The 142,425-nt window shown below is 46.7% G+C and overlaps 4 protein-coding genes across 11 annotated transcripts; 2 read left to right on the top strand and 2 right to left on the bottom strand.

Annotated features, from left to right (window-relative positions):
- Nucleotides 1-49,171: 49,171 nt before the first annotated feature.
- Nucleotides 49,172-72,078, top strand: SLC39A13 (solute carrier family 39 member 13). 3 transcript variants are annotated; one of them, XR_006578657.1, is made up of 11 exons: nucleotides 49,172-49,295; nucleotides 56,768-57,070; nucleotides 57,682-57,795; nucleotides 59,367-59,488; nucleotides 61,612-61,764; nucleotides 65,414-65,503; nucleotides 66,304-66,354; nucleotides 66,623-66,755; nucleotides 66,870-66,969; nucleotides 68,022-68,580; nucleotides 70,742-72,078. XR_006578657.1 is itself a non-coding variant. In XM_045012364.1 (10 exons), exons 2-10 carry the CDS (start codon nucleotides 56,800-56,802, stop codon nucleotides 68,095-68,097), a joined length of 1,110 nt encoding a protein of 369 aa, XP_044868299.1. In that variant the 5' UTR covers nucleotides 49,172-49,295; nucleotides 56,768-56,799; the 3' UTR covers nucleotides 68,098-70,039. The 3 variants fall into 3 exon arrangements, 1 of the variants encoding a protein (XP_044868299.1); XR_006578656.1 differs by having other exon boundaries at nucleotides 68,022-68,610; XM_045012364.1 differs by lacking the exon at nucleotides 70,742-72,078 and having other exon boundaries at nucleotides 68,022-70,039.
- Nucleotides 72,079-79,234: 7,156 nt separating this feature from the next.
- LOC123367969 (transmembrane protein 178B-like) lies at nucleotides 79,235-106,680 on the top strand. Of its 4 annotated transcripts, none has more exons than XM_045012366.1 (5): nucleotides 79,241-79,883; nucleotides 96,095-96,208; nucleotides 98,414-98,551; nucleotides 104,792-105,080; nucleotides 105,365-106,680. In XM_045012366.1, exons 1-4 carry the CDS (start codon nucleotides 79,505-79,507, stop codon nucleotides 105,034-105,036), a joined length of 876 nt encoding a protein of 291 aa, XP_044868301.1. In that variant the 5' UTR covers nucleotides 79,241-79,504; the 3' UTR covers nucleotides 105,037-105,080; nucleotides 105,365-106,680. The 4 variants fall into 4 exon arrangements, with proteins under 4 accessions (XP_044868303.1, XP_044868301.1, XP_044868302.1 ...); XM_045012367.1 differs by having other exon boundaries at nucleotides 105,360-106,680; XM_045012365.1 differs by having other exon boundaries at nucleotides 79,243-79,883; nucleotides 104,792-106,680.
- On the bottom strand, nucleotides 81,166-123,970 carry PSMC3 (proteasome 26S subunit, ATPase 3). 3 transcript variants are annotated; one of them, XM_045012362.1, is made up of 13 exons: nucleotides 123,730-123,970; nucleotides 123,437-123,517; nucleotides 113,991-114,116; nucleotides 111,118-111,222; nucleotides 110,961-111,023; nucleotides 110,085-110,222; nucleotides 109,510-109,653; nucleotides 108,724-108,872; nucleotides 108,100-108,196; nucleotides 107,759-107,904; nucleotides 107,479-107,560; nucleotides 107,181-107,309; nucleotides 81,166-81,569 (listed from the first exon to the last, which is right to left on the bottom strand). In XM_045012362.1, the coding sequence occupies exons 1-12, from the start codon at nucleotides 123,754-123,756 to the stop codon at nucleotides 107,199-107,201; spliced, it is 1,269 nt and encodes a 422-aa protein (XP_044868297.1). In that variant the 5' UTR covers nucleotides 123,757-123,970; the 3' UTR covers nucleotides 81,166-81,569; nucleotides 107,181-107,198. The 3 variants fall into 3 exon arrangements, with proteins under 3 accessions (XP_044868297.1, XP_044868296.1, XP_044868295.1); XM_045012361.1 differs by lacking the exon at nucleotides 81,166-81,569 and adding an exon at nucleotides 106,006-106,179 and having other exon boundaries at nucleotides 123,730-123,969; XM_045012360.1 differs by lacking the exon at nucleotides 81,166-81,569 and having other exon boundaries at nucleotides 107,073-107,309; nucleotides 123,730-123,969.
- Nucleotides 123,971-124,130: 160 nt separating this feature from the next.
- On the bottom strand, nucleotides 124,131-141,899 carry RAPSN (receptor associated protein of the synapse). The gene is made up of 8 exons (XM_045012363.1): nucleotides 141,365-141,899; nucleotides 138,322-138,660; nucleotides 135,582-135,740; nucleotides 135,104-135,202; nucleotides 134,868-134,990; nucleotides 126,887-126,940; nucleotides 125,740-125,939; nucleotides 124,131-125,191 (listed from the first exon to the last, which is right to left on the bottom strand). The coding sequence occupies exons 1-8, from the start codon at nucleotides 141,578-141,580 to the stop codon at nucleotides 125,119-125,121; spliced, it is 1,263 nt and encodes a 420-aa protein (XP_044868298.1). The 5' UTR covers nucleotides 141,581-141,899; the 3' UTR covers nucleotides 124,131-125,118.
- Between the last annotated feature and the right edge of the window lie 526 nt (nucleotides 141,900-142,425).

Here is a 142,425-nt window from a genome sequence, read left to right as displayed (position 1 = left end):
TCTACAGATCTGCTAAACATGGTTCAGCCTGCCAGGGGCAATCATTCCCATGTACATTGTGTAGGTTCTTTAGTAGATTTGTTGACACTAATTGATCATCTGTGAGGCTGCATCTCCCCTCCTGAGTCAGTTTATGACTGTGCTTAATGGTGCATGCTCAGTACAAGACTCTGTGTCCTTGTGTCAGAGGCATCTCTCTACAGAACACTTCTGGACACTGAACGTAACTACACATAGCCATTTTACTATACGCAGAGTACTTTGGGTCCCCATTGCTAATGCAATGAAATAATTAGAAGATTTTGAGCACAAAAATTAAGGCAAATCCACTCTGCAGTGAAAACCAACCCCTCTGCATTAGCTGCCAAAGTGAACAGGAGTTCCCAAACAAGCTGACAGCAGTAGGAATCGTGGTTTATAAAAAGCTGCCAGCAGTGCTGAGCTGGTGAAGAGAAAGAGGAAGCTACAACGGGAAAGAGAAAAAAGTACAACCAAAAGCAACTTCACTTCTTTACTTGTTTTTAAATAGATTTGGCTGTGAACTGCTTTTATTTGTGCTGTGCAGTAACTCTGCAGAGCTGAAAGCCCCACACTGCTGACCCTTACCTGCACTACCACTGCAAATCCCCCTTCCAGCCCTGGGAACTATTATACATATGTGTGTGCTGCTCAGTAGCATGTGGATAAATATAAATGTATCAGAAAAACATCTGTGAATACCCTCCTCCTTTGCAGGGTTTGTGTGATGTTCCTTGGGACTAAGCTTCCCTCTAGATCACCATTCCTGCTTTGTGAAGAATGGGAGACTGCTTCCCATCTGCAAACCACCACCATGAGCTGAGCAGGTAATAACTGGAGAGACTCCGATTGAATGTCCCATCTGTACCAAATGTCTTGCAGGAGAATAGTTCTGCTATATTCCACTGTCCACTCCCAGCTTGTCTAAAGCATGTGCTCCAGCCCCAGACAGCTCACCAAAATATGATGTGGAGGTAACTGGTCCTCCTTTGTGTACTCAAAATCTGCAACTTCAAGACTGGGGTGGGGCCAGCTCACTGACGATCTACTAATTGAGAAGATTGGTTAGTTCTGTTTGTCTTTTCCTGGCCTTTATGTCTGTCTGTGTGCTTATATAGCCCCTGATTCTTCCTTGAGATGTTTTGTCCATGTGGATCCCACTCCTGGTGCACATGTGTCTCGTGCAAATAGGTTTGAAACTTTTGGCCAGCAGTGTCCATTGGGGCCACACATATATGCCTGCCTCTCCTTACACCTCCCAACGGCACCATTCAGTTCCTTCTTATCACCCGTGGCAGTGAGTTGGAACTCAGTAGTAACTGCTCCATTTATCCCATAGCAGAACTTTAACAGAAAATTCCTCTATTTCTCAGTTATCATAGAATCGTAGAATTGTAGGACTAGAAGGGACCTCAAGATGTCATCTAGTCCAGTCCTCTGCACTCATGGCAGGACTAAGTATTATCTAGACCATCCCTGACAGGGGTGTGTCTAAGCTGCTCTTAAAAATCTCCAATAATGAAGATTCCGCAACCTCCCTAGGCTAGTTTATTCTCTAGTTTGGTGTAAGTCAGTTAGGATTTTATTAATATCATTTTTTGACAATTGGCAAAAATAGAAAATATTATTGTTTATTCTGTAAGGCCTCTGGCATAAAAACATCTTCCCACTATATCACTGATCCTAAGGTATCAAGCTTCAGGTGCTGTGCTACCTGTGTCCGTTTCAAATAGCCACACATGATGCCTCTTCTGCCTTGGTGGGGAAAACACAGCCCTGAGAGATTTTCCATCAGTAAAGTCACCAGGACTTGTAAGTCTCAGCAAAGCAATCTTAAGCTCTTTTTTCTTGAGCAATCTAAATAGGCTGTTTCAGACCCTGAACAAGGGGATTCCAGAGCAAAAAAACAAAAACAACCCCCCCCCACACACACACACACTTTGTTAAGGGGGTCACAATCTCCTAGTGCTCCAGTGAGCTGATATTCAACCCCACTATCCAGTGCCACTAGTACTGAAGACAGGGGTTCCATTGCTGCTAACAGTAGCTTGTGCCCCGCCAAGGCCACGCTCAGTAGCTACTCCACCTATATCAACCTCTTGTGCCCATAAACCTCCAGTACTGAGTAATAGGCCAGAACACTGGTCCCTCCTCCTCTGAACCTGTGAGGAAAAAAGAACAGGAGGCATGCATCTGAAGAAGTGAGGTTTTTTTTACCCTCGAAAGCTTATTCCCCAATAAATCTGTTAGTCTTTAAGGTGCCACCAGACTCCTTGTTTCCTTCTTGTTTTTGTGGATACAGACTAACACGGCTCCCCCCTGATACATGAGTCCCCTAGGAGCTGGGATGCTGAACCCAGTTGCAAAAGGTTGTCCAAGCACAAAATCCTTGCAACCCTGGTACTTCTCCCCTCATTACTGACTGCTTTGACATGAAAGCCTTTGGTACGATTAGTCTTTAGTGTCTGGGACCTCCATGCATACTAAGATATCTTCGGCCCCAGTACCAGAGCCTTTTATACTGAATAAATAGCAACTAGTACCATTGGCACTGTAGTCTCAAATCTTGGCTTTGGCACTAGAATCTCCAGTACTGTGTCCTTCCTGCACTATATCAGCACTGAGCCTGCCTGCAGGGCTAGACTGAAATGATATCCATTCCACGATAATAATAAAACAATAACAAGCTCTTATATAGTGCTTTTCATGTGTAGATCTCAAAGTGTTTCAGTTTTAATGCATTTACCCACACAAGACCCCTGTGAAGTAGGGATGTGCCATTATTCCTTGGACAGCAGGGAGATTGGCACCTCCACTGATCACTTATTCTTCCTCAGAAACATTTTCAGAATCCATCAGGGAAGCACCCTAAGCACCACATTCTATATGCCTTTCTAGAATGCAGTCAGGCCAAGAGCACCAGGGTTTCCCTCATGGCCATCTCAGATGGAGTCTAACAGCCACTCCGTTGTTCCTCTTCTTTCCAGTCGTCCACCAGTTTATGACAAAGACACACATCCTTGGAGCCCTCCATCCTGGGATCCTCTTTCTCACTGATCTTGCCCCTCTGGAATAAGATTGTGGACCTGCTGTCAGTGTGGAGATCCTCTACAAAAACTAATAGGAGCTGCTACTTAAAGGCAACAAATATCCCCTTCACCAGTGACATCAACAAACACACTTCTTCTTAGTGTATGTCCAACATGCCTCAGATGGCACATGACCAGGTTTCATCACCAAATTTGGTCTACTAGTTGGATCATTAGCTTCCCCAGCTTGGGCTGGGTACTGATAGGGAGTGCGACATAAACGTTGATCCATGGCCGCCAACTAACACACTGATTAGGTATGAACAGCATGAGGCACAAGAAGAGGAAAATCAGGAGGAACCAGAGGCAAATTCAAACCATCCATTAGCTCCTCCATACTTGTCATCCTCTCTGGATGAGACTATCACCCCTGACCCAGTATTTGTTCCAGATTATTTCAAGTTGGTTTAGGATCTGCTTGGTAGAAGTGCTGAAACTCTGGATATAGAGCTTCACCTAGTCCAGGACAAAACTCATAGGTGGTTTGACATCCTGCAACCCAAGCAACAGTGCAGAAAAGCCAGGCCTGTTAATAAAAGTATCTTAGAACTAGCAAAAACTCTGTCTCTTTGCAGCATCCATCCCCTCAGTCTCCAAAGAGGCTGATAGGAGGTGTCAAATGTCATAGCAGGGCTTCAAATATTTTTATTCAGACCCAACCTGGCATCCTGAGGCAATTTTTCCAATAATGGGGACACTGTTAAGTATCAGAAAGCCATATTTGCCAACGGGGCCAGTAGTTGGCAGTGTGCATCTGGAGCATGGCTGAGGGGTAAGCCTTCCTGCCAAGAAGGTTCCATTTTTCTGGCTCCTTTTCTTTTGATGTGGCCTTTGGTAGATCTGTTTATTTTGGGCTCAGGAAGAAGTGAAGAAGCACCTGGAAAAGACAAGAGCAGACTATAAGCAGTATATGGACCAGAATTGATAGCAGGGCCCCTATGCGCTGGCACAAAAGTTTGGCTCTCCACAGAGCATCTCTGCACAGACAAACCTGCCCACAAGTTGAACTTTCAGTTCCTTGGCCCTTTTAAGATCTTGCAACAGGTTAACCCAGTCACTTTTGAACTCCAACTACCCTGCTCTCTCAGGGCTGGCCTTACCATGAGGCGAACTGAGGCGGCCGCCTCAGGTGCCAGACTGTGGGAGGGCGCCACTAGGACCCAGAGTGTAGAAAATTGTGTCTGCTGCTCGTGTATTCTCTCTGCTCTAGATGCACAGAGATGGTGGAGTGCTGTGCTGGAGGAAGGAGGGTTCAAGAGACATAACAGGCAGGCTGGAGAAAAGGTGAGAGGAAATAACAGAAAGCTGTAGGAGCTGCAGGGAGAGAGAGGAGGAGCCTCTTATGTACCTCTCTAGCACCCCCAGGAGCCTGGACCGATTAACACCAGCTTCTCAGGGAGCTTCCTGTTTCCTGCTGCTTCCCTGAACCCACTTGAGGAGAACAGGCAGTCAACTGAAGTAGTAGGAGCCAGTTAGGTCCTTAAGATGCTGATATCTTCCTTCACTCAGGCCCTGCTACCAACCTGCTTATCTGTCCCCTTCAATTGAGTGTTGAGAGCCACTATAGCTGGCACAGAACAGTAGTCATGAGTGAAAGAAGAAAATGCCCCTCTGGGGCAGCATTCAGAAAAAGAAAGAAAGCAAAGGAAGCTTTTCTATCTAAGTAGGAAGGAGCTCTCCTGAGATATATAGACACAAATGTTCACGGCGAGCCTACCGGCCCCAGTGAGACGTGAATGGTGAGGAGATGCCTGATATTCCAATTAGTCAGAGTGCAGGTGACCTGGCAGCTACTGCAGCATCCATATCTCCATCTCAAATGGATGTAACTATGCACATTCCTGAAGAAGAGTGTAGATCAAAGAAGAGTGTGGTGGAGGCACAAGAAACAGCTGCTGCTGAGTTTAGTTCCTTAAGTCTAGATGATCCAGGACTATGGACCCACTTGAGCAGTAGCCTGAGGGACTTCCTTGTACTGCATGGGCCACAGCAAGTGAAAAACTTCATGTTCCCCAAAGACAGTGAAAATAGAAGTTTCCATCCAACACATTACTGGCATGAAATCCCAACTGGTGACAAAGTGGAGAGGCCATGGCTTATGTACTCAAAAACCCAGAATGCTGCATACTGGTTTTGTTGCAAACTCTTCCAGTCTAATGTTTCAGCCACATTGGGTTCTACTGGAAAAATCTGTCTAGAAATCTGGCATGCCATGAGAAGGCATCAAATCACCAGAGAGCATTCCATAGGTGGAAAGAGCTTGAGATGAGACTAAGGTTAAAGGCCACCATAGATGATCAGCATCAGGAGAAGATTGCATCAGAGTCTCTTTACTGGCAAAATATTCTGAAAAAGCTTATTGCCATTGTGAGAATGCTTGCTACCCAAAACCTAGCACTCCGTGGCACTTCAGATCAGCTGTATGTGCCAAACAGTGGAAACTTCCTTAAAATTGTGGAGCTGATGGCTGAGTTTGATGCTGTACTCCATGAGCATCTAAGAAGAGTCACCACCCAAGAAATGTACACACACCAATACCTTGGAAAAACAATTCAAAATGAGGTCATACAGTCACTGGCAACAAAAGTCAAACAGAAGATTGTGGCAGATCTGAAGTCAGCAAGATATTACTCTGTTATTCTGGACTGCACACCTAACATCAGCCATACGGAACAAATTACTTTAATGGTGCGTTTTGTAACAACAACAGAACGTAGTGAAAATGTCCCTGCAATGGTGACTGTCAGAGCATTTTCTAGAATTTATTGACACTGATGATACCACAGGAGCTGGTATGACAAATGTGCTTCTTAAAAAGCTGGAAGATACAGGAATTGTGATAGCCGACATGAGAGGTCAGGGCTACAATAGTGGTGCCAACATGAGAGGAAAGAACAGAGGAGTGCAGACACGGATCTGAGAGTTAAACCCTCGAGCTTTTTTTGTTCCATGCAGTTCTCATCCATTGAACTTGGTGGTCAGTGATGCAGCATCAGCTTCTAGTGGGGCTGCTGAATTTTTTAATGTAATTCAAAGCATCTATGTATTTTTCGCTGCATCAACTCATCGATGGCAAATTTTGAAGCAACATCTGGGAACATCCTCTCTGACACTGAAACCACTGAGTTCCACATGATGGGAAAGTCGAGTGGAGGCGATAAAGCCTATCAAACACCAAATTGGGAAGATAGATGATGCCATAGTTGCCATTCTGGAGGATAATGCTATGACAGGAACTGTTCGTGGGAGAACAGTGGCAGAGGGAAATGGAATCACCAGAAACATACATAACTTCAAATTTCTGTGTGGCTTAGTGTTCTGGCATGACATACTGTTTGAACTAAATGTCAGCAAGAGACTCCAAGGTGTTGACCTTGATATATCTGGAGCAATGGAACAACTGGACAAAGCAAAGTCATACCTACAGTCTTACCAGTCAGATGAGGGATTTCAAAATGTTCTGAAGAGTGCACAGAAGTTAGCAGAGGAACTTCACACTGAAGCTATTTTCCCACCCATTCAGGAATACAAGAGTCACTGAAGAAGAAGACATTTTGACTACGTAGCTTGGGAGAATCCCAAACAACAATTCAAAGTTGAATTCTTTAACCAGGTGCTAGATTGTGCAATACAATCAGTTGAAGAACGTTTCATGCAGCTCAAGGAACACAGCAGTATATTTGGGATGTTGTATGATAATCCAAAACTGCTCACTATACCTGAAGAAGACCTACACCAGCAATGCAGGGCACTAGTGACAGTGTTGACACGCGTGATATTGATGCAAGTGATTTAGGTGATGAACGGAAAGCCCTTTCAAGATACATTTCAGCAGGATCAACTCCAATGGCTGTTCTGGAATATATGTGCACAAATAAGATGACTACCCTGTTTCCAAATGCTTTTGTTGCTCTGTGCATACTTCTAACACTTCCTGTAACAATTGCCAGTGGAGAACACAGCTTTTCCAAGCTAAAGTTAATAAAAACACATCTACACTCCACAATGACACAGGAGAGGCTGGTCAGCCTTGCAATCATATCAATAGAGCATGAGCTGGCCCAGACTGTGGACTTTCAGCAGGAAGCAGTTCAAATCTTTGCAATCAAGAAGGCACGGAAAGCACCACTTTGATTATTCAAACAGATAAAAATGCCAGTGTTTACTATGCAGACAAGAAAAGTTACATTTGCTGTTTAGGCGTTTGAAAGTTAAGTGTTACTTAAAAATTTTGAACAAGGCATTTTAAGTTGTTAGTTCTCCTTTATTGGGGTAGATAGCAGAGCAGTACCATGAGACAAGTAGAACAGGAAGAAGGCAGAATTGAGACCTTTCAAAGTTTTGTCCCAAGCGAGGGGGCATGGGGGCATCATTTGCGCTCCCCACCTCAGGTGCCAAAATGTTGTGGGCCGGCCCTGCGCTCTCTGAAGATTCATCCAGTGTTTCATGTAAATGTTGGTCCAATAAAAGATATCTTACCCACCTTGTCTCTCTTTTGAAACCCTACATAGAAAACCCTTTCCCTCACAAGACCCAGCCACCTCCTATACCAATACAGGTAAAACACCATGAGGAATATGTGATTCACAAGATCCTGGACTCTAATCATCATCATGGCAGGCTCTGGTATCCAATGACTGGGATCTGGTATGGTCTTGAACAACGCACCTGGGATCCTGCGGAAAATGTACACGGTCCTGCACTTGGGCAAGCATTCCATAAGCATCTCCACAAAAAGTCCTGGGGATGCCCTGTAGGGAAGGGGTGATATCAGCAACCACAGCTCTTGAACTCTGGTCCACAGGGGTCTTAGGAACTAGAAGCAGCAAAGAATCCTGTGGCACCTTATAGACTAACAGACGTTTTGCAGCATGAGCTTTCGTGGGTGAATACCCACTTCTTCGGATGCATCCGAAGAAGTGGGTATTCACCCACGAAAGCTCATGCTGCAAAACGTCTGTTAGTCTATAAGGTGCCACAGGATTCTTTGCTGCTTCTACAGAACCAGACTAACACGGCTACCCCTCTGATATTAGGAACTAGACAGTTCCAACCTGCCACCTGCTAATCAGTTGCCAGAGTAGAAGCTGAACTCTGACAAAGACTCCAGCCCAGGAATCTGATTGGTGGAACTCTGGGGGCCCTGATTGATTCCCAGCTCTTATTTAACCCAAGCAGAGGTTTAACCAAGAAGTTGTCCATACAACTGGGTTCTTCCTGCTTACCTGCTCCTGATCTAGTAACCTGACCCTGCCTGACACTTGACTCTTGGAGTTGCCCTCTGGCTTGCCTTCGACACTGATTTCCTGGTATTTGAGCTCGTCTGACTCCCAACTCCTGCACCAACCACTAGGTCAGACTGCCCAGGCCCCAGTCGTGACAGTCTGCATGGCAAAAACAAACAAACATTGCAGTGAGTCTCAGAACCAGGTCTACAGACTTGGGCTTGTGCTACCGTTCTAAAAATAGCAGTGTAACGCTCAGGCTGGAGTTTGGACTCTTGAAACCCACTCCACTCCCCAGGCTTCAGACCCTGCGCTCCAGCCCAAGCCAGAATGTCTACATGGCTATTATTAGTGCCATAGTGCAAGCCCCATGAGCCCAAGTCTGTAGACCCAGGCTCTGAGGCTCATTGCTGCTGGTTTTTGTTTTACCATATATACATACCTGGTGAGTCTTCACAAAATGGCTTGCAGTAGTGGCAGCCCACCTCAGATGCCAAGGCATTCATATATATCCATATCAGGATGCCTAGCTTGTCAAAGGGACTTTCCCCAGGGTATTTCCAATGCACAGAACATTATACTCAACCTGTTTCAATCCCATGGTCTGAAAGTAAATTATGCCAAGTCAAGCCTAATTGTAAATCACTGGAATTTATGGGGGCCACACTAAACCACACACATAATAAATATCCTCTCTGCACAAACATCTCATTATAACAGAAAGGACTTGTCTGAGACTATTGGGCTACATGTTTTCATGCATATACATTATGCCACTTTGCACACTTCACCTGCACCCTCTGCAAGGGTGGTTGGGGCCAGTATATGAACCCAAAATACATCCTATGGAACTCAGGGTCATTCTTCCTCTAACTGCTGTCTTCCCTTTACTGGTGAACAGATCCACTTACGGTCTGCAGAGATGTACCATTACATATCCACGCTCCTTCAGTGACACTAATGGCAGATGCTTCCATCCTAGGATGGGGAGCTACCTCAGTCACTTGCAAACTACAGACCTTTGGGTCGCGCAGGAGTCCAGTCTGCACATAAACATTTTAGAGATCAGAGTGATATGTCAAGGCTGCAAAGCATTTCTCTCTCTTCTCAGGATGCTACTCCCCAGATCCTGACAGACTATACCACAGCAATATACTATATTAACAGACAAGCTGGGGCATACTCTTTCAATCCATGTCAAGAACAATCAGGTTCTGGGTCTGGCTCATACTGCACCAAGTAATGCCAACAATCCTTCACTTTCTGGAGTAAGCAGTGACTTAATGGACTTAGTCAGCAGGAGATATTCAGCATGGATTCAAAGACTGTTCTGAAACTTCTCTTCCAGAGATGAGGGTGTCTACAAATAGACCTGTTTGCAACAAACAGCAACAGCAAATGCCCACTGTTCTGCTCCAGGGGGACAAGCCTGAGATCTCTCCCAGATACCTTTCAACTATCATGGACAGAAGATGTCCTATATGAAGGACCCTACCAAATTCATGCCCATGAAAAATGTGTCACGGACTGTGAAATCTGGTGTCCCATTGTGAAATTTGGTCTTTTGTGTGTTTTTACCCTATACTATATAGATTTCATGGGGGAAACCAGTGTTTCTCAAATTGGGGGTCCTGACCCAAAAGGGAGTTGCAGAGGGGTCACAAGGTATTTTAGGGGGGTTGTGGAATTGCCACCCTTACTTCTGTGCTGCTGCCTTTAGACCTGGGTGGATGGAGAGCAGCAGTTGTTGGCCAGGCGCCTAGTTCTGAAGGCAACACCCTGCCAGCAGGAGCACAGAAGTAACGGTCGCAATACCATACCATGCCACCCTTTACGTCTGTGCTGCTGCCTTTAGACCTGGGTGGCCAGAGAGTGGTGGCTGCTGACTGAGGGCCCAGCTCTGCAGTCAGCAGCGCAGAAGTAAGGGTGGCAACCATACCATGCCACCCTTTACTTCTGCACTGGTGCTGGCGGTGGCTCTGCCTTCAGAATTAGGCTCCCAGCCAGCAGCCGCTGCTCTCCAGTTGTCCAGTGCTGAAGGCAGTGCCACTGCCAGCAGCAGTGCAGAAGTATGGGTAGCAGTACCTCAACCCCCCCCCATAATAACCTTGTGACCCCCCCCCACACACACAGCTCCTTCTTGGGATGGGACCCCTATAATTACAACACCATGAAGTTTCAGATTTAAATAGCTGAAATAATGAAATCTGTGATTTTAAAAATCCTATGGCCATGAAATTGACCAAAATGGACTGTGAATTTGGTAGGGCCCTACAGATATGCTTTGATCTAAAGGGTCACCAGAATGGTCAGGCAAGATTCAGCTGTTGTATTATTCTCAGCACTATACTGGCTGAGACGGTTCTGGCTGACAGACTTTCTACCCTGTATGTTCAACCACTACCAGACATTCTGGATCTGATTTCATAGAACCAAGAACAAGACCCTTCACCTCAATGCCAGATCACTGCACCTGACAGCTTGAATGTTGGCTGGCTGAGCATCATTGACATAAGCCGCTCTGTGGCCCAGGGATGTACCAATCATCATAGCACAGAGCAGGAAGACATTGTTTTCTGTATGGGTTTCACAGCAAGATTTAGCCCCACACAGGCTCCAGTTTCTAAGATCTTGGACATCCTTAACCTGAAACAGTTGGGTTGTACCATCAGCTCTGTTAGAGTTCACTTAGCTGTGATACCAATCTTATTCTCCCATTGTCAGCTTATATCCTACAGTGAACAAATTCTTCAAAGGGCTGGCTCGTGGTTTCCTTCCTATTAGAGCTTAATATAGTTCTGAATGACCTGATGGATCATCAATTCACACCTGTGAAAGACTATTTGCTATGCCACCTTTCCATTAAAATTGCATTTCTTGTGGCTATCACCTCAGCAAAGAGGGTCAGTGAAATAGAAGCTCTAGTGGCAGACCCTCCCTGTGTGATAGGAATAAAATGATGTTAAAACCTTATGTAAAATTCTTAACTAAAGTGGCCACCAACTTTCATCTCAACCAGTCCATAAAACTGTTTTTTCCTGTCTCATTCCAATGTAGATGAAGCTAAATTGCTCACCTTAGATATCATGAGGGCTTTCTCCTTCTGGATAGGACTAAACAATTCAGGAAATCACTCTATATGTTTTTGGCACAAGGGGATACATGCCAAGGGCAATCTGTCTGCACCCAGAGGTTATTTAAGTAGATCAGGCAATGTGTTCATGAGTGTTCTCAGTTAGCAGATCCTTCCTATAGGAATCAATGCCCATGCCACCAGGGCTATGGCTGCCTCCTCAGCATGCCTTGGAAACGTCCCTGTAATAAATATTTGTAGGGCTACAACTTGGAGCTCAGTGGACACATTTACACCACATTACTCCTTGACCTGTCTGCTAGATCTAATGCCAGATTCAGTAGAGCAGAGGTCAGCAACCTATGGCACATGTGCCAAACGCGGCATGCGAGCTGATTTTCAGTGGCACTCTGCTGTCAGCCTGGGGTAGGGTGACCAGATGTCCCAGTTTTATAGGGACTGTCGCAATGTTGGGGTCTTTTTCTTATATAGACTCCTATTACCCCCCACCCCCGTCCCGATTTTTCACACTTGCTGTCTGTTCACCCTAGCCTGGGGTTCCAGCCCCCTGCCAGCCAGGGTCCTGGCCCCCAGCCCCACTCAGCCCGCTGCTGGTCTGGGGTTCCATCCACTAGCCCCACTCAGCCTGCTGCTGGTCTGAGGTTCTGTCCACCAGCCCCTTGCCAGCCGGGGTCCCGGCCACTGGCCCCGCTCAGCCCACTGCCGGTCTAGGGTTCTGTCCACTGGCCCTTCACCAGCCAGGGTCCCGGCTGCCGGCCCTGCTCAGCCCACGGCCAGTCTGGGGTTCCATCCGCCAGCCCCGCTCAGCCTGCTGCCGGTCTGAGGTTCCGTCTGCCGACCCCTTGGCAACCAGGGTCCCGGCTGCTGGCCCCGCTCAGCCCACTGCTGGCCTGGGGACATTGGAAAACTCAGCAAGGAAAAGCAAGGGCAAGGATCACGCTAAACTGATAAGATCTGTATTTTAATTTAATTTTAAATTAAGCTTCTTAAACATTTTTAAAACCTTATTTACTTTACATACAACAATAGTTTAATTCAGTAGCGTAGCCAGGTTCTAAGTGTAGGGGGAGCAAACATAAAAAAGGTGCCCCCCTTGGCTCCTCCTCTGGCCACGCCCCCCTTGGCTCCTCCTCTGGCCACGCACCCCTTGGCTCCTCCCATTTCCCCCCCCAGATTAACCCCAGGACCTGGCTCAGGACTCCTGTGGGCTTCCCGGGGGTGCAGATACTCCTGTGCCCCCGTGGTCCCGGGAGAGTTTCTCGTGCCCAGCCCGCTCTGCAGGTGTCCCCCACCGGGCTGCGCCGCGCAGACCCCCCAGCCCTCTAACTATCTGGACAAGGCCAGGGCCTTACCAAGCCATTGTTAGGCTCCAAGCAGGCCTTTTGAAGGGACACCCGAGGACGGCATAACAGACCTACTTTTTTTGAATCGCTTATCCTATTTCCAATATGCTTGGTTGCAAATAACCACGAACCACTGGGGCCTTCGCACGGTGGAAATGGGAAAATCTCTCCAATTGTGCATCCCTCCTTCCCGGGGTCCAGAACATGCTGGCGGACCTCCTCAGCAGGTCCTTCCACTTGCATGAGTGGTCTTTCCATCAGGATGTCGTCCATCCCATCTTCCAAAGGTGGGGGTTTCCCCAAGTCAATCTGATCACCTCCCACAGCAACCAGAAATGCCCAACATTCTGCTCATTCCAGGGTCGCTGCCCAGGCTCCCTCTCAGACGCGTTCCTACTTCCCTGGATGGGTCGCCTGTTTTACGCCTTCCCTCCATTTCCCCTTGTGCGCAAGGTCCTACTCAAGATCCGCAGAGATGGGGCACGGGTGATTCTGGTGGTTCTGGCATGGCCCAGGCAGCATTGGTACACTCCACTGTTGGAACTATCCATGGATGTTCCAGTCCCGTTGCCTCTTCTTCCTGACCTACTCACTGAGGATCATGGTCGCCTCTGTCATCCCGACCTGCGGTCTCTCCACCTCACGGCATGGATGTTGCATGGCTAAACCCTACAGAGCTTCTGTGTTCGGACTCTGTACGACAAGTGCTACTGGGCAGCAGGAAGCCCTCCACTTGAGCCATGTACCTGGCGAAGTGAAAGTGGTTTTTGTGTTGGTGTGACCAGTGCCTCACACCTCCCCTCCAGGCGCCGGTGCCCCTCATTTTGGAGTACTTCCTGCACCTGAAACAGCAAGGCCTGGCGGCATCCTCCGTGAAGGTTCACCTCGCGGCCATCTCAGCTTTCCACCTGGGCATGTCTGGCCACTCTATCCTCGCCAATCTGATGGTTGCTCGCTTCCTCAAGGGCTTGGACCACCTCTACCCCCAAATATGGCAGCCTGTCCCTATGTGGGATCTTAACCTGGTCCTTTCAAGGCTCATGAGCACTCCCATTCGAGCTGCTGGCCACATGCTCTCTCCTGGAAGATGGCCTTCCTTGTCGCTGTCACATCGGCAAGGCGCATCTCCGAGCTGAAGGCCCTTACCTCGGAGCCACCTTATATGGTCTTTCATAAAGACAAGATACAGCTCAGACCTCACCCGGCCTTTCTTCCCAAGGTGGTGTCGGCCTTCCATGCTAGCCAGGACATTTTCCTGCCTGTTACCTACCCTAAACCTCACACCGGTCCCCGGGAGCAGCGGCTGCATTCCCTCAATGTCTGCAGGGCCCTTGCCTTTTACATCGAGCGCACTAAGTCGTTCAGAAAATCAACCCAGCTTTTCGTTGCAGTGGCAGACCGGATGAAGAGTCTCCCAGTCTCCTCTCAGAGGATCTCCTCCTGGATTATGTCCTGCCATCCGCGCTTGCTGTGAGCTGGCCGGCGTACTGACCCCAGCTCTCATCGCTCACTCCACGAGGGCCCAGACCTTGTTGTCGGCATTCCTGGCCCAGGTACCGATCCAAGAAATATGCAGGGCAGCGACTTGGTCCTCAGTGCATACTTTTGCCTTGCACTACGCCACCGTCCGGCACACCAGGGATGATGCAGCTTTTGGTAGAACAGTACTGTAGTCCACATTGCTTCACTCTGACTCCACCACCTAGGTAAGGCTTGGGAGTCACCTAATTGGAATCAATATGAGCAAGCACTTGATGAAGAAAAAACAGTTACTCACCTTTGTAATTGTTGTTCTTTGAGATGTGTTGCTCATATCCATTCCAAACCCGCCCTCTTCCCCTCTATCGGAGTAGCCGGCATGAAGGAACTGGGGAGGCGCTGGGTTGGCTGGGGTATATATTAAGCACCATGAAGCCACCACTACAGGGGGCTCCACAGTCGACCCGATGGGTTTTGCTAGGGGAAAACTTTCTGACGCCTATGCACGCAGCGCGCACATCCCTAATTGGAATGGATATGAGCAACACGTCTCGAAGAACAACAGTTACAAAGGTTAGTGACCGTTTTATCCTTGGGGCCCATAAAAACTTTTGGATAGAAAATGTATTTTCTTTGTAATGGGTTAGGTTGCACCAAATGGTAGGTATTTTCAAAAATATTTCTTGAGAAGGATTCTCCTCAGATCCAGCACCTTCTAATTATACAAGTGAAACATTTTTCTTTCCTATACCCTCTGTTTATTTTTCAGTACAAATTTATAAATATTGCCAACAAATGCATTTTGCATCAATTTGGTGCTGAATTATGCTCCCTCACATCTTGGTTCTGCTTATAAAAAAGCATTTGAGTAGGAAAGCAAATGAACAGATTTCCCAGTTCCTCACTATGCATGTCTGTAACACACACAACCCTGTGGTACAAGTGATTTATCACAGGCTAAGAGGGAATATTTTGTGGGAGCCCCTTTTTAAAATTTTGGCAGCATATTACTTGTCCTCTGCCAATGCCAGTTTTGGTAAGGAGGGAAGCCAGCAGGGTCAGAATGAGAGTGAGATAAGGAGGGAACCTGTTTTAAAGAAGCAGTATTATCGTTTTTACAGTGTACACAAGCAGGGCAGCTCTCACTGGTTTCATCCAACTTGTCTTCTGCACTGACTTTCAGTTTTATTCCAAATATGGAAATTGTGGGTCTGATTCTCATTTACACTAAGGCCTCTTTACTCTGCTTCTGAGCATAAATGGGGATCAGTGCCTGTGTGCCTATCTCAGCTGAGATGGGGAAGAGACACAAACAGAATGAGTCAGGCACACAGGGACTGATTTTCATTTCCTGTCAAGCCCTTTTTTGCTGCTCATAAACAGTGGTAAGTGGCCCTAGTGTAAATGGGAATGAATCCCCGTGTACCTAATTCATTTTGTCTGTATCTCTTGCCTATCCTGGCCTTGTACCCTCTTCTCACAAATACAGCCTTTGTTGTTAAAGCAAAAGTTCCATGGGAAACTCTATCACTGCAACTTTATCTAACAGACTTATTTCCTGCACTTCTCTTCATGGATCTGAAGTCTTCATCTCACAAGGTGAGAGCTCAGGGACCCCCATCTGGGTTTAGGCAGCTTCTGGTTGTCTCAGTAGGCGAGGAGAAAGTGAAACAAATGCAGTGCAGGGAAAGGAAGCCAAAGCTTCTCTTTCATATTCACTTCCTCATGAAAAGGAGAGGCCCATGATACAAGTTCAGAAAACAAATGGACATTCAGCCACATTAATTGCAGTCAAAGATGTTATAAGTAAAAGCTAGAAGGGAGCAGGAGATAAGAGAGGTGAGGTGCAGGGAGTAGGACTTGACATGCAAGTATTTGGGAACATTTTTGAAAATGGGTGTGTAGCTTATGGTTCAGACTGATTTTGTGCAAGCAGATGCCTATTCTGTGTCTTCCCCTGATAGAGGGAAGTACAAGGAGCATTCAACTGTTATGTTAAACATATCCTGAACAACATACATATGAACACCATAATCATAAGCAGGATTGAATATAGGACCACCAGCACCTAAAGCACGAGACCCTATCATAGGACTAAGGAGTAGTAGATGTAAGTAGCAGGCTCTTATCCTATCGGGCCTGGCCCCTAGAGGGAGCACATCAAGGGATGGGAAGGAAAGGAGCCCCATGACTCCCTTTCATTGCCGCTCCTCCTAACGAGAAGACAGAGTGATTTGGGACTCCCTTTTCCCCTGTTCCTCCTTCCCTTTCTTCTCTTTCTTTCATGCACACAGTCCTTGCTTAGAGTAAGTAAAAAAAAATTATTTAAAATCATTTGAGATATTATTTGGTAGCTAACCCTATTGGAAACATCACTTAGGACCAGTTTAATACTTTAAAAACCAGGTTAGTTGATCAGTTGACTCTAAGTGGAAACCTATGATTGACCCAGTCAATTCATCTGGTTTTAAAGGTGCTAAACGGCATCTACACTAGGTTTTAAGCGGTGTTTTGAGAACACAATCTTAAACCTAGCCTAGACCAGACTACACAGTGAAAGAGAGAGAGAGAATGTGGGGGATGGTAAAAGGAAGAGACGGGCTATGTCTACACTGCACTTTTGTCATTCAAACTTTTGTCAGTCAGAGGAGTGAAAAAACTACACCCTGGACCGACACAAGTTTTAATGACAAAAAGTGCTGGTGTGGACAGCGTTTTGTTGGCGGGAGACACTCTCCTGCTGACAAAGCTACTGACCTGGATGTGGGGTATTAAATGAATGAGGAGGGAGAGTGAGGCAGTACAGAGGGAAGAAGTGGAGGGAATGACTGAAGGACAGTTAGATGGACTGAAGGTGGGGTCAGAGTAAGGGAGAGGGAATTGGCACAGAAGAGTCTGCACTCGGGGCAGGTGGGGGGATGCAGGAGAGGCTGCATTCATTTAAACATAGGCTTGGGCAACATGCTTTCCACACACAGTAAAAAAATATTAGCAGAAACACAAGTGAGACAAGAGGTGCCAGTACAACTGGCTGCAGCCCTGATGGTGCCTCCTAAGATCTGGAACGGTCCACAGGCCTAGTGGTGCTTCTAGATCTGGTTGTGGGCCCAGCAGTACTGACATAGTCTCTGGGTATGAGACTGGGGAGTTGATTGTGAGCCTGGGCCTTGTCTAATGTAGGATTAAAATGTATGATGTTAGCTTGTTTCAAAAGTCTTTAACTTGTGCAAAGATGGGTGAGTTAGGATATATCTACACAGCAGCAGGGAGATGTAATTCCCAGCTCATGTAGACATACATGCACTAGCTCTGCTTGAGTGAGCACCTGAAAATAGCAGTGTGGCTGCAGCAGTTTAGGTTAGTCCCACCTTATCTGTTGGTACAAACTCAGCCGGAGCTCCTGTTAGCTAACAAGAGCTAAAATCACATTTCCAAATCCTAATCTAGACAAAGCCATGGGGATGTCTCAGGAGCTGGGTATACAGTATGAGTGTAATTGTTTCTTCCCTCTCCTCCTTCATGTTGACCCAAATGTTCATTTCAGTTTTGAGGGCCTCCCTCACAGGCCAGCCCTATTGTTTGCAAATACATACAATTTGTGGAAGTCCACTATATAGGAACAAGGAAGATAACTTATATGGACTAAAGCTTTAATTATAATCACTGGAGGGAGTGCCAGCAAGACAAGTGCACATCTTTTATCCTTGCACCCATGGAACAATGTTTATTTTCTGGACAATTCCAGTGGATTGGAGTACAGGGTAGTTCCCCTCTTTCACCAACAAACTGACAAATGTGTACTGTATCTCATTGCACATTTTCTAGGCTCTGTTTATGCTGGACACCACAATACAATGAACTTTCTACCAAAGTTGTTTTTAAATCCAGACTTGTAGTAACAGCCTGGTGCTCTTTAGCAGACAAGCCAATCAGTGGTCAAGAGAATATATCAGGGTGGATTTCTGCTCCACTAACCACCCACCCCCATATCCAGTGTTGCCAACACTCATTATTTTATCATGAGTTGTTATATTTGTTTTTCTTATTAAAAAAAAGTTTCTACCCCTCATGGTTGTGAAGAAAAACTTCAACACATGACTCGTATGGACCCTAAGAGCTCAAAAAACAGAAGACAAATAAAATGAAACCCAAAATTATTTTTAACAACATCTCATGATTTTTAAACCAATCTTATGATCTTTTGAGGTCTGACACATTATTTTTGAATGCCTGAGGTGGGCAGGCATTCCCCACCTCCATCTTTAACAGGTAGCCCAAGCCCTACAGAGTTAGAGTTCCGACTTAGGAAATATTTGGGATTTTTATAAGGGTGGGAGTGGTGATTCATTCCCACCTCTCACAAGACAACCATGCAGCTGCCCCTGTTTCAAAATCAGCAGCCCCGCCAGCCTGTCTCCATCAGTCTTGAGAAAACAGGAAGCACAACGGCCACCACAGGAAGTGGTGCGTTCGTACACCCACCCCAAAAAACTGAGCCGCTGAGCTTATTGCAAAATGTTAACAGAACACTCTGCAGGCTACAGCAAGAAAGATACAAGAAATCTGCTGACCCCTGTATGCCTGTGCAATTCCTGGCTTTCAGTTTCTCACGCCCATGACCTAACTGGTCACTAACAGCCAGGAAATGTTATTCCTCTGTATTATTATTGCTTGAATGTCCTATACTGAGATGATATTACTAGGATTCTGGAAACTATTATTATTGTCCATTATTTTGTTTCATCCTAACAATGTGCTCAGTTATGTACAAGACAAACAATGAAACAGCCCCTTGTCTGAAGGACTGACAGTATAAAAGACAGAAATGAAGAAGACAGAGGGTATTGTTTGTCGTTTTTTACAATTGTAATTGTAATGATTAACTTCCTGCTTTATGTGATATGGAAGAAGTGGGTCTTTTAGGAGGGACACACATGAGGAGGGGGTTCATGGCTTAATGAATTACATTGAGCAGGGCCATTCCATCCATAGGGGGTGGTGTGGGAAAAGACCTGGAGTCAGAGATGGATGAAGGAGATGAATAGAACATTATCAAGGCTGGCATCACGTGACAAGCAAAGGGACAGGAGGGACATGATTGGGAAAGGGATCCAAAATGTAGGCTGAGTGGTAGCTGAATGTGGACCTTGGAAATGATCAGAAGCCATTTAAACTTGATCCGCAGGTCAGAGAGATGCCAGTACAGGGGGGGGAGGAGGGCAAATGAAATTATTTTAGTGGTTGTATTTTGAATGCACTGGTGGCGATGTGAGGACTGAGAAGGCCTCAGTGGAAGAAGTTGCAGCAATCAAGGTGGACTATGATCAGGGCAAGAAGAAGTGTTTTAGTTGTCAGGACAGAGAAGAAGTCAGTTTCTTGAAATGTTGTGGAGGAAGAAATGGTGAGATTTGGACATGGCCTAGATGTATGGGGAGTAGGAGAGGGAAGAGGTTAAGATGATCCCCAGATATCTAGACTGTGAGACAAGGAGAATGGTGGTATCATCAGCACCAATGGAGAATGAAGGATGTAGAAATCCATATTACTGGAGTCCTAAGAATCCTATATGGACGGTAACTAGAGTGTTGGGATCAATATAAATAGAACATGGGAGAAAAATCCCCAGGTAGAAGGTGTGATTTCACTTGGGTAGTAAAGTTAGGTGCAGAATCCCTTTTGAGCAATCTGACCTGGACATAACCAAGGAACATGGTAAACAGCAATGCGTGTAATACTCAGATCTCTCTGCCCTGGATGCTGGGTCACCTCTCTTTTTCTCATTTCCATTGCTCTTATAATATGGAGACAGGAAAATGGGGTTTGACCACAGAAAATTCAGCAACACTTTACCACCTCATAATTTGGTTCTGTCTTCTGCCTAGGCACCTGTCCTCTAGCTAGACTATTGCTTGCAGTGTGGGGAAATTTATAATGGTTCTGAGATGCCTTTCAGTGCAGGTTGTTGTTTGAAGTAAATGTAATTCATTTTATACAGATAGTTTCCGTTTTGCACAGTCATTCAGCAGGACTTCAGTTTGCCCTGTAACTCCCCTCATTACGTTAACTCTCTTAACAGTACACACATTGGAATTTTTCTAAAGCTCATAACTTTTGGTTTGGTTTTTTCCCTTACTATGGATAAGTTTTAATTTCAAGTGTGTTCAAAGAGCAGCAATATGACTGGTTTCAATACTAACACATCTATTTTCTCTTTGTGCTGGTTTAATGCCCCTTTCTGGTGTTTACTGCCTGCTGGTCATTTTCAGACTTCTAAAAAAATAAATCAAGCGGTTGGCTGACAGAATATTCCTCTGCAAAATCTGGGTCTAGAGCCACTCTTTTGTGTTTGTTCATCATCTCATTGTAGGTGAGGGAACTGTCGTTCAGCTGGATGTAAGAATGGAATCTACTGTTGCGCCTTCCATAAGCATGGGAGGTCTTATGGCATGTGTGCAGATAAACTCCATACCATGCCAGGAAAAGGGGGCTAAAACCCTTGTTGAGGAAGCCAGGAACCTCAGTAAGTTTTTCTGGGATTGTAGAGGGAAACAGCCACCTGAGGTTCTGCCTTCTATTAAACAAGTAATTAGGCCTAATGAGGCAGCAGGAGTTCCTTGGTTGAAATGTTTAAAAGCCTAATTTTAGTACTAGTTACCTGCATTTCTAGAAGAGAAGATATAAATCAACAACCAGGAAAGAATCAGGAGCCCTAAGGTGGTTAGCTGAATTTGCTGTATAACTTGTTGCCATGTGTACAAGGTGAGAAACTTTGCAACTGTGACTGAGCTGCGAGAAACAAACTGCTCTAGAAACCCACCCAGAACCTTGGGGCTAGCTTGCACTACTGCAGCTCTGCTAAGCCATTCTATAGTCCCTCTATTGTTTGCTTCAAAGATGTTTATTTGCTTCTAGTTGAAAATAGGAAGTCACTTTGTACCCCTCCCTCTCTGAACCTCCATTTGTTGTCTTCTGATCACTGTTCAGCTAATCATTTTGATTGTTCTGTGTTTTGTAATTCAGTTCTGGTAGTCACTACTTTCATTTCCCACTTATCACTTAATTCCTACTAAGCTCAAACTCTTTTATATTAGGACTCACTTGGTAATAGAGAGGTCATTTGTGTGTGTATGTTTATTGATGGACATACAGGAAAAGGAAATGCAATAAAAAGCAGAAAAGAGTGGAATACAGCTAAAGTTTGAGACATGCATGCCGTTTTAGAAGCAAGTACAGCCTTGCCAATTTTGATAACTACAATGAAAGGCTAGCATAATAATAATGATATTTCAGAAAATTAGGTCAGTTTATTGATTCTGCCTTAAGAAAAAACATATTTAGGTCCAAAGAAACAATATTCTCCTATTTCAGTTGGAGGACAGTACTATGTAGAGCAGGGGTGGGCAAACTTTTTGGCCTGAGGGCCACATCTGGGCATGGAAATTGGATGGTGGGCCATGAATGCTCACGAAATTGGGGGTTGGGGTGCAGGAGGGGGTGAGGGCTCCTGCTGGGGATGCAGGCTCTGGGATGGGGCTGGGTATGAGGGGTTGGGGGTACACGAGGGTTCTCCGTGCTGGAACCGAGGAGTTCAGAGGATATGAGGGGGATCAGGGCTGGGGCAGAGGGTTGGGGTGCTGGAGGGGGTCAGGGGTGCAGGCTCTGGGCAGCGCTTACCTCAAGCAGCTCCTGGAAGCAGCAGCATGTCCCCCCTCTGGCTCCTACACGGCGGTGTGGCCATTGGCTCTGCGCGCTGCCCTGTCCGCAGGCACCACCCCTGCAGCTCCCATGGGCCTCAGTTCCCAGCCAATGGGAGCTGCAGGGGTGGTGCTTGGGGTAGGGGCAGCGTGCGGAGCCCCCTGGCTGTCCCTATGTGTAGGAGCTGGAAAGGGGACATGCCGCTGCTTCCGGGAGCCATGCAGAGCCACGGCATGCACAGAGCAGGGAAGCCCCGGACCCCGCTACCTGGCAGGAGCTCGAGGGCTGGATTAAAATGTCTGAAGGGCCGGGTGCAGCCCCCGGGCTGTAGTTTGCCCACCCCTGATTTAGAGCTAGGATAACAATGAGAGAAAAATAAAACAATCATTTCAAGAGGATGGATAGTAAGTCTGTCCATGGTTTGAGTAGGGAGGCGGCTAGAGATTTTATGACACACTGCTATTATTTCATATGGCTTGTCTACACTTTAAAAGCCTCTGCGGTGCAGCTGCGCCACTGAAGCACTTCAGTGAAGATGTTGCTTACACCGACGGGAGAGGTGCTAGCTATGTCGACAGGAGAAGCCCTCCTGTCAGCACAGGTAATCCACCTCCCACTGTCTACACTGGGAGTTAGATCAGTATAACTCCGTCGCTCATCAGGGGTGTGGATTTTCCACACCCCTGAGTGACGTACTTATACCAACATAAGTTGCTAGTGTAGACCAAGCCATAATGTCTATAGGGGATAAAGAAAACAGGTCAGCCCTCTTCTTCTGAGAGGGCTTGATTGTCAGAGGTTCTGAGCATCTTCTGCTATCATTGACTTCAGCTACAGTTGTTGGTGTTCAGCATCTCTGAAAATCAGGAATTTAGGGTGTAAGAAGCGATGTTGATGCTTCCCATGGTAGCAGACACTTTACTTGCATGCTATCTAACCCTACTCAGAACTGTGCATGGTGCTTGCTACAGTTTACATCAGCAGTACTATTGTTGCAGCTGTCCCACTGAACAAAATAATTTAAATTTTTCCTGGTGCAGCCTACAGTCGACATAAACTTTATGAATTGTTTAGAACAAAGCCTTAGCAAATTTAGCATCTCCAAAGCTGCAGACTCATTCTTCTGAATGACATAGAGCTTTTCACAGTATAAATAATTCTATTCTTGCTTTACCAAATTCTGTCCTGAAGGGAACAAATGCCTTATGTCAGGCATGTGTGATGGGACTCAAATCAGGACAGATTAGGATTTCGTTTCTTTGTTAGGTGAAGTCTCCTGCAGCTTTAGCCATCTTTAAAGTTCTTTTTGTCACAGATTATAATTAAATGCAATTATGGTGCTCCCTTTCTGATACATAGGATTCTAATAGGTCTCTTGAACATAAATAGACTCCTCGGTGGTATCAGTTTTCAGGCGTTCAAGAAGAAGCTTTTCCATAACCCTAACTGAGGAAGCCAATTCAAACCCTCATCTGGTTCTCCAGTGTTTCTTGATTTATTTCCACTTCGAGTTAAGACTCCTTTTTGATTAAGGATCTTGTAAGTTTGGGTGCTCCTCCTGCAAAGCCCTCAGGTTCAAGCCATTCTCGGTACCCCTAACTTGAGAGTCCAAGGTTTCTAATTTCTCTGACATTTATGCCACTTTGTCTTCCACAGAGGATGCAGATTTTTGTAGGATATTCAAAGAGAAAATTATTTATTTCAGAAAGTCCTTCCTCTTCCACTGCACCTTCTATGGAACAAAATGGTACTAGGGTGCTCCAAAGCAGCCCAGAAGAGGGGAGCTTAAAGAAGTCAGTGCTATTAGGCTTAGCCTTATTTTCACTCCCATCTTCTCTTACCCATTTGCAGGTGGGAGACAAGTTGAGTTTTTTTTCCCCTGAGGAGGCAAATTAATAAGGTTTGCAGAAAAACAGGAGAATTCTGCTTCCTGTAGCCAAAGCATTTCTGTCATGCATTTGTTCCAGTGTGTGCCAGTCCTCTCCCCACATAGAACTATCTTTTCCCAAATAATAAATGTCATGACTTAGTCATTTCTCTCTGCTGGTTGATTTGGGTGAAGGAGGACCTTGGGGCACAGCAGAGGGACAGTTAAAAGGGTTGCTTCTGGTTCTCTGAGCCTTTCTCTTTCACAGTGAGTGGCACTGGCCCTCATGGGAAGGAGAGGGAAAATGGTGCTTTCACATACACACTCTCAGTGACTGTTCTTCTCTGAGGCAATCCTGGGATTTCCCAGAAGTCTGCTGTTTCCTTCAGCACTTCTGAATTACTGGCCCAATCCTTTCATCTCATCAATCTTTGAGTCCTAAGACAGAGGAGTCATGAAGACTGTTTCTTCCTCTCCCAGTAATATCACTGTGAAAATTAATGCTTCCCCCTTTGGGAGGCTTTACTGGAATGTCAGGACAGTAATAACTTAATCCAACATAGGATTTGGAGATGCGGTTGCTGGTTGTCCCTGGTGGAAGGATTTTATCAGAATAGTTAATGCTGATTTGTATCACTCAGCCACACAGAGGTTATACAAAGAGCAGCAAATCCCCAGAAGCATAACAGTCAGTCTGCTCCTAACCTCAGCCTTTATCTCTCACAGCCAGCTTCCTCTCCTCACCACAAGCACCACATGCTGCTTTACACTGAGGCAACACTCAGCAACTGAGGTCTGTCCACCCAAAGGGCACAGACAGGAGGGGAGGGGAAATGGACACATGTGTTCAGTGTGCAGAATGGGGGGAGGGAATTATGGGGTGAAGCTCTTGTGATCCAATTCCAATCTACTTCATGCTGGGGCTTGTGGGTTCTGGGGGTATCTGAAACAGGGTTCCAGTCTCTAATTTCTTTTTCTTAGGGTTTTGCATTAATCTTTGGAATGTGAGAGGAGGTTGTGCTGAATGGAATACAAGGAATGAGCTGGAGTGAAGAGGTGTTGGCAGCTTTCTCAGCTTGTCTGAAGGCACCCATGACCCAAAGGAATATCCTCATCTGCTGGGAAGAGGCACACCCATAGTACATGGAGGTTGGGAGAGATCTCCTGTAAGGATCCTTCACCATGAGGTCACATAACACCCCCCCCCCCGTCAGATTTCTGATGAGAAATCTGTTGGAAAGGGACAGTGAGACAAGGAAACTCTGATGCGTTACTCTTTGGCTTCCTGCAAAGGATCCCCATAAGTGGGAGGGTCTCAGGGCTGTTGGAGTTCATAGGAGAGTGGGGCCTTCCAATACTATGGATTCAGGGGAGATTCCTGAACCTATGTCCCTGGAATAAATATGAAACCAGGTGTAGGTAATACAAAATCTAAAGCTCGGGAGGAGTGGGTACTCATGGAGGTTGCCTGCAGGGGTGAGGAGAACTGTGGTGGACGAGGGAGGCTTTTGCTCCATATATGGTACAAACTGTTCCTTTAAGTTGATATATACTGTTTTTAATTAATAGAAAACTGCAGAAAATGGCCTTTTTTATCCTTCTTCCCCACCCCATCCCATCTGAAGTGAGTTGAGTCATGGCCTGACTGTTTGGGCCTGTCTCTTGAAAAGTGGCCCATGCAGGGCAGGATGAATGAGTATTTTAGTTCTTAGTATTTACTAACAAAAATATCCTTAGGGAAACTGGAGTAGCATTACTTATTTCTTGTAAAGCAGACCAAAGAGACATGGTCACTAGGGTCTGGTTCATAAAATGATAAGCTGTTTATGTACACCATGTGGGGCAGGCAGAGAAACACACCGAGACAGCTGCACAAACCAACAGCTGTGACATGCACAGGAAACTTAGATGGAAAGAACCATTAGTGCATTGAGACCATCTCCCTGCCTGTTAGCAGGGCCAGCCCCCTCTTAGCAGGCTCTGCAAAAGAGACTCCTTCATGTCAGACTTGAATGCTTTGATACTGGTGCTCCGCAAATGCCCTATAAGGGAAGAAGTCTCTCTGAATCTCATTATTGCAAATCTGAACTTCTGCCCATCCTGCAATAGAACTGGGTTCACAGGCAGAGAAATGCATATGATCTAGATTCCACAGAGTTAGAAATACATCACTGTGTTTGCAAGAAATGTTTAAACTTCCTGGTTTTGTTGGACCTATATCACCCAGAACAATGGCTTGCTCTAATAAGCCTTCTTTGTAGCTCTACAGCAGTTTGAGTTAATTTACCATCCCTTCTAACCTCTCAGAATTCTAGTCCTGTTTTATCGTCCATTTTTAATTTCTCACAATATCTTGAGATGGGCCAACACCTGGGTCATCTTGACCTCAAAATATCCCCGCTGATGAACTAACTTATTTCAGATCAGTTCTAAGGACATGATTCAAGATGTGGGCTGCCCTGTGCGTGGCTGGGTAAAGCTCATGGCCATTTGGTGTCCAAAACTCCTCTGGCAAAAAACAGGAACATTCAGTTTGTTAAACTGTAAACTATGAAGGCACTTGATGGAAATCTCTGAAGAGCCATGATTGGACATTACAGACTGTCTTGACAAATATGTTACAGTAAAACCTGCCTTAGCAACTGCGTCTGAAGAGAGACCACCTGTCACAAGTGACTACTTGCAGAGGCCACGGAATGTTTTTCCTCTATAATTTAACTGTGAAGAGTGACAACCTGTCATCTGTGACCAGCAACCACATTTTCTTACTCCCATGCATAAAAACAAACCTGTAGGAGAAACCGATCTTCCTTACTTCTGAGCTGCTGCTGATAGCTAGGGTGACCAGGTTTCCGGTTTTCTACTGGAACACCTGGTCAAAAAGGGACCCTGGGGCTCGAGTCAGCACCGTCGACTGGGCTGTTAAAAGTCAAGTCGGTGGTGCTAAGGCAGGCTAGTCCCTACCTGTCTTGGCTCCACGCTGCACCCTAGAAGTGGCCAGCAGGTCTGGCTCCTAGGCAGGGGAGCCACGGGCCTCCGTGTGCTGCCCTTGCCCAAGCACCAGTTCTGCACTCCCATTAGCCAGAAACCGCAGCCACTGGGAGCTGTGGGGGCGGTGCCTGCAGGCGAGAGCAGCCCTCAGAGCCGCCTGCTCCACCTCCGCCTAGGAGCCTGACCTGCTGGCCGCTTCTGGGGTGCAGCATGGAGTCAGGGCAGGAAGGAAGCCTGCCTTAGACTCCCTGGTGCACCACTGATTGGGAGCCACTGGAGGTGAGCCTGTACCCCAACCCCAAGCCCCAACCCCCTGCCCCAGCCCTGAGCCCCCACAAACCCGGAGCCCCCTCCTGCACCCCAAGCCCCTGCCCCAGCCAAGAGCCCCCTCCCACACCCTGAACCCCTCTGCCCCACCCCCCAACCTGGAGCCCCCTCCTGCACCCCAAACCCCTCATCGCCAGCCCCACCCCAGAGCCCGCACCCACAGCTGGAGCCCTCACCCTCTCCCACACCCTGACCACCTGCTCCAGCATGGAGCCCCCTCCTAAACCCCTCATTTTTTGCCCCATCCCAGAGCCTGCACCCCCAGTTAGAGCCCTCACCCACTCCCAAACCCCAACCCCCTACCCCAGCCCAGTGAAAGTGAGGGAGGGTGTGGGAGAGTGAGCCACCGAGGAAGGGGGAATGTAGTGGGCACAGGGCAGGGCCTCGGAGAAGGAGCGGGGCAAGGGGCTTGGCCTTGGGGAAGGGGCAGGGCTAGGGTGTTCAGTTTTGTGCGATTAGAAAGTTGGCAACCTTACAGGTGGCAGCGCTGCCTTCAGAGCTGGGTGCCCAGCCAGCAGCTGCTGCTCTCCGGCCACCCAGCTCTGAAAGTAGTGCAGTAGGCTTGCGGCCCTCTTTTGGGTCACACCCCCAGTTTGAGAAATGCTGTGTACTTTTGTATACTGTACTACTGTATTAATAAACCCACTAAGGGATTTTAAATACAGTACTATACTGGATTGTATACTGAATGTAATGTTCATTTAAAAGGCGATTAAAATTAAACATCTGTAACTATAGTAGCCTTTCTGTACATCATAAAAGTGCCCATTTTACAGCAGACCTTTTGAGAGAGACCACCTTTAACAAGCAGCCACTTTTGCTAACTCCCATGAGTGATCACTGCTGGCAGGTTTTACTGTATTTATTATCTTGTGTTGTTCTTAAGCCCATCCTCCTCCCCCTGAAACCTATTCACTTGCCAAGTGCAAAGAACAATGTGTCTCCAGCTCAAGTCCCACAGCAACCCAGGTGGGAGGCAGGAAGCTATAAATAACTTCTCCCCCACACAGAGACTGATCTGCTGCCTCCAGCAAAACCACTTTCCAAAACAAAATCACCCCACCATTTTGCTCTTCCTTTTCCCTTCTTTGCAGTAAGGCCACTCTAATGCACTGTTCTTCCCACTCCCACTCTGTAGCGGTACCGTTCTCTCTTCCCTTCACCCTCACATCAGTGCAGAGAGATCACCCTGACTACTAGCATCTCTTTCTCTCCCTCCTCCCATGCTGTCTCTGTGGAGCAGTTTCCCAATTAGTGGAGCAGTTTCCCAATTACACACATTATGGAAAGCTAGGTTTTTGTAAAAGGAAATAAAACTGCAAATGTTAATATAAGAGGATATGGTCCAATGGGGAGGGCCCTGGCTTTAGAGTCAGGCGACCTCAGTCCTATTCCTGGCTCTTCCATGGACTTGCTGTGTGACCTTGAGCAAGTTAATTACCCTCTCTGTGACTTGGTTCCTCATCTATAATATGGGGATAGTGCTGCTTTCAAAGAAAGGTAAAATCCTTTGAGATCTATCGATAAAACATCTGTATAAGTACTAAGCATTATTATCACAAAGAAAAATGTCACGGTTGAAATTATGTTTCAGTGGAATACTTATTTTATACATAGTCTAAGTATGCAGTAAAGAGTCCAGAAGACATAGTCTAAGGGCACATGACGTGTGATAATTTGCTGGAGTAACAATATTTTATTAATAGAATTGGAATGATTGATCTGTTTGGTGCTATGTAATAGGTAGATTACAAGATGGTGAAGTCTGTGTAGAGTTTCCACTTTGTTTTTAACTACATTGCATAGTAACTAACATATGTAGATATTTTTATTTTTGTGGAGAGTAATGTAGTATGCTGTTAGCCTATAAGGAGTCAGCCAGCCAATGACAGCCAGATTGAGTTGCATCTCAGAAGGGGTAGTTTTATTTATTTAAAAAAATAAAACTTTAAATATTATTTGAACCATCAAATTGTGCACGTCACTCACCTATGTAACTGCATGATCTTATTACTGTTACCCACATCCTTTCTCTCACCTTTCCTCCTCATTTGTTTCATTCACTTGTTGTATTTTAATTCAAATTAGATAGCAAGGTTTTTGGGTCAGGGACCATATCTTCCTGCGTGTTTTATATAGTGCCCACCATAAAGGGGCTTCCATCCTAATTGAGAGCTACTGCAATAATAAATAATAAAAATAATAAATATGTTAGTGTGATAGTATGTTGGAAATAGATTCTTTGCTTAGGAAATGGAATTTCATAATCACATAGTAATTTGTTATGACTTTTGCATATATTATGCAAATGTTAGGGTGCAAACTTAAGGATGTGCAGGCATCGTGGGTCATGTGGGGTGATGGTGAACTATAAAGCATTTTGTGACACCTTATAGACTAACAGACGTATTGGAGCATGACATGCATCCGACGAAGTGGGTATTCACCCACGAAAGCTCATGCTCCAATACGTCTGTTAGTCTATAAGGTGCCACAGGACTCTTTGCTGCTTTTACAGATCCAGACTAACACGGCTACCCCTCTGATAAAGCATTGTAGGTCAATGGAAAACTGCCTGGATCCTTTAACCTTTTTCCACATTTTCTTTCTTCCTAGATTTTTTGGAAAGAAAGTATTTGTTGGGGCAGAAGTATCTGGAGGGTAGCCAGACTCTACAGAAACAAAATATCAACCTTAGCTCTTTTTGTTTGTGAATTTCCCTGGAATTTTTTAATTAGCATCAAAGGTTTAAATCAGGTTGGTATATAAGGTCCACAGGTAGAAGCTCTGCTCTTACAGATCTTATGAGGATAATCAAAGCAGGCCCTCTTGCAGACCATAGTAAATCCCTGAGAGAGGTATGTGTGTCGGGGTATGGAAGTTATACTTGGGTGGGATACTCAGGTAGGAGGCAGGAAGGCTTTTATCCTCTTGAAAAACTTTTAATGCTTATAGCAGGGGTCGGCAACCTTTCAGCAGTGGTGTGCCGAGTCTTCATTTATTCACTCTGATTTAAGGTTTCGCGTGACAGTAATACATTTTAACATTTTAGAAGCTCTCTTTCTATAAGTCTGTAATATATAACTAAACTAATGTTGTATGTAAAGTAAATAAGGTTTTTAAAATGTTTAAGAAGCTTCATTTAAAATTAAATTAAAATGCAGAGCCCCCCAGAGCGGTGGCCAGCACCCAGGCAGTGTGAGTGCCACTGAAAATCAGCTTGCATGCCACCTTCGGCATGCGTGCCATAGGTTGCCTACCCCTGGCTTATAGTTTTATTTCCAGAAAATGTTAACCATTCTAAAGTTTTCATCTAGATAAAAAACTCTGCCATTCCCTGTTCCTCTCCATGCCTCTCTGGTCCCCTCATCCCCTTGCCATGACCCAGCACACTCTCAACATGCCCTCCTCCTTCCATAGCTTCTTAACTCCTGCCTCCAACTCTATTCTCCTGCCTCTTTATCTCTGGCTCTCTCTTTCACGCCCTTCCTGCCTCCCTGCTTCTGTCCTTCTATCTTCCCCAGTATCTTTTATACCTTTCTCTTCGTTACCCCCTTTCCCATGCACCATTCTGTCTTCCCTAGTACCTCCAAACTGACTGTGTTAGGGGATCCAGTTATAGCACTGCAAAGCCATGCCATGGTTCAGTCTGATCTACAAGCTCAAGACTGAAGCATGGTATAACTAGGAACCCTAACAAAATCTTTTTATAGTGCAGATAGAGCCTGGGTGTGGGAGGCCACCTCATAGTGCAGGCCTCTGCCTTTGTCAGATGACTATCTCAAAGCCTGGTTCCATTTAACGTGGCTCCTCCTGGGTAGCTGCCCAGGCACTATCTGCTGCTCAGGGCAATCTTCATGCAGGCAAGTGCAGGACTGTCTCGACCCTTGGAGGTGATTAAACTCTACATTACATCCTGGGGCAAATGAGGGGAACTCTGCCTGCTACAGCCCAAGTGCAGGAGCCAGAGAGGCTAGAAGGACAAAAGTCAGGGGCTAAACTCTGAGGCAGGCCGGAAACGATGAGTGGAAAGACGCCTTGTTTCTTCAGCATAAATAACATTTTTGCTACTCCCATTTAATGATTCAGCAGCTCTGATGTCAATTTACAGTAAGAAGGGAGACAGGAGATGGTATGTGTGGGAAAGAGTGTCGACAAAAGAGTCTTGTACAACTTCCTCTGGGCTCCCCAGCTGTGTTATCAGGGGTGGGCAGCTGTGTAGAACAAGCCCAGTGTTAGGGGAGCCAGGCCCCAGAGTGCAGACGGGGTCTGTGGCAATGCTGAGACTTGGGGGCTGTAGATAAGCCCTCAGCCTCAGAAGCTGTGATCCTTTGGGGCTAGGAGTTTTGCAGAACAGACTCTGCTGGGTGGATGCACTTAGTCAGGGTTTGTGAATTCAAGTGCTAGAGCCTGTCTTAATTCTAGACCGCGAATTCTTCCGTGCAGGGTGTGTTTCTTACTGTTTATTTGTGTAGCACCCAACATAATGGGGACTAAATGTAGTACAAATAATAAAAATAATAATATGTCTTAACTCCTGCTAGCTCCTCCTCTCCAGCCTCCCTGCCTCTCACAGTACTGTTAACCCTAAGAGTTCCAAAGACAACTCTCAAAAAATCATCAGTGGCTTTTAAAGTAATTGTGGATTATTATTATTATTTGTCTTTGGGTTTTGAATGTTTAGGGGTTACATTTTGAAGCTTTTCTCCACAACCATGAGGGCTGGCTGCAACATTTTTAAAAAATGAAAGCTGAGCTCCTCACATAACTTCATGACTCCAGGAGCTAGAGCTTTAAGAAAAATATCAAATATTGCGAGATTCATGATAGAATCATGAGAGTTGGCAACAGGCTTTGTTCTTCCTTGTCTGTCTTCTGTCCATCGCTATAATATGAATGTCTCTCATCTATCCAAAATACTGTAGCTAACATCACTTTCCCCTCCTTCCATTCTGACTCTGTTGTTCCGTATTCAAATCCCTTTGCTGTCTCCCCTCACCTTTGACATCAAATTACATTAAGCTCAATTGTCTAGTCCTCATCTTCAAGGCTTCTCTGCCCCTTTTTCCTGCTCATTTCCTCCTCCTGAACCTCTCTCCTCCCATCTCTCTTCATAGCTTTTTCCCACTGGCTGCTTTGTTCCTTCTTCCATGCGGCCTCATACACTTAGAATTTCCTCCCTGTTTTCATTCAGATATCTCTGGTAAACGTACTTCTGTGTGAAACCTTCCAACAATGATCATAACAATGGGAAAAAAACTGCTGTATTGAGACTGGTCACCTTGAATATTGCATGTGCATGGTACTGTTTGTCTATCCAACAAGTATGTCTACACTTCAAGCTGTGGGTGTGATTCACAGCTCAAGGAGACATACCCATGTCTCCTCGAGCTGCAAATTACCCAGTTTGAATAGTCCCCTATCAGAGGTGTGACTGCAGCACAGTGTAGACATACCCAAGTTAGCTTTGATCTAGCTAGCTCAAATAGCAATAGCCGTGAAGCCATGGCAGCACAGGCTGTACAAGCCTACCTGGGACCCTGTGTATGTTCTCAAGCAGCTAGCCTGTGCTGCTGCTCATATTGGCGTGACTCTGCTATTGTTATTTGATCTACAGGGGTGGCTCCAGGCCCTAGCACGCCAAGCGCGTGCTTGGGGCGGCAAGCCGCGGGGGACGCTCTGCCGGCGCCGTGAGGGCGGCAGGCAGGCTGCCTCCGGTGGTTTGCCTGCGGAGGGTCTGCTGGTCCCATGGCTTCGGTGGACCTCCCGCAGGCGTGCCTGTGGAGGATCCACTGATCCCGCGGGACCAGTGGACCCTCTGCAGGCAAACCGCCGGAGGCAGCCTGCCTGCCGTGCTTGGGGCGGCAAAATCCCTAGAGCCGCCCCTGTTGATCTAAGTATATCAAAGCTATCTTGGGTATATCTGCCTGTGCTGCAGTCACGCCTCTGACTGCAGCGTAGACGTACCTCAAGACTGCAAATATCTTGGAGCAAGCACTGTCTTCCTAAGGCCATGTCTACAGTACGGGGGACTATAGTGGCCCAGCTATGGTGCCGTAGCTATGCCAGCATAACCCTGTAGTGTAGATGCAGCCTACAATGATGGAAGGGGTTTTTCAGTTGCTGTAGGAACACCATTTCTCCAAGCAATGGTAGCTAGGCCAACTGAAGCATTCCTCCGTTGATCTAGCTGTGTCTACACTGGGGTTAGGTTGGCATAGCTACGGCGGTCCGGGGAGTGATTTTTTTTACACTTCTGAGCACCATAACTATGTTGACCTACATTTTAAGTGTAGACTGGGCCTAGGTGTATTTTACAGTGCTGAGTACTGTCGGAGAAAAACTCAGTTCTCGCTTTTTCGTTTGGGTGCAGCAAAATCAAATACTTTATTATTTCTCCAGTAATTACAATGGAGGGAGAGAGTGCCATAGGACACAGGGTCGCCCCAGTCCCGGACAGGTCTCTCAACTGGTAAACAATTACAGCAAGCCTTTATACTTTTGTTACAGACAATAACTAGCAATAATACAGACAATAGAGAGCAACAACTACATTTTGTTTATACATAAGCCATTCTGCTATCTTATTTGTCTCACTCCTAAGAAAAGCAAGCCTGCATATTTGGTTATCAGTGCAAGGTCGTAATAACTTTGTACACAGTTCTTTCCCTATGTCTCACACTATCCTTGCTTCTAGAAGTCTCACGTCATTAGGGTTACAGCTGGGCTAACTCTTGCTAACTGACATGTATTAAGATCCCCTTCAAATCCTTATTAATTCTTTCCCTGCTTCCACAGTACACTGCTGTTGTTCAATGAATAATAATTAATGTGCCTCAATTCTGACCTGCTATTCTTATTCTAGGTCCCCCTCCATTCACCTCTTTGCCAATGCACTTTAATCTTGACTTACACCACACCCTGCTGCCCAGTCTTGGGGTTCTCTTCTAACTAGAAAAGAGAAAAGATTTGTTTCACTCACTTCAAAACTCCTCAGATGAGCTTCTCATACAAATGCTCTAATTTTAGTTCCAGGTTTATTTCACTACCACTACTTTAAACGACCAATGAAATAGAGAGACGTGGAAAGGCCTAAGGCCTACTCCCACCTTTGAGAAGCTATTCCATTCTAGGGAATGTCTTTTTAAAACAGTCTGTTTCTGGCAGGAATGTCCTCCGTGTTCTTCTCCCATAAGTGCTAATGGTGACAAATTATTGGGTAGTTCTGTCATCTACCCAAATGGAGACTGGACTGAGAGCACACTGGGCACTCTTACTTGTGACCCAAGGAGGATTTCAACTCAAGGCTGTAGGGCAGGAGCATAACCCACTGAATACTGCTCCACTTTGTCCTCTGTAGAGGTGGAGAGCCAGATTGCATACCCTAGTCAGGGCCGGCTCCAGGCACCAGCACAGGAAGCAGGTGCTTGGGACGGCCAATGGAAAGGGGTGGCACATCCGGGTCTTCGGCAGCAATTCGGCAGCGGGTCCCTCATTCCCTCTTGGAGGGGAGGACCGGCCGCCGAATTGCTGCCAAAGAATGAAGCGGCATGGTAGAGCAGCCGCCGAAGTGCCACTGATTGTGGCTTTTTTTTTTTCCTCTCTTCACCAATTAGCATCCTTTAGGTTAAATCCTACTGCACTTGGAGTCTGGGAGTGTGAGTCCTGACCCTATTGTCCTGGTATGTGGGTGCTGCTGGCCCATGCACTCGAGGCTATGGATCTCACTGTACTTGGGCAGGAAGGAGGTGTAGAGATATTACTGCACTCAGAGTCTGAATGTGTGACTCTTGGCTGTATAATATTCATGTCTGCAGTATTTGTGCAGAAGTACATCTATGGGATTCCAGCCTATGCTCTGTGAATTGAAAGTGCAGGCAACACTGTTCAGGCTTCACTCTGTAGCCCTGGAGAAAACTGTCTGGAGTGTGTAGAAATTAGGGCAGGGTGATCCTAGCATTAGAGGAGGGATGCAGTGAGCCCAAAAGAACACCTTTGTGGCATGCTCAGAACCAAGAGAGTTGTAATAATTCTGTGAGTAAGATTTTGAGAGATGCTGTGTCAAATGTATTACTAATGTCCAGCTCTGTCACATCGTACTGCAGCCTCTACACCCTCTCCTTCTGTAACTTTGGCAAAGAAAGAAACGAGCTGGTCCGGTAGATCTAATCTTTATGAGCTCCCAGCCCTGCTCCTGGCTCATGGCCACATATGCACCTGATAACATTTTTTTCCCTCATATTTGTTCCATTTCACTAGGGATTGGCGCTAAGAGCAGCACTTTCTCAGGCTGAACCCTCACTGAATCTCTCACATATTCACTCCTCACCTCTAACTCATTTCAGCCCCTCTGCCTCCTCCTGACAGCTGCTGAATCGTTCTCAGCCCAGGCCCACCCTCCCGTTTCCCCTCTCCAGTAAGGCACTGTAGTCTGCTGAGTGCAAGGAGAACAGGCTGCCCAACTGCTCCTTACAAACACCCAGTAGGCAGCTGGCTGAACTGAGCTCCAGACTGGAGATACTGCACACATTTATGGAACAAGGAGTAAGGGAGCAGCTGGCCCTGTGGTGCACACAGAGTTAACATGCTGACAGAAACACTGAGGTTTACATATGAAAAACCAAATATAAAAATAATATGATGAGTAAGACTAAAATTCCCTGTTTTGAGCTTCCATGGGCCCAGCTCCCTCCCCCCTCATTCAGGGCTCAGCAGTTACTTCTCCTTTTCTACTGTCCTTGCAGAACTGTGTCCTGGGATGAGTCAGAGCAGCACTTCCAGGCTGTGTTCTCATTGCGCTCAGCTCCCACCAAAGAGCAGGCAGCGATAGCTTGCTGGTTGGGCCTCCCTGCTCTCTTCAGATACCCCTGAGATGCTCCCTCTACCTCACACGCTGTCCCTTAAGTTTGCTTTTCCCATGTTTTCCTGCCATCTCCCCATTCAGGTTCCCTTCTGGTTCCACTGCTACATCAGCAAAATGCCCCAATTCTTAACCCCTAGCCTCTCTCAGACCCCTTGCCCCACAAGATTGAGTGCTTCACCATAGACTTCTCTGAGGCCCTGACATCTTCTGCATACTGCAGTTGCATTCTCAAGGCCTAACACTTACCCCAGCTCCACAGGGCCGCCGAGAGCAGGTTCGGGCCCCCCAGCAAGGGGGTACCGACTAAACAGGGCCTACGAAGCCAGGCCCCGGGCCGCCTTCCAGACCGCCGGGCCCCGGTCATTTGTACTGGCTTCCCCCCGCTCTCGTCGGTCCTGCAGCTCCACCTTAATCAAAGGTGCCTTTGCATCTTCCACTAACATCCTTGCCAACAGGAGTTGTGACTGCAGGCTGTTGGCACTATTGTCCTGCATCTCTTCTTGGCAGGGCCCTGAAACATCACAGAAGCAGATAAATATGATGGAAGAAAGAAAAAATTATAAAAGAAAAAGTCCCAGTGATAGCATCCCGGGGGCACTGCCAGGTCCCAGGGACCGTGACCTCAGCAGAGTCATTCCAGCACCTTTACCATCTGTTTTTTGGTAGAAATTCAACTACCAAAATGTCTTCTAAAAAAAAAAAACCCAACATCTATCAGTGGTAGTTTGGGACGTAGGACTTCACTTCCAGGGCGCCCACTTAATTAAAGGAAGATGTTCTGTCAGCAGTACTTCCATCAAAGATTTTAATCCCAAATCCAGCCATGCTATGCCTTGGATAGACAAAATCCTCCCCCAGGCCAGAGCTGCAGCAATGGAATCTACAGTGGTTAAGGGTTGGAGTACCCTTCACAGGATCTGAACAAACACTATCCCTTTTTCAGGGTGGGGGGAATAGCTGGTGGATCCAAGCAGCAGCAGCTACAGGAAAGCCTGGTGACATTCTTTGGGGTACAAAATGCAGTGATGACCGTAGCGAGTTACTAACAAACTCTTTTAGGCAAAGTACCATCTAACTCCCTGCTCTATGCCATGGTTAGGAGGGTTGGGTTTAATTACTAATGTCCTTCAGCATCATAAATGATCAAATATAATCTGCCTGCTTATATAATTCACTTTTGTGCTTCTGTTGAATGACATTCCTGGTCATTCACCATTCAAATGGATTTGGGACACTTAAACAGTGAAAAATATTTTTTCTGTCACAACCCAGACATTGCTTCTAGTAAAGGAAGTGGGAGGGAGCTGTTCAGATGGAAATGCTATAGGTAGATAGTGCCTCCATGTGGTGTTTATGTGGACTTACAATATTATCAGCCTTCCCACTTACAGCAACAGGTTTAACAAGTTGCTTCTGAGATACTATGAGCTTCCAAGGTTTGCTGCTGCCACAGAGATTTTCACAGGGAGGCAATTTCAGATTTGGCTTATGTGATCATATCACACCCCAGTCTTCAAGGCGCCCTACACTAGATGTACATCCCCTTCCTCCCAGCCGAAGTCCCATTTCAAATCCCGATCTGAATGTGGTGCAACGAGCCATGGCTGCTTTGAATTTCTTAATTCCTCCTGTTTGAAAAGTTACTTTTGCCTATACAGATGGCTTTCCCATCTAAGCAAGGAGGTCACTGGAGGCTGTGGGCTTCATAAACCAGGAGAAGGGGTTGCTGGTAGACATGAAATGGTCATGTAAAAGAGGCGGTGGCCATAGACACACAGAGATAGAGGATTCAGTTAGAGAGGATGAGGGTGTTGGATAAGGCAACTGCACGTGTCACTTTAGATAGCACTCCCCACCCCAAATTCCCCAATAAACTTCTAGAAACATCCTGGGGATAAGATGCAAGAAGTCTGACTTCTTACTCCATTCCTTCAAGATAAGGGAATCTTGTAGGAAGGAATGTGGAAACTCGGGTGTAAATCCCTTTCAGGACGTCAGGCTCAAGTGGCTTGAGGAAGGCTACATTGCTTTTCGATATCCAAATAGCTATCCTCACTAAAAACAGCAACTTCTATGCCTGGCCTGACACCTATCCTACTGGACTCAGATTTGGCCATACTGATCCACATATTCGTGACCCTGAGACTTGATGAGTTGAAATTAATTATACTTAGGAATGCAATAGCCACCCTTGGAAAAGGTCCACTTGGTTCAGAATGCAGAAGCAGCTGCCCACTCAGCAGCACAGGGACCCACTGAGAGCACATTTCCCCAAGAACTTTGCTGTGGCTCCCTGTGGGATACAGTCTACGATTAAAATTAAAGATCTCAGAGTGAAATCCTAGCTTAGAATCATAGACTCATAGACTTTAAAGTCAGAAGGGATCATTATGAGCATGTAGTCTGACCTCTTGCACAATGCAGGCCACAGAATTTCACCCACCCACTCCTGTATCAAACCTGTGTCTGAGCCACTGAAGTCCTCAAATCATGGTTTAAAGCAGTGGTCCTTAACCTTTTTCGTCTGGCGGGCGCTGGACGATGAGCCACCGAGGACCCTGGCTGGCGGACAAGCATCTGCTGAAATGCCGCCGAGAAGCGGCAACGTCAAGAGGTGTCGCTGCCGAAAATCAGCGGCATTATGGTGGCGACGCCTCTTGATAATGCTGCTTCTTGGTGGCATTTCAATGGTGACACCTCTTGACGTTGCTGCATTTCAGCGGCATTTCGGTGGATGCTTGTCCGCTAGCCAGTACGCAGGTGCACATAGATGCCCCGGCAGGCACCATGGCACCCTCAGGCACTGCGTTGGAGACCCCTGGTTTAAAGACTTCAAGGTGCAGAGATCTTCCAGCAAGTGACCCGTGCCCCATGCTGCAGAGGAAGGCGAAACCCCCCCAGGGCGTCTGCCAATCTGCCCTGGAGGAAAATTCCTTCCCGACCCCAAATATGGCGATCAGCTAAACCCTGCGCATGTGGGCAAGACTCACCAGCCAGACACCCAGGAAAGAATTCTCTGTAGTAACTCAGATCCCACCCCATCTAACATCCCATCACAAGCCATTGGGCATATTTACCGCTAGTAGTCAAAGACTAATTCATAGTCAAAATTAGGCTATCCCATTATACTATCCCCTCCATAAACTTATTAAGCTTAGTCTTGAAGCCAGATATGTCTTTTGCCTCCATTGCTCCCCTTGGAAGGCTGTTCCAGAACTTCACTCTTCTGATGGTTAGAAACCTTTGTCTAATTTCAAGTCTAAACTTCCTGATAGCCAGTTTATATCCATTTGTTCTTATGTTCACATTGGTACTGAGCTTAAATAATTCCTCTCTCTCCCTGGTATTTATTCCTCTGATATATTTGTAGAGAGCAATCACATCTCCCCTCAGCCTTCTTTTGGTTAGGCTAAACAAGCCAAGCTCTTTGAGTCTCCTTTCATATGACAGGTTTTTCATTCCTCGGATCATCCTAGTAGCCCTTGTCTCTGTACCTGTTCCAGTTTGAATTCATCCTTTTTAAACATGGGAGACCAGAACTGCACACAGTATTCCAGATGAGGTCTCACCAGTACCTTGTATAACGGTACTAACACCTCCTTATCTCTATTGGAAATACCTTGCCTGATGCATCCCAAGACCGCATTAGCTTTTTTCACAGCCATATCACATTGGCGGCTCATAGTCATCCGGTGATCAACCAATACTCCGGAGTCCTTTTCCTCCTCTGTTACTTCCAACTGATGCCTCCCCAGTTTATAACAATAGTTCTTGTTATTAATCCCTAAATGCATGACCTTGCACTTTTCTCTATTAAATTTCATCCTATTACTCCAGTTTACAAGGTCATCCAGATTTTCCTGTATGATACCCTGATCCTTCTCTGTATTGGCAACACCTCCCAGCTTTGTGTCATCTGCAAACTTTATTAGCACATTCCCACTTTTTGTGCCACGGTCAGTAATAAAAAGATTAAATAAGATTGGTCCCAAAACCAATCCCTGAGGAATTCCACTAGTAACCTCCCTCCAGCCTGACAATTCACCTTTCAATATGACCCGTTGTAGTCTCCCCTCTAACCAGTTCCTTATCCACCTTTCAATTTTCATATCGATCCCCATCTTTTCCAATTTAGCTAATAATTCCCCATGTGGAACCATATCAAATGCCTTACTGAAATCGATGTAAATTAGATCCACTGCATTTCCTTTGTCTAAAATATCTGTTGCCTTCTCAAAGAAGGAGAGCAGGGTGGTTTGGCACAATCTACCTTTTGTAAAACCATGTTGTATTTTGTCCCAATTACCATTGACCTCAATGTCCTTGACTACTTTTTCCTTCAAAAATTTTTCCAAGACCTTGCATACTACAGATGTCAAACTGACAGGCCTGTAGTTGCCCAGATCACGTTTTTTCCCTTTCTTAAAGATAGGAACTATGTTAGTAATTCTCTAGTCATACAGTACAACCCCTGAGTTTACAGATTCATTAAAAATTCTTGCTAATGAGCTTGTAATTTAATGTGCCAGTTCCTTTAATATTCTTAGATGAAGATTATCTGGGCATCCTGATTTCGTCCCATTAAGCTGTTTGAGTTTGGCCTCTACCTCGGATGTGGTAATATCTACCTCCATATCCTCATTTCTATTTGTCATCCTACCATTATCCCTAAGCTCCTCATTAAAGACTGAGGCAAAGTATTTGTTTAGATATTGGGCCATGCCTAGATTATCCTTAACCTCCACTCCATCCTCAGTGTTTAGCGGTCCCACTTCTTCTTTCTTTGTTTTCTTCTTATTTATATGGCTATAGAACCTTTTACTATTGGTTTTAATTCCCTTTGCAAGGGAAAACTCTACATGGCTTTTGGCCTTTCTAACTTTATCCCTACATGTTCTGACCTCAATAAGGTAGCTTTCCTTGCTGATCATTCCCATCTTCCATTCCTTGTAGGCTTTCTGCTTTTTCTTAATCACCTCTCTGAGATGCTTGCTCATCCAGCTCGGTCAGCTTCACTGAACCCAAGGCAAAACTCCCATTGACTTCAGTGGGCCAGGATTTCACCCTTGTTCCTGTTATTCCAAGCCCTCCATATATCTGGCCCAGGATACCTGAGGAACTGCCTCCCTGTCAGCAACCATGACTACTTATCACAGCTCCATTCTACTGGAACAATGGAACTGTTACCCATTAGAATGAGACTCGTGGGGGCAGCTGGGCCAAGCCTTTGGAAGACTGAATAACTATGAATCTTACTTTGGAACAAAATGCAAAACCCTCTTATTTGGGTTGGGTTTCTCACATAAATCAATCCTGTGTGTGAGAGTAGGAGACAGATATTATACTTGTAAAACAAAAGTATAAATTTGCAAGGCACTCACATAGAGTAAGGTGCATAGTATAAAGATATAAATAGTAGCTAAATTACACATGTTGCTGATAGTTGACTTCCCCCAGTTCCCAGGATTAGTTACGCTCACAGGCAGGAAATCGATGAGATAAGCATAAAGGGAATAGGAGTGAGACAGTGGAGGTGCCAGTCAGGACCAACTATATCCTTAGAAACTGAAAGTCCTCCTGAAAATTGCAGGGGTAGGGTGTATCCTAGGGGAAATTATACAGACTACTTTGAAAGATAAATTAGTACATTTGGGCAACTCTATTCTGTTAACTTCAAACTAGCTGAGCTTGTATGAGGGAAAATCTCTGTCCTCTTGAGGCCTAATTTCCAGAGGTGTTGAGCACCTGCAGCTCCCAGAGCCTTTGGTGGGAGTTGGAGGTGCTCTTCACCTCTGAAAATCAGACCACTACTAAGGAGGAAGGGTTAAGCTAACGAAGTAGATAAAGGTGTCTCAGTGGTAAAAATGTGCTGGGATTTTCAAAAGCTTTTGTTAAGATTCCCCAAGATATCCCCTCCTCCTCAATCAGTCATCTTTAAAACTCACCCAAATCCTTGTGAGACCTTTGGATGATGAACGCCGAGAATGGCTATAGTTATGATTTATTTGTACAGTAGTAGCATGCAGAGACCCTGCTCAGAATCAGGGCCTCATAGTGCTAGGTGCTATATATATGCCTAAAAGACAGTCCCAGCCCCCAGAGTTTACAGTCAATATAGACAAGACACACAAGCAAAATGTGAAAAGTGCATATTTCATTGTTACATTTTTTTAAATATATGCTACTCCCTCTTCCATTGTCCAGGTGCCTCCACCATTTCTGCTCTGTTTCCACAGGGAGAGATGCAAGCCAAAAAGCACCCCGCTGGTGTCAATGTAACTGAAATTTGTAAAGATCTTTCCTGGCCCCATTTTCCTGAATACATTAAGACAATAAATTTTAAAAGAACCATCTGCATGGAACTTGTATACATGGGTCTGTATATATCCAGAGCCATAACTAGGCATTTTAGTGCTAAGGGCGAGCAAGCATATTTGTGCCCCTACCTTTTTTTCCATCATTTTCCGCCCCCATGGCTTTGTGCCCTGGGTGCTTGCCCCACCCTGGTTACGGCCCTGCAACTCTGCCACTTTCCTCCTTTGTATCTTGGGCAGATCATATGTTTTGGTACTTCCATGTTCCCTTATATAAAAGAGAGAGAATGATACTTACAGAGGGATGATGGGAGGTATAATTCACTGGTGAAGTGAAAGGCATTATAAGAGTGCAAACTAGAGTAATTCATCTCCCCAGAATGTGTACATGGGAAAAAAAGGGACGTTCCCCCGTAAACCAGACATCATGAGTTAGGAGCCCTTACAGAAAACAATATAGCAATGCTCTGCAATCATGATCTCTAAGACCAGAGTTTATAGCGTAGTCACTACAGCATTTGGGACCAGTGCTGTAGTATCTATTTTATAAAAATTTCAAATATGCCTCTCTGGAACTGAATCTTCTCCACCACTAAAATCCATGCCCAATGTGTGCCTTCCAGAGTGAGAATCCATCCTGCCTGCTAACACGTGTCCGGGTGAACTGAGATCCACCATGGTAGCTGGACTCCAGCTGGGCCCCTCCTCCTCTGTCAGTAATCTGCCTGTCCCACTCTAGCCCATAGGAGTTGTGCTAAATTGCTCTCTTCTGGGAGGTAGAGCATTCCCGCCATGGACAAGGCATAAAAACCTCTTCCATCAGGCAAAATCAGATCAGTGTTTTGCTTCCAGCAAAGAATGTGCACATTTTACAGTGAAAGCAATTTCCCTGTCTCCTGATTAATAACAACAGACCAAGGCCCACAGGCTGAGGAGGAGAACAGAGCTTAATTGAATTGAAAGGGGGTCCTAATGACTAGGTTCAAATTAGCCAGCATCACCCTTTCATCCTGGGGAATTGAAATGAAAGAGGATTCTCTACAGCAGGCCATGGCTAGGCCAACTCTCACCACACACTCAGCTCTTTTTAAAACATGTCTCAGATAAAGTAAGTATGTTCCTCTTTCCCAGGCTCTGCTATTTTCCCCATTCAGTTGTCTGAAGTACATATTTTAACACCCCCTCCCCCCTGCACAGGTCTAAGCCACCAGTTTTTCACCTGCAGGTCAAGAGGAGGAGCATAGCTGGGGGTGGGGGAAGGAAAACAAAAAGAAATGGCTTTGAACTGTTTTGTTTTTCCAATGAAATGATAAAACCATGTCCCAAAGCAAATGAACAGTGTCTAAGTGTCAAAAGAGCAAGACATGATTCTCCATCAGCAAAGGCGCAGGGCTGTGTAATAGGAAGTGTGAGTGGAAACAGTGATGCCCAAATAATAGTAATAATACCTGGCATTTCCCACAGCGGAATTCTGCAGTAATGGTGCAAAGCACAGCAAGAGCACTGATAGCAATTAGGGTCTTCTGGGCTGGACACAAGTCTGGGAATCAGATCTGCCTCCCAGTCCTAATCACTGCAGCAAGTCACTCTGCCTGGTCAGTTTCTCCATCAATAAAATGGAGATAATGATGCTACTCCCTTTTTGTAAAGTCCTTTGGGAGGGATCCACGATGGGACTTAGTTGTTGCAATGCTGAGTGTCACAGCATCTAGAAAATCACAAGAACACACTGTGATCCACAAAGCTGAGTTAGGCACCAAAGCTCCCTGTACAATGTATAGGGAGAGATAGGTGCCTAGGAATCCCATCTACAAAAGCCAGCCCTGGTGCTCCCTACGTAAGAGAGGCAATGGGAGAGACCAACAAAAGGCATGTGTTAAGCCCTGCCCCTTTCTCAGAGATAGGCACCTACATCTAAGCTGCCTTGAGGCACCTATGTCCATTTAGAAATCCCCAGACAGGAACTCACCACCTGGAATCAGACAGCTTGGGCACCTACCCTTTGAGAACTAAAAAATGCAATCTAACAGCTAAGTGTTATTATAAGCTGTAATGCTTTGCATCAATGGTGCAGAACAATTTACCATAGCTCTTTATGTCCTCAGCGAGATCTCCTGAGGCAAGCAGTGGATGCCCTATTGCTTAGCACATTTAAAACTCCAGGTGAGTTTTAAATGCACAGGTGGGCACAATCCTGTGTTGTCAGGGAGAAATACTGGATGGTCCACTCAAACAGATCTTTTTAGTCTCCAGAGTCTGTGGTTTACAAATGAATTCACAATTGTCCAATGCGAGTGGAGAGGGGACTGGGGTATGAGGGATATCGCCCTAGTGCAGACTTGTTTATAAAGATGCATAGGTGCTGGAGGGGTAGGCAGTGTGGATGAATAGCTTGGGCATTGCCTGGGAATCAGGAGTGGTGATCTTGGTTTCTGGCTCTGCCACTGACCCACCATGTAATCTTGGGTTTATAATCTGTGCCTTGGTATGTTTGTAAAGTGCTTTGAGATCTTTCAGTGAAAGGTGTGATGTAAGTGCTGAGTATTTATAGGCAGATAAAAAAGACAGGAGCGCTGCTCTGAGGAGCTTATAAAATCAGTCTAAATCAGAAGCACAATAAAGATGCCAATGGGGATGGCCTCAGGAGGAGGAGGACAGCAAGAGGCTGACAGAGAGAACAAGCCATGAGTTTTGCACATACTCTTTGCGTATTACATCTGTTGCACTAGATTTCTGTTAGCCTGGGTGTGCTTAACAAGTTAATTCGCCACAGCCGTGCACCTGAGGAAAGAAAGGTTTCAGAGTAGCAGCTGTGTTAGTCTGGAGTCTGTTTTTGAAGTTTTTTTGTTGTAATATTGTGACTTTTAGGTCTGTAATCGAGCGGCCAGGGAGATTGAAGTGTTCTCCAACTGGTTTTTGAATGTTATAATTCTTGACGTCTGATTTGTGTCCATTTATTCTTTTACGTAGAGACTGTCCAGTTTGGCCAATGTACATGGCAGAGGGGCATTGCTGGCACATGATGGCATATATCACATTGGTAGATGTGCAGGTGAATGGGCCCCTGATGGTGTGGCTGATGTGATTAGACTCCAATGAGAGACTGCTGAATTGGAATTAATTTGCAAATTGGACACCATCAAATTAGGCTTGAATAAAGACTGGGAGTGGATGGGCCATTACACAAAGTACAACTATTTCCTCATGTTTCCCCCCTCCCCCCAGTTCCTTACATCTCCTTGTCAATTGCTGGAAATGGGCCATTTTCATTACCACTACAAACAGTTCTTTTTCTCTCCTGCTGATAATAGCTCACCTTAACTGATCACCCTCCTTATAGTGTATATGGTAATACCCATTGTTTCATGTTCTCTGTGTGTATATATATATCTTCCTACTGTATTTTCCACTACGTGCATCCAATGAAGTGGGCTGTAGCCCACGAAAGCTTATGCTCAAATAAATTTGTTAGTCTCTAAGGTGCCACAAGTACTCCTGTTCTTTTTGAGGAAAGAATGAACCTTTTAACTGTGGTGTCTTTCAGTAGCACTTTCCTTTATATCTGAGACAAACAAATAACCCTGCGCTGATAAAAATTGTACATAAAAATCTGCAGACTCTGGTGCTTTCACAACCAAGCCATCAGTCCTTGCTGCTTTTAACCTCACTTGAGGACAGGCAGGTATCAGTCCACTCCCCACCTGCGCCACCTTATCCCCTAACCCCTGCACTCCCTCATGGTTTTAGCCTTTTGAATCCCCTCCCCGCATGGCGCCCTCCACCCCCCCCCCCGGCACTTGTGCAGCTGACCTCCTATCTCCAGTGCATGTGTGCAGCCCTTCCTCCTTCTGCCCTTCCCACCACCAGCCAGGGCACTCAGAGCCCTGCCATTGCACTCCTAGTGCTGGAGAGAACCGTCTCCGGACAGGGTCACTGGGCCCACAAGGAGGGGGTCCCTGAGTACTCTGGGCTCCGGCCAGATGCTACTGGCCCTGATCCTGTTGGAGAGAAGGCTGATGCCACTGAGCCTGACCCTGCATGCTGCCCCATTTTTGCATCGCTGGTGGCTCTGCACCCTGGGTTGATGCCCTGCTCACCCCACCTTAGTTATGGCCCTGTATATATCTGTCTTGCATCTAATCTGGATTGTTAGCTGCTCTGGGACAGACACCAGGGCTTCCTCTATATTCACTAAACTCAGAGCATCCCTGACTGTGCCCTCTGTTTCAAATGTGCCCATTACCATAAGTGCTGCTGAATGCCAATAACCAACAAAGTGCCAAGTTTATGTTGCATGTTCTTAAAAACAAATATATATTTAGAGCTTTAAAAATACCAGAGTAAGGGAAAGAGACTGGGTCAGGAACAATTTTGTGTTATGAATTAAAAATGGATTAAACTGTTGGAAGCAAAGAGGTAGATTGTAAACTCCTTGGGGCAAGGACTGTCATTTTGTTCTGTGTTTGTACAGTGCCTAACACAGTGGGGTCCTAGCCCATGATGGGCTTGTAGGGGCTACAATAATGCAAATCATGAATAACAGGAGTAATAAAGTAACCAAAAGTAACCTGTAGAGCAGGGACAGGTTGCTTGTGTGAGGCCTGGCAGCTTCAGCGTAGGCTGCAGTGCAATGTAGGCTCATTAGGTGACTATAAGGTGGACAGAAAGCTGGCTAGATCGTCGGGCTCAACAGGTAGTGATCAATGGCTCCATGTCTAGTTGGCAGCTGGTATCAAGCGGAGTGCCCCAAGGATCGATCCTGGGGCCGGTTTTGTTCAATATCTTCATTAATGATCTGGAGGATGGCGTGGACTGCACCCTCAGCAACTGGGAGGAGTGGTAGATACGCTGGAGGGTAGGGATAGATACAGAGGGACCTAGACAAATTAGAGGATTGGGCCAAAAGAAATCTGATGAGGTTCAACAAGGACAAGTGCAGAGTCCTGCACTTAGGACGGAAGAATCCCATGCACTGCTACAGACTAGGGACCAAATGGCTGGGCAGCAGTTCTGCAGAAAGGGACCTAGGGGTTACAGTGGATGAGAAGCTGGATATGAGTCGACAGTGTGCCCTTGTTGCCAAGAAGGCTAATGGCATTTTGGGCTGTATAAGTAGTGGCATTGCCAGCAGATGGAGGGACGTGATCATTCCCCTCTATTCGACATTGGTGAGGCCTCATCTGGAGTACTGTGTCCAGTTTTGGGCCCCACACTACAAGAAGGATGTGGAAAAATTGGAAAGAGTCCAGCAGAGGGCAACAAAAATGATTCAGGGACTGGAGCACATGACTTATGAGGAGTGGCTGCGGGAACTGGGATTGTTTAGTCTGCAGAAGAGAAGAATGGCATGGGGGGGCGGGAGGGGATTTGATAGCTGCTTTCAAGTACCTGAAAGGGGGTTCCAAAGAGGATGGATCTAGACTGTTCCAGGACTGCCCAGAGGGGGGGGCAAGAGGGGCAATTTGCCCCAGGCCCCAAGCCCCACAGGGGCCCCCACCAGAGTTTTTCGGGGGCCCTGGAGCGGGGTCCTTCACTCCCTCCGGGGGGCCCGGAAAACTCTTGCGGGGCCGGGCGCAGGAGCTGCTTCTGCTCCTGGTCTTCGCTGGCGGGGGGTCCTTCCGCTCCGGGGCAGAAGGACCCCCCACTGGCGAATTACCGCCGAAGACGGAGCGGGACCCGCCGCTGAAGTTCAGCTCGGTCTTCGGCGGTAATTCGGCGGCGGGGGGCCCTTCCGTTCTGGGACCCGCCGCCGAAGTGCCCCGAAGACCCACGGCGGGGGCCCCCCTCCACCGAATTACCGCCGAAGACCGGGCTGCACTTTGGCGGCGGGTCCGGCTTTGGCGGTAATTCGGCGGCGGGGGGGCCCCCGCCGCAGGTGTTCGGGGCACTTCGGCGGCGGGTCCCGGAACGGAAGGGCCCCCCCGCCGCCAAAGACCCCGGGCCCCCGGAATCCTCTGGGCGGCCCTGGACTGTTCTCAGTGGTAGCAGATGACAGAACAAGGAGTAATGGTCTCAAGTTGCAGTGGGGGAAGTTTAGGTTGGATATTAGGAAAAACTTTTTTTCACTAGGAGAGTGGTGAAACACTGGAATGGGTTACCTAGGGAGGTGGTGGAATCTCCTTCCTTAGAGGTTTTAAGGTCAGACTTGACAAAGCCCTGGCTGGGATGATTTAGTTGGGGATTGGTCCTGCTTTGAGCAGAGGGTTGGACTAGATGACCTCCTGAGGTCCCTTCCAACCATGATATTCTATGAGTCTGTGATTATTTATGAGCTGATGGAGGCACTGGGCAGCCAGTTGGTGACATTTGCAATGGCCAGTGGCAGCAACTTGTGAGTGGGGAACGAGGCACTTGGAGCATGGTCAGCCCCAGGGCAGAGGACGCTGACCACCTCCACCTGCGCTGGCTGGCTCCAGCCCCTTGTGGCTCTGGGAGTCTCTGAGCGCAGCAGGAGCAGCAGCTCTAAGACAAGCAAACAGGGTGGACAAGGGCAACGTCCCCTGCAGGGGCCAGGCATGGGGGTGCTGCTCATGGGGCCCCAATGGGACGTTAGGGGGTTTGCTGTGAGTCTCTCCGGCTCCCAACAGTGTAGCCTCAGTTGTGTACGAACATTCTGCGCCTGCGCGAGTTTTTGCCCTACCGAAATAGCTCTGCGAGGGCGCGATCTGCCCTAGAACGTGCGACCGGAAGCTTCGTCATGAGTTCCTGTCTCCCAATGGCGGGGCGGGGCAGCGGGAAGGAAGTGCGCTGCCTCTGCTGTCCCCCAGTGGCCATGTGACAGGAAGTGTCCGTTGTCCCAGCGCCCCTCCTTGCTGGGAGGCCGGAAGTGCGCGCGGGGCTCTGTCCGGGCGGGGACGGTGACTCTGGTTCCGAGGGGATGGGGCCGACGTGGCTGGGGCTGGGAGGCGGGGCCGAGAGGCCAGCCGGGGAGTCCCGAGCGGAGCCGCAGCTGGATGGCAGGGGCAGCCCGGAGCGCGCCGCCGCCGCACGGTAACTGGGTGCCCGGGGTGGGGAGCGGCGGGCGGGCGGGACGCGGCGCTTCCCAGGGCGCCTCGCCTGGAGCCCCGGCCGGGCCGGCGGCGGTGCCCAGCGCCGCCACCCAGGGGAGGCGGGTCCCTGCGGCCGGGCCCAGCCGGCAATAGTGACGGTCCTAGCGGAGCCGAGAGACCGAGATTCCGGGCAGGGACCATCAGTGCAGCGCGGTCTCCGCGGCTGGGTTGACAGCGCCCGGCACCGGCGGGACTCGCTGCCGCAGGGTCGCGGGACCTGCCCCGGGCCGCTGGTCTGGTGTCCGGAGCCCCTGAGCGGCAGCGGCGGGAGCCTGCTGCAGAAGCAGCTTCTAAGCCTGACTTGTGCCCAGCCCGAGGGCTGGTGTCCCTGGCGCTGCGCGCCTGTCCAGGGGCCTGCGGAGGTGCCCCCCGGGCCGCAGTAACGTTAAACCCTCTTTTACATTCTGCCCAGCGGTTGGCCTCGGATATCTGGTGGCAGCGAGTTTCACTGGTTAATTGGGTGTTGTGTAAAAATGTTTCTTTTTTCCAGCTTTAAATTTGCTGCCCTTGGATTTCATTGGCTGTTATCTTGTTCCCGTGTTACAGGAGAAATGAACAGCACAGCAGTACCTGTTCTTGCTTCACTGCACCATTCAATACTTTATATATAGCTCTTTCAAGAACCTTTTTTATTCATCTCCTTTTTACAGTAATAACTGTCTTTGTCTCTAATAATTTTCATCTTCCATGTCTATTTCTGCTATATCCCTTTGGAGACAGGGGGATGAGAGTGAAACAGTATTCCAGGAGATGTCTACCACTGATCTATAAATCAGCTCAAATGGTTTAAGTCTGGCAAAGTTATTTGCAACTGAAAACAAGTCTTAGAGTGGAAGGTGTCACACAGCTTCATCTATAGGTGTGACTACCTTTGTCACCTTTAATAATGGAATGATAACATTTGCAGGATTTTCAATACCATACTATTAACTTGTTTGCTTTTTTCACTGCTGTTGTGCAGTCACCTAGAGAACTGCATTGCATTGCGTATAGTGACAACACAGCTCTTTTCCCAGTTAATTTATAACCTAGTAAATTGTATGAGTTGATCAATTATCCCTTCCGATGTGCATTACTTAGATGAAATTCAGTGCTGACAGATTCAGTCATTCATGGTAAGATTGCTATCGATCAGTGGTTCCCAAACGTTAACAACCTGCGAACCCCTTTCACAAAAATGTCAAGTCTTGTGAACTCCCTCCTAAAAATGAATATTTCCAGGGATTTTCTCCCTTACCTCAGCATAAATTATAAAAGCAGTGATCTTGGAAATATAAAATTTGTTTTTATGACATGCTTATTTATTAATTATGAAAATGGCAACACTCTTCCAAGATCTCACTTTTGTAGCTTGTATCACTTTTGATTAAGCCTGTTATAAGACAAGGCTCCTATCAGAGGTGCCAGTAGAAAAAAGGGGTGCAGGGGTAAAGCCCCTATGCACTCCAGGCCTGGTGTGGGGGCACCACCAGAGAAGTGGGGGGAGGCCTGCAGGGGTTGCCAGAAAAAAAGGGGAGGGACCCATAGGGGGTGTGCACTGACATGGGGAAGGCACGTGACTCTTGTCGCGCTCCCCCTCCCCACCCCGTACTGGTGCCTCTGGCTCCTATGTTTCAGATGTGAAACAGCATGAAGATATTTAAGAAGCCAACTCAAAGAGTTCCTCCTACACAAGCATTCAAGTCTTGAGCAGTCCAGGCTAACAATGCATGTTACAACAAAGCTTAAACTTGTTCTTCATAATAATTTAAAAACAACATTAGCAGCCTATTTAACTTTAAAAACAGCAAAAAATATCCACCTCCCTTTCTATTTCATATAAGGAGTCTTGAAGTTTAAATCTCCTCAGTGTGACAGATATGCTTGCTTTGATCTGCTTAGCTCTTGGAAGTCCCCAAGGCTCCAGGCTGCTGGCCCTGTGCTGCCCGGGGTCCCTATGGACAGCTCTATCCGCCATTAGGGAATTTTTTTCCCAAGAACCCCCTGTAACATTCACAAACCCCAGTTTGGGAACCACTGCTATAGATGGCTCTTCCTTTTAGATAAAACCTGTATCTTCAGGAATGCCATCTCTAGGGCCTTACATTCTTAATACACCTCTACTCTGATATAACGCTGTCCTCGGGAGCCAAAAAAATCTTATAACGTGGTTTCACCTATAACACGGTATCGAACTTGCTTTGATCTGCTGGAGCTCACAGCCTCTCCCCCCCCCCCCCCCCCCGAGCACTGCTTTACCACATTATATTCGAATTCGTGTTATATCAGGTCACGTTATATCGGGGTAGAGGTGTATATTAGCTAATGTGTTCAAAATCAAGTTGTTGATTTTGAACACATTAGCTAATATACTGTAGTTTTTTTAAATATGTGTTAGCTGGTGGAGAAAATCTAGTGGCAAGCTCATGGTGATGTCTGTTTATGCTCTAAGGGAAATGTTATGAAGGCTCTAAAATACTCCTGCTTCAGGGCCTGAGGCTGATTGCTGGGTTGGGTCAGGAAGAAATCACACCTATCCCTGAGGGGTAAGTTTGATTGCCAAGTTGGTTTGGGAACACATTTTCCTGTCCTTTGGGGGATGAGGCTTATTGCTGGCCTGGATGAGGTCAGGAAGAAATACCCCCACCTCACATTTTCCTCTCAAGATTTCAGAATTGGTTGCAGTTAGAGATGAGATCCTGAATTTGCTGGACCTTGGACTTTTCTGTGTTGTTGTTCTTGTGTTCCTAATCCTGCTGCCCTTCTTAGCTGTATGTATGCAGCTTTTAGTTGTGGGTGTTGTGATGTTCACATGTATGTATGCTTTGCAGAAAGAGATGCATTCCACAGGGGGAGATGCGGTTCTAAATAAAGCAAGATATTCTTATGTGAGAGATCCTAGGGAAAGGGAGAGTACTATGAAGTGGTTTGGGCTTCTCAGAAATGGCATGTGGTTGAGAGGTAAACTCCCTGAGAGACACAGAATGCTGGGGCAATTAACTGGAAGTTGGCGAGCCTTGTAATCCTTGTCAGAAGTGTTGGGGTTTTTAGTAGGAATCCGGAGGTTACTGCAGGGCTGATGGAATGAGGCTTTGGGAGAATTTGCTAGCTGCTGTTTCCATTTCCTCTTTAGTGAAATAACTTTTCTATTCTGCGTAGTGTTCCACTGTGGCTCCATGGCTTCCAGGGAAAATAACTATAAAAATTTTTTTCCAAGCACATTTAAAGTGTCATCATGATGGAACGTGGGCTTGTGCCAAAAAGCCGCTAAAGCCCCGTTGTCTGAAAGAGCAGAGCTGAGCTCCTGGCTGTGAGGGGGAGGAGGCAGGAGCAGAGTGAACTCACTGCCACGCACAGAGCACTTGAGAGTTGTTTGGAGGGCTCAGACGAACTTTCCAGGTGCATTGGCAGAAACCAGCTTGCGGAAAGAACTAGAAGTCTCCTTCAGCTTCAGCAGGGGACTTGGCAGTTCCAGGAGCATCTTCTGTAAATATTTGGTTTTCTCTCTCCTTCCTTTTTCTGACTTGCAATAGATTTTTATCTTGGTGTGAATCTGCATTTCTAATTCTGTTTGCATTTTCATAGAGACTGCTGCAGAGCCTGCTTGCTGTGTAAGTGCCCGGGGAGGAGGCTAGACTCTAGGCTTGCACACTGGGAGGGAAAATGTGATTCATTTTCATGCTTTGAATTCAACACACCACCATCACCAGGAGTGAGTGAATGGCAGAATTTCCATCCCTCTTTTCATCTTTCACTTTCTGTTGTGGCATCTGTTACTCCTGTGCTGGGAATACTTTTAGCTATTTCAGTCATATGCTCTACAGCTGTGATTGAAAGGGCTAAGCAGAGCTAACCCTCTTCAGTACTTGGATAGGAGACCTCCACAGAACACGTTGGTGCCACAGAGAGTGGTACTTGTGATTGTGTAAGGGGCACTTTCTCCTTTAAGGTAGTCATGATCCCAGTATGATGGGGTGCTGTGCTGTTGGAGCTACTGTCTTTCAAATTAAGTGTTTAAATAAGCCCTGACCATTTGTGTCTGTTGCGTATATTGAATCCATCGTCCACTTCCACAGTGTCAGGTCTGCTTTAAATCCTAGTACACCTAGTGCTTTTAAAATCCTGCCCTACTGTAGTGGAGCATCTGAGATCCTCTCTGTCTCTCTAGTTGTTTATCTGGCTCCCATTGCTGTGGTAGCTGAGTGCCTACAATAGGGGGAAATCGCAAAACCAGGAATGTGATATGAACCTGTGAATTTAATGACACCATGATAGATCTTCCTCCATTCCCCTGAGTGCTTTGGGCTTGAGACAGTGTGGGTCCTGGCTGTGCACTTCGTTGCTTTTAGTGGTGTATTTGAGGTGAATATTTAATCTGGCTTTCCCTGTAGGTAATGTGCATCTAGAGACTTCACAGGCATTGAAAAGTATCCTGCCTGCTGAGAAGCCTATAGCAGTGGGATACAGAATCCAGGAGACTATGGAGCTATGAATAGCAAGCTGTAAAGTAGTGGGACTTGAGGCACTATAAACAGCATAAAAATGCTGGGATTGCTCTAAGCATCTTTCTGGGCATGGAGGTAGATATGGGTGAATTGTTATGTGTGCAGTCCCTCACTGCTTTGTCATAAATTCCTAACAGCCACAGGTAAGAAGCTTGGAGGAATATGTGGAGTTCCTGTGCTACCAGAAAAGGGACTTGAGAGCTATGGGCCTCTTCTGACTCACCTGGGAGAATGTATAACTTCCTGCTCTAGTTTTATTAATAAGAACAAACCCGAAGTCTCAGACAGTTAATTGACATGAGTGGAAGTAAGAGAATCTGGTTCTGCTTCTGCTGTCCTTTAAGGAACTGTCACCTCTTTTCTGGAGAAGCAATTCTAGTCTCCCTCGTCATCTCCCTAAACTTCTTGCTAGAGCAAATCCTGCTAAGAGATCTGCAGTCAGTTGTGCTCCATGCTGTGAGCTTTTAGGATTTGCTGTTTGCCCCTCATACTCCTGTCTCTAAAAAGGATTTTTGTTGTTTAGACTAAACGGTGCTTCAGGTGTCCAATTTATTTGCCATTTGGTCTTGGGCAGATGCGGGACCCTCATTTCGGTGGTTCCAACCCAGTTTGGGGAGGATGGGCAGGTGGGAGGGCCTTCCCCTGTGTGACATGAGTTGTGGTGGCAGCTTGTCTTCCAGCCTGATCTTCTGCTGTGGTTCAAATTGTGACAGTGCACACCTCCAGGGTAACAACTGTACAGCAGAAGTGGGGACGTTGGGGTTAGGGCCTATTTCCAATGTTCCTCATTCAAGACAACACAAACTCTGATGAAAGCAGCTGTTTTGTTAGGATTGTTCTTTGCCTCAGCTTGGGCCCTTCTGCTTAGTACTGGGGCCAGCCCAGAGCTCTGCTGCTTGGGATGTGCCCAGCATGGCTACTCTCTTGGTATAGGAAGCTATCGTCAGTCATTTTCCAAGCTGTCGCTCTGCCATAAGGGCACCAGTTTCCATTAGCACAGAATCAGACTGGGAAAGGTGCTGAACTCTCTGGTGGTTTATAACAGGAAATACTGTAAATGCAGACTCCCTTGCAGTTGGTTTAGTAGAGAGAAGATTGTGCTCTATACTTTCCCCTAACCTCTAGCTATTTCTGCCCTTAATGTGTGTGAAACCTTCAGCTCACTATGCACTCATGCAATGGGAGGATGCCTAGTCAGATACTAGATGGCTAAAGCCTTTAGAACTCTCCTCTTTTTGGGAGGGTTCTCCCGGCCCCTTGGTTTTACAGTAGCTGTGCAGGTCCCAGTGCAGGGCTGTAGCTGAGAGAGACGTAGACTGTGTGAAGGAAGCCAGATGGCATGGAAGTGTCCCAGATGCATTCCATTGACAACGGGAGGCTTTCATCTACACAACTGGGGTGGGGACCACTTCTGACACAGCTTCCTCTCCCTGTGGTTCTGTCATTAACACTTACCCCAAGCATTAGCCAGTGTCTGATTGCTGGGATGACTGTGAAGACTTGACAGTTTGTCATCAGGACACTAAGCAGAGCTTGTGGATTTTAGATGTGTTGTTTATAATCCTTTGATTCTGCTGGAGATAGTTGTGTTGCATAAATCTCCTCATTGTGATTGCTGAGGGCCCTGACTGGAATTCCACCCATCGCATGACAAAGCGCTGGCATTTATGCCTGTAACAAGTGAACAATCTCTAATCTGATTCCCAGTGACACTCCTTGTAAGGGAGAACAGGGATTTTCAGAGTATTTTTGAGACAGTTGGAAGGAGAACTTCTCCCTGAAAATTAATACGGTTCTCAAGAGGTTTGCTATCTGGAGATCAGCTATGATCAGAGAAGTTTTCATCCAACTGGCAGGCAGTTTGTGCTTGGAGCAGGACTTTGATCCAGCAGGACATGAAGGTTCTTGGTCCCTTTCATTACAGCTACTGAGGCCCAGATGTATTAAAATTACTCCCCTTTTAAAGATGGTTTTAAGAAAAATGCCTCAATTGAGGGGTCTGAATTTTCCTCCAGGGCAGATTGGCAGAGGCCCTGGAGGTTTTTCACCTTTCTCTGCAGCATGGGGCACGGGTCACTTGCTGGAGGATTCTCTGCAGCTTGAGGTCTTCAAACCGCAATTTGGGGACTTCAATAACTCAGACATAGGCTAGGGGTTTGTTATAGAAGTGGATGGGTGAGATTCTGTGGCCTGCATTGTGCAGGAGGTCAGACTAGATGATCATAATGGTCCCTTCTGACCTTAAAGTCTATGAGTCTGAGTCTGAGAGCTTGTCTAGGCCAGAAAAACTTGCTCCAGTACATTGATGTGTAGACCCCTAAAGTAGACACACTGTTTCTGTGCCATTTATCCCACTAATCTTCTAGCATGTCTCAATTGTGGATTTGCATTTGCCCTGCCCCCCAGTATAGACAGAGCTTCTGCTTCATCGTATCCCTAAAATCACCTCATTACTTTTTTTATCTTTATAGCTCCACTATACAAGGGCCTTGCTGGAGCCCACCTGGGACAGTGTATCCCACAGGGAGGAAACTTTGTCTAGGGGTGCAGTTTGAGCAGCAGAGACTCTGGAGAAACCAAGTGCTGAGGGAAGGTGCAGGAGGCTGGACTCCTTCCCATGGCAAGGGGAGACTGAGGGACTAAACAGGCATATTCAGATGTCAAATGATAGAGGACGTCCCTGCCCTCGTCATCTGCTCAAATCAAGGAACTGAAACTATGAGGAAACAGGAAGAAGAGGAAAATATGGGTTCCCTATGCAAAGGGGAATATATATGGGGATCAAGCTACCCAGGAAGGGAATTGAAGGACAGAGGATATATGAGTTTGAGAGGCAATGATTTCCTCCAGAAGGGGACAAGGACTCTGAGGGATGAGCTGTGGGTCTTGCATTTTCTCTCAGAACTCAGCTTTTCCTCCTTCCTTTCAGAGATTGGCCAGCCAGGCTGAAACTGCTCAACGATGAGAGGGCAAAGGTTTCTGCTACATGGGATGCTTGCCTTGTTTCTGCTCAGCATCCCCTGTGAAGCCCAGGAGCTCCAAGTGGACAAGGCCACCACCGGTTCCAGTCCTCTGTGTGAGAAAGAGGCCAACTCCTGGGGAACTCTGTTCCGTGGGGAGCGACTGGATGCTTGGATCTTTTCTCTGATTGGCTCAGTTATGGTGGGGCTGAGTGGAGTCTTCCCCCTGCTGGTAGTTCCCCTTGAGACAGGAGCTGCTCTGCGATCAGAAGGTAAATCTGCTCTCTGGCTTATTGTTCCTGATGCCAATGTCTCCCGCCACCCCTCCATCCCCCTCCCCATAGGCAGTGACTGAATGGGACAATGTTCTCATGTCTAACACAGGAACTGGGTTCTTCCTGATGCCCTAGAAATGCTGCCTACTGAAATGCAGGCACAACTCACTTCTGTTATAAGATGGGTGACTTGTGCCATTCCTAAAAATGGGGCAGGTAGTCCCCCAGCTGAGTGTGGGGTTCTGCGACTTCAGCTGTAGAGCTCATACGAAGAGCATTCTCTAACTTGGATCCTGGTGGGGGGGATGCTCACATGCTCCTCCACTTCCCTGGAGTACAGACTTCCCTCACTTATGCCCCTTGAATGTACAGTTCATGCTCTGAGCCTCACTGCCAGGGCACAAGGTTCTGAGGCACAGTGCCACCCACGGCTCGCTCAGGGCGGTGCAGTGCCCTGAGGTCTGTCTCTCACACACAGTTCCTTTCCCTCCTCACGTTCCCTGGTAATTCAGGCTGCAATGGCTCCTGATTTGTGTGTCTCACACAACTTGTCAGGAGGGGTCTGGGCTCCAGGCCTGGGCGGTGATTGCCATTTGTTTGTTTTTCAGTGGGATCCAATCGTTTGAAGCAGCTGTTGAGTTTTGCAATTGGTGGGCTTCTGGGGAACGTATTCCTCCACCTCCTCCCTGAGGCTTGGGCCTACACCTGCAGCGCCACTGCAGGTAATACCTGGCACTGTACTAATGCCCTGAGCGCCAGAGCCAGCCTCCGGCACTGGCTCCTATGTTTTCTTGTGAATCTGCACCATGCTGCTTTTTTTAATGTTCCATGTCTCTAGGTAGGTGCCTGGTGGGCTCTAGCGGGCCCTTGCCTTTCTCCTGGTACTGCTCCTGAAGTCTCTGTAAATCAAGGGGTCCTTGACTCTGTGAATCACTCCCCCTCCATCCCCTGCCTTGGTACAACAGAGCCCAAATCTGCTGACCTCCCAGGCTGTGCCTGAGGAGAAGTGGTGGAAATTGACAGTCCCTAGAGTTCTTGGGTGGGGAGGAAAGAAAGGTGCAGCTGGCAGAGTCCCAACACAGCCAGCAAACTGAGCACCAGGGCTGAGATGGCCCTGGTCTGCCCTGGGATAAAACTTGGGAAAGAACTAGCATAGCCCCTTCCTGTAGCTGTTTTCTAAAGGGCCCATGGAGACAAGTAATAAGTTATGTTTGCTCTTGGGCAAACTAGTGTCATGAGAAGCTGAGTGCTGCTGAACCCTATAGGTGGTAGCTGCTCAGTAAGAAGAGAGATTCTTCCTGACTCTTCTGGGAACAGTACTGCAGGGGGCCAGATTTCTGTCACAGCTTCTCCCACCAAGGGCTGGATTCCCACTGATCTCTGCCTAAGGAATTGTGGAATCCTTTCCTTCCTGAGAATGTAGGCGATAGAGGAACAGCCTGGATTTCCCATCATTTGTTATGTGGACCTAAGCAGTGGAAATTCAGAATCCCTCTTCAAAGCTCTGCTTCTCCCCTGCTCCTTTCCATCTTCACTGCACAGGCAGGGTCAGCAGAGTCCAGTGCCTTGGGCCTCCAGTGATTGCACCTTCTCTGCTGCAGCTTATTCACTTCTCTTGTTAGTCTTTTCTCTTGTCTTAAGCTTCCAAGTTTGCATGTCCTGCCCGTGTCACATTTCTAATGCTTTTGCCTGTCCTCTTGCTGGAGCACAGTCTTTGCCCCTGCAGTCAGGCCAAACAGATGAGATCTGACAATCTCAGCCCTCATTGAAAGGAACATGTTGTAGCCTTGGGCTAATAACTTGCCCAGGTGTGGTGTGATGGGGAAGATAGATATTTGGCTCAGCTTCCCAAAGCGCAACCTTCATGTCTGTACTTGCTACTCACACAGGCTCAGATGCAGGATTTGTGCTGATACAAGCTTCTTTGTAGTCTCTGGTAAGAGATTTTTGCCTTGCTCACCTTTGCACAGTAATTTATGGAAGAGATGCTTAGGAGCTGGGCTTAGAAGGCTCCTGAGAGTACCCAGGAGACAGGCTAGACTCCATTGCTGGAGTATTGGGGATGTGCAGCCTAGTTTCCCACTTGCCCTAGGTTGGATCAAAGATAAGTAGATGAAGCAAATGGGGTTTTCTGCAGGGTGTCTGTTCTGTGCTTCTCATAGGACTAAAGGAAATGCTTTCTGCCCTATAGTCTTGTCTCGAGTCTCTCAGTCACAAGCTACATTGTACTGGGGGTGAGGCTTACCATTCAGGTACCCCAAAAATGCAAACAGAGATCTCTCTTGCTTTCTAGGAGGTGGGCAGAGCTTGCAGCAGCAGAAGCTTCTTGGCCTCTGGGTGATTATTGGCTTCCTGACCTTCCTGGCATTGGAGAAGATGTTCCTAGAGAGTGAGAAGCAAGAATGGCCTAGTGTGGTGAGTGGGTGATGAAGGGGGAAAGGAGTTGCCATACAGATACTGCATTGTAACGGGGTACACACTGTGCCCCTCTGAATTTGGCCCCTTGGTTTCTCTCCTCCGTGAATCAGGGACACTTCAATCTGGTGCAACACCCATGTTCTTTATCTGTGAGCAGTTTCCCACCACCAGTTTCCCACTATATACAGGCTTTACAGCTGCTTGGCCTACCACAGGCCTGGCTAGCAACAGACTCCCTCTGAACCTCTCTTAGTCTCTGCCCCCCCTTTTCTCTCACTTCTATCCAGTCTTATAGCTCCTGCTAATGAGGCTGTCAGGTGTGGTCAGTTACCAGGCAAACATAGGGTGGTTCACCCAGCCCCAATCCATTCTCCCTGATTGGGGCTGGAGAGGCAGGAGCTGATTAAGGGCTTCTCCAATAGTACCCTGCCACATTATCACCCTCCCCTCCTGGTAGGCTCCTCAAGGGAACCTGGGAGCTGTGATTTAACTCAGAGCGTGGTTTGGGAGGCCAGCAGTGCTGGGCAGAGCCATGTGACTGGGCACTTGCTCCATTCTTCTGGACCTGGGAAAGGAGACCTTTCATCTCCAAGCTAAGCTCTTGCCCTGTCGGTTTGGCTGGCATTTCTTGTCCCTGGGTTTTGGATTTTTTAAATTAAATGGGATTTATTTTATTTAAATTATATTTATTTATTCTTTTTAAAAACCTGTTTAAAAAGAAATCTGAATGATATGTTAAGGCTTAAACTTATAGTCTCTTTAAAATATTTTAAATAAAAAATAAATATGCTGAATCCAAGAGTCTATATCAAAAACTTTTGAGTTAAAAGCTGCTTTTTTCTATAAGAATTGGGGGAAACATGTACCTTTTGAGGTCAAGCTTTATAAATATGGCACAACAATAGTAAATAAGCAATACATTCACCATTTTCTAATATACTAATTATGTACAATGAATAAGAATCTGAAAATATTATGTTGTTGCTTAAATAAATGTGTGTAGTTATGATATACCCTCCTAGCTAGCAAAAAAAAAAATCTAGTGTAAAGGCTCTCTTTAGTTGTAAATCACCATGTTTTAATGGTTATGTCAACCAATGAAAATGCACCTTTCTTTAGAAAATAAGTGAAGTACAAATGGAAATGTTGATTAAAATAGATTATTTAAATCGAGACTTTCCTCTTGGTGATTAATTTAAATCCACCATGGTTAGAAAAAGAGGTTCCCTGCTATTTCCCTGGGGTAGTGGGAATTATCCTCACCACCACTCTGGGCCCTTGGTCCGTGGGATTGGTTGGTCACAATGGAAGGGTCTTGTGATTGGCCACTTTATGTGACATAGTGGATGAGGCAGGAGTCACCTAGCAACAAAGGATAAATGGTCACTCACAAAGGGATGAGAGGTCAGCTCCAGAACTATACACATGAAGCATAAAGTGGCCAGCCCTTGGGAATCTACAGACTTTCTGGGTGGCATCTGAACTGTGCTGGGCTCTTGTTGGTCCCATGCCTCTAGGTAAGAGAAAATGAGACCACACACTGAAAAGAGTTTGCAAAGAACAGCTAAATGTGACCTGTAAACCTGAGTGAGTGTGTGGAGCTGATACACCTATCCTAGCCCTGTCTCCTAACCTTCTCCCTATTATGTGATACTGTGGGGTTTGGTGTCCCCCATTCCATGATATACAAACTTGTTGTAGAGTCCCATTATATTCTTTACACTGAGGACCAAATGTTACTTTTTTGATCCCTGGTCCAGTGCACTTTAGCAAACTTCACTGCTCCTGAAGAATTTGTATTGGGTTTAGAGTGTTTCTAGCCCCAGCAGAGAGACTTGACATTAAAATAATGTCTTTCAGATTCCTTTCTTGCTTCAACAAGTGCAGGTCAATTTTTAGCTCAGCTACTTAAATATATGAATCCTATTTCAAAAACTTGAATATAGCCACCCAGACATCTGTTCCATTTCTGCAGGTTGTGGTTACTAGATTTGAGGCCAAAGGGCATTGTGTTTGGGCTTTAGGGAGGGAAGGATTGAGGGAGACTTTCTAGGCCCCTCTTTTAGCACACTTTCTGTTGGAGGTCAGAGAGTGGTAACAGTTGTTTCTCTCTGATTCAGGGCAATAATTCCAAAGCACCTTCCGGAGGGATTCCAAATGGAAACTGCTTCTCCCTGCAGAAAGTAGCAGGCACCGTTCAAAGAGCAGAGACAAACATCGCTCAGTGTAATGGCTCCTCTCTCTCGTCTTGCCCACGAGACCGAAGAATCAAGGTACAGTAACTCCTTGCTTAACATTGTAGTTACGTTCCTGAAAATTGCAACTTTAAGCAAAACGATGTTAAGCGAATCCAATTTCCCCATAAGAATTAATGTAAATAGGGGGGGGTTAAGTTCCAGGGAAATTTTTTTCATCAAACAAAAGACTCTCTCTCTATCTATATACACACACACACACACACGTATATACACACAGTATAAGTTTTAAACAATTTAATACTGTACACAGCAATGATGATTGTGAAGCTTGGTTGAGGTCGTGAAGTCAGAGGGTGGGAGTTACTGTAAATGATCAGCAAGCTGAACCCAGAGTGCAGAAGGAGGGAGTGCAGTGTCCTACACCTGCTCCCAGGTGGAATTGCCATTATGTATTGAGAAGGGAGAGGTTTGAAATTCAGCAATTCTGCATTGAGGGTGCCTGAAAACCTGGTCTGGTGGATTGTGGACAGAGCCATTCACAGAAAAATGTTGAAAGTTTAAGAGTGAATTGTTTAATTTAACCATGTCTGAAACATCAGAGTGCCCGGAGCAGATTGGACAACTCTTTCTAAAAATTCCATACACAACTATATTAGGGTTGGAAAGGGAAGCTCTCAAAGTCAGGAAAAGCCAGTTCCTATGTCTTCACAATGATAACTCTGCTCCTTGTGCATATGTTACCCCAGTGATATCTTCAATGAACTCATCAGATTGTCTCAAATAATAGTCTGAGAGCCTGGGGTGTTTTGACTATCCCCTCATTATTTTCATTTTTTCATACCTATGTTATTTTTAGTTTCTTTATTGACATAGACTTTTTATGTGCTGATTTTCTTTTTTCTCTAACATCTGTATTGTAATAATTTAGCAGTTTGGGGACTGAGGCAATTAACTACACAGCTAACTTAGCTTAGTGACTTTTGATGGTTTACATATGAAAGAAAAATTTCACTATTTTATTATTTGTGTTACAGACACATCTATAGACTCCAATCGAGGATCAGGACCCTATTGTGCTAGACACTGTACAAACAATCAAAGAGCATACCTGCCTCAGAGAGCTTACAGTTTAATTTTTAAGGCAACATGCAACAAATATGTTTGACAAACTTTAGAGAAGGAAGTGAGAGGGTAACCATAAGATGTGGTTACATGGGCCAGCTAGTGCACAACTTGATTACACTCAGTTAAAAGCTTCTTATAAACTCAGTCCTTTCCTCTTTTAATTCTGTTTCCTTTTATTTTAAATCTCTGCTTTTGCCTATTTCTTAAATTATTTTGCTACTCTTTGTTATCCTTTAATATGTAGGATGCTGTGTAAATCTAGTTTACTATGTACTTTTCATGTTCGTGACTTTCACATGCTCTGGTGCGTGCACATAGAGTAGTGCACAGATTGGAAGATACTACATTCAGTGTGTATAAAGGGGAAGAAAAATTGTATGATAATGTGCCAGTATTTTAAAGGAAATGGGAGGACCCGGGAATCTACAGGCTGATTAGCTTGGCATCAATCCCAGGCAAAATCATAGAAAGGCTGATGTGAGACATAATCAGTAAAAATATAAAAAGATGGTCGCATAGTTAGTGCCAGCCAACTTGGTTTTATGGAAAATAGGTCGTTTGATTATATCACAGGTTTTGTTGATAAACGTAACTGTGTCAACATAGTGTTCTTCTGTAAGGCAGTTGACTGGTCCCAAATGGCATTCTGATAAAATTAGCAATATACAAAATTAATGTAGCCCATATTAAATGGACTAAAAACAGTTTAACTGATCATAAAACATAATTGTAAATGGGGAATCATCATCCAATGGAGGTACAGTCCATCAGGGATCTATTCTCAGCTCATTGCTATTTAATATCTGTATCAGTTATCTGAAAGAAAACATAAAATCATTGCTGGTAAAATTTACAGATGACACAAATTCAGTAAATAAGAGGTAAATAATGATGAGGATAATTTAGTTATACAGATCAACCTGCATCGCTAAATAAGGTGGGCTTATTTGAACAGCCAAATGCAAGGTTGTACATCAAGGAACAAAGAGTGAGTGGTCACACTTAACAGATGGGGGACTGTATCATGGAAAGCAGTGACTCTGAGAAGTACGTAAGGGCCACGGTAGATAATCAGTTAAAAATTAGCTCCTATTGCGGTGCTGCTAAGAGGGTGAACACTGTCCTTGGATGTATAAACGGGAGAATATCTAGTAGGAATAGGGAGGTGGTATTACCTTGGTAAATAGCATTAGTGAGACCATTACTGGAATACTGTGTCCAGTTCTGGTGCCCAGACTTTAAAAAGGCTGAAAAATTGGAAAGCGTTCATAAAAGAGCTACAGGAATGATATGAGATGTGAAAAATATGTCTTACAGTGAGAGACTAAAGACATTTAATCTCAGAGAAGGTTAATAGATTACTTGATCATGGTCTGCCAGTACCTACATGATAAAGTGGATGGCTCTTTAATCTAGCCAAATGAGGCATAACACAATCCAATGCTTGGAAACTAAAACTAGACAATTTAGGATTAGAAATAAGGCATAATTTTTAATGAGGGTAATTAATCATTGGAACAATTTACTTAAGGATGAGGTAGATTCTCAAAGTACATGAGAGCAAGAGAGAGTGCTTGGTGAGGCGGGTTCAGCTATGGAATGAGCTTCCAAAAGATTTAGGCTAATCTAGAGCCTGATCACCTTAGTGCATGTCTTTCCTGTGATAACGTTTTCCCACTAGCCAGAATGAGATGCCTTAAGCAGTTTCTTAGAACCACAAAAGCGCAGAAGACTCCATGAAGTCCACTAGAGACATTGCTATGTAAATCGAATTAATTTGTGCAGAACTTAAATACTATAGTGGTGGGTACTATAGAAAACACTAAAAGAGGGATGGAGACAAGCCAGTGTGAGGGCAGTAGGTGGCTACTTGCTTGTAGTTGGTTAGAAGTGTTTATCAGAATATGGCAATAGGCAGCAGCCAACCTTAAAGTAGGTCCATCAGAATTTAAATTGACTTCTTAGGGGCTGTTAGCACTTTCCTTTGATTTGTTTCTTGTTCTTTAAGAAAAAAAATCTGCAAAATTCTTCTTTTTTGCATTTAATGCAATGTTTAAAGTTTTTAAGCCACAAAAAGTAAATTTCAGCTTCCACAAGCAGCATTAGCTCTGCTACATTGTACCTCCCATGTCTTGCATGGGAGGCATTTGACAAGTTGTATATTAAACTATGCAATTGACTAGAAAACAGACTCTATTTATATTAGAAGCCAGTTGCTTATGCAAATTTGTGGACACCATCTGAAATATGTTGTTGCTTTATAATTGGATTTATTCCTCTAGACTTCTTTCCTTCTCTTCCCTTTCTCTAGTAAGCCTCTTTCTCCTCTCCCTGTCTTTAGAGCTCTTTCTATGCTTGTACCTCTCTTCCCCTTCCCCACTCAGATGGAGTTCTCAACCCTAAGGTTCCCCCTGTCTGCACTAGAGCTGAACGTGGCAATACAGTGTCCTGTCTGAAGCAACTGACCAACCCTGCCCCACCATGATTCACCTGCTCTTAGAGTGGGTAACTTGCCCATTGGCTGTACCTGATGCTTCCCCCCTACCCTGAACCTCATCAGATTCCCTCACTCATGAATGCCTCTGACTTCCCTCTGCAGATCAGTGGATACCTTAACCTGTTGGCCAATACCATTGATAACTTCACACATGGCCTGGCGGTGGCAGCCAGTTTCCTGGTTAGCAGAAAGGTAAGGTTTGTGCCGCACCCACCTGCCAAACTGGAGATCTGGGAGAACCCTTCTCTCAGCTGTAGTGTGTGCCTGCCTGGCAAGTAAATGACTTGGGGATCCCTTCCCCAAGGGGTAGCTGCCAAGACATTGCTGTACTGGAGAAAACAGCTGGGAGCAGCCTTGCTCGGGACACAGCCTTTCTGGCTCTAATTCAGGGGTAGGCAACCTATGGCACGGGTGCCGAAGGCGGCACGCGAGCTGATTTTCAGTGGCCCTCACACTGCCCAGGTCCTGGCCACCAGTCCGGGGGGCTCTGCATTTTAATTCAATGTTAAATGAAGCTTCTTAAACATTTTAAATACCTTACTTGCTTTACATACAACAATAGTTTAGTTATATATTATAGACTTATTGAAAGAGACCTTCTAAAAATGTTAAAATGTATGACTGGCATGCGAAACCTTAAATTAGAGTGAATAAATGAAGACTCGGCACATCACTTCTAAAAGGTTGCCGACCCCTGCTCTAATGTTTCAGATCTTGGAGACCCTTGGCCCCTGCATTAGGCATGCATGGGCCAGGTAGTTATCTCATATAGGAACATAAGAATGGCTGTACTGGGTCAAACCAAAGGTCCATCTAGCCCAGTATCCTGTCTACTGACAGTGGCCAATGCCAGGTGCCCCAGAGGAAGTCTCTATACTGAGCACTTAACACAGGGTATCCAGAGTCCATTCACTTTAGGGGTGGGGGGCTGTACTCTCAGCACCACTGAGCTTTGAGACCATTTCCTAATAGACTTTTCCCATCTTCTGCAGGTTGGGCTCCTAACCACCATGGCAATCCTACTGCACGAAATCCCACATGAGGTGAGAAGGGTCTGCAGACTGCTGCCAGAGGAGCTGGGAAGTTAGAACCTGGTCTGAAGCAGGACAGCAGTGCTCTGTCTATGGGAAAGAGGGCTGGTGGGGGTTACCTCTGCTCTGAATCATTCTTTCCTTTCCCTGGAGGATCTGCTCCGTGCTGAGTGCTGGTGTTCACCCACCATGTTCCTAGTCGAGCTGTCACCTTTGTTAATGCTGGTCTCTGTGTTCAGGAGAGTTAGGATCAATAACCACTGACTCTGCTTTCCCATAGGTAGGAGACTTCGCCATCCTGCTCCGGGCTGGGTTTGACCGCTGGAGTGCAGCCAAGATGCAGCTTTTCACAGCTCTGGGTGGAATTCTAGGAACCTGCTTTGCAATCTGTTCTCAGTCGCCTAAAGGGACAGGTAAGGCTCACTGGGGCTGCATTGAGGAATGTGTCTGCTTGTGTGCCTACTTTCCTCTGTCTGTTCTCCTATATCCCTTCTCATTACTAATGGTGATTTTCACTGCATGTGCAGGGGAAACTGTAGCTTGGATTCTCCCATTCACCTCCGGGGGGTTCCTGTACATCGCCTTGGTAAACGTTGTGCCTGACCTCCTAGAGGAGAAGAATCCCTGGTAAGTGGCTCCATTGTGGTTACTAGTATGCTGGTATAGCATTTCTGCTGTGGTGGTGGGAGGGAACATGGTGGTAAAGCCTCCTGGATGCTACTGCTCTGTTCCTGGGAGCAGGTGAGCACTTTCTCCCCAAACCCCGTGAGAGGTGAGATGGTATCTAGCAGAGTCTGCTGTGCTGTGCCAGGTACTCAGCTTCTGGCTGCTAGTTAATACAGGGCACGCTGACTGAAAGGTTTATCACAGCCTATCTCTAATATAACGTGCTGGCTCCTGAGCATGTTAGATAGAAGCGATTCAGTCTAGGCTGTTCTCTAGCCAAGCGCCTGACCTAACACTGTCCTCAGGGTATCTACTCCTTTCCCATCCCTAATTCAGCGCTTTGCTGAATTGACATTGTGGGGGTATAAAACAAGCAATCAATGCCAATTTGATACTGAATACTGACTGAATTCATCTGTTGACATGAATGCATTCAGCTCCCAGCAAAGCCAATGTCACTTCCAATTATTTTTTAACCCTCTAATCTTTGAGAGTTTGCCACTGCAGGGAACTAGGGACCATTCTCTTTCAGAGGAATAGCAAGTTATTGTGACTTAAGATTTCTCAGACACTTTCCATTATGATAGATTTTTAATTCTTCCCATTGCACTCTGCTCCCTAGATTTATTAATTTCCCAGCATTTGTTTTCATGAAATATAGTCCTTTGTGCTGCTGCCATTCAGTGACAAATCCCAACTCTCTGTTCATTACTGTCATCAATAGTACCTATCTTCCACAGAATGATCACTACATCCTTACCACTTCCAGTATCCAGCCTGGTCTCCTATTAGAGTGGTTTCTCAGACGTCTCTCTGCCACACACACGGAAGTGTTGTGAATATCTTTCCTACTCCTGGAGGTGGCTGCCTTGCCCATGTGCATGTCTTCACCCAGTTCCATGACCAGTCTAGAGGGGCAGAGTGCATAAGAGACTGGACTCCTGAGCCCCTGTACTTCTGCAGATTGGGACTGGTTCCTGGCCCATTCTGACTCTCTCTTGTTTCTTCCCTAGGAACTCCCTGCAGCAGATCCTTCTCCTGTGCACAGGCATTACAGTCATGGTGCTGCTCTCACTCACTACAGAATGACCTCCGCTCAGACCTCCTCATGCTGCCTCGCAGAACTGCATTGACTTTGAGCTGTTACAAAGCAATAAGGAACACTAATGTAACTTCCTGTGTGTGCGCTTGTGGGTCCAGCTGCTAGTGAGAGGCAGTTGAAAAAAAGAGGGAGTCATTGGGGATGCTGGACTCCGTTCCCTGGCTCTTCTATCCCTGCTCTGTTAAAATCCCACAAACCAGGGCTTCCAATGTTGGTGTTTTATGGAGTGAAAGCTTTTAAGGAGCAGAAATGAACCGAGAACCTGTTCCAAGGAGAACATACTGTCTCACCCTGGAGTAAGAACAAGTGTTGGAAGTGCGCATCTTAAGCTGCTCAGTGAATAGACAAGATCCCTGTATCTGGCAAAGAAGGATTTACCTGCTACTCCAGGCTTAGAGAGAAAACAATTTCCCCAAAGCAGCAGAAAACCACCAACATTCCCCAGTGCAGCCTACCTAGCAGGAGCAAAGGTACTATCAAAACTACATAGGTGCATAGAGGTAAGAAGGCCCCTTCCCACTCAGCCTTCATTTATCAGTAGAAAAATGGGATGGTGTCAGCCTGGACAGTCTGCCTCTCTAAGTTCTTCTGCCTTAGCTTTGAAATCAGGCCTAATACTTGTGGCAGGTTGGGATAGGAGGTTATATAGCTTAGCCTGGAAGCTTCTGCCTTTAACCTTAACTCCTCTGTGTAGAGAACCTATCCCCTCCCCTGTTCAACACAGCCTAGGTGCATATATGAGAAATGGTCAGCAAATGTTTCCTATCATCCCAGATCATCAGCTCATCTGTATCTGGGGGAAACCTGCTCAGTCACTGCCCCCCTCCTAAGGCCTCTCATCAGCGGGTGGAAAGTGAGCAGGGCCTGGACTCTGGCCTCCACCAGAGGAGGAATGTGGGGAGGAGAAATGGAGGCAAGAGAAAACACTGACTATAGATAGAGAAAGGGCAGAGCAGAGAAGAAAACATCGTGTGTGTGTGTGTGGAAGAGATGGATAGGGGCAGTGTTTCGGTCCATGGACCGGTGCTGGTCCCTGAGATCTCTGACACAGTTTAGGAAGGCAGCAAGCCGGCCCCTGGTATCAAAAAGGTTGAGAAATGCTGGAAAGGGGAACCTGCCAGTGAGAAGGATGAAAAGTGAGTCTGAAATCACTGTGGCTGTAAAGTTGGGAGAAGGAATCTGAGTGTGACCATGACTGTGCCCTTGAGTTGAAGTCATGTGGTGTCTGGGATCCCATTTGATGCCAGTTTAACCGACTAGTAAAACTAAATCTAAAAATTCCTGGTTTTTACTGATGGGGATTACCAACTCTGACAACCCCACCTCCTCTGGAATGTCAGAACCCGCTAAACATGTGCACACTTGCTTAGGCCTACCTATAGGAGAAAGTTGTCCTGATTTTAATTAAATCTGTCTAGAACCAATGCAGTTAAATTAATGCAACCTCCTTGTGTGAGGCACAAAATAAGAGTCCACAACAGGGTGTTCTGAATCCTTCCTGTGCCATCAGACATCACATAGGATACAAATGAGCTCTGCCATAAACCAGGGGTTGCATCAATTTAAGTCTGTCTCTAAATTGCTTTTGTTAAATAAATACAGCTTTCTTGTGTAGCCAGGGCCTTTTTTAAAAGGGCTGGCTCCTGATACTGTTCAGGACATTTAGGGCTCCAGTGAGTGGCCAGGTTGTCTTAGGCAGTAACAAGCCAGAAGCACTGCCCAGAGCAGGTTGCCCTCATTTCCTTTAGAGCTTTGAAAATTTTGACTATTTCCATATGGTAGCCTCCCTGCCACTTTCTGAAGAAAGCCCAGGGCCGGTGCAAGGATGTTTTGTGCCCTAGGCAAAACTTCCACCTTGCACCCTCCGCGCCCCAGCCCTGAGGCGCCCCCCCCCCCCCGTGGCAGCTCCCCCCTTCCACTTTGAGGCACCCCCCCTGTGGCAGCTGCCCCCCTGCCCTGAGGCACCCCCCTTGCAGCAGCTCCCCACCCTCTGCCCTGAGGCACCCCCCCACCCCAGCTCACCCCTGCTCCGAGCACGAGCACGCCGTGACTGTTTCACTTCTCCCGCCTCCCAGGCTTGCGGTGCCAATCAGCTTAGGCGCCGCAAGCCTGGGAGGCGGGAGAAGTGAAGCGGCCACGGCGTGCTCGGGGAGGAGCCAGGGCAGGGGTGAGCTGAGGCGGGGAGTTCCCCTGCGTGCTGCACCACCCCCCCATGACCTTACTTGCTGCAGGCGGCCCTCCCCGCGCTCCCCTGCCCAGCTCCCTCCGCCTAAATGCCGGCGACGACCAGGGCGGCCGAAGATCCGGCCGCCGTGGTCACTGCAGAAGAAAATGGCGCGCCCCCCCCAAATGCCGGTGCCCTAGGCAACCGCCTAGGTCGCCTAAATGGTTGCACTGGCCCTGAGAACTTCTGCTTGCAACATTCTCTGCAGATGGGCCAGTGATTGAAATCCCTGCAGCTTTTCTTACACCTGCCCCTACATTACCAGCTAGATCTGTTGGAGCCATGAGGGAGGCTGTTTCAGTACAATGCTCTGTTTGACCCTGGAAAGTTGCCTTCCCATGACAGCTGCTGCCTATATCATCCAGCTGCTGTGAGCGCCAATCAAGCATTCATCCTTTTCTTTTCAGGCATCAGAGATGACCACTAGCACTTAAGTACTCAGAGAGGCCCCAAGATACCATTTCCACCACAGTGTGGCTAGTTTGCCTGGGTGTTGGAGCTACAAAACCTCTGGTGTGGGAGCCGGGAAGAAGCAAATGTATGTACACCCAGCACTTCCCAAGAGTTTTAGTTGAAAGTCTGGTTGGCATTTTTTAAGTTAAGGGCCCAGTGCATTACAGGGCTTAGTGCCTGGGCCTTGGTGCTATTGCATCAGTGCTGGGTTTGGCCAAGAATGTAAACCACAGCAGGGATTGTGCTCAGCGTTCAGGAATGTGCAGTGGGTAACACTGAAGCATTAATCACGGAGCTGTTTCTTTTGACTGGCAGCCCAAGCCTGGACTGAGTCTGCAGTTCTTGGGAAGCTGCACCCACAGGGGCAGCACAAGGCCTTAAAGAGCAATGGTTAGCTGCTCCACTGCATGCTGAAACAAGGGCCTGTGGGAGGGAGGCTGTTAGCCACTCCACTACATTTGTCACTTTTGGAAATGCAGAAAAAATCCTATTTTCTAGCTCTATTTTTTCAGCTATTCTTGTGCATTTTCCCATTCATCTGTATTGATCTGATCTGCATGGAGACAATAGAGATGAAATAAATGGTACTGAGTGTGGGTTTGTTTTTCTTGGTAAAGAAACTCCTTCTCTCTTCCACTGCCAGTGGACCACAGAGCAATACCCCTGCAGTTAGCAAGCTATGCCTTGCTTCGCATAGGCCCTATTCCATGATCTATTCCTAAAGCTTTTGCTACTGAAAGCACCTTATGAATTTTAAACAACCTGATATGCCTGCTGTCATGGGAAACTCCTGGATTAGCATGGATGTGGTTTGACCATAGCTGGCTTGGTGTATGTTGTCTCTGCTCCCTCTCCAGGGCAGCAGCTATCTGACAGCTCACAGCCCAGAAAATCAGAAAGTTAAGAGAAGTGACCTGAGTTTCCATCTCTGGCCCAATTATCACTTACCTTCCTTAAAAACTAAAGCCAAGCCAATTTTCCTCACATTCTGACGGGTGCCCTGCAGCAACCCATCAAACAGTGAATGCAAGAAGAGCCAAGAAGTTTAGCAAGAAGCTCATGGAGGAATTTCTTCTATTCCCCAAACAAAGACAGGTCAGAAGGGGCAAGATGGGGAAAGAGTCATCCCCCTCATCTAAGCAGTTATCAGATGATGAGAGCACTGGATGGTATTAAATGCTTTCCATTAAAAATGTGAATCATTTGTGCCAAAAAAACAAACAAACAAACCCTGAAACAGGAGCTGGAAGAGGGTATGGGGAGGAAACAAGAATTGATGTTGGATGTAGGTAGTAAGTCTGAGAGAATGAGTCTTTAAATTGACTGGTTTAGGAAACACTAATTTTCTGGAGATTGGAGAGAGCTGCAGATTAAATCAAATGCAACATTTCCAATTCATTTTTAATTCTTGATGTGATTATGACTTCTGACCAGGCAGGTCCAAAAACTTGCAGAAGAATGTTAGTCCTGTAATTCCTCTTTACATCTTGTGACTCTAAGGTACTAACAAGAGTGTGGTCCCACATGGACAACACAGACAGCTATTAGAGAACAGGGCCGCCCAGAGGATTCCGGGGGCCCAGGGTCTTCGGCGGCGGGGGGCCCTTCCATTCCTGGACCCGCCACCGAAGTGTCCCGAAGACCCGCGGCGGGGCCTCCCCGCCGCCGAATTACGGCCGAAGCGGGACCCGCCGCCGAAGCGCAGCCCGGTCTTCGGCGGTAATTCAGCGGAGGGGGCCCCCGCCGCGGGTCTTCGGGGCACTTCGGCGGCGGGTCCCAGAACGGAAGGGCCCCCTGCCGCCGAATTACCGCCGAAGACCGAGCTGAACTTCGGCGGCGGGTCCCGCTCCGTCTTCGGCGGTAATTCGCCAGCGGGGGGTCCTTCTGCCCCGGAGCGGAAGGACCCCCCGCCGGCGAAGACCGGGAGCAGAAGAAGCTCCTGCGCCCGGCCGCACAAGAGTTTTCCGGGGCCCCCGGAGCGAGTGAGGGACCCCGCTCCAGGGGCCCCGAAAAACTCTGGTGGGGGCCCCCGTGGGGCTCGGGGCCTGGGGCAAATTGCCCCTCTTGCCCCCCCCTCTGGGCGGCCCTGTTAGAGAGCCATGTTAAAACATGATTTAAACAGGCTTCAGCACAATTCCCCAAAACAGTTAGGTCTTGTTTACTGTGCCTGCTGGAGCCATGGTACCGGGGGCAGTGACAGAAGAAGCAGGCTGCCCAGTATGGTGGGGTTTATGGTGTGGATAGACCCTTAGATTTTGCATTCTGGCTGAGAGCATGCACCTATATTGTCCAGGTTTAGCACAGGCAAGACAATGTCTGATACACACTTCTGTTCCTGAGAGCTGATTTCTAGCCTGAAGATTCATAAAGACCACTTTTTTTATTCAGGCAACTCAAGGATTGCCCAGAAAAGGGTTAAACTTCTCTGTCAGGCCTAGCAAACTGCTGAGTTTCTCCTGGATGCAGGTTTGCAGAGACAAAGTCTGAACAACTGGCTTTGAACAGTGATAAAGCTGCAGCTGGAGGAATAAGTCTCATGAAACAGCCAGGATCAGAAGAGATTTTGTGCCTCTGGAGAAGCTGTATTTAATAACTTGACTCAGTTTTAGCCTACTTCTCGTTGCATACAATCAAAGGGCTTTTTCTGCTATTTAGGCCTTGTTCCACATTAAGGTGGTAGGGATGTTGAGGAAGAATCATAAATGAATGTCTGCAACTGCAGCTGTCCATATTTTGTTGACTTAAAAAATCATGATGCTTTGTTTCTTAACTTTCTGAGTATTCTCAGTGCAGCTTTTCACCATTGGGGTGCCCTGTGTGCTCCCCAGAAGTGTGTAACCTTCTGGGAAGTTTTGACTGTTGGTGAAGTGAACACCCATCTTTTCTTTGAGGCTTAGAACATTCCAGATTAGGCTATCTTGGGTGTGTGGATGCTGCACACCCTCACTTCCTTGCAGCCTGCAAAGCAGTGAGTCAGATCTACCTCTACATCCAGCTGGCCATTGCTTTTCCCCAGTTAGGGTTTTTCTCATGATTGTTTTCTTAGCTCTGGCTCTGTAGTGTACAGTAACTCCTCACTTAACGTCCTCCCGCTTAACGTTGTTTCGAAGTTACATTGCTGCTCCATTTGGGAACATACTCGTTTAAAGTTGTGCAGTGCTCCCTTATAATGTCATTTGACTTTACACGGGAGCATTGCACAAGTTCCTCTTCTCTGCCCCCTTCCCCTCTCTTCCTCCCTCCCTCCCAGCACTTCCCCCGCCTGTTTGGCGGCGCTTAGGACTTTCTGGGAGGGAGGGAGCAAGCAAGCGAGCGGGGAAGCTGCCCCCCTCCCCCAGCGGGCTGGGCCACCCGGAACGCAGAGGCTTTAGGGCCCTGGACTAAGGGGGCTCTGGCCTGCAGCTCTAAAGCCCCTTTCGGAATGCGGCCCTGCGAGCACGGGCCGGAGGACTCAGGAGGAGCAGGGGCAGCCGTGCAGCCAGCGGCCGGAGAGAAGTGGTGCTTTCCCCTTAAAAGTGCCGCTTCTCTCCAGCCGGCTTTGAAGGGGAAAGCGCTGTTTCTCTCTGGCCGCTGGCTGCGTGGCTGCCCCTGCTCCTCCTGAGTCCTCTGGCCCATCCTTGCAGGGCCGCATTCTGAAAGGGGCGTTAGAGCTGCAGGCCATGGCCCTGGGGCCCCCTTAGCCCAGGGCCCTGCAGCCCCTGCGTTCTGGGTGGCCCTGCCTGCCAGAGGGTGGGGAAGAAGATCCCAGAATTATGGCCATGGGGGCGGTGCCGTGCTGCGCAGAGCCACCTGCACACTCTCTGCACCAAACAGGAGCTGCCCCAGGTAAGTGCTCTGCACCTCCTGCCTGCCCCAGCCCAGAGCCTCCTCCCACACCCCCACCCTGAGCTCCCTCCTGCACCCTAACTCCCTCCCAGACCCTGCACCCCCAGCCCTGAGCCCCAGGAGTAAGCTGGGGCACCTCCCCCTCCCACCGTACAGTACAGTATATAATGCCTTTTGTCTGCCCCCATAAAATTTCCTTGGAACCTAACCCCTCGTATTTACATTAAATCTTATGGGAAAATTGGATTAGTTTAACATCGTTTCACTTAAAGTTGCATTTTTCAGGAACATAACTACAACATTAAGTGAGGAGTTACTGTACTATAATATAGATTTAGGGGAAATTTTCCCTGTACTCCCCTTCCCCACCCCCGCCACAATCTTATCTACTAAATATGGCAGAATCTGCAAAAAGGATGGGGTTCAAAGAATGACTCACTGGAGGCTCCAATTTTCTCATTTCCTACCAAAGCTAGGCTTGTGTAAAGTGAGCAACTCCATCCCAAGAGTGTGGATTTGTACTGTGAATCTCCTTAAGAACTCAAGTTATTGGTTAGTAACACTTTCTGGGTGAATTTTCTCATTTCTCCCTCCTTAAAGACTATAGAATTCAGTTGAAAGTAATGAGCTGAAATGTGTTGCTTTCAGTTTTGAACAGTTCTGTTCTTATTACAGATACAATGGGCTTTTACAAAAGTGATCACGGATGAAATGAGGTAGGGTAGGGGCACTACACAAAAATGAGGAAGCTAGTTAAATGGAGAGTAAAATGAACAGTCACCAGCATGAAATGCCTGCCAGCAGCATGGAAACTATTTAAAAACACCATAATAGAGGTGCAAATTAAATGTTTACCCTCAAATTAAAAAATATAGTAAGAGGACCAAAACAATGCTGCAATGGCTAAACAACAGAGTACAGTAACTCTTCACTTAACGTCCTCCGGCTTAACGTTGTTTCAAAGTTACGTTACTGCTCAATTAGGGAACATGCTCATTTAAAGTTGTGCAATGCTCCCTTATAATGTAATTTGGTTGACTGCTCTGTCCACTGCTTGTAAGATTCTGTGGAAGAGCAGCGACTTTACAAGGGAGCATTGCACAAGTTCCTCTTCTCTGCCTCCTCCCCCTCCCTCCCGGTGCTTAGGACTTTCTGGGAGGGAGAGGGAATCGCTGCATCTCCACTCCTCAGCCCTCCCAGAAAGTCCTAAGCATGAAGCGCTGGGAGGGAGGGGGAGGAGAGGGGAAGCAACGCATCTCCATTCTTCCCACTCCCTCCCTCCCAGAAAGTCCTAAGTGCCACTAAACAGCTGTTTGGTGGCACTTAGGACGTTGTGGGGGGTGGGGAAGGAGCGGGGATGTGGCTGCTCCAGAGAGGAGGTGGAGTGGGGACAGGAAGGGTCGGGCCTGGAGCATCCCCCGGCAAAGTCGGCGCCTGTTCTTTGGGGAAGCTGCTGCTATAAAAGTGCTTCCTAGCGTCCTTGCCTGCAGCAGGCTGTGCCTGTGTGGGGTAAGCCGGGACACTTCCCAACCACAGTACGGTACAGTACTGTACAGTATATAATGCCTTTTGTCTGCTCCCAAAAAATTTCCTTGGAACCTAATCCCCCACATTTACATTAAATCTTATTGGAAAATTGGATTTGTTTAACATCGTTGCATTTTGTGGGAACATAACTACAACGTTAAGTGAGGAGTTACTGTAAAAGAAGCAGTTAGAGGCAAAAAGGCAGCCTTTAAAAATTGGAAGTCAGATCCTACTCAGGAGAATAGAAAGGAGCATAAACTCTGGCAAGTCAAGAAAGGAGGCAGGCCAAAAAAGAACGTGTAGACAGGGCCGGCTCTGGCTTTCTTGCCGCCCCAAGCAAAAAAAAACCCAAACCTGCGGGGCGGCTGGAGTGGCAGAGCAAAAAAAACCGTGCAGGGTGGCCAGAGCACGAGTGCAGGGGGACTGCTGGCGCTGCAGACGTGCCCTGGGCAGTGGGGGGGGGAGGGGGAAGAGGCGGCGGGGGCAGAGAGAAGGCGGTTGGCCAGGGCTTCCGCCGCGCCACCTGCCAGGAGGGCTCCGCACTGCTCCGGTCGTCGGGGAGGGAAGGACGTGGGCTGCCCTGCCGGGCTTGCTACAGACCTGGCACCAGCTGGGGCAGCCCACTCCCAGCAGCGCGCTCCCCTCCTCCGCGCCACCGCCCCCTACAGGGCAGCCAGAGCGCCGAACCAAAAAGAAAAAAACCTGCGGGGCGGCCGAAGCGGCAAAGCAAAAAAAAAGGATTCGGGGGAATACCGCCCCTTAGAATCTGTCGTCCCCAAGCATGAGCTTGCTCGGCTGGTACCTGGATCCGGTCCTGTGTGTAGAGCAACTAGCAAAAGATTCATAAACTAACAGCAAAAAAAAAAAATGTAAGTACATCAGAAGCAGGAAGCCTGCCAAACAATCAGTGGGGCCACTGGATGATCGAGGTGCTAAAGACAGACAAGGCTCTTGTGGAGAAGCTAAATGAATTCTTTGCATCAGTCTTCACTGAAGAGGATGTGAGGGAGATTCCTACACCTGAGCCATTCTATTTAAGTGACCAATCTGAGGAGTCAACAGGTGGTTTTGGAATAAATTGATAAACAGTAATAAGTCACCAGGACCAGATAGTATTCACCCAAAACTTCTGAAGGAACTCAGATGTGAAATAGGTTATATACCAGAGTTGGTAGTTCTGCTATCACTTAAATCAGCTTCTGAACCAGATGACTGGAGGATAACTAATGTGATGCCAATTTTTAAACAAGGCTTCAGAGATGATCCTGGCAATTACAGTCCGATAACCCTTACTTCAGTATCAGGCAAAATGGCTGAAATTATAGTAAAAAACAGAATTATTAGATACATAGATAAACATGATTTGTTGGGGAAGAGTCAACACAGCTTTTGTAAAGGGAAATCATGTTTCATCAATCTATTAGAATTATTTGAGGTGGTCAATGAACTTCAACAAAGGTGATACAGTAGATATAGTATATTTGGACTTTCAGGAAGCTTTTGACAAGGTCTCTGACCAAAGTCTCTTGAGCACAATAAGCTGTCATGGGATAAGACAGAAGGCCCTCTCGTGGATCAGTAACTGAATAAAAGAGAGAAAAAGGGTAGGAATAAGAGGTCAGTTTTCAGAATGGAGAGAGGTAAATAGTGATGATCCCCATATTCATATATGATCTGGAAAAAAGGGGTAAATAGTGAGGTGGCAAAGTTTGCATATGATGCAAAATTATCCAAGATAGGTAAATCCAAAGCAAACTACGAAGCGTTCCAAAGGGATCTGACAAAACTGGGTGACTAAGGAACAAAATGGCAGATGAAATTCAATGATGATATGATAGAGGTCTATAAAATGATGAATGCTGTGGAGAAAGTGGATAAGGAGTATTATTTACATCTTCACATAACCACAAGAACCAGGAGCCACCCAATGAAATAGGCAGCACATTTAAAACAAACAAAAAGAAGTACTTCACACAACTCCCGGTCTACCTGTAGAATTGGTTGCCAGGGGATGGTGTGAAGGCCAAAACTATAATGTGGATTCAAAAAATAATTAGATAAGTTAATGAAGGATAGGTCTATCAATGGCTATTACCCAAGTCAGTCAGGGATGCAACCTCATGCACTGGGTGGCCCTAGGCCTCTGACTGTCAGATGCTGGGGCTGGATGGATCACTTGATGGATTGCCCTGTTCGTTCCCTTTGAAGCATCTGTTACTGGCCACTGTTGGAAGACAGAATACTGGGATAGATGGACCATTGGTCTGACCCTGTAGGGTCAGTTTTATACTATGTAGTATACAAGGTCCCCATACCCTTCTGGTAAGGCCCTTCACTACAGACATGCAATACCCCTGTTATTCTAGACCTAAGGCCTCAGACAGATTTACAGATACCCTTCAGGGCTACCTTGTAGCACTCTTGTCTGTTCCGCTCATGGCTCTCTCCAGCTTTACTTGGCTATGATCACAGGATGGTACAGCAGAATGGACATTCACTAGAGACTGGGCTATCGCTGGTACCCTAAGCGGGATTTCAAACATGGTTCTCAAAGAAAAGGGCTGCCCCTGTGCTCACCCTCATAACTATCTAGTAGCCAAAATCCGCAGGTGATGGAGCCCCAGAGACCTTTGTAGGTCCATTTCTTGGGGTGGCTCCTATCGCTGGGTTTAACATTGTCTCGCATTGAAAGAGTTACCTGGCTTGCATCGCTGGAGTATCTGGCCGTGCCCAGCTGTGGCCACTTGATTTTGGGCCAGCTGGAGAAAAGCACAGCCTGCGATGCACGCAGCATTTCACACACACGCTTCCCTGCCAGAAGCAGCGGCAGATGGAAACGCGTTTTTTCAAAGTGCACGGGCAGCGTTTCAGGCGGCGCAGGCTTGGCTTTGGGAGCCGGGCTGAGACCGTGAGGAGCGCGGACACGGAAGATGATGCCCCGGGATTTCCTTGAGGGGGAGACCGTGTTTAGGGGCCTGCGGGCGGGAGGTACCCAAAGGCCGGGGCACTGAGCGCCGGGCCGCTCGCCCAGCCTGGCCCTGGAGCAGAGCGCACGTCGCGCGGTTGCGAAGCGGCTCTTCGGCAGCCAGAGGTTCCCTGCCCCGCAGGCGTCGGACTTTGGTGGGGCGGGAACCCGGCTGTAGCCTCGCGCCGCCCGGGGCCAGGCTCCCTCCGGGACCGACGGGGCCGTGGCCCGCTCCGGGCGCCCCTTCAGCGCCCCAGGGCGGGGGTGACGGGCCAGGCTGCCCTGGTGGGGGGCGGCCGCCAGCCGGGGCCCCGAGCACGGGAGGCGGCCACCAGCCCGGCTGCCGGGGACGCGCTGCCGCCCGCCCGCCCAGCCGCTCCCCGCCCCCGGCGCGGGTAAGATGGCGGCCGCGGCTCAGGCGCTGAGCGGCTCGGGGCTGCTTCTGGCCGCCGCCGCCCTCGCCCTCCTGGCCGTGGCCATCGGCACCGACTCCTGGTACCAGACGGACGCGCGGCGGCACCGCGAGCGCTGCCGGGGCTTCGGCCACAAGCGCAGCGACCCGCCCGGCTCCATGTCGGCGCCCAGCCCGCACCTGCCGCTCCGCGCCCGCCCCCCGCGGGCCCTGCTGCCCGGCCACCCCCCGGCCTCTGCCCCAGCCCCGGCCGCCGCCGCGCTGGACTCGCACTGCGGCCGCCGCTTCAACTCCACCGTCTCCGGGCTCTGGAGGCGCTGCCACCGCGCGGGCTACGAGCCAGACAGCGAGGAGCTCATCCGGCAAGGTGCGGGGCTGGGCGCTGGCGGCGGGGAGGAGGGATGGGGGGTCCCGAGACGGGGGTTCGGGGGGGCTGGCAGGGGGCTCTGGGGTCTCTGTCCGGTGGGGAGGAGCCCGCGTTGCCCTTTCCCTGGGCTGCCCCCTGCCGGTAACCGGGTCCCTTGTGGCTGAGCTGAGCAATTCCCGAGGCTGGAGCAGCCGCTGTCCGCGGTGCTGAGCCCGCCTCGCTCCCCATTCAGCCCCAGGCAGCCGGCGCCGACCGGCCGGAAAGAGCCTTTGGGCCGGGCCGAGGGCAGAGCCCCGGGCGGTGGGTGGTTCATCCTGGCGCGGGCGGCTCAGTCCGCCTCGAAGTCGGTCTGTTCCTATGCCGCAGGGTCTGTCACTGTCCCCCCTCCCTCTCCCGCCTATGCAGCCCCAGGCCCAGCTCTGCCCCCTCAGCCTCTCACCTGGCTGCACCTGCTTCTGGTGCGGGGGTGGCTGCAGCGCCCAGCTGCTCTGGCCCGTCTCTTGGGGGGGACGGAAGCAATGCCACTGCCTGGGGGGTAGCAGCTCAGGCAGACAAGGAATTGCAAGGGGATTTGACACCTTCCCCTGAGGCATTTCCTATAGGGCAGTACCCTAGCTGAAGGGGAGCACTGGTGTCTCCAGGGGACCAAGCTCACAGCCCTGGCCAGGAGTCTGTGGGCAGCTGTGGCTTTTCACAGCCCGGTAGCTTTAAAAGGTTGTTAGTTATATATTTATTGGAAGGGGTGGCACTGCAGATGCCTACCCCATGTAGCACTGCTACCGCTATGCTGTTGTCTTGGCCAGGCCTGGGTCTGATCAGGGTGCTTCCCTCCTTGTAGTTGAAAACAGGTAGGCAGCCCAATTTGTTCTGCCGGGCTTTTCCCAGTCTATTTTTTAAAGTCCCCACCATTGGAACTAGTGCCATGGTCCTGAGGAGACCCTTCCATATATCCCCTAGAGGGATCCCCCCCCATCAACCTACAAATTTGCTTCATTGGGTCAGTATCTTTTTGGCAGCTAATGGCCAAGGAAAGAGTGAAATATTCCAAGCATGGTCTTACCTGAGCTGTAGAGAAAGGGCCTAGCCCCTCCTATTATATCATGTGAAACTTTCATGTATTTTAATAGGTATGTGCCCTCTCCCACTGCATGATCATCCCTCTACTATGACCCAATCTCTATGGTGGGTATAGAACTTTGATCCTGCTCCACCAGCACAGGCCCCTGCTACCTGAGTTAAGGAGATTATCCTTTAACAGGGCATATGACACACAGTTGAGCAATTGTTCAAACATTATATTTTATTCTGATAGTGCAAACAGTGTGCTGTCTGACTTAGACAGGTATGAAGACAACCCCTATCCCAGGGTGCTTACAATCCAGATAGACAATCTACGGAGTAGTTACAAAGTGGGATACAACAAAAATTCTGTTCTGAAGAGCATGATTTACCGACCCAAGAGATATTTATTAACATGGACGAGTAGAGGGTGGGAGGAAAAGCTCCTTGACTTAGGCACAAAATGAAAATAAACAGCAAAAACCAATTGTTCGAGTAGTTTTGATTGTGTCCTCCAGCTGTGGTTCAAGTCCCCATAGCCCCTGTACAACAGAAGATGGAATGACTCACTGTGGAGCTGGACTTCATCTCTGAATCCTCTCTAATGTGCAGCTGTGGCTCTTGTTCCTAGAAATGCCATTACCAAATAAATTAGCTTCTTTCTCCATTTAATCTACCAGGATCCATTTTCATTTATATTTCCATGTTGATTTCATTCCACTAAAAGGCAGTTCATTAGTTTCATTTTATTAATTGACCTTGTCATTTTAAAATGTCTGCCTCTGTTTCTGCTTCCTATTGAACCATTCTGCTTCTACTGAAATTACTAGAGTTTCTATCCCTCAAAAAAACCTCCACATTACTTCGAGTCTCACTGTATTCTTTTTTTAAACTTTGCCAGGAGTCCATTCCCATCAGCCAGAAAAGCGCAGGGTTGGTTTTTTTTGGCACAGGAGTGTGGTTCTCTGTCTAGGGCTTGATCCACCTACCTCTTTACTCATGGAAGTAAAGTCATTCACATGTGTTAGTATTGCAAGATCATGGATTTAAATGGATCTGGCTCTTTTCTCACTGTTTCCTCCTCATTCCCTGCTTTGCTCACAGCCTCTCCCTGCACCCAACTTTCATGTGGCTACAGTTTGTGTCAGTCAGTCAGTCAGTGGGGAGATGACTTTGTCATTGTGCTCTTTGGTCAGGGACATTATTATGTGTAGGGAACTATAGGCAAACATTTTCTCTTGTTAAGGTCTGCAGGTTGTTACAATTTATCATTGCAAGGCTCTCTTTCTCCTTGCTTTGCAACGAGCCCAAATCTGAAACCTAATGGGGACTACTAATTGATTTATGAAAAAGAAGAAATTTCAGAGGCCTGCAGAGACAGAGGAATAAATGACCTTATAAGATTTCAATAGAGATTTTGTAAAAGATTTATTAAGGAAGCAGACTAGGAAGGGGGAAATCCATTGGTTCAACTCCTTATGGGCCTTTCTCAAGGTTTGAATAAACTAAGTTCACCCTGTCTTTATCTAATTATTTACCTATTACTAGAAGACAAAAACCGATAACAGAAATAATATCCGGTAATTTGGATGTAGTAACTTGCATTATTACATGGTAATGTGATTTTTATAGAGACTTTCAAGCATCTCAGCCTTTACAGATAAGAATTTAAGAACATAAATGTACAAATAAGGTAGAGAACTGAAAACTATCATGAGCAAAATTTAGCTTAGGAAATATTTAAACATAAGAGGGAACGATAATGAGGGATTGTTTTATAATGCTTTTATTAAATGCCCAAAAAACCCCCACACCTTTTCAATCATGAAAAGATTTCTTGGATTAAAAAAATCCTGATTAAGAGGGGAGGTGAAAGAAGCAATATAAAATAAAACAAATGGAGAACCTGATGGCAATGCGTGCAATCAGGAAATGGAGATAGCTTCTTTTAGCAGTTAAAGAGATCAGTGGGGAAAAAACCCCTACGGACAGCAGAGTTAAAAGACAATAAGAAGTTACTTAAATATAATCTGGAACAAAAAATCCTAGCAATGATATAGGACCATGTAAAAAAGACTGGGGCCTATTTTATAGTGACTTCCGTCGACCAGACCAGGCTTTCATTTTGCTGAACCAGCTCACTCACTTCCTTAGTTAGTTCTGTCTGAACTCTCTCAAGGAATCCAGGGAAGCAATTTCCAGCAGTTAGTTTTATTTTAAGCCTTCTTACCAAACAAATAAAAACTTTGCAGACTCTTCCCTCAAAGTCTGTGCAGGCTAACTGGTTGCTTCCCCAACTCTGACCCTCATGCTAGTAACTTTTATTAAGATGTCCTGGCACTTGCCTCAGAGCCTCAGCAGTAATGGACTCCACATAGTCTGCCTTCTGTCCATTTGGTTTCTGGAGCAGTTGCTCTCTGCATTAGCACCTGTAGCAGTGTATTGGGAGCACAGCCCCTGATCCCTCAATTTTCTGGAAGATATTGCAGTTCTTTCCTCCATGTCCTGCTCTTTTTCATGTGCAGCAGGCAGGGCTAGTTAATCAGTTAGCTAGCTAGCTAGCTGCAGGCCTCTGACCCCAGAGGAATGGTACCCCTTATACTTTCACAGTCCAATATGAGAAAAGGAAGGTAAAATTATCAATCATTATAGAGAAAAGGCAGTAGTAGTAAATACATATTTTTTTCTCTGTACTTAGAAATTAGCAGGAAGATGTAAGTGATATAAAGTTATAATGAAATACACCACTACCTCAATATAACGCCACCCAATATAACACGAATTCGGATATAACATGGTAAAGCAGTGCTCCGGCGGGGGGGGCGGGGCTACGCACTCCGGTGGATCAAAGCAAGTTCAATATAACATGGTTTCACCTATAACGTGGTAAGATTTTTTGGCTCCCAAGGACAGCGTTATATCGAGGTAGAGGTGTACATACTATCCCATCAGTAACGAGGGAGAATGTTAAATAGCAACTGTTAACATTAAAACACTTTAAAAGCTGCAGGACTGGTTAACTTGCACCCAAGGGTATTAATGGAACTGGGAGAGGAGCCCTGTGAACAATTAATGTTGATTTTTAACAAATCTTGGAACACAGAAGATTCCAGAGGACTGGAAAAGCCAGCACAGTGCCAACATTTTAAAAGGTTAAACAGGATTACCCAGGAACTATAGGCCAGTTACCTGGACATAAATCCCAATCAAAATTGTGAAAGATTTATATGGGATGCAATCAGGAAAGAATTAAAAAAATGGTAGAATGATTAATCCAAATAAACATAGTTGTATGGAAAATGTCTTGTCAAAGAAACTTTATATCTATATTTTAAATTTTGAATGTATAAGCTGGGAATATCAAGCAAGAGTAGGGGCTGGTATTTCCTGTGTATATGGTATCAGTGAATACTGTGTTTACTTCAAAAAGGATGTTGGAAAACTGGAAGGGGTTCAGAAAAGAACTACAGAAATTATTTGAGATCTGGAAAACATGCTTTATAGTGAGTGACTAAACAAGCTTAATCTATTTAATTTATCCATGAGAGGGTTAAGAGGTGATTTGATCACAGTCTACAACTGTCTTCATGGTGAAGAGATTTGTGATAGTTAATGGCGCTTTAATCTAGCAGAAAGAGGCAGAACATTATGCAATGGTTGAAAGCTGAAGCTAGAAAACCTGACTAGAAATAAGGCACAATTGTTTAACAGTGAGAGCAATTAACCTTTAGAGTAATTTACCTAGGGATGTAGTGGATTCTCTAACACTTGCAGTCTTTAATTCTAGACTGCATATCTTTCTAAAACATACACCATAGCTCAACCAGAAGGTATGGGCTTGATGCAGAAATTATCAGATGAGGTTCTTTGTCCTGTGTTATGTAGCTGGTCAGACTAGATCAGGGGTAGGCAATCTATGGCACATGTGCCAAAGGCGGCATGCAAGCTGATTTTCAGTGGCACTCGCACTGCCCGGGTCCTGGCCACCAGTCCGGGGGGCTCTGCATTTTAATTTAAATGAAGCTTCTGAAACATTTTAAAAACCTTATTTACTTTACATACAACAATAGTTTAGTTATATATTATAGAAAGAGATCTTCTAAAAATGTTAAAATGTGTTACTGGCACGCAAAACCTTAAATCAGAGTGAATAAATGAAGACTCTGCACACCACTTCTGAAAGGTTGCCAACCCCTGGATGATATGATCATAATGGTCTCTTCTGGTCTTAATATTTACAAACTTCAAATTCACCTTTAGGGAAACACTTCTTGATATAGTATCTTCTGTTTCCACCCTACATTTTATAGGACTAGAGTAAATTTTAAACCCTAAGGGTATGTCTACACTACAAGAGTAGTTCGATTTAACTTAGGTCGAATTTGTGGATTCGACCTTATGAAGTCGAATTTGTGTATCCACACTAAGGACACTAATTCGACTTTGTGAGTCCACACTAACAGGGCAAGCGTCTACATTGGCAGCGGTGCATTCTGGGCAGCTATCCCACAGTTCCCGCAGTCCCCGCTTCCCATTGGAATGCTGGGTAGAGCCCCCAATGCCTGCTGGGGGAAAAATGTGTCGAGGGTGGTTTTGGGTAACTGTCGTCATTCAACCGTCACTCCCGCCCTCCCTCCCTGAAAGCGCCGGCGGGAAATCTGTTTGCGCACTTTTCTGGTCAGTGATAGCGCGGACGCCACAGCACGGCGAGCATGGAGCCCGCTGCGATCATCGCTGCACTTATGGCCGTTGTCAACTCCTCGCACCTTATCGTCCACCTCTTCCACAGTCAGCTGCTGAGAAATCGGGCGAGGAGGCTCCGGCAGCGCGGTGAGGACATGAAGTGTGAGAGTGGGGTGTGCAGTGAGTGTGCAGTGAGGTGGCATGGTGCAGTGAGGTGGCATGGTGGCACGCGAGCAAGCTCGTAGCATGTCCGAATACATGCCGTTACCCAGGAGGAAATCCGCTGGGAGGAGACCAGCTCACCCTTCATGCGGTCGGCGACTGCCACAAACAGCTGGGTCGAATGCCGGAAGGGCTTCGTCCGCTCGATGTAAAAGGCAAGGGCCCTGCGGACCCTACTGGTATGGTGGACCAACCATTAGAGCACGGACAACACGACAGCGATGTTCTACGTGAACAAGCAGGGCGGAGCCCGCTCCTCCCTCCTCTGCAAGGAAGCGCTGCTCCTGTGGGACTTCTGCGTGACCCACTCAATTCACCTGGAAGCGTCCTTTCTTCTGGGAGTGCAGAACACGCTGGCCGACCATCTCAGCAGGTCGTTCCTCTCCCACGAGTGGTCCCTCCGTCCAGATGTCGTGCACACAATCTTCCGGAGGTGGGGGTTTCCCCAAATAGACCTATTTGCCTCCAAGGAGAACAGGAAGTGCCATCTGTTTTGCTCGTTCCAGGGTCACTCGCCAGGCTCCCTGTCGGACGCCTTCCTTTACTCCTGGAAGGATCACCTCCTCTACGCCTTCCCTCCGTTCCCACTCGTGCACCGAGTGCTACAGAAGCTTCGGAGGGACAGAGCCCACGTCATACTCGTAGCTCCGGCCTGGCCGAGGCAGCACTGGTACACCCTGCTGCTCGAGCTCTCCGTTCGGGATCCCATCCCCCTTCCGTTGTGGCCGGACCTCATCACGCAGGACTTCGGCAGACTCCACCATCCGAACCTGCAGTCCCTCCATCTTACAGCTTGGTACCTGCGTGGTTGACCCACGCGGAGAGGGACTGTTCGGCGGCGGTACAGCAAGTCCTGCTAGAGAGCAGAAAGCCTTCCACTCGCTCCACCTACCTTGCGAAATGGAAGCGATTCGCGCTCTGGTGTGACCAACGAGGCCTCAATCCCTTCGTAGTCCCTGTCCCTACCATCCTGGACTACCTCTGGTACCTTAAGGAGCAAGGTCTGGCGGTCGCCTCCTTGAGGGTACACCTGGCAGCAGTGTCCGCCTTTCGTCCATCTACGGGAGGTCGGTCCGTCTTCTCCAACCAGATGGTTTCCCGCTTCCTTAAAGGCCTGGACCACTTGTACCCGCCCGTGCGGCATCCTGCCCCGACCTGGGATTTGAACCTCGTTCTGGCCAAGCTTATGGGACCGCCCTTCGAGCCTCTAGCCACGTGCTCTCTGCTCTACCTCTCCTGGAAGACAGCCTTCCTCGTCGCAATTACATCAGCGAGACGAGTCTCTGAGCTCTGTGCTCTAACGGTTGGTCCACCATACACCGTCTTCCACGGAGACAAGGTGCAGCTTCGACCACACCCGGCCTTCCTCCCTAAGGTGGTGTCGGCCTTCCACCTCAACCAGGAGATCTTCCTCCCGGTCTTCTTCCCGAAGCCGCATGCCTCACCTCGTGAGCAACAGCTTCACACCCTGGACGTCCGCAGGGCGCTTGCCTTTTACATCGAGCGGACGAAGCCCTTCCGACGTTCGACCCAGCTGTTTATAGCAGTCGAAGACCGCATGAAGGGTGAGCCGGTCTCCTCGCAGCGAATTTCCTCATGGGTTACGGCATGTATTCGGACGTGCTACGAGCTTGCTCGCGTGCCACCATGCCGCCTCACTGCTCACTCGACGAGAGCGCATGCCTCGTTGGCCGCCTTCCTGGCCCATGTCCCCATCCAGGACATCTGTAGAGCGGCTACCTGGTCTTCTGTCCACACCTTCGCCTCCCACTACGCGTTGGTGCAGCAATCAAGAGACGATGCAGCCTTCGGCTCCGCAGTCTTACACTCCGCCACGTCTCACTCCGACCCCACCGCCTAGGTAAGGCTTGGGAATCACCTGACTGGAATGCATAGGAGCAATCACTCGAAGAAGAAGAGACGGTTACTCACTGTAGTAACTGTTGTTCTTCGAGATGTGTTGCTCCTATCCATTCCAGACCCGCCCTCCTTCCCCACTGTCGGAGTAGCCGGCAAGAAGGAACTGAGGAGCGGACGAGCCGGCTGGGGTATATAACAGGCGCCATAGCGGCGCCACTCCAGGGGGCGCCAGCCGGCCCGACGGAGTTGCTAGGGTAAAAATGTTCCGAAGAGCCGTGCACGCGCGGCGCGCACACCTGACTGGAATGGATAGGAGCAACACATCTCGAAGAACAACAGTTACTACGGTGAGTAACCGTCTCTTCCTCAGCAAGCAGAGTAACCTATGACTGTCCAGTCTCTTTACAGAGAAGCTGAACCTGCCCCTGTTTCACTTACTATTGACTTTTTTCAGCGGTTACATACCCCGTTCACCAGGTTTCCCCCCTTCCAACAGACGTTTAAAAATAAAGTTATCGGAACATTTTTAATTAACAAAGTTTTCTTTACTAACGAATTCGCGTTAAAGGGTTCAAACAGGGACGCAGACTATGGTGGGTACGGTGTGCAGTGATGTACAGACCGCTTCTACACTCGAGGACTGACAGGCTCCTGCTCCTACAGCGGTCTCTGGGGGGAGGACGGTTACAGGACGGTGTGCAGGAAGGGGTGGGTTTGCAGGAAGGGGTGAGGGGTGTGTGGGAAGGGTGAGTAGGTGTAGGGGGATGATGGCTCTGGCTGGGGCTCAGGGCATCGGGGAGGTTCATGGCTAGGGTGGAAGGGCATGGTAAGGGCAGCCTGCCTTGCCATTTGTGGATGCCAGGCGTTCGGACCCTGGGGCAGCATACACCTCCCAGACTGACCTGGGGCAGCAGACACCTCCCAGAGTGACCCGGGTGCCTAGTGACTGCACTCTGTGTGTGACCTGCTGTTGATCCTGCCCCCATGTCTGTACCCTGGTAATGGTGGCTGTCCTATGCAATTAACAAACCCCTATCTCCCCATCACACAAAGTCTTCTGCAAAGAAACATGACGGAAACAGTAATGAACAGCAAACTATTTTTAATCTTCAACTACACAGTTGGGGGATGAAACTGGGATTTTGGATCGGGTGAGCCAGGAAGGGAAGCAATTCTCATACTTTAGGGAATGAGAGCTGTTTGGTACATGAGCGCTCTGCTTGGGTGGAGTGACAGTTTTCACGGCCCCTAGCGCCTCTCCTTCTTGTGATTTTGGGTGATGGGGGAACAGGACTTTGTGGTGGGGGAGGGCGGTTGCAGATACAGATCAGGGGGGCTCTCTGCTCCTGCCTGCGGTCCTGCAGAACATCCACAAGGCGCCGGAGCGTGTCCGTTTGCTCCCTCATTAGTCCAAGCAGCGTTTGAGTCGCCTGCTGGTCTTCCTGCCGCCACCTGTCCTCCCGTTCGCTGTGTGAGCGCTGCTGCTGAGAGAGGGTCTCCCTCCACTGGCTCTGCTGGGCCGCCTCGGCTCTGGAGCAGGCCATCAGTTCAGCGAACATCTCGTCCCGAGTCTTTTTCTTTCGCCGCCTAATCTGCGCCAGCCTCTGTGAGGGGGATGCCGGGGCAGTTCGGGAAACAGCCGCAGCTGTGTGATGGGAAAAAGGAAGTGATTTCCTTGCAAAGATACATGTTTGCGAACACTGAACACAGTCTACTCAGTTTCTGTGAACAAGACCATACAGGGCACCTATCTCATGTGCTCTCAGGACAAGTTCGAATTTTTGGCATTCGCTTTCATTGCCTGGGGTCTTGCACTGGAGATCGGACAAGCGGGGCAGGACAGCAGAATCCGTGTAGCAGCCAGGCCTGGTAAGCCGTAAACTTTAGGCTGCTTAAATGTTAATGGATAGCAGTGGCCTCCTGCTGCAGGCAATCTGGAAAGCATAAAGTCTGACCCCGTTCCAGCCCCTCGTGGCTGTCCCCAGGAAAGATCCCTGTATGCTTTCCCTCTGCAGCCTCCAACACGTGGCTGTTAAACGACGGTCATTGTTATGCAAAGGAAAAGTCAAGCATTCACAATAGTAACATTACATTAATTCCCCTAATTAGATGCAGCAGTCGCCGAGCGAGATCACCCTGAGGCGGGTCACTAGGACAAGTCAGAGAGCGCATGCTGCGTGACTCCCTGCACAGACCAGGGCCCTATGCTGCCATGCTGGTGGAGGCAATGCTCCCACTATACCTCAGGATGGCCTGGCGCGGAAGAGTGTGCTTCCACGGAGCACCTAATAAGGCACCTCTCCCCAGGAACTTCCTCCGTAGGCTGTTCGAGTACCTGTACGAGAGCTTCGTGGAAGTGTCCCAGGAGGATTTCTATTCGATCGCTATATGTATTGACCTTCTTTTCGTTTAGTTTTTATTCCTGATTTAAAAAAAATAAATGTTTATATGTTTATAGCACTTACCGACTGATCCTTCCCCTGATTCAGAGTCCGGGTTAACGGCCGGGGAGGGTTGGTAGGGGATCTCTGTGAGGGTGATGAAGAGATCCTGGCTGTCGGGGAAATCAGTATTGTAAGTGCTGTCGCCTGCCTCGTCCTCCACAAACCCTTCCTCATCTTCCCCATCCGCGAACATCGCCGAGAAACTGCCCCTCGACACTATGCCATCCTCAGAGTCCACAGTCACTGGTGGGGCAGTGGTGGCAGACCCACCGAGAATGGCATGCAGTGCCTCGTAGAAGCGGCATGTCTGGGGCTGGGCTCCGGAGCGTCCGTTTGCCGCTTTGATTTTTTGGTAGCCTTGTCTCAGGTCCTTGATTTTCACGCGGCACTGCGTTGCATCCCGGCTGTATCCTCTGAGTGCCATGGCTTTGGAGACCTTCTCGTAGGTCTTTGCATTCCGTTTTTTGGAGCGCAGCTCCGAAAGCACAGACTCATCGCCCCACACAGCGATCAGATCCAAGACTTCCCAGTCAGTCCATGCTGGGGCCCTCTTTCTACTTTGAGATTGCATGGACCCCTCTGCTGGAGAGCTCTGCATCGCTGCCGGTGCTGCTGAGCTCGCCCCGATGTCCAACCAGGAACTGAGATTCAAAATGGCCAGACAGGAAAAGGAATTCAAATTTTCCCGGGGCTTTTCCTGTATGGCTGATCAGAACATCTGAGCTCGGACTGCTGTCCAGAGCGTCAACACAGTGGTGCACTGTGGGATAGCTCCCGGAGCTACTAAGGTCGATTTCCGTCCACACATAGGCTAACTCGACATAGCCATGTCGAATTTAGCGCTACTCTCCTCGTCGGGGTGGAGTACCGAATTCGAACTAAAGAGCCCTCTAGGTCGAACTAATTAGCTTCCTGGTGTGGACGGGTGCACGGTTAAATCGAATTAACGCTGCTAAATTCGACATAAACTCCTAGTGTAGACCAGGCCTAAGAGAAAAAGCAATGGACTTAACATTTTGAAACCAGATGTATATGGGATTTATATTCTAAAAATATTTAAACCATCCAGTTTAAATAAAGAGCTGGTGTCTTTGTTTTAATCAATGAAGTTTTAGCAAATGAATCCTTAGTTCAGATCCCTTGGGACATAAGTGATCTATAAAGCAAGCTATAGTCTTAAATTTTATATTTATATACTGAGATAAAAATGTAAAATTGCTTCTCATATATATGTGATAGTACAATTATTCTTTACAGTAGTCTATCTAAAATAGGTTTTACCTTTGACAAACCCTGCCTAACTGAATGTAGGAGGTAAATCATAGTGTTTGTTTTGGGGCCTATATTGCAATATCTGTTTACTAATGTGACACTGATTTTTATAAGACTTGATTAATTTTGATGTTAGTTTTATATAGAATTTCTAATTGTATATTGTATTATAGCTAAGGCTACGTTTTAGTCAGGTATTTTTAGTAAAAGTCATGGACAGGTCACGGGCAGTATACAAAAATTCCTGGCCTGTGATCTGTCCATGACTTGTACTATATACCCCTGACTAAATCTTATAGAATAGAATTTCTAATTGTATATTTGTATTATAGCTAAGGCTACGTTTTAGTCACGGGTATTTTTAGTAAAAGTCATGGACAGGTCACGGGCAGTATACAAAAATTCCTGGCCTGTGATCTGTCCATGACTTGTACTATATACCCCTGACTAAATCTTGGGGCAAGGGGCGGCCCGTTGTTGCTGGGTTGGGGGCCTGGTGGTGGCATGTGGCCTGGGACCCCCGTTGCTACTGGCCCAGGGGCCGCCTGAGCTGCTCAGGTGGCCCCTGGGCCAGACACACCGGCCACTGGAGTAGTCACGGAGGTCCCGGAAAGTCACAGAATCTGACTCTGTGACCTCCATGACAGACTTGCAGCCTTAATTATAGAGTCCATAAAAACTCACACCAAGAAGCTAGATCTATAACAGGGGTGGCGAAACTGTGGCTTGTGAGCTGCATGTGGGTCTTTTATGGTTAAAGTGCAGCTCTTGGAACCTCCAAAGCCCTCCCCTTTCTCCACCTACTGGACTGGAGTGGGGAGCTTGGGATCTCTGCCTGGTGGTGGGGTAGGGGCTTCTGCCCTGCAGGGAGGGGAGTCTTGAGGACTCAGCCCCGTGGGGCACACCTGCTGGGGCTCCTGGCTTTAGCAGGAGCGGGGCTGAAGCCCGAGTCTCGGCTGGTGTCTCCTGCAGGGTTGAAGCCCCAACAGTTGTGTCCCAGCTCTCGAATTTATGAAGATTGTCGTATGCGGCTTGGAGGGTCAGTAGATTTGGCCAACCCTGATCTGTAAGGTGTACACACTAAAAATTCAACCCTACCATATAAAGTGTTTAGTATGGTAAATATTAATAATTGGATATGTAATCAGTGATTGACAATGATGATTGGAATTAGTTAATTAGATACCATGATGTGGAGGATGTGGCGTAAGTACTTAATTCAGAGCTGTACAAATCTTTTGTGAATGAGACCTGATCCCATTGAAGTAAATAAGAGTTAGATTGAGTTCTGGGAATGGACAAGAGGCATCCATACAGTGAAATCCCCCATATTACCTCTCTGAACTAAGTCTTTATTAACAAAATGCAAATCTTGTTCCTCTGTCCTTGTTGATGGGAGCTGTATAAGGACTTAGAGAGGGAGCACACTCTGGAATCTCCCTCTTTAGTGTGGTTTTACAAATCTACATACTCAGATTCGATTCTAAAATAAATTAAAATCAACAGTTTTTTAGCATGTGGGAAACTGAGACCACCTCTCTCCCATCCCCTTCTCAATTTCTAAATATCCCGGGACTTAAGAGGGCCCCCGTGTACTTGCCTTTTTTTCCTTGTGAAGCCTGTCCCTCCCCCAATACCCAGTGGAGCCAGGTCTGTGCTGAGAAGTTACTGTCCCAATGAATCTCATTAGAGAAGGAAATCATAAGAACATAAGATAAGAATGGCCAGACTGGGTCAGACCAATGGTCCATGTAGCCCGGTATCCTGGCTCTGACTGTGGTCAGTGCAAGATGCTTCAGAGGGAATGAACAGAACTGGGTATTTTAGAGTGATCCATCCCATTATCCAGTCTCAGCAGTTGGAGGTTTCAGGACACCCAGAGCGTGGGGTTTTGTCCCTGACTGCCTTGGCTAATAACCATTGATGGATCTATCTCCATGAACTTATCTAATTCTTTTTCAAATCCAATTATACTTTTGGCCTTCACAACACCTCCTGGCAACAAGTTCCACAGGTTGTCTGTGTTGTGTGAAGAAGTACCTTATTTTGTTTTAAACCTGTTGCCTATTAATTTCATTGGGTGACCCCTGGTTTTTGTGTTCTGTGAAGGGTAAATAACACCTCCCTATTCTTTCTCCATAGCATTCATGATTTTATAGATCTCTATCATATGCCCCCTTAGTCATCTCTTTTCTAAGATGAAGAGTCCCAGTCTTTTTAATCTCTCCTCATATGGAAACTGTTTCATACTTGTAATCATTTTTGTTGCCCTTCTCTGCACCTTTTCCAATTCTAATAGATCTTTTTTTGATATGAGATTATCAGAACTGTATGCAGTATTCAAGGTGTAGATGTACCATGGATTTATATAGCGGCTTTGATAATTTCTGTCTTATTATATCTCTCTTTCCTAATGGTTCCTAACATTGTTAGCTTTTTTGACTGCTGCTGCACTTTGAGTGAATGTCTTAGACAACTAGCCACAATGACTCCAAGATCTCTTTCATGAGGGGTAATAGCTAATTTAGACCCTATCATTTTGTATGTATAGCTGGGAACATGTTTTCCAATTTGCATCACTTTGCACTTACCAGCATTGAATTTTATCTACCATTTTGTCACCCAGTCATCCCAGTTTAGTGAGATCCCTTTTGTAATGTTTTACAGTCAGCTTAGGCCTTAACTATCTTGAACAAGTTTGTATTGTCTGAGAATTTTGCCACCTCACTGTTCACCTCCTTTTCCAGCTCATTTATGAATATGTTGAACATCACTGGTTCTCATTACAGATTCTTGGGGACCCCACTATTTACCTCTCCATTGTGAAAACTGACATTTATTCCCGCCCTTTGTTTCTTGTCTTTCAACCAGTTACTGATCAATGAGAGGACCGTCCCTATTATCCCATGACAGCTTAGTTTGCTTAAGAGCCTTTGGTGAGAGACCTTACCAAAGGCTTTCTGAAAGTCCAAGTACATGATATGGACTGGATTATCCTTGTCCACATGCTTGTTGACCCGTCTCAAAGAATTCTAATAGATTGATGAGGTATGATTTCCCTTTATAAAAGCCACATTGACTCTCCCCCAACATATTATGTTTGTCTATTTGTCTGATAATTCTGTTCTTTACTATACTTACAATCAATTTGCCTGGTACTGAACTACTCTTACTGGCCTGTTATTGCCAGGATTGCCTCAGGAGCCTTTTATTTTATTTTATTTTTTTAAATCAGTGTCACTTAGCTATCCTCCAGTCATCTGGTACAGAGGCTGATTTAAGTGATAGGTTACATACCACAGTTAGTAGTTCTACAATTTCATATTTGAGTTACTTCAGAACTTGGGGGTGAAGATCATCTGGTCTGATGACTTATTTATTGATTTTGTTCCCAGATCTCCTCTATTGGTACCTCAATCTAGCAGAGTTCTTCAGATTTGTCACGTAAAAAGAATGGCTCGTGTGGGGATCTTCCCCCATATCCTCTGCAGTGAAGACAGAGGCAAACAATTCATTTAGTTTCTCTACAATGACCGTGTCTTCCTTGAGTGCTCCTTTAGCACCTCAACTGTCCAGTGACCCCACTGACTGTTTGGCAGGTTTCCTGATTCTGATGATTTTTTTTGCTGTTTTTGTGTGCTTATCTTCAAATACTTTCTTGGTTTGCATTATTATACTTTCACATTTGTTTTGCCAGAGTTAATGCTTCTTTCTATTTTCCTCACTAGGATTTGACTCCTAATTTTTAAAGGATTCCTTTTTGCCTCTTTTTCCCTGCTTTTAGCCATCATGGCATTTTTTTGGTCCCATTTTATTTATTTGGGGTATACATATAGTTTGAGCTTCTATTATGGTGTTTTTAAACAGCCTCCATGCTGTTTGCAGGCATTTCACTCTTCTGGTTTTTTTTAATTTCTGCTTAACTAGCTTCCTCATTTTTGTGTAGTTCCCCTTTTTGAAGTTAAATGCTATTGTGGTGGGTTTCTTTGGCATTTTCCCTCCTACAAGGATATTAAATTTTAATTACATTATGGCCACTGTTACCAAGTGGTTCAGCTATATTCACCTTCTGGACCAGATACTGTGCTTCACATAGAACTAAATCAAGGATTGCCTCTCCCCTTATGGGATTCAGGACAAGCTGCTCCAAGAAGCAGTCATTAATGGCGTCTAGAAATTTTATCTCTACATCCCTTTGAGAGGTGGCATATACCCAGTCAATATGAGGATAGTTGAAATCTCCCATTATTTCTGAATTGTCTGCCTTTGTAGCCTCTCTAATATCCTTGAGCATTTCACAACCATTGTCACAAGGAGCTGAGCAGGACTGTTTCCTAGTATGCTTTTGCTAGTGTTTTGTTCACTCCCAGGCAATGGGGCTGCCTTCTCCCTCAGTGACTATTTCACACTCACCTCCTCCCCTTTTAATCCCAGGTTACACTTTGTGTGCCCATCCTGAAACTCACTACTCACAGTCCCTTTTTTGGTTACACTTGCTCTGTTGCTGTCCTATTCATTTGCTGGCTTGAGTTAGTGGGTTAACTTTGAACTAAGACCATCATGCGTCTGGCATGCTAGACTGGCAAACTCTGCTTCTTAGGACAACAAAGGGAATGTGGCACTTCCTAAAGTCAAGCTAGGTACAGACATTGCTCTTTCTGTCTCTTTCAGGAGTTATTCAGCGCTGCACTGCTGTGAAGTACCATTACACCTCATCCTCTCTGCCACGCAATTTACCCATCAATATTACCAACATCATCCGGCAGGATGAGTGGCATGCTCTCCGTAAGTAATCCAGACTCTTACCAATGCCATGCACCTTTACTAAGCAGGGTACAAGCATATTCAGAATCTTTCATATCTAGGTCACTGCTATGACTTCAGTACCAAATGGGGCACTGATTCAGAGATCAGTGAACGGTATCTAGTGCCTAAATCAGGGGTAGGCAATCTATGGCACACGTGCCAAAGGTGACACGGTCCTGGCCACCGGTCCGGGGGCTCTGCATTTTAACTTAAATGAAGCTTCTTAAACATTTAAAAAACCTTATTTACTTTACATACAACAATAGTTTAGTTATATATTATAGAATTATAGAAAGAGACCTTCTAAAAACATTAAAATGTATTACTGGTACGCGAAACCTTAACTTAGAGTGAATAAATGAAGACTCGGCACATCACTTCTGAAAGGTTGCCGACCCCAGGCCTAAATGAACCTTAATCAGGGAGGCTGGAGACAAGCAAAGTGACCCAAGTGTAGAGGACATTTGGAGTGGCTACTGCAGGGGCCATATAAATTGGCAATAATGTTGCAGATCTATTAGGGTGTGATGGAAGTGTCACTGCAGTTTATTGGATAGCCTCACAGCAGCTAGGTGTTGGTCAGACTCGATGCTGAAGCACAGATTAGTCCTATTAGGTCAGGGCTGTACACTTATTTGATTTGTACAGTGCCTGCCATGCTTTCTCTCTACATCCCAAATGGTGTGTAACCTCTTTCTAGCTCCCTAACTCTCATGACCTCTCCTCCCAGAAAGCATGCTAATTTTGACTCTTCCACAAGCCCATCCTTGCATCCTCCTGTTGCCAGTTCCTTCCTACCCAAACCCCTGGGCCTAGTCACCTGCAACACACGTAAAAGTGCTCCATTCTATCTCCGTCCTCACCTACTTCCCCTATTTGTCCTATCCATTGCCTTCTGGAGTTCCCTTCCTGGACTTCTGAGGATATGAGCTACTAGGCAACCCAACTTCCCCTGCTGGTTTCCACCCTTTATAACTTACCAGCACAAGTTTAGGTGACTTTTTATCCAATTAATGCAACATGACTGAGATCATGCTGTAGCCTCACACATCTGCATGTCCATGTAGGTGCTGCACATGGATGCTGTCACAAAGAACTATGGTTAGAGAGACATACAAGAAAATGCCATAGGGCTTGACAAGTCTGTAGGCATATGGCTCAGAACACCAGATTCCTACATTCTGGTCTAAATTTTCAAAAGTGCTTAGTGATTTTTGGTGTGCCCAAGTTGAGACATATTAAAGGGGCCTGCTTTTCAGCAAGTGCTGAGCATCAGTCCTTTGAAAATAAAACCTTTTTAAAGTGATGCAAGTTGGGCTCCCAAACTCGATCATTTTTTAAAAGGTAGCCCTCTGCTCCAGCAGGATCAGAGACAAGTAGGTGTACTACAGTGAGGAAGAGAGGAGCTGAGACCCAGATAGCATTACCCAGTGTTCCCGATGCTCCAGTACACAGGGAAGACCCCATCCATTTCCCCACCTCCATTTGAGCTCAGGAAAAAGAAACTGTCGGGAGAAGTCAGCCAGAAACTGAGTTGGTGGCAGCAGTAGAAAGAAGCAGAGACCTCAGACCTCATCAGTGTTTGGATTTTTTTATTTTATTTTATTTTTTTACAGCTTTTACTATGGACATTCTCTCCCGTTTTGATTAGCTGTTTGCTCCAGTCCTCTTCCTCCCGTTCCCTCAGTCTCTTCACCTCAGTCTCACTACACCTGCCCTCAATACTTTCCCCTTTTCCTTTACCCCCCTCCTTTCAGTGTCTCCTTTCCTTTGCTTTGTCTCTGTCTAGCTAATCACCTCCCAACAACGGCAACAAATAACCCCAGTGTAATAAAGTAACAAAAAAGTTGTGGTTTTAACATGATGTTTGCAAACCATCAGAGTGCTTGGTATGTTGTATCCCTTCCACCCATCACCCTCTGTCCAATTTGTCTCTTGCACTTCAGGACAGTGTGTAGTTCCCAGCACAAAGGGGCCCTGGTCTCAGAGTGCCTAGACACTACTGTAATGCAAACAATTTCTTTCTAAGAGAGTGCAGTATGGGAAGCCCACCAGGGATACTAACTTTCAGGACAGTAGACCTAATAATCTCAATGGATTGTGTCTGTTCCCTCTCTCGCCTCCCCAACATCCTGTCTTGGTGTCTCCTTTGTTTCTTCCCCTTTTGCTCCTCTCTCTCCTCAGATCTGCGGAGAATGACAGCTGGCTTCATTGGCATGGCAGTCTCCATCATCCTGTTTGGCTGGATCATTGGTATGCTGGGCTGCTGTAAACAGCACGAGCTCATGCAATACGTGGCAGGGCTGCTCTTCCTCATGGGAGGTGAGAGAGTTTTTCTCTTCATTCTAATATCAAACTTTTGATCGAAAGCATTAGAGTGACATCCCAAGCATGCAGAAGTACAATCAGCCCCATCAGCAAACAGCACAAAGCCATTTATTAATGCAAGAGTTGATGTAACATGGAGATTGAAATTTTAGACATGCACGGCAGGAGATGAGTCAGGTTTCTTCTTTGCATCTGTGTCAGTGTAGATCTCACTGTAGGCATGCATGCAAGATCAGAGTCTTCTGAGTAGCAGTATCCATCAGGGCTGTGCATGTCCCCTGTGCCACCTCATGCTCCTGCACGAGGGTATAAAGGGTGGGGCAGTAATGACCCTCCCTCGGTTCCCTCTTGCTGGCCATGGAAGTGAGGCAGAATCCAGTGACTGCTCGACCTGCTACACTCTTAAGAGACCTTAAACCAGTTCTTCCAGTCTGGTGTAGAATTCTGTCCCCACACTTTCTCTAAAGGACATTTCTTGTTTTAAAAAATGGCAAATTGATGATCTCCATGTACAGCAAGGCAAGGGGCTTAGTGCCAACCACCATACCTCATGGCAGAGTCCACTCAGGATTCAAACCCTACCCATCCTGCAATGGGTTGATCCTCCTCAAGGATGGATACAGACGAGGCTTCTTCTGCCTAGGAGAGCTACGTCCTGAATAAGTGCTTTGTGTGCAAGTCCTTCTCTGCCAGGACCCACAAGTCCAGGGAAGTGGGGCTCAAGCTACATTTGCTTGAGCAGTCCATGTGGGTCACTCTAGTTGTTACAGTCACCTCTGGGTCCAGAGTGAGGATAGATAAGCCAGTGCTCATTCAAGGACTTAACACACTTCGGGATGGGGCAGCGGAAAGGAGAACACTGGCAGAGTCGGTGCTGAACACTTCAGTGTGAAGACAGACCTCAGCAATGACAACCTCAGCATGGGCACAACTGCAACAGTCCTGGCACTGATTAAGTCAGCACAAACAACTCCAGCTCCCGTACCAACTGCCCTGACTCAGGGAGCACAGCTAGCCCCTGTGCCCACTCAAAAAAAGCATACCAACTTGTGTAGTTGGTCTAAGCATCCATGTAACTCTGACTGAGGGGAGCTCTCGGATGGAAGGCAAGGGAACACCACTTCAGGGACAAAGCTCCTAATCAATCATGCAGAACAAGAGACCCAGTTGCAATGATACTCATGATAGAGCTGAGCAAGACGCTCAGGTATGCTCTGGAGATATCCATATCACTCCCAGAGATGTTCCCAATACTGAAGAGATGGCCAGTACCAGCCTTGTACCATTACTGAGTATCACTCTTGAATGAGGTGAGATATTCCTCCTCCCCATCACTGATGTAATTCTTCTTGCCAGCACTGAGCAAAAAGCCCTATCTCCTGTCATCGGAGAACGACCCAAGGAGGGTATCTGGGAGTGCAAACAGCATGGAGGGGGCACTGGGCCAGCCAGCCCTAATGTGGCCAATATCTGTACGGCATGCCATATTGGTCTTACTGACAACTGTCCTCCCACATGTCAAGGAGCAGATCACCTTCCTGCACCCCATGCTCTCCGGCAGCATTTCTGGCTAGGCCAACCACACTAGAACCAGACATTGCCCTCCAGAAAAGGAGACTAGAGGACAGTCCCCAGCATCCTCCGACAGCAGACAAGGCGGTAACACTAGCATTTGCCTCAGCAATAGAAGACTTTAATACCTTCCAGGACCTCCTGTCCTGAATGGTGGAGACCTTGGACATTGAGACTAAGTTCATGTAAAGAGTCTCACAAACTGTTTGATATCCTGAGTATGATGACTCTTGCCAGCATTGCTCTCCCTATTAATGAAAGGATCCTAGAACTGGCGAAAGGGCTATGGCAGATCCCGGCCACTCTTCCTCCCACCTCCAGGAGTGTGGAGAAAAGGTATCAGGTGCTGCCAAAAGGTTTTGAGCACTTCTATCCTCACCTAAACCCAGGGTTATTGGTCATCTGCAGTGCAAGCGAAATCAAAGTCTAAGAAAGGCACTCCTAAGAATAAGGACCCACGAAAGTTAGACGTGTTTGGACAAATGGCATCTTCATGAGGTGTTGCTTTGGGTGGTGAATTACCAAGTACAATTACTCCATGTGGGAAAGAATAGCAGGGATAACATGGATCATCAAGGAGAAGCAGATGGTTCATGAGAACATTGCTGCAGGTAGCTATGGATGCCTCTGATATGACTGCAAGATTGATTGCCACAGCCCTCATTACAAGACAGGTCTGCTGGCTCCAGGCACTGGGCATACTACAAGAAGTACAGGGCGTGATAAAGGACATGCCTTTCGAAGAAGTGGTGCTCCTCACCTAGTGGACAGAGGAAGTGCTCCACTTCCACAAGGATTCAAAGGCCTTATTAAGGTCCCTGGGATTTACATATCAGCTCCCTACAGAAACTCTTACAAATATGAACCCCACCAACTGCAGGGGAGGTTGTCTTACTTCTAGGGCCAACAGCTGGAATATCAGCTGCAGGGGATGTCCATCTTCCACCTCTTTGGCCAACTCAGCTTCCTCTGAGACAGCAGATTTGATGGGAGGGTTGAGAGTCACAACAGTGCTGATCGAAAGTCTGTAACTACTTCAGGAACTACTTTGCCCCATTCCAACAGGCCTGGGTGGCTGTCACAGCTAACAAACAGCATTAGACAACATTGCCCAAGGCTACCGTGTACAGTTCCATTCACTACATTCTGCCTTCCCCATCCTGTGACCTTTCTCATAAGAGCCCGTTCAAACAAAAATGACCTCATTGTTTCATCTGGGAACCATAGCTGAGATACCATGGAAATAGAGGTATTTCTTTATCCTGAAGAAGAGAAGGGATCTTTGTCCTATTCTAGACCGGAGACAGATTCAGGATGGTAACACTTGTGTCCATCTCTGCAAGCCCAGGACTGGTTCATGGATCTCAACTTGCAGGCTCTGTACTTCCATATACCCATCCAGCCAGCGCACAGGTAGTATCTAAGATTCATGGTGGGGACAAACTATTACCAATACTAGGTGGTGCTGTTTGGATGCTTTGCGGCCCTGATAGTCTACACAGAATGCCTAATGATAGTAACAGCACAGCTCAAAAGAAAAAGCATCCACATCTGTCCTTACCTAGACAATTGGCTGATTAAGGGTGGATCTCAGCAGGAATCTGCAGCACAGCTGAAGTACATCATCCCTTTCCCTATTCTCTCATCTGGAACTCCTAAGATATGTCTGAACGGCACACTCCTGTTGGTGGGTTGTGGAGTACAGACTCTATATGCCCTCCCACCACAGTGCAGGCAGTGAGACACTGCTCAGGAAAGTAGAGTAAGCACGCGCCTAAACCCTATTGGTACATACCCTACTTGCCCAAGCAGTGCCTCCCCTATATTGCTGTTTTTAGCAGTGTAGTGTCCCACTGCCTTCATGTTCCTGGAGTCTTTCCCCACCACAGGGAAAGGCTCCAGCAGTGAGAAAAGGCTCAGTCAGGGGGAGAGGCTGTGAGGAAAGGCTGCAGCAGTTTCCCATTGTTAGAGCCTTTCCCTGCTTTCTGCCCCCACTCAGAGCCTTTCACGGACACGTGTAGCTACACACCACAGTGTGGACACGGCCTGCTTTTCACAGCTGTGTGTAGCTGCATATATCCTATACACTGTTGCTACTGGTGTGCAGTGTAGTTGAAGCCCTGGTGAACTATGAAAAACAGTCTCTCATCCCATCACAGACAAGAGTTCGTAGGAGCCCTGATTCCAGTTTGGCAAGAGCATCCCTTCCTGAAGAAATGCTCCTGCCCCAGCAATCACTGGTACTTGACTGCAACTGTATAAATGTTTTTGGTGCTGCTAGACCATACGTTGGCCCACATGTACATGACACTGCTTAGCAGACTTCACCTGCGACTGTTCAGCCTTTGTTTCAGGTAGCTGTATTCCCCAACAAAACAGCAGATGAACAAGATGATGCTGGTCCTATTGCAGGTTGTCACAGAACTGAGCTGCTGGAAGGAACCTGAAAAATGGGCTTGGAGGCGTTATTCTGAACCCCTCCTCCCCGACTACTTGAATCACACACACATCAGGTACAGATTGGAAGCCTACTGGATCATCTACAAGTGCCAGGAACTCAAATCCTAGAGAATATGAGGTTCTACATCCATGTACTGAAGCTCACAGTCAGGCTAGCCCACATGGCCTTTCTATCTGTTCTTCAAAAACTCCACAGTGGAGATCCTAATGGATAACACCTTGTGATGCACTACATAAACAGATAAGGAGCCATCTGCTTGGCTCCTCACTGCCTGGAAGTCATCGGGCTCTAGCCATGGAGTCAACAGGGATAATCCTAATGGGTCTTCACCTCCTGAGTGTCACCACCAACCTAGTGGATTTTCTAAGCAGAGAATCAGTAATCACTTATGAATAGTTGTTTTATAAATTCCAAGACCAGAAGGTACCATTGTGATCATCTGGTCTGCCCCACCTGTATAACACAGGAGATAGACCTCTCCCAAAATGATTCCTATAGTGTAGCTTTAATCTTCATTTAAAAATGGTCAGTGATGGAGTGGTGTGGCAGTCCCTCATTGATCTGATATGCCTATGTTGCACCTTCTCTAAAAACCACAACATGTGAAAATTGGTAGTTTAGGTCAATAACTGGGGTAGGGGATTTGAAGCCATGTCAACCAAGGTTTCTGAGAGAATATGGTGTGGAAAATTAATTATTTTCCAGGCTGCAAAAGTCTTCAAACTTTTTTTAAGTGGCCAAAAAAAAGGCAGGAGGAGATGTGCAACATAGTTTACTAGCCTCGTCGAGCTGAGATATAGGGCACAGTGCAAAATTTTGTGGAACAAGAAATGTTCGTTTTTGAATGAGAGTAAGATTTGGCAAGCTCCAGCAAGTTTAGCGCATTGCTGAATAGGGCAAAGGCAGAGCCCTCTGCTTCCTTTAAATAAATTTATCTTTTACCTAGCAATGAGATCTTAGCATAAAACCTGAACCCCAGAAAACTGGTCAGTGGAGAAAATGAATGTTTGCTTGTAGCAAAAGGCTCATAAGATGACATTTTACCTTGTCCCTGAGCAGAGAAAAAGGGCCAGACCTAGGCTACAAGTACTTCCTGAGCTGGGAGGCAGTAGCTTGCCTTACTTAGAAAGTCTGGGTATCTGCTCTCCTCTGGTCCATTCAGGGAACGGAGTAGGCCACTGTTGGTAGTTGAGTCCAAGACAGACAGTCCCACTGGAGGCTGAGCAGCACAATGGCCTGGCTTCCCAGCATGACGGTTGGCTGGCGTGAGATGTGTCACTTTAACTCCTGGCTTTCCAACACTTAGGTTCTGGTATTTAAATGACCTATCCAGGATGTGTATGATGGTGGCCACAAATTTGTTGGTGCATAAATATTCAGCACAAATGTGTGCCAGGTGCTTTAATAGTGAAGGCTGAACTTTTACCAAACCAAGACAGGCTTCCTTTCAGCTGGTTCTCTCTCTGGGAATGGGTGGAAGAACAGCTGAAAGTTTACTATGCAGGCCTACCTAGCTTGATTGAACTTTTGGTGAGCTGAGAGGGTAAATAGCATGTTAGCTGAAATGGGAGGCCAGATTTCTACAAAGAGCACTGAGAGGATTAGGAACATGGGCAGGAAAGAAGTCAAGTTAGCAAAATGCAGCAGAGAAATAGAGAAAATTAATCTGAAACAGCTCCTGGATGGTGGGGCACAGGTGAGACACAAGTGTAGGCGTGAGCACTAAGGCCATGTCTCCACTTACTGCTGCTCCGATCGATGCAGTGTTGTTGATTTAGCAGGTCTGGTGAAGACCTGCTGAGCACTCTCCCATCAACTCTGGTACTCCAGCTCCCAGAGAAGAGTAAGGTAAGTCTGCAGGAGACTATCTTGTGTAGACACTGCAGTAAGTTGACCTAAGCTACATCAACTTCAGTTACGTTATTCACCTAGATCTTGTCTACACTACTGGGGTAAGTCAACCTAAGTTAAGCAGGTGAGGGGAAGCTAACCTGAGGAGATAGAAAATGAAATGCACTGTAGTGGAGCTGAGGGCTGCATTTTTTTTTTCCTTCCCATGATTTCACTGTAAAGAATAAAGGGTTATCAAGAGTCTGAGACCTGGCACTGCCTGGGGAGGGAGGAAGGAACCTATGGGTACAGCTGCAGTGCTTTGCAGGCCTGGTCAAAGGCTGCCTATTCTTTTTGCTTTTCTCCTGCAGGTACATGCTGTATCATCTCACTCTGTACCTGTGTGGCTGGGATTAATTTTGAGTTGTCTCGCTATCCTCGCTATGTCTATGGGCTGCCAGAGGATATCAGCCATGGCTACGGCTGGTCCATGTTCTGTGCCTGGGGCGGCCTGGGACTTACTCTTTTGGCTGGATTCCTCTGCACGCTGGCCCCCTCGCTCAATGCCTCTCGTACTGCTGTACAGAAACCCAGACAGGAAAATGGAGCTGTGTGACCTCAAAGGGTGCAGGAGAAGAGACTCCAGCAAGCACAGCCTAGGTAAAGCTGTGGTTTAATAGTGCCATGGAGATAGCATTTCTGCGCCATTGCTGAGGGTGGTACACACTAGGGATGTTAAAGGTTTTTGGCCAAGTCCTGTGGCAAATACAAACCTGTGGTTCTCCTGCTACAGAATTTGTCTTAGACACAGACTCTACAACAAGCTGGGGTTGATGTCTTACTGACTTGCTCATTGATTTAAGAGGGGAGTTTTTCTTTTATATGCAAGGGATTAGCTCCTGTTTATTTGAAACACTAACTGCAGCTCTTTTGTTCTAGTCCAGTTGTGGAGGATTCTTGTCCATTATAAATGTGTAGCTGCAGAGTTTGTGTAACACTGGCAGGAGACTGAACACCCTTCCACCTGGCTTGGCCTCTAGCTGTTTGGTTCAGCCTTCCATTGTCCAAAGGAGCCTGGAGATCCAAATAGTGGTTAGGGCAGTTCATCCATCCTCAGTATTGATAGATCTGCTGCAAAAAGTGAGGCTCACTCCCCTCTTATGTAATGTGGGCTGCCAGTGGCCCCTACTGAATGTGCTTGGAAAGACAGCAAGAGTTAAACAAACCAGCACTCCCCTTCTGGGAGTTGGTCCTCTGGTCTCCGCATCAGGCCCTTCCTGCAGCTGAAGTCAGTCACTTCTTTGAGTAAGCAGCAGCATCTGCCAGCTAATGAACATGACCCTAGGTATGAGTGTGTGCAACAGCTAGGACCAATAAGCTACAGGCACCATTCAGTCACTGTGGAATTGTTCCACAAGGAGACAGAGTGGCAGTAGTTTCAGCTGCTGGGCTCAACCTCAAGGACCCAGCCTACCTTCTACCTGAGGTACAACTCCTCACTGCAAGCAAAGAGCTCTCTATGAAAAGAGTGATAAGCTTAGAGGGAAACACATTGCCAACATGAAAATGGAGCAGTCACAGTAGCTTGTTGCAGTATATCCAGAAGATTTATAATTTATTTTCCCAAGAAAGCTTGGCTTATGCTCATTTCGTACACTGTCCCTGCAGAGGCTTTATCCCCAGTTGTCTGTCTGGAATGTGGGATACATCAGCTGTGCACAGTTCAATCACAAACCCACAGCTCAGTTGATACCATGTCCTGTAACCAGCAGAGAACAAATAACATTTTTTTGGAGGAATGGATGGTGAGCAGCTTGTAACCCACATCAGCACTAGGGCTAACTCAGGAACATGAGCCAAGCTACTGCCCGATAAAGTTCTCTTTCATACATACCTCCTGCTGCTCCCCCACCTCCCCCCACAAGGTGCACAGGCAGTGGGACAGGGATGTGTTTCTCTAACACAACTGAATGGCATGTAAGATAAGCAGTGCTAAAGTCAGTGTATTTATAAAGTGTCATTTTTAAATGGAGGCTGTGATTCTCAACTGGCATTAAAGTACTGGAAAACTTGTTTATTGGATGGATTGATGAGTTTTTTCCCACAGCACTGCAGAGCAGTAATTACTCACTCCACCTCACGCCGTATACAATAGTCATATATTAACAGGTTGAAAAAGGGGTGCAACAGCCACCATGAGGGAAGGATCCTGCGTGGAATTAGGAGCAAGAAGTTAAGAACGTTCTTTTGCAAAGTAGAAGTAAAGAGAGGCTTGTGGTATGGAACAAGTACATGACCCTAACAAAAGACTGCTAAATCCAGTGTAGAATTGGACAGGCTCTGCTTAGCTGTTTGCCTCCACTGGCTGCAGCAGTGAAAGAATTGTAGATGTGTTGAGGACCTTTGGCCTGCAGCCAATGGTTGATTTAGATTACATTTACAGCCCCTAAATTTATTATTCCCTGTCACTCCTACTCCACAGCAAGTGGCTCTAAAACATAAGCAATTACTCTCACCCTAGGATTTAAGCCTGTCCCAGCCCAAGACAGACTTCAAGGCCACTTTCACGTTCATGGAGGGGACGAATTATTTTCCCTTCAAGTTGTAGCATTATGAACCTTATCTAGGCAAGGATTTTTTTTTTTTTTTTTTAAAGGAGGGGGGAAAAAAAGCTTTATTTTTTTCCAGCACATAAAATATAACCAAACAGTCCAGTCCTCTCGAATTCCAGCCTGTCCAATTCTGCCAAGGCCACAATACCTGATTGCGGTGCAGAGATTAGGCATAGTATTGCAGATTGGCTTTTTTCTTGGCCTGAACCTCCAGGATTCCTTCCATGTAGTCCTCATGGGTGAGCTCTGTGGCTCCACGCCGAAGTGCGATCATCCCCTACCCCAACGAGAGAGAGAGAGTAGTTAAGGGATAGAACACTGGCCTAGCACCAGATCAACCTGTCATAAATTACTCCATTCCACCCCAAGCTTTCCTCTTTTCACCTTCTTAGCATCTGCTGTGGAAGTTTGAGGGGGCAGGAAATAGGCTGTTAAGTGATACTCACCGCTTCCACACACACGGCCTTGCACTGTGCTCCATTGAAGTCATCTGTACAGCGAGCCAGCTCTTCGTAATTCACATCAGGGCTGCGAGAGAGAACAAAAAACAAATCCATAAAACCCCACACTGCCATTGAACAGCAAGGTGTGGAGTGTCCTTAAAGCACCCAGCATCAAGCTCTACACATGGGAGGGAGCACCTCCAGCCCCAGGCTTAAGGAACAAAGATTTATGGTACTCTTTCCATAATGTCCCTCAATGAGCTGGGCTTCACTTCTTTCATACCTGACATTCATCTTGCGTGAATGGATCTGCATAATCCTAGCTCTGGCCTCCTCATTGGGCATTGGGAACTCAATTTTGCGATCTAGGCGTCCAGACCGGAGCAGAGCAGGGTCCAGGATATCCACACGGTTGGTTGCAGCAATCACCTACAGAGGAGCAAAAATATCAGCCTGAGGCTCCCGGGGGACAGACACTCTGTTCTGGGCTCCCCTGCCTAGCAGGATCCACCAGCTCCCTTCTGCCATGAGATCACCTTCCTCATGAAGGGCTTGCAACTCCACCCTGTAGAGCCCACTGTGGCTTGATAATAACAGGACTGCCTCTTGCAGGGAGAGAGTTACCTTGACTTGTGTGTTGGGTTGGAATCCATCAAGTTGGTTCAGAAGCTCCAGCATGGTCCTCTGCACTTCCCGGTCACCAGCCTTCTCGCTGTCAAACCTGGAGAAGGAATACAGGAAACTGAGTCAACTCTGCTCAAGCCTGTAACTCCCCCAGGTGCCCTTATACTGCCCCAACACCAGCCTCCCTCCCCCTCTTTCATGTTTTGATCTTCCAAAATGTACATGGGCATTATTTGGGTCTCACTGGGCCCAAACCATTTGCATTCAAGCCAGAAAGGGTTAATATTGTCTATGCCAGCGTAGTAGGTGTTAATAGCATTAGTAGGTGCCTGCTAAAAGTGCTGGCAATCCTGATTTGCACTGAGGTAGAACCACTGTTTATTGGTAATAAATAGGATCCTTATCCTTGTGGCTCTCGCTGCCCAGCCCCAATAGCTGTGCAACAGACTGAGCTGGCAGGAAGGATCAAATTATTCATACAGGAAACAAATATGCTTTTGAAATGATCCCACCCACTAGATTGGGTTTACTGCACCCAGACAGAGAAGCACCCTAAAACTCCCCACCTACCCCACAATCCTGGGAGTTCACTCCAGTTCTTACAGCATGGCCTGCAGATCTCACCTCTTGGTGCCAATGGCATCCAGCTCATCAATGAAGATGATAGAAGGAGCTTTCTCCTTGGCCAGAGCAAAGGCATCTCGCACCAGCTTGGCTCCATCTCCGATGAACATCTGCACCAGCTGTGGGCCAGCCAGCTTCAAGAATGTTGCCTGGAGGGTAGAGAACAAGTCAGTTACACAGCTCCTTCACCCACATTGCCCCAACTCTCTGCTCTCTTCACAGCACAGGTTGGAGCCTATCACGCCTAAACCTAGAGCCGGGGTTCCCACACTGTGGTACATGAGGCATTACTAGGGGGGTACGCGGGAGAAATTGTGTAATCGTGGATTTTATTATTTTATTTATTGCATTTTCATAATAGGCTACTCAGACGAAGCTTTAAAACTCAGTGGGAATTTGTTATATAAAATACAGTAGTTAATTTACTTCAAGATGTACCAATGAGAATACAGATACACAGAGATGCTGACATCCAGACTCCTCACCTCCAATCACCGTATAGCGCGGGTTCAGTTGCCCAGCAACTGTCTAGCCTAACTGAGCTTATAACTTGGTCAGGGTTTTTTTCTCGTGGTATATGTCACACTATATCTGTACATAAGAGTGAAATATGGCTAAAGAAAGGTAATGTTAAGAAGAACACACAAAGTATCAGTGATGAGAAGGGTAGGGGTACACAGTCAGCTGGTACATCTGGAAGGGGATACGCAATAAGAAAAGTTTGGGAACCTCTGCCCTAGGGGAATTCTGTTAGTGGGGCAGGTCTGTGCACTCAATCCCTCTTACCTTTGTCTGGGCAGCACATGCTCTAGCTAAGAGGGTCTTCCCTGTTCCAGGTGGCCCATACATAAGCACTCCTTTGGGGGGCTGGATACCCAGGTTTTCAAACTTCTCCTTATGATTCATTGGCAGCACAATGGCCTCCACCAGCTGCAAGGACAGAAAAACATTAAGAAAATAAAACTTTTTCCATCAGAAACTCTACTCCTGATGCTAATCCAGTCCTTAAGCTAGAATCCCTAACCTCCCACCCCGTGGATCCAGCCTGCCTCAATTCCAAACTCAAATGCAGGGGAAAATCTACCTGTAGGGATCATGTTATTCACAGACTGGATTCTAAAGTACTTCTATGACCCCATTACTCATAGTATCTGAGTGCCTCACAATTTTTAATGTGTTTATCCTCACAACACTCCTATGAGGTAAGGAAGTGCTATTATCCTGACTATATATATGGGGATCAGAGACACGGAGAGACTAAGTGTCTTGCCCAGGGTCACACAGAAAGTTTGTGGAGGAGCAGGAAATTAAAAGTGGGATTCCCTGACTAACCACTAGACCATTCTTCCTCCGCTTGTCACCTCTTGGATCTGTTTATCCAGCCCCCCAATGTCGCTGTACTGCTCTGTGGGCCTCTCATCCACCTCCATGGCTTTCACTCGTGAGTCATATTCAGTAGGTAGAGTCTCCAGGATCAAGTAAGAGTCCTTGTTCACACCCTGCAAACACAAAGGCAATAACTTAGACTGAAAAGTTTCTGATAAAGCCCGTTCAGGCAACAACTAAGGAAGATAGTTCACCTACAGATGATACACCAGGTCAGGATATTATAGAGGTAAACAGCTCATGCATCAGGACTCAGTAAAAAAAAAAAAAAAAGAAAAAAATATGATCAAGTTCTGTGACATGACGGGTTCTTAATGTCTGGATGAGTTAAAGACTAGTAAGGAGTCTAGGCTTTAACTTGACATGACAAAGGCAAGGGGTTTATCAAGGTATTTGGGTGCTTAAAAATGCACATAGGCACCTTAGTGCCAATTAAGCAGGCTATGTGCTTAAGTCCCATTGATTTAAATGGGAGTTAGGCATCTAACTGCATACTTAGGCAGCTAAATGCCTTTGTAAATCTGGCCCAGTGTGCTTTGTCTACACTAGCAACAAAGAATCCTGTGGCACCTTATAGACTAACAGACGTCTATAAGGTGCCACAGGATTCTTTGTTGCTTTTACAGATCCAGACTAACACGGCTACCCCTCTGATACTTGTCTACACTAGACTTTTCAAATGCATTAGTTAACACATGCTAATATCTCACCATTAAATCCTTGTCCAAACAAGGCCTTATAAAAAAATCTGCTTAGATCATTTCCTCATGAGAAACTAAGCCAGCCAAATACTAGATTTCCTGGCTAACACCATGTGATCAGTATTTGCCAGTTACATTGCAACCACTCACCACTAGGTCTCCAGGCTTTAGCTTCTCTGCATCAACTAACCCGATCACGGGCAGGAAATATGTCTGTGGGGAAAGTAATCAATGTAAGCACAGCAACCAAACAGGGCTGGATCCCCTACCAGCACTCCCCACACCTACACAGCTTCATGGCTCTCACCTGGCGAGTGGAGGTTTTAATCACAGCACACTTGCCCTTCCTCTGGGAATCTAGATCAATATTTGCTCCATCCTCTTCCTGGTCATTGGGGTCAACATCCAGTAGCTGAAGACCAGAAGAAAAGATATCATTAGAAGCAGAATCAGGCCAGTCTAACCATCCCACCCCTGGATCACATCTCAAGGCTTCTGATATTGGGTTCTTAGCTCAAAATCACACAAAGCAGTGGAAACTAAACATCCCACTGTCTACCATCATCCACCAATGGTAGAATTATGCTTGTAATTAAATCCTCTGGGAGAATTTAGAGCTTCCTGAGTATCAGAGCTCCCTGTCATAGCAACAAGGCAACAGCACAGGGGAAGGCACTGCAAAATCCTGGGGAACAGGAGTGGTGGCTAGGGGTGCTAGGCACCCTCCCCATTCCAGTATAATAAACCAATACTGGTATCACATAAATTGGTTGAAACAATATTAAAGAATTATGAAACACTGAGAAAGACAGATACAAACTAGCACAACTACTGGAAAATAAAATTGTGCCTCACTAATCTATTAGAATTTTTTGAGCATGTCAAAAAATTACAGATAAAGGAAAAGCAGATGATATAATTTATTTGGACTCTAAAAAGGCTTTGACAAAGTCACTCACAACAGTCTACTAAGGAAACTAAGTAGGTCAAAATACTCTTGTGAATGAGAAAACGGCTAAAGGGACAGAATTGTAGTTGGGCAGGAGGAGTCCAAAAATCACAAGACAAAAACATGGATTTAATACGTCTTCGGGCATCTGACTCAGTTTTTGAACTGTGAGGGTTGAAATAATGGAGAAAACAGAAGAGCAGGAATAAATTATCAGATTCTTCAAAGCAAAAAGGTTAACAGGGAATCCACAAGGTACCATACAAGGACCAGTTTTATTTAATATTGATCTGGAAAAGTAGGTGAGCAGAAAGGTGGCAAAATCCACAGATGAAATAAAATTATAGAAGACTGCAAGGAACTTCAGAGAAACTTAAGGCTAGGTCAATGACATTCCCCTTAGTGTTCATCTATTCACAAAAATTGAACAGATATAGTTGAAGTGATAACCTCCCTAAAGTGGATGCAGTTACAGCAATATACAAATGCTTATATCATTATAGCTTATTTCCATAAGAGAAGGGGAATAAGCTACATCAGGGTATGACTAACTAGAAACATTATAGCAGAATAGTACCGCCACTACTCCTGAGGGCATTCTGCGCCAAAAATTTAAAAATTTAGCAAAATTTGTCAAATAAATGTGGAGGCTCTAGCATGGCACTGGGGAGCACAGGCCACTGGCTGCACAGAGGTGAGAGATCACTGTGCAGCTCCTACCCCCCCTGGACTCAGCAGTGAGGCTGCACATAATCCTGCCACAGTGCAAGGACTGGGCCTGCCACAGAAAAACCCCAGGGCCCTGCCCCTCTGTGCCAGTGAACCAGGTGTGGGCAGGCAGGCTCAGCAAGGCAGGATCCAAGTGTGGAGGGATCCAGATGTGGGTTGAGAGGGTTCTGTCTGTGCAGGGCAATTTCGGTGCGGGCGGCTCAGTGGATCCAGTTGTGGGGAGTGTGTGTGTGTGGGGAAGAGATCTGGATGTACAAGGGCTTGCTGGGGGGTTCTGGGTGCAACGGTAATGGAACTCTGCAGGGAGGTTCAGGTGAAAGTGGTTGGGGCTAAGCAGGCTGGGGGGGCTACATGGGAGGGTCCAGATCCTGGGGGAGTGGGGTTCGGAGTGGTCCAGAGTGTGTGTGTGGGGGGTTGGATGCTCGGTGGGAGGGTCAGGATGCATGGGGATTGGGCGGATCGGGGAGCAGCTCCAGGTACAGGGATCCTTCCTTCTGCAGCTGAGGAGCAATGGGTGCAGGAAGTGGGGGGTAGGGAGGAGGGCAGGGCTTGCAGAACTTCCTGAAGCTGGGGGAGAAAACTGGGGGTGGGTCTGACCCTGCCCCGGATGCCGTGCAGGGGAAGACAAAGTCCTGTCCTCCCCAGCCTAGCCGGGACTAGCAGCTGAGCCAGGCACAGGGTAGGAGCCACCAGCGGGATCTTCCCCAGACCCGCCCCCCTTCCCGTGATTTACCTCTCTCCTGGCTGCCCTGGACACCCAAAACATACTGCTGGGGAGGAGCACATGACCACTCATGGCTTCCCTTTGCTTCCCACTCAGAAAGTCATTTTTCTGTGGGGAAGCAAAGAAATCTGTGGGGGATATAACTTCTGTGCATGTGCAGTGGCACAGAATTCGCCCAGGAGTAAGCTGCACCGCTGTAGTGCTTCAGTGTAGACAATTGCTGCAACAACAGAAGGAATTCTTCTGTTGCGTAGTAAATCTACCTTCGAGAGGTGATAGGTAGGGTTGACTGAAGAATTCTTCCGTTGACCTAGTGCTGTTTACACCATGGCTTAGGTTGGCCTAATGAGATCTCTCAAGGAGTGAATTTTTCACACCCCTGAGAGATGTAGCTTGGTTAGCTTAACTTCCTAGTGTAGGCCAGCCCTCAGTATAATCACTTTTATACTGATGGAACTGCACCTACACTAGGGTGTTGTACCACTAACTATTTCAGTTGAAAAATTACACCCCCTAATCAGAATAGCTAAATCAGTACAAAAAGTGTGTGTAGACCAGGCCTTACACATCAATATCTGCTAACTGTTTCCATTTTAAAGATTGGGAAACAAAAAGAGGAAGTCACTGGTCCCAACTTAGATTGATTCACTACACACAGTCCTCTGCTCCAGCCACTGACCCTCCACCCCCAATTAGCAAAGGCACCTCTTAAAATTAAAAGCTGTGCTCCCAATAAGGTATCGCTCCTAACATTACTCCAAAAGGGCACAACACTCACCTCAATGACATTGGAAACGAGATAAGGCAGGGTTTTGTTCACTTTGATCTTCTCACTATTCTCTTTGATCTTATCTTTCATGGCCTGCAGCTCATGGGTAACTCTCAGCACCTCGCTCTTCATTATCTGAAATCAGCACAAGTTAGGAATAACCTTAGCAGAACAAAGAAACAAATACAGACATACACACAATCAGAAGATCAGAATGAATCCTAGGAGACAGTTTGGAAGAAGGAGGGAAAATGTTAGGGCAAAACAGATTAGGCTAAGTGGTGTGACTTCAGGGATTGAGGTACACAGCCCTTTACCATTCTGGTCTCAACTCATCAGTGCCCCCAAATCATTTCCTCCTGATGCCGTCTGAAGAATTCTAAAACTACCCAGGAATTTGAATTCCTTCTCATGGGAGCAGGAGACTTTGTTTTGGAAGAATTGTTTTCACATTTTATTCCCATCAATTGGCACATTCAAGCCTCACACTTGTTCCTGCATTTAAGGATTGGAGAATTTGCAAATCACTTTTAAAACATTTTCTGGATGCTGGACAGGTTATTGTTGATCAGCCTGGAATATCAGGCCTGCCTCTTGCACAAAACTCCTTGAAGGAAACTCAGAGAGATCTCAGTGAGTGCATAAAAATTGGAAACATGTTTAAAAATAAAGATTAATACAATTTTGGTGGATTGTATCCAACAAAATAATCAAATTCTGCCTTGCTATCTATAGTGCTGCCTTATCCGCTCACTTCCTGCCTCCAGAGGAAGAGGCTGGTATCCCTGGAAAACACCATGATATCAGCTAATCTCTCTGAGTCTACTTAGATCTGAATTAACTGATTTCTAGATTTTAGATTGTAAACTTCTCAAGGCAAGGAACAGTTTCCATTGACATTTCTCCAGTGCAGAGCACAACAGTGCTCTACATCAACAATAATTTTTAGGGCTGTCAAGTGATTAACAGTGCGATTAATGGCAATTAATTTTTTTTAAACAATAAAATACCATTTATTTAAATATTTGTTGTTGCTTTCTACATTTTCAAATACATTGATTTCAATTACACAGAATACAAAGTGTACAGTGCTCACTTTATTTTTGATTACAAGTATTTGCACTGTAAAAAAATGAAAGAAATAGTATTTTTCAATTAACCTAATACAAATACTGTAATGCAATCTCTATCATGAAAGTTGAACTTACAAATGTAGAATTATGTACAAAAAAACTGAATCCAAAAATAAAATAATGTAAAATTTTAGAGACTGCAAGTCCACTCAGTCCTACTTCTTGCTCGCTCAAACAAGTTTGTTTATACTTGCAGGAGATAATGCTGCCTGCCTCTTGTTTACAATGTTACCTGAAAGTGAGAACAAGGGTTCTGATGGCACTGTTGTAGCTGGCGTCGCAAGGTATTTACGTACCAGATGCGCTAAAGAGTCATGTGTCCCTTCATGCTTCAACCACCATTACAGTGGACATGTGTCCATGCTGAGGACAGGTTCTGCTTGATAACCATCCAAAGCAGTGCGGCCCAACCCATGCTCATTTTCATTATCTGAGTCAGATGCCACCAGCAGAAGGTTGATTTTCTTTTTTGGTGATTCGGGTTCTGTAGTTTCCACATCAGAGTGTTGCTCTTTTAAGACTTCTGAAAGCATGCTCCACACCTCGTCCCTCTCAGATTTTGGACGGCAATTCAGATTCTTAAACCTTGGATCGAGTGCTGTAGCTATCTTTAGAAATCTCACATAGGTACCTTCTTTGCGTTTTGTGAAAACAGCAGTGAATTAAAATGAACAACATGTGCTGGGTCATCATCCGAGACGGCTATAATATGAAATACATGGCAGAATGTGGGTAAAACAGAACAGGGGACATACAATTCTCCCCCAAGAAGTTCAGTCACAAATTTAATGAATGCTTTTTTTAACGAGCATCATCAGCAGGAAAGCATGTCCTCTGAAATGGCAGCCGAAGCATGAAGGGGCATACAAATGTTTAGCATATCTGGCACGTAAATATCTTGCAATGCTGGCTACAAAAGTGCCATGCAAATACCTGTTGACATTGGTGACATTGTAAAGAAGAAGAGGGCAGCGTTATCTCCTGTAAATGCAAACAAACTTGTTTGTCTTAGCGACTGGCTGAACAAGAAGTAGGACTGAGTGGACTTGTAGGCTCTGAAATTTTACATTGTTTTGTTTTTGAGTACAGTTATGTAACAAAAAAACCTCTACATTTGTAAATTGCACTTTCACAACAAAGAGATTGCACTACAGTACTTGTATGAGGTGAACTGAAAAATACTATTTATTTTCTTTATCATTTTTACAGTGCAAATATTTGTAATAAAAATATAAAGTTTGATTTCAATTACAACACAAAATACAATACACGTGAAAATGTAGAAAAACAACCAAATACTTAATAAATTTCAATTGGTATTCTATTGTTTAACAGTGTGATTAAAACTATGATTAATTTTTAAAGTGTGATTTTTTTTTGAGTTAACGGCGTGAGTCAACTGTGATTGACAGCCCTAATAATTTTCTAACACTGTAGGATTATGCTACAGTGAATCTATAGAAATTTGTTTATGTCACAATAGAAGCATAGGTGCTGGAACCAGAGGTGTTGCCACACCACCTGGCTTGTAGTGATTTCCATCATATGCAGGGTTTAGTTTGATTCAATGGCTCTCAGCACCCTCACTATACGAATTGTTCCAGCACCCCTGGATACAAGCATCTGGAGATGTGATTTAGAGAAATATGAACAGACAAATAGTAGGATGGCTAAAAATTGTTTTTTTTGTTTGTTTTGTTATTTAAGTTATAGTAAGTTTTCTTTTTTAAAATAAATCTGTTTAAAAAGAAATCTGAATTTAATACAAAATATGTTAAGGCTTCAATTTATTATAATCTCTTGAAACATTTAAATAAAAATAAAATAAAAATTAAATATGCTGACACCATGAGCCTTTATCAAAAACTTTGCATTAAAGTCTGGTTTTCTATATATACATAGATGCTTTTCCTCTGATTCTTTCTAACTTTTGAGATCAAGCTTTACAAATATGGCACAGTAGGTCATGTACTATATTAAGATCCCATGGGAGACCCAGGGACTGTATTACTGAGTACAAGAGACTGGCAAAGTCATCACAGTCACTGGAATCTGGCCTCTCACTCCAGGAAACACCATCATGTATCTTATCAGGATCATCACTTAGCTCACCTGGATGGTCTCAGACTCCTATTTTATAGCTTCTTCCTACCTGAGCTCTGATTGCCTCAGTTCTCAAATTAGGAATATTTATGACTCCAGCCACCATGGAAACCTGTCTTTCCATGAGCTGGAGAGTACTGACTGATCTACCCAGTAAATAATAGCCCTTGCTTCTGGAACTTCAAGTAACTGTCTCCTTCAATATCTACTAGACAGACACAAACAGAAATCCTTTAATTTCTCAACTGCCTCCATCTTCATGGTTAAATAAAAAAATACAGTAGTGTAACATGTCTGAACAATTTGTATCAACCTACTAGTAAGCTTATTTTTGCATCATTCTTATGGCCTGCCTACTGTGTCTTACTATGCTAATAAATAACAGATTAGAATAATAAATGTGCGTTTTGGGTGTATTGCTTATATTTTCAAAATGTTTGTGTTCAAAATATAATTGGTATGTTAGTTTGTTGTGGGAGTATTTATCAATTACATTTTACTGTTATATTGAACAATAAAAAATCATGTCAGAAGTCCAGCAATAATAAAATATCCTAGCTGGAGATTTCCTATTTAAAAGTCACGTTTTATTAGGCATTTATGAGTTTTAACATTTAAAAATGTGGGTTTTTCCCCCCCGAGTTGTTTGATATGTTGCTAGAAGACAAGGGTTTAAATGGACTTAAATTATCCTTATAATTTAATAATTATTTTCCTTATAAAACTGGGTCTATAATAAAAATATCATTTTAACAGTGGTACAAACAGATGCAGCAGGAGGAATCTTTCATTTACAATCTCATTTTTTTTAAAGCAGTACGCTGAGTAATACTCAATGATTAACAGTGACTTTTTTTTTTTTTTAAATAAAAACATACACACCATTTTGCTTCAGGAGTCAGCTTAGATGTATGGTGTTATGAACAGCCAACATCTGCAATGTCTAGTATTTCATATGCAACCAAACATATCTCAGACAGTAAATTACCAATATAATCATCCAGTAAAACCATGGATAACTTTGTAATCAGAACCAGCAAATTCCAGCAGAACTCCATAGATTGCTCAGTTGACTTATGCAACAAGTTCTACCTTTCGTCTTGTTCAGAACAAACATTTCACTGACATGGTTCAATCATTACGACCAAGCTGCACTCCACTTGGCAGAGCAGACATTGCTAGACAGTAGCTGGATACAGTGTAATGAGAAGTATCAGAGGGGTAGCCCTGTTAGTCTGGATCTGTAAAAGCAGCAAAGAATCCTGTGGCACCTTATAGACTAACAGAGTATGAGAAGGAAATTGAACAGTGTACAAAAAGATATTGATGTAAAATTTGTTACTCTGAGTCTTGATGGGTGGAACAATGTGAACAATAATCCAGTAATATGTGCTTGTGTGACAACAGAAGATAGGGCTTACTATTTTACAGAAACAACTGATACATCAGGAAATCCCGCCTCCCGCCCCCAATACAACAGAATGCATAAAAGAAATAGCAATAAAAGCTGTAACAAACTGTGAACAAAAATTCAAGTGTCAATTGCATAGCTTTGTCACATACAATGCTGCAAATGTAGCAAAGATGAGGAAAAAAAATAGACAAAAATAATGCAGAGAACCTGAAACTTACAACATATGGGTGAGGTATTAATTTGATTAGTCTTTTAGCCAAAGACTTAAGTACAACTCCAGGAATAAAGGAAAATAATGCTGAAATAGCAAAATACTTCTGCAACAATCACTTTGCTTCAGCATCACTAAAGACAGCAGAAGGATACAAACCAATTCTCCCCCAAGATGTACAATGGTATTCAGTGGTTAATTGTTTCAAGCTATTTATTAAGAACTGGCCTATTCTGATGACAATTTGTAAAGGAAATCATGACAGAGATGGAACTACCACAGCCAAAGTAGTCAACATTAGACTAAGGAGAAATGTAGAAAATATGCTGAATATACTAAACCTATTTCCAGAGTCATGGACAAAATTCAGAAAGATTGCTGCTGTACTGATGATGCTGTTGAAAATTTGAAAAAACTTCAAGACACTAAAGACAGAAATACCCTGCAACAGGGATCGGCAGCCTTTCAGAAGTGGTGTGCCAAGTCTTCATTTATTCACTCTAATTTAAGGTTTCATATGCCAATAATACATTTTAACATTTTTAGAAGGTCTCTTTCTATAAGTCTATAACTATTGTTGTATGTAAAGTAAATAAGGTTTTTAAATGTTTAAGAAGCTTCATTTAAAATTAAATTAAAATGCAGAGCCCCCTGGACCAATGGCCAGGACCCGGGCAGTGTGAGTGCTACTGAAAATCGCCACGCGTGCCATAGGTTCCCTACCTCTGCCCTGCAGCAAATTTAAACGCTTGATCAAGCATTTACTCCATCTCATCTTCTCATTAATATTCTCAAACCAAAGTACCAAGTTAGAGGCCTAACTGCTGAAGATGCTGCTGCTAGGACATGTGCATCTAATAATCACCCATCAATCAGGCCAACCATAATAAATTGCAGGGTTGGAGGTGAACCATTCAAGCATGCATGTTTGCTAATATTTTAAAGAAGGTCACACCACCGAACTGGTGGAAGTCTAAGCTAAGCATTAGCTAAGCACATGAAACAAGTGTTTTTTAAGTGCTAAACCAGCTTTTGACAGCAGTAACCTCTTCTGAAGGCACAGAAAGAATTTTTTCTCCATTTGAACTAATTAATTTAAAATTGAGTAATCGATAAGAATTGAAAAATCAGAAAAAACCTGTCTTGCTCTTCCAGCCTCTGAATAAAAACAAGGAGGGAGGGGATGAGATTTACTAGTAACTTGGGAGACTGTTGTCTCATATTCAAGAGACATAGGAGAGTAGGAACTTAAGCTCCAATCACATTCTCTTAGGCATAGTTGAAAATTTTCCCAGCCTGACCTGAAATAATCAGTTTAATTCACTGACTACATTTAATCCCTCGTTCCTAGTTGTAAATATGAAACACATTTTGATAAGAGCAATTTGTGCATCCAAAACATTTAAGGTTGCTTTCTTTAATAAAAAAAAAATGTTATATGCTGTTTTGCATGTTTAATTAAATTCCAGTTACCATCCTGATGCAACATGACAAATCATAAGCAAAAAGTTAATATCTAGTAAATAAGAATCATTCACCATTTTCTAAGCTATTAAAAGTGTACAACTGATAAGAATCTGAAAATAATAAACGTATATAACTACAGTGTACCTTTCTAGTTAGCAAAAAGATTCAATAAATCTAGTGTAAAGGCTCTGCTTAGTTGTAAATCAACTTTTTAATGGTTATACCAACCAATGAGACTGCAACTTTATTTAGAAATTAACTTAAGTACAAATGGAAAAGTTTATTAAAATTGATTATTTTAATTGAGGCTTTCCACTTGGAAATTTAAACTGTCTTGATTTATATCAATCCATCCTGGAAAATAGCATGCTGAGCATTTAGTGTAAGAGAAAGTAAGGGCTCGATGGAGAGGTTTCTGCCACCTTAACATTGGTGGCAATACTCTGATACACAGAGGACTGTTTAGGCTTCTCTTTACTCTGTTCCACTATATAAGAACAAGGGACACCAAAATTAAAAGTGGCAAAGTTCAAATGGATAAGAGGAAATGCAGTCAAAATCATCGTACAGTAGGGCACATCTAGGAGCACTAAGCAGGCTTTTATGACTTCTTCTGAAGCACAGGAAACAAAGGATAGGAACAAATGGTCAGTTTTCACAATGGAGAAAGGTAAATAGTGTGGTCCCCCCAGGATCCATACTGGGACCTGTGCTGTTCAACATATTCATAAATGACCTGGAAAAGGAGGTGAACAGTGAGGTGGTAAAATTGGCAGACAATACAAAATTACTCAGGATAGTTAAGTCCAAAGCCAACTGTGAAGAGTTACAAAGGGATCTCACTAAACTGTATGACAAAAATGACAGATAAAATTAAATGTTGATATGAAATAAATAATCTCAACTATACATACAAAGTGGTGAGGTCTAAATTAGTTGTTACCACCCAAGAAAGAGAGCTCTGAGTCATTATGGATAGTTTCCTGAAAACATCTACACAATTTGCAGGGACAGTCAAAAAAGCTAACAGTGATAGGAATCATTACGAAAGGGATAGATAATTAAACAGTAATTATTATAATTCCACTATAAAAATCCATGGTATTCCCACATCTTGAATACTGAGTGCAGAACTGGTCATCCCATAAAATAAATTTAGAATATGTTGCAGAAAAGGGTAACAAAAATTAGGGGGATGGACAGCTTCCATAGAAGGAGAGATTAAAACGACTGGGACTGTTCACCTTCGAGAAGAGACTACACTAAGGGGAGGGGGCAACATGATAAAGGTTTATAAATTTATCAATGCTGTGGAGAAAGTGAATAGGGAAATGTTATTTATTTACCCCTTCATATAGCACAAGAACTAAAGGTCACCCAATGAAATTAATAGGCAGCAGGTTTAAAACAAAATGCAGAGTCAGCCTGTGGACCTCATTGCCATGGGATGTTGTGAAAAAAGAATTAGATAAATTCACAATGGCTATTAGCCAAAATGCCAGAGATGTAACCCCATGCTCCGGGTGTCCCTAAACCTCATACTGCCAAAAGCTTGGACTGAACCTCAGGGTCTGGACCACTTGAAATGACCCTGTTCTGTTCACCTCCTTAGAAATCCCTGGTACTGTCAGAGATAGGATACTGGTCTAGATAGACTGTGGGTTTGACCCAGTATGGCCACTCTTATGTTCTAATTCAAGCTGCTACTGCAAATGATAATACTGAACTACAACAGTGGTCCCCAAACTGACAATGGGGCAGAGGCTAGGAGTGGAGCTGAGGCCCCAAACCGGTGGGCATGGTGCCAACAGCTGAGGCCAAGAACTGGGTGGTTCTCCCTCCCTGCCCCCCATGGGGGCTGGCCCAGGCCCCCCAAACATTCCCACCCCATAGTTTGGGGACTCTGGAACTAGAAGAACTAGGGCCTTTTCAAACCTCTTGAACTACTACAAACTCCTGAACAATGTCTCCACTTCTTATCTCCCTCAGCACTCAAGACTTTTTACTCCTTACTTTGCTGTTCTCAACTAACTATATCCTGTGTAGTACATTCATCTCTGCACCTAGAATCTGCTCAAAGTCCTTTTGAAAATGTACTTCTTCTAAAATGGTCTACAAGCCCAGGCCTACCTCCCAAGTGTCAGCAAAATACTGAAAGATAATATTTTAAAATTCTAAACAACATTAATGGCTTTGGCAACCCACCTGCTAATTCCCCTGCCACAGCTCCTCACTTGCTAACTATCCATTTATATCTTATAATTTCCAGTGACTTTGTAAAGTACCAGGTGCGGAGAGCAACGATTCACTTCTAACAAATATAATTCCCTTGTCATCATTTCATTATAAAAACAACATACATTCAGTCTTGGCTCTAGGTCTCCCAAAATATCTTCCTTTATCCTTGTCTTTACATTGCAGACTCCTTTTGACTCTTGTGTACAGCAGAAGGCAGCACAGTACAGTACATCAGCAGCATTTAACAGAAATAAAAGGAGCAGTGCAAGCAGCAGTAGGGCATGGGAAGTGGTGTATGGGGCAACGGGGGCACACTCCATGGCCTCCTGTGGGGACACTCTGGGGAGTAGTGGGTGTACCTATGGGGAAGGCAGAGGTGTAGGGTTGCTCTCGAGACCAGTGGGAGATGCTCGGGGAACAGGCATGGGGCGCTACCTCCCCGGGTGGCACCAGCCTCTTCCTGGTGTGTGTAGAGAGAGGCGGCTGAAATGGACCAGAGAGAAAATGGACCCCTTGCTACTCCCTGATTCGTCCCCCTGGCCAGGTCGGAGGCCAAAATCTGGAGCCGGACATGCCAATGCAGGGCACGGGCTGCTCACAGCCCTTAAGAGCTACCCGGGCGGGGGACCCAGCTCCAGGCTAGCAGAGCCCTCCGGGAGCAGTGACAGCAGGGGGCTGGGCCCAGGAGCCCCGGGATCTTCCACCAGCCCTGGGCGGCGCGTCCCAGTCTACGGGGACATGGACAGGAGCTGCTCTGCCCCGCGGCTGGACTTCTCTGCTGCTGCTGCTAGAACTCGGTGCCTGGCCAGCAGCCCCCCGCTCTCGCGGCTCTGCCTCCAGAGCCGGGTGGGGGACAGCGACCGCCCCACAACCCCCGCTCCCACCTCACCTTGATCTCGCTGTCGAGCAGGCGGGTTCGCTGCACAATCTCCTCTGTGGACATTTTCAGCACCTCCTCGCCAACGCCGTCCTGCGGGGACAGAGTCACCGTCACCGGCCGCCAGGCAGCCCGGGCCCCTCGCGCCCCGGCCTCGCCAGCCGAACTCACGGGGACGGGACACGGCGCTACCCCGACTCGACTGGCCGGGGGCGGCTCCCGGGGGACGAGGTCCCAGGGCTGGTGCCCCCGAGTTCAGAGTCCCGCCCGCTGCCCAGCCTCCCGCCCGGTACCCGGCCCCTCACCTCAGCCTCATCCCACACCGACGCCATCTTGTCCTGGACGAGCGGTCCTGGAGGTAAACAAGGCACTAGTCGGGGACAGCAGATTCCGCCCCGCCCCCACGCTCAGCCACTTCACTCTCCCCTGCCCGCCCTCAGTCGAATCTGTCGTGCGGGGAAAAAAACACCCGCGGCCTCCGATTAGTCACGTGACATCACCCAAATCTGCTGAGTGATGTCCTCACCGCCATCTTAGTGCGGGGTAGGGGCGTGGCCGCTGCACGCCCCGCCTCTCCTCCCTTCCCCGGGCGGGGGCGGTGGCGCAGGCGCTGTGCCCAGCCGGCGGGCGGGGCGGGTGTTCTCCAGGGCGGAGGGCGTCGCTCGCGTGGCCCCTCCCCCGGGCACGAGCAGAGCCAGCCGGGCGTGGGTGCAAAGACTTTATTTGCAAATACAGACTGGTGGGTGTAAATATAGCGCGTGCGCGGCCCTGGGCTGAGAACACACGAAACCTGCTCTGCCTGGCTGGCCCCCAGCGCCTGTCGGGTGACACCGCCGGGCGGGCCACGTGCTGCTTGCAGCAGTTCCACGCTGAACAGTCCTGTGCAGGGAGCCACCGTTTGCACAGAGCTCCGGGGGTCACACACACAGAGTCTTGCAGGCGTACCGGGTGGGTATTGCATTAGCACAGAGAGGGGGACAGAGGCCCCAGCAGACAGCTGAGGACACGCTGAAAAGAGTAAGGCACTAAGGCCTAGTGGGAGAGGAGGAAGACATGATGGCACAGGACACTATCATAGTCATACCTTGGGTTTGTTTTCTCATTAATACAGATTACTGAATTAAATCCATTTTTACACGTGATAGTGAATTGCTAGGAGAGATCTAGTATAAGGCAGGAATAGGGTCTAAATCCTGTTTCTGAAGAAAGGGAGCCTATGGAGTATACTGGCAGCATTTACAGCAGGGCATGCTGAGAAGAGGCTGCTACTCCAACACAGACAACGTTGCTGTACTACATCTACCCAGCATCACTTCTCACAGGGGCAAAAAAAAGCACCAAAGAAAGGCAAGTAAAGACAGCTGACTGAATAGGAGCAAAATGGAGTGTGAACTGGCACTGGAGAAAGTGTCAGGCAAGTCCTAGAACAGGCATGATAAGAGTGTGAAACTGGCTCTAGAGAGGTGGTTCTAGAGAGACTCCAGGATGACTGCTGCTTCTGAACACAGGTAAAATGTCAGGTTAGAGTAAAAGATCAAGGTGCACTTGTTGCATCCTGTGCAGGAGACCTCTCCACCTGCAAATAAGGGTCCTCCTTTCAGGCTATGTACACTGGATGACATTCCAAGGTTCTGTCTTCTGGCCTCTGTTTCAAGTCGGAATATGAGCTCTCTCAAAATGACTGATTCAGCAGGTCACACGAATCCTGGTTTCATTGATGAACGGCGGCAGTTGGGGCAGCCACGGGTCCCATTGGTCTGGAGGCATCTGCAACAGGAAGTGGTCATTTCTCACCATGCATGCCTACAGAGAGAGGCCCAAGGGTTCTGATTCACAGACCTGGACTGCTATCCCAGGGGTGGGGAAGGAAGTAGCTTAGGGCCTGTCTACACAAAACTCTTTAGATGGGTTCATACCTCTACTCTCCATTCTTAAAGTGAGACTTAGGGAGTCCCCTACGTGCTATTACTTTCAACAGTCAGGGAGAGTAATGTTAAAGATTAGATGGTGGGTGACTTTGTAGAGGAGTCACTGATTTTGTATAAACAATAGCAGGACATCTTGAGGAAGTACACTCTAAGTGATTTGGCATATTCAGACTGCAGAGCACAGTTCTATTCTGGACACTAATGGGGCTTTTCTGTTACTCTTATCCCGTCACAGATCCCTCTCTAGCCCCAGCCCTCTCCCATAAATCTCTGCTGAACTCCTGCCTTATTCTATTCCCCCTGCGGGAATCCCTCTTTAACCATCTGCCTCATCTCCCGCCTCCATTCTCATGTTCCCCACTCTGCCCTATCCATGGTGCTCATTACTTTAAATGGAAGAAATGGGAGCAAGGCAGCGCCTGGAGCTGGTTGTTCTTTTCCCCAATGGACTCTCCACACATGCCGCAGTACAGCTCCATCTCCTCTACACACTCGTGGAACTTCACCACATGGTCACGAAGTTCCCGTTGCTGTCCTTTTGTGCGATAGATCCCTTCACACAGGCAGTGAAGCTTCAGCAGACCAAGCTGTGCACAGAGGGCAGAGGCATGAGAGAGAGACGATGGGGCAAGGTGAAGGAGAACCAACAACATGGGGAGAGCAGTAGAAGGATGAGTCTTCTTCAGCCCCATCAGCCATCTGGGACACACATGAGCCTCACCACAGAAAACACAAACTTGCCCAGGGGTCAGGATTTATCCTGTGAGCATCTAGAGGGCCTCCCGTCTATCCTTATCCTTTTGTCCCAATGTGCCATTAAAGGGGAACCCAGGTTTGCAGCGCTCCAACCATTCTGCATCTTTTCATAGAGCTGGTTTTCCTAGGCACCTACACGCCCATAAGTCACCTCTTCACTTCCGTCTAGGCTCCTAGCCAGTATGCAATTGGTGCACTGTGCTCAGCATATATTAGCAGAGTATCCCGGAGGCTGGCTGGCCAGCAAATTAATGCCATGTAGCTTGGGTGACCAGACAGCAAATGTGAAAAATCGGGACAGGGTTGGGGGAGTAATAGGAGCCTATATAAGAAAAAGACCCAAAAATCAGGATTGTCCCTATAAAATCGGGACATCTGGTCACTCTACATGTAGCTATTTGTCAGGGAAAGGACCCCTAGTCCTCCATTTCTCCTCACTGCTGTTATTTTCCTGTCTAACAATTTGCCTCCCTCTCCTTCCCACTTGTTTAACTCACTCTGGCTCCCCACTAAACTTTCTAAGGGTCTCTCAGTTGCCATCATCCACCCCACACGCTCAGAATATTCCCCAGCTACTGACTCACCTGAACTAAAAACAAACTCAGAAATGGTTCACATTCTACACCCAAGACACTCACCCTGAGCCTCGAGGACCTATTGGTTAACATGGGCTTATGGAGTTTAACAGAAGGCAGTGTGAGGCTGGAAGATAGAGTGGACACTGAAATCCCCATTAGATGGCTCTGGACACTGGTGGAGGGGAGCTGTGAACTCTTACCTTGTTCCCCAGTCCCTCTGCCAGCTCTTGGGCCTTCTCAATGCCTTCCAGTGCCTGTAGAGGAGAGAACAGAGACCTCACATATCAGCACGTCACCAGTTATGCCAACTATTCAGCACCAGCTCTGCATGGTGAGGGACATGCTGAGAATTGAAAGGCTAAGGAATGAGGAGGTAATGGCATTAGGGTTAATAAAACATTCCTACACTCCAGTAGAAGCCAGAAATCTGTGGTGGGATGTTCACACTCACAGCATGTCCTCCCAAAGCTCAGTGAACTGCCTGCTCACTGAAGGGTCATAGGGATGCACATTGAATGGGAAGTCGGAGTGCAGCTTTGACAGAGACTGGTGTCTCCAAAGGGAGAGGTTATAGAACTAATTAAACTCCAGGGCAGTAAACCAGGGCTGGGCTTAAGCATAGCAAAGCAACTAGCTGCTGCTAAGTGCACCAAAGATGCTCTCTCCTACCCCCCCTGCCCCCCCCAGTCTTTGGGCCACTTCAGTGTCTACTTCCACTGGGACAAGAGAGGCAGGAACAAGGACCAGCATTGCTAACAGCACATGTGGCTCCCACCCAACTTGTCCTACTTCTGCTGCCCAGGACCCCTGTGCTGGGGTATAGAAAGGAGCTGTTGCCCTGGCCTTGCCATCCTGTAGGGAAGTAGCATTGTTCTAGCAGCTGCTATTCTAAGTGAGTCTTTACAGCTCCCCCATCCCTCAGAACAATAAGAAATAATCAATGCTGATAACTAGCCTCTGCCCTCCAGGGTTATTGAGCAACCGACTTCAGGGATTCAGCTGGCAGTATGGGAGAAGGAGTTTCCCATTAAACAGGATTGTATAATTAATTAGGTTTATTATTCCTAGAAAGCATCTGGCATTGATTGCTTTGGGAAATGGGATACCAGACTAAGTGGACTCCTGGCTTATTCCAGTGTGGTGGTGGAGTTAGCAGGATCTCGATGGAGATGGACAAAGTAATGAAGGGTGTAGTGAAGTTGCTTCCTCATTTCTTGCATTCCACAAGAACAGAGGGGTCATTCAATTAAATTAATAGCTGATTAATTTAGAACTTATAAAAGGAGAGATTTCACCAACAGCCCTAAGGAGTGGAGAACTCCTGGCTGCAGGGGCCAGAGAGCCTAATACCACACAGGATTTTAAAAAATAATTGTCTTACTGAACCTAGATTCTGTGCCAATCTAACTAAAATCACTCACCTTTCTTCTGCCTGCTTTGCACTGCAGCACAAAACAGGCAGAAAGCCATCTTAACCAGCTGGTTGTGGATTCCCTCAGTGTAGGGCGAATCATCAAGTGCCACTGGCCCTAAACCCCATACCATATACTCCAGCCCTAGCAGTTGGGCAAGTTTGGTGGGAGTAGGAACAAAACTGGGGGGGCATGGCCGCTGTTCTTTGGAAATCCCTAGCTAGCAGAATGGTCTTTTGGGGGCTGTTAGCAGCCAGCACAAATTAGTCCTAAGGCTGTTCTAAATTGTCTTAAGTATCAGAGAGGCAGCTGTGTTAGTCTGTATCCACAAAAACGAGGAGTCCGATCGCACCGTAAAGACTAACAGATTTATTTGGGCATAAGCTTTCATGGGTAAAAAACCCACTTCTTCAGATGCATGGAGTGAAAATTACAGATACGGGCTTTTTTTTTTTAATGCCTGTATCTGTAATTTTCATTCCATGCATCTGAAGAAGTGGGTTTTTTTACCCACGAAAGCTTATGCCCAAATAAATCTGTTATTCTTTAAGGTGCAATCGGACTCCTCATTGTCTAAATTGTCTTATAAATGTAAAGCCTACTTTGGCTCCTGTCTCGTCACCTGTGCTCAGCACAGCTTGGCCACAGCTGAGGATTCAGATTATAGGCAGAGCTGGTAGTATCATATATTATTAAGGTTGCCAGTCACTTCCCATTACAAGACCCTCTTTTCATATATTTCTAACTTTGCCAAACTTTAACAGTGTAGGCTGTAGTTTTCCATGCTGGGTGTCTGCCTCAGGCAGACTTTATTGGAAAAATATCAGCCAAAATGATTCTGCCATTTCTGAAAATGAGAGTAGGGAAAAAATAAGTTGTTTTGACCATGTTAAGTTCTGGTGACCTATTTTAAAAGCTCTAGTGCCCCCATTCTTTCAAATAGGGTGTGACGTTGTATGGAATATGGGAGACCATTTATAATATTATTGATACCAATATTATAAAATTGCAAGGAATCTGACCAGGTATGCCGTGGATCTGTGAAAATATTATAATTTTCCAAATATGATAATCTTGGTTTATATGTTTGTATCACCGTTGTATTGTGAGTTATAGGTATGTATGGTATATCTGTATTTCCAAACTTGTGCTGTGTTTCTGGGTGACACCCCCAGACAGACTGGCATCAGCACTGCCTAGCCTGTTTGATGGCACATCAAGGGTCATCAGCTGTACAATGAACTAATTGAAAGGAGCCAGGGGATACACCTTATGAGTCAGCAAGGCATGTAGGGGCAGGCCCGTGGCCAGAGAACTCTAAGACTTTGTCTACACTACACAGCTTTTAGCGACATGGCCGAGTTGGTAAAAGTCGGGCAGTGTAAAAACACTGTTTGTCAGCACTTTTGCCAACTAAATACTTCCACCCCTTATGAGCAGGGTTTGCATTGTCAATAGAAAAGCGCTCCTACGAACAACAAGCTGTTTACACTGCCACTTGCTGCGGCAAAAGTGTGTGTGTGTGTGTGTAAGCACCTGTGAATGACAAAAGTTTTGTTGTTCAATTGGCAGTATAAACAATTTGTTTACACTGGACTTTCATTGGTAAAACATTTGTCGTTCAGGAATGCCTTAACAGCAAGTTTTACCAATGAAAAGCACCGGTGTGAACAGCGCTTTGTCCGCTGACAAAGCTACCGCCGCACGTTGGGGGTGGAAGTTTTTTGTCACCGGGAGAGCTCTCTCCTGCCGACAAAGAGCGGGCACGCTGCGCACCTTTTAGCGGGACAGCTGTGTTGCTAAAAGGTGTGTAGTGTAGACACAGCCTAAGACTCTCATATGCCATGTGCTGTGAAGCTTGTGTTTGGGATACAGGAAGTAAAAGCTACATGGCAAAAGAATATAAAAGTCAGATGCATTAACTTCATTCCTACTTCTTACCTCTGGAGTACTTTTCTACAAACTGAAGCTCCGAACAAAGGACTGAATGACCCATCCAAGCTGGATATGTTCCAGAGGGAGTTTCAAGCCAGCAAACGCACCAGTATTGCTAAGAACCGGATATATGGACTTTGAAGTCTCTGTATCTGAGTGCTTTATCATTTAACAACTCTCTTCCTGTGCTTTCTTTTTTCTTTATAATAAACCTTTAGTTTTAGGCACTAAAGGATTAGCTGGCAGTGTGGTATTTTGGGTAAGATCCAAACTAATATTGACCTGGTAACATGGCTGACCCTTTGGAGTCAGAAGAACATTTTGTATATGTGAGCAGCGTTTTTAAACAACTTCTCACTATATTGGACCTATGTGTTGATTGGGAACCAGAGAACTGGAACGCAGTAAGCAGGCTGCGTGATTTCTTTTTTAGCTTCTTGATAACCAATGTGGGGGATCAGCAGCACAGTTTGTGACTGGTTGGTGAATTTAACTTCAGTGTTAACCACCAGTTTTGGGAGTATCTGCTCTCCCTGTTGCAGCCTGCTCTGACCTTGGCATTTTCAGTGATTGCTGCCCCAGACACGGGTCACATAGGGAACTGAAAGTTCGCATGGTGTGATAGCTTTAGTATCAGGGATGTACCTTTTGCCTTCCTCCTTAAAATCCACTCAAATTTGGCCACACTATAAGCCTTTGAAAAATTGCAGTTTGCGCATGCTCAGTAGACTTTACATTTTAGCAGCTTAAGTCCCCCAAAATTCCATCCACACGGGCAGGGCTGGCTTTAGGAAGTGCGGGGCCCAATTCGAACATTTTTGGCGGGGCCCTGGCAGGGATGACTAAAAAAAAAAAGTGTAAAAAAAAAAAAAGCCTTTCATTTCTTCCTTGTATTATTTACTATCCATAACTATATAAATAATAAAATTATATATTATGTACATTGATTCATATATGCTGTTGATTGGTTATTAATGACCGCCATTTCACATGTGTGGGTCACCGCCAATCCCTGGGGGTGTGTACATGTGTGGGTCCCAGCTGCTCCCTGCCCCCTCTCATTGAAGCAGGTGTGCAGGGTTACTGCCCTGGGAACTGCAGGGCAGCAGTGGACATGGGGCTGGCTGGAGGTAGGGTCTGGCTGCAGGCAAGGCAAGGGGTGCGGGGCTGGCTGGAGACAGGGGGGTGTGGGGTGGGCTGGAGACAGGGGGGTGTGGGGTGGGCTGGCTGGCTTCAGGCAGGGGGGTGCAGCAGGGGTTGGCTGGAGATAGAGCAGGGGGTGCAGGGCTGGGTGCGGGCAGGGGTGTGTGTAGGGCGGGCTGGCTGGCTTTGGGCAGGGCCACAGGGGTGTGTGGCAGAGGTTGGCTGGAGACAGGGCAGGGGCTTTGGCAGGGGCTGGCTGTGGGCACGGGGTGCAGAGCTGGCTCCAGGCAGGGAGGGCAGGGCAAGGCAAGGGATGCAGCAGAGGCAGCTGAAGCCCTGGCCCTTTAAATAGCCCCCAAGACCCCCGCTATCCCAGGGCTCTGGGGGCTATTTAAAGGGCCCCGGGCTCCCCTGCTTCTACCCCGCCCCGGACCTTCTAAATAGCCGCGGGAGCCCTGAGGAATGCATGGGGGCAGCGGGGCTCCGGCGGCTATTTAAAGGACCGGGGTGGCTGAGGCAGCTGGAGCCCCGGCCTTTTAAATAGTCCCCGGAACCCCCTGCTACCCCAGGGCGCCAACTGGGAGAGCGGGGCTGCAGGGTAGGGCTTGCCGCACTCCGGCCGGAGCTCCAGCTGTGAGAGCGGGGCCGCGGGGCTTGCCGCACTCCGGCCGGAGCTCCAGCTGTAAGAGCGGGGCCGCGGGGCTTGCCGCACTCCGGCCGGAGCTCCAGCTGTGAGAGCGGGGCCGCGGGGCTTGCCGCACTCCGGCCGGAGCTCCAGCTGTGAGAGCGGGGCCGCGGGGCTTGCCGCACTCCAGCCGGAGCTCCAGCCGGGGCCACGGGGCTGTGGGGCAGCTGCGCTCCCGCCTGCGCTTTGGTCAGGGGAGTGGGGCCACGGAAGACCCCGGAGCAGACAGACGGCAGCCGGAGTAAGTAAAAAAAAAAAATTAAAAAGGCGCCAAAAGTGCGGGGCCCTCTTAGGCGCAGGGCCCGATTCCCAGGAATCGGGCGAATCGGCCTAAAGCCGGCCCTGCACACGGGGCATGCTCCAGCCCAGGGCCGAGCAGGACATTCCCTGCAATAGAAGCTTTGTGCTGTGGCAGGCCATGTGTGGTACAGATCAAGGCACCTGAACTGAGAACATGTCTTTCCTGTGCTCTCAATGCCACCTTTGCTGGGCACAGGGCAGTGTGGAGGAGGAAGCTGCTTGATTTGAATACAGAGGGGCAAGCGGGAGGGCAATGGATCTGCTGGGGTGGTGGCAGAAACAGACTGAAGGCTGTCAAGAGAGAAGGAGGGAAACAGGCTGGGAGGAAGGGAGAATGAGACTGGCTGAGCATGAATAGTGCGACTGAGAACAAGTGGGCTGAGGGAAGGAGGTGAGTGGAGAAGAGAGCATTAATGAGAAGTCAAGATAAAGAGCAGAATTGAGAATGGTTGGTCAGAGAGACTGGGAAAAGGAATGGGGCGTGGGGAAGGACATTGATTAGACAAGGACCTCAGGGAGGAAGATTAAGACTGGGAGCCAGTGAGGGAAGAGGCAGCTGGAGGCTAGCGTGAGAGACAGATCGATCTGGTAAGGAGCCCAGAGTGAGGAACTGGGATTGGCTGGGCAAGGAAACTGGGATCAGGAGTGTGGAGGGGTGACATTGGAACTTGCTGGGGAGGGAGACTGGCATGAGAAGCCTGAGGGTTAGAGATTGGGAATGTCTAGGTTTAACAGGTTGGACTAACACCTGTCAAGGATGGTCTCGGTTTACTTGATCCTGCCTCAGTGCAACGGGCTGGACTTGATGACTTCTTCAGGTCCCTTCCAGCCCTTCATTTTTATGATTCCTGAGTCTCACCATTCCTCTGCTGTCAGCAGAAGTCTGTGAAACTCACTAGCAAAATGTCTCATCTCCCTCTATGCTGATCCACAAAGAGGATGGCATCCTACTACTGTTGTCAGTATTCCATTAGTTCAAGTGGCAGAAGGTCTCTGTGTGATGGATCTAAATGTTCCAACCTGCTGAAGAACCATGATGGGTGGCAATAAGATGCAACACGATGGAAAAAGTACATTGCAACCTTACTAATGTTGTTGTAAAGTCAAGCACTCATAAGTTGGAAAATGCCAGAATTAAGATTGTCTGTGCAACCTTAGCTCGGCCCCCTTTTGCATATGCATTACGATACAGTCGTTGATTACATGATAGCATACTATTTTCTCCACAGAATCCTTGGCTTACTTGGTGCACAGGATGGGGATGAATCAGGGTTGGGTAGTGAAGGAGGTTGTAGTCTGTAGATTCCCTGCTTCATTTGTTTCAGAAGTTAGAAGGTCCGTAGTGAATGAAGCAGAGGGTTGCAGGAAGAGAAAGGAGGGTCTTACGGTTACAGCAGTTGAAAGCTGCCCTAAGGAATTGGATTCTATCCCTGTTTCTGCCACAGAGTTCCTATGTGATCACTTCAACCCAACTTTTTACATATTTTGTCACTAGCTGCATGCTCTTCATTTTCTGAGTGCCTGACTTGAGATCCTGGGGTCTAAGTTGCAAAAGTGCTGAGCACTCACAACTGGAACTGAAGTCAATGAGAGCTGTGCTTTGAACATATGAAGTGCTATATAATGCTAAGTACGCTAAAAAAATTAGGTCTTGGATAACTCTGAGCACCCAAAATTAACGGATACTTTTACTTTAATCTCTCTGTGCCTCAGTTCACCATCTGTAAAATGATAGTAATAATACCCCCTCGTTTCATAGGAGTTGTGAAAATAAGTTAGTTAATGTTTGTGAAGCACTCAGATACTGTAGTGATTAACTTCACAGAAAAGTCAATAAGGAAATGAATAATTCTGTCTTCAGAGCAGGTTTTGGATGGTGTGCAGTAAATAAGGCCTGGGGCCAAACAGTGAACAATGAAGAGAAACAAAATACTGAATAGTTGCCCATTAAGTGAGCTCCCTCCATTCTGTGGACTGACTGAGGCGGGGTCCTGTAGAAAAAATACGTAATGTACAATTAAAGACTATCATAATTCATATGGGATTTGAAATTAAGGTTGTACAGGCAATCTTGATTCTGACATTTCCTAACTTTTGAGTGCGTCACTTTGCAACCTTAATATTCTTCTTTTAATGTAGTTTTTGTGGGGGTAATTGTATTATTTTAAAGGCACTAACATGCTGTACACATAGTGAAAAAAAAAACCTCACAGGGTTGTACCATGTAATCTCCTGCCCATTCCCACTTCGTTTGCTACCATCTCTCCCTGTTCCATGCTATATTTTATTTATCCTAGAATCTAAGCTCCTCTAGTCAGCTCTGTCTCATATGTTTTTCTGTAAAGCACAGGATGTATCTATTGGGCTGTAAATACCACAATCACTAATACTAATTATACAGTTGGGAGAGAGAGTCAATAAGATTTGCTTCAGAGTACAAGATGGGAGGCAGGAAATGACCCCTCTTTTCATTGCAGTTATCTCTGTGCAATATGTCTTTTCTTGTGAAGCATCTGGTACTGGCCACGTGACTTTGTAGACCACGGATCTGGATCCAGTATGAGTGTACTCAATTTATGACAGATTCCCAGCTTCCCAAGTTGGATTATGTAGAAAAATGTCAGTAGTCAAGTACCAGATCCTGTGTGTAGAATAGAGGACCATGGGAGAGGGCCCCAGTTTCCTCAGCAATGGCCTGTGACTGACCTTGTCTAGCTCCTTCTGGATCACCCAACACTTGGCCACTCCCAGCAGTACCTGGATCTGTCCCAGGCGGTTTCCAATCTCTGTCATGATGCTCATGGAGGAATCATAGCGAGGAAAGGCTGTCTGCAGCATGAGATAGACAGTGAGACACATTTACTTGTGCCCAGTCCTGGTGCTCCTTTTCCATATCTCCTTTCCATCCCCGACTCTTCCCTTCTGTCTCCCCTTGCTCCTACCTGTATGTCTGCTCGGCTGCGGTGGATATCAGCAAAGCAGAGTAGGCACAGTGCCTGCAGTGGCCGGTCCCCATGCTGCAGAGCAATCTTCATTGACTCCTGAAAGAAAACACCTCCAGTCAGTACAAGAACCTTCCTCAAACCCAGCAGGGATTGAAGCCCTCACAATACCCCAGAGCCTGCCTCAATGGCCAGCTTCAGAGAAATGACACGCCCTAGGGGAAGAAAGCCTCGACAACAGTTGTACAATGCATATTCCCAGCAGAGGGCATCCCTGACCCTAGTCCCTGAGAACAGCTTTGGCTAATGAAACCACAGATGTGCTGTCTCTAGGGGTGGGAGGCAGAAGCAGTATCTGGGGTACGAGGTGAATGTTGCTATATCTCTGTACCCCCTAATCCTGACCTGCAGACACCTCTCCCCCACTCCAGCATATCTCTGCCACGTTTGGCCCAGTATCTCTACCTCCACCTTGTACCTCACAGCATTCCATAGCATCTGCCAGGTGCCCCAGCTTCCGATAGGCCACTGCCATGTGGTACTGGCTCATTGCTCGGTACTTCAAACTCCAGCCCTTTCCATAATCATTCACCAATTCAGCTGCTTTACATGGGAAGAACAGGGCTTTCTCATAGTCCTGGAAGGCAGAGACCCACAGAAGGAAAGAAATAAGTTAGAGTTAGACTGCCCCTGCAGTAATAGGACCCTCCAACATTTCAAAATGAGTATGTGTATCCATCTAGGGAAGCTAAAATTGCCACATGGTAGACTCCATTTTCCCCAGCACATGTCCCTAGCAGGTCCAGAATTTAAAATTATATGCTGGGGTGATTACATGGTCAGCTCAGAGCGACATCCATAAGGAAAGGACTCTGCTTCTCATTATAGAGATGATTTACCCTCCTTACGGCCAAAGCCGGGTTCAGAGCCACCTGTACCCTTATCTGCTCCTCCATCATCTCAGCCTTCTACATTCTTACAGAGCCTTTCTCAACTTCAAAATGTTTTCCACACAATTAACCCTCACATTCTACACCAGGTGGGTCAGAATCTCTTTTGGGTCTGGTTGGTTGTTATGGCAGTAAATGGGGGAAGGGGGAGTGGAGGAAATCAGGGCTTTGTCACAGTCATCACTTTGGTTTTTTAAAAAGGAAAGATCATGGCATCCAATATCTTAATAATTTTGTTTCTCCTAGGAAATTATGAGAAGTCAAATAAATCTCCTTTATTTAACAATAAAAATAGTGTAAAATCATCATATTTATCTAACAATATAAAACCATTTAAAAGTGACCTGCAAAAGATTAAAAATAAATAAATAAAAAAACCCTACCCGTGTGCCATTTTTTTTCATTCTTTGTGATGTATAAAGGAGATCAAAGGTTTTTTTATTTTTTTCCTGCTTGATTTTTACCTTAGAAATATCAAGGATAGTTTTAATTTCTCTGGTTTTGTTGGAGGACCAGTGGGAGATAAGGGTTTTTTTTAATCATGAGTTTATAAGACAAGGGTGGGCAAACTTCTGGGGCCGAGGGCCACATTTGGGTGGGGAAATTGTATGCAGGGCCGGTGCAGGGGGTTGGGGTGCGGGAGGGGGTGCGGTGTGCAGGAAGAGGCTCAGGGCAAGGGATTGGGGCAAAGGAGGGGTGCAGGGTGTATGAGGGGGCTCAGGGAAGGGGGTTGGGGTGCAGGAGGGGTGCGAGGTGCAGGCAGGGGGCTTAGGAAAGGGAGTTGGAGGGTGGGGTGCAGGCAGGGTTTGGGCTCTGGCCCAGCGCCGCTTACCTAAAGTGGCTCCGGGGTGGCAGCGGCGCGCACCTGCCCTGGCCCCAGCCCCACGCCACTGCAGGAAGCACTGCGGCCCATGGGGGTGGGGCGGAGGGCTTCACATGCGTGGCTCTTGCCAAGCCTCCAGGTACCTCCCCCAAAGCTCCCATTGGCTGTGGTTCCCCGTTCCTGGCCAATACCAAAGAATGTGAATCACACCTTCTACCTTTGGGATGCTGTGTAAATGCCCTCTATTGATCTTGATGTAAGCCGCGAGCAGAATAGTCCTCCCCGTGCAAGCTCTGCAGGTTTGGGCTCAACATGGGAGCCAGGCAGTGCAGGCAAGCAGCAGCACATAGGAAGTGACACTGTGCTGCATCCTTCCCCAGGACCCAATGGGGATGTGTGTGCTGGCCTCTGAGCAGCAGATCACACAAATGCCTGCTCCAGTTAGTCACCGTAGGTCCTTCCCCACCTCGGGTGCTGGGAAGGCCAGTCGTCTCCTAAGAGAACCAATCTGCCAGGTTGCATGGTATGCTTGGGACACACAACACAGAGGCTTCTAGATCCCTGCACAGCTGGAGACATCCACAGGCACTGACTTTTCAAACTGCCAGGGGATGCTCTGCCCCAGGCCCCACCCTTAACCCCCCTCACCCCCAAGGCCCCGTCCTGCCTCTTCCCACCCAGTTCTGCCCCCAAGCACGCCACATCCTCGCTCCTCCCCCCTCCCTCCCTGCATGCCACAAAACAGCTGTTTGCAGTAGGCAGGGAGAGGGGAGGCACTGATCTGCCGGGCCCACCGGCAGGCACTTGGGGTGGTGGTGGAGGGTGTTGGAACATTGCACAGCTTTAAACGAGCATGTTTTCTAGTAGGACAACGACTTAATAACTAAACTACTTTAACTGGGACGACTTTAAGTGAGGAGTTACTGTAATTCTTTTGTCATAGAATTCATAGCTACAACAAACGCTGGGCTTAGTCACTATACTTATTTTATGGAAACTGAGGCACAGAAGGGGTAGGAGACTTGCCCGAAGTCACATGGTGAGTCAGTGGCAGAGGTAAGTATAGAACCCACGCCCAGGAGTCGACTCCCGGTCCCATGCCTAGACCACATCTCTGTGGCTGTCCAGGTTTTAGAGCTGTGTGCGCTGTATACCAAAGAATGTGAATCACACCTTCTACCTTTGGGATGCTGTGTAAATGTCCTCTATTGAGCATCTTGACTTAAACCTTAAGCAGAATAGTCATTAGTGGCATTAGAAGCAGAGTGTTAAAACCTTCCTAGAACAACCCTCTCTCTCTCTCAAACTCTATGAACTACTTCCTGTATCCAAGATATAGGGTGAATCCCTGCCCACCCTGGTCCCTTCTTGTACCAAGATAGGGGGAAATTTTCCCACTGTTACTTCCCATCCCCTAGGTCACCAGCTGAGCTGCGTTTCCGCACCTTGATCTGTGTGTAGAAACTCCCCAAGCTGCAGCAGACGCGACATTCCAGCATCTTGTCGTCATTGTTGTGTGCATAGCGCAGGGCTTTCTCGAAACACTCCAGTGCCTTCTGAAAGATGCTGAGGCCCAGGAAGGCATTACCCATACTGAGGCTCACCTGGCCATTCAGTTGCAGGCTCACAGTGGTGCCCTGCATGTTCAGGCATGTCTTACAGTAAGAGATGGTTTTCTGGAATTCACAGAGTTTCTCATTGCTCCGAGCCAGGTTCAGGTAGCTCTCCATAAGGTAGTCAGGGTCCTCTAGCTCCCGAGCTGTGTCAATCTGCACAACTGCAAACTTTCAGCAGAGAAGAGAGTATTTATAGAGGGTGTCTCTGTAGGAATAAAGCCTGTGCTTCCAAGGGAATTGTACCCTGCACAGAAGTTACATAGCCTGTGGTCAGGACAAAAGAGTCCAACAAGACAGCATTGATTGGTAAAATACCCAAGTGGGCAGGCCATGAGGTGGGTTACACAGCATATAAGTAGACTGGAGAAACCTCTCTCTGTATTCTCTACCTTTGGCAGAGGGAAGAGATCTGGGTTAGAAATTGGTGGAAAGAGCTGCCAAATGGCCATGGAAAAAGGCATTTCTGCACTTTACAGCTCAGCTTTTCCTACACTACTACTTCATTCCTTATCCCCATGCACCTCAGCACCTCCCAGAATTAATTTTGAGGAGGATTTAAGATTGTATCAAATATTCTGCTAAACAATAGAAATTACTTCTATCAAGCTTCCTTCAACCATTCATTCTGTGCTTCTATTGAAAAGCAATCCAATTTGTCTGACAAGATTTGTGCTTTATAAATGACTCTCTCATTGCATATGGTTCAGTTACCCTAATCTAAGTCTCTTTAAACTGTAAACTATTCAGGGCAGGGAATGCCTTCTTCTCTGTCTTGTGATGAACAAAGCGCAATATATGGGCTAAATTAATAATTGCAATACTAGATGCTTAGCATCTTCTCTCTCTGTTTGTTTCATTATTTTATTAGGATTAAAGGTAGATTTACTGGATGATAATTCTCAAGGGTCACTTTTCATTCCCTCTTTGAAGACTGAAACCGCACTTATTTTTTTTTCTAGTCCTCTAGAACCTTTCCCGTTCTCTATGAAGTTTCAAAAATAATTGCCAGTGTTCTCGTTGTCCACTAATTCCCTTACCTCCTTGGGAAGTGTGCTATGTGGATCCAGGGTCTTGTATAAATTCCAAGTATCCAAGCCTCTTTTCTTTCATTTGCCCCTTAAATACCTTTTTCCCCAAACGAAGTTAAGCATCACAGCCCTTTTAAACTATCATTAATTTCATGCCTCTTCTCATTCATTCGTATACCTTCTTGTTTGTTTGCCCATATATCTATAAAAGTCCCCTTACTTCCTCTTTAATCCCTTGGATAGTATGAACTCTTCTGCTTTATTGAAGTCATGCTCTTTTCCCTATGTTACAAGGATCTTGGAGAAATTTCACCTACAATTACCCTGTTTTCTATTTTCTTTCCAGGTTATCAGTGTGGTTTTGATTCTATCCAGTTTTCCTTCACCTGTCTCATTTGTTCCCACACAACTCAAAACATTCTCTTCACACAACCATACCTTATCTCCTTTCCTCATTGCCCTCATCTTTCTCCTCCCCGATCCCATCTCCTCTCAGAGCATCCCACTTGTCTTCACATGCATCCCAACTGCTTCTCACCCCCTTTTCTCCTTTCCCCCTAGTATTTGCTATGAGGATAGGACTCTGGACACACGCAATACTTTACTAATTGGAAGTGGCAGTCAAGTTGCTTTAAATGGTCCCATTTAAACACTCGAATTGGAAGAGTTTATAAACAAACAATCATCAGCATGGAGAAAAATATCCTCTGATCCCCTATACAAACTCAGGGTCTGTTACCCAAGAAATAACAGGGATTAGCACAGCAATACTCCTTTTCAGGCCTGGATTGTTTCTTACCTTGGAGTACCAGAAATTCCTCCTGTGTAGTCTCCCAGGTCCTTGACTCATCCTTCCAAACACACACTGCTGTTCCAAATGCACCCAGCCCCTCTTCAGAGCACTGCACTGGCTTCTCTACACTCACTACATCAAATTCAAGCTCTTGTCTTCACCTTTAAGACTCTGCACAGTTTAGCTTCAAGCCTCTCTCTGCTCTTCTATTTTCCTCAAGCCACACAGATGGCTCTTTGGGTCCTTCTCACCCTCTTTGCTGCCCCCAATACTGGGAATCCCCTTCCTGATCTTATCTCCCAGGCCTCCATCTGCTCCGCATCCAGCACCCTCCTGAAACCCGCCTCTTCCAAAAAGCCTATTTATTTTTTCTCTCTCTTAGCCTGACTTCCCATCTTCCCCAACTAGAGACGTGTGAACAAGTATTTGTTAGACTAAGCTCATCACATCAGCAACTGTGTTTGAACAGCAATGTTTCCTGGATGTTTGAACGGTGCTGAAAACATTGTGGGAATTGCTGCAATACATATAATTATAATAAAGTCCAGTAATAGAAAATCTATTTAAGATATCAAAAATTGTGGAGGTAGCCAGATACTAACCCCACTGGAACACATCACTGCTTGTCCTACATCATCCCCTTTGAGTTTTTTGTACTCATTGTAGGCAATTTTGGGAGGGACTTTACCTTCAAAATAGCATGCAAAGTGCCCAGCACACCATTTGTGAAAAATAACTAAGAATCTCCAAAGTTAAGAAATTTTGGAGTACTAGCCCAAAGCATTTAAGGATCAGCACTACAGGCCAGCAACCTGAGAAAACCTGGGGACTGGGTCCTTAAGAATCTTTGGGGCCCAGAACTAGGGAGCAGGAATGCAGAGTGACACTGTAAGGACCCCAGCTGGTGAAGGCAGCACATTGTATTCATCAAATGTCTGATGCACCTTGCTCCAGGCAAGATATAAACCATGCTTTTACAGTATAATCCCCAGCTGCTCCCTATTGTGGGTGTGATACACAGTGACAGGCATTCAACCTGGGATCACCTTACCTTTAGCATATCCTTGTACCTGCCCATCTCCGAGTGAGCGGTGATGAGGCAGCCCAAAACCCGAAACCTGCCAGCAGGATCCGTGGTCTTTTCCAATACCCTCATCCAGACTTTCAGGGCCTTTTCTGTCTGGTTAGACTGGTAGAGCTGGAGTCCTTTCTCTATCTGCTGCTTCGTCTGGTCCTGACCCATCTCCTTTGCACCAAAAAGCCTCATATACTAACCTTTTGGGACAGCAGCAACAAGGAGCCTGAGAGAGAACGCAGAGAATGTCCTAAAGGAGGAAGGTGGATTTCATATTGTAGAGGGTTGGGGCCATAAGACCCTCACACGCTTCAGGATGCAGGAATGTCAGCAGGAGAGGGTGAGTAGAGGGCTGAAAAGCCTTTAAGGCAGCATCCCAAATCCACTAGGCAAACATCTCATGTACTGACGCCCCATCAGAACATTCTGCAGCCCAACCCCACAAACAAAGAGGAAGGAAAGAAGAAAAGTGCAACAGGGAGAGAGAAAAAAAAACCCCAAGTGGCTGGAGTGAAATTCAATCGGAATGGCCACTCCTGGGCTCCCCCTCCCTATTGGCTACAGCTGTGCCTGCCAGTCCTGGTCACGTGACTTCACAGGAATGTCAGTCAGTCTTAGTAACGCCAAGGTCACAGTGAGCCAACTGCTCCCAAGTCCTGTCCCCCGCAGCATGCAACATATATAAATACCCCAGAGAAAGACAATCAGCTGCAGTGACAGGGATGTCTCAGTAATCTTTCTCCCCTCTCCCATCACTGGGCACTTTGAAGTCTCTTTGGAGATTTAATACTCCTGCTTTTCTTATTGATATCCATCATCTTGGAGTGTGAGACTCTCAGTATCATAAGGCACAGATGCAGACACCTCCCCGGATGCTTTTGGTGACCGGGATCTCAAAGTGGCAGCCGCTATCTTTTCCTTTCCAGTCCTCAGTGACAAGGTCCTGAGATAACCAGGCTGTCAGAAGCCTTAATTCGTGAAACTCTTGGTGACCTGGATCTATAGGTAGCTGGGGTATCAGGAGTCTTACCCCCTGA

Source organism: Mauremys mutica, chromosome 4 (genome assembly GCF_020497125.1).
Source record: "Mauremys mutica isolate MM-2020 ecotype Southern chromosome 4, ASM2049712v1, whole genome shotgun sequence".
Classification (NCBI taxonomy): Eukaryota; Metazoa; Chordata; order Testudines; family Geoemydidae; genus Mauremys; species Mauremys mutica.
This window is presented reverse-complemented; position numbering and strand designations above follow the sequence as displayed.

Coding starts and splice junctions, on each gene's coding strand:
- PSMC3 (XM_045012362.1), bottom strand. CDS start 123,756: ATGGCGTCGGTGTGGGATGAGGCTGAG. Junction 111,223..113,990: donor TCGTTTCCAATGTCATTGAG/GTGAGTGTTGTG, acceptor TCTGGTCTTCAG/CTACTGGATGTTGACCCCAA. Junction 107,310..107,478: donor AGGCCGTGTGTGTGGAAGCG/GTGAGTATCACT, acceptor TCGTTGGGGTAG/GGGATGATCGCACTTCGGCG.
- LOC123367969 (XM_045012366.1), top strand. CDS start 79,505: ATGGCGGCCGCGGCTCAGGCGCTGAGCGGCTCGGGGCTGCTTCTGGCC. Junction 79,884..96,094: donor CGAGGAGCTCATCCGGCAAG/GTGCGGGGCTGG, acceptor TGTCTCTTTCAG/GAGTTATTCAGCGCTGCACT. Junction 98,552..104,791: donor GCTGCTCTTCCTCATGGGAG/GTGAGAGAGTTT, acceptor TTTCTCCTGCAG/GTACATGCTGTATCATCTCA.
- RAPSN (XM_045012363.1), bottom strand. CDS start 141,580: ATGAGGCTTTTTGGTGCAAAGGAGATGGGTCAGGACCAGACGAAGCAG. Junction 138,661..141,364: donor GGTACAAGGATATGCTAAAG/GTAAGGTGATCC, acceptor CTCTGCTGAAAG/TTTGCAGTTGTGCAGATTGA. Junction 126,941..134,867: donor TCCAGAAGGAGCTAGACAAG/GTCAGTCACAGG, acceptor TCTCCTCTACAG/GCACTGGAAGGCATTGAGAA.
- SLC39A13 (XM_045012364.1), top strand. CDS start 56,800: ATGAGAGGGCAAAGGTTTCTGCTACATGGGATGCTTGCCTTGTTTCTG. Junction 59,489..61,611: donor AGCAAGAATGGCCTAGTGTG/GTGAGTGGGTGA, acceptor TCTCTGATTCAG/GGCAATAATTCCAAAGCACC. Junction 66,756..66,869: donor TCAGTCGCCTAAAGGGACAG/GTAAGGCTCACT, acceptor CTGCATGTGCAG/GGGAAACTGTAGCTTGGATT.